Raw genomic sequence first — 144179 nt, forward strand, 5'->3', positions numbered from 1 at the left:
CTCCTTATCCCACAACACTGCAGCCCCTAACCTATTTTGTTTTCCCCACCACGTGTATCATCATCATCTAGCATCATCTTGCCCACCTTGCCTTTTGCCCACCTCCTTCTCTAGAATGTAAGCTTGCAGGTATTTGTGAGGGTGAGACTACAGGGGGGTGGGACGGCCTCCCTTTCCACTGTGCCTGGCACATGGGAACCATTTACCAAGTAGTTGTTAAATGAATGACTGTGGGCATGAAAAGTGAGTAAAAATACAATGCAAAATTTTATATCGTGGAGATTTGGCAGACACCTTTAAAAAACAAAAATAAAGGCAGACCGAAATTGGCCAGAGTTTCCTTCTGGGCTTTTAGAACACTGGTGGACTCAGCTGTCAGCCCACATTCTGCTGGTGATAGCCAAAGTCAGTGTAGGACAAGACCCAGTGTGGTTCATGTCCCTCTCCTAATCCTGCAAGGTGCTGAGTCTCAAGAAAAGGGCCCAGTCGGGGTCCAGGGAATTTTAATTTCCACTTTGAATCTTGAGTAGTCCTATTTCTCTCTGGCCTAGCAGAATTTTCTTTTAGATCTTTGTTCTTCCTCTCTAATGATTTTTTTGGGGGGTAAGCATTGTTCAGGAAATAAAACATTTAGTTATCATTTATTAAAAGGCAGCTCCATCTGCAGGTCCTCAGTTTATCACCTCTGCAAGGTAGGAGGAACTGGCTTCCCCGTTTTACAGGAAGAAGCCTGAGGTGGCTCCAAAAAATGGAATAATTTGTCCAAGGTCCCGCCTGCTTGGATTTGAATCCATTCTTACTATGTTGACCACTCTGCCCCCAATAAAAAATAAGTCCTTCCTCTTTGAGTTCCCATGGCTTTGTGAGCAAGCAGTGAGCACATTTAGCTTTCCTGAATGCAGGAGTCCCTAACCTCTACGGGGTGTGGCTCCCTTTGAGAATCAGGAGAACTGTGAAGGCCCTTCAGAGGAATGCGCAGACAGGATATGCCATGCTGCACAGTGTCGGGGGTAAATGGACTGTTCAGTGTCTGTGGATCCCCAGGTAAGAATCAGCCCTTCCCTGCCAAAGTGAAGCTTCACGCAATGTCGGAGTGTTCCACAACAGTGAGATGAAAACAGAAGCCACTGCCAGTAGTCTTGGAAGGTGCTGACTTACCACTTTTTGCTGTAAACAGAACTCCGCTGGGTGGTGTACAGTTTAACCACGGACTTCACACACTGCCTTACACAGTGACTGTGGCCCTGAGGCCCCAGTGAGGAAACCACCGCTAAGGAAACGGACTCCAGGCCCCAAGTACATGCTGGGGGCTGCTAGGAAAGGAAACACCTGCTTTGGAAAGATAGAAACAGGTGGCCAAATTCCTTCACAACCCTGTAAGAAACGGTGTGTATGTGAGTCTGATCAAGCCGGATTCAGAGTCACATTCAGAGACCCATATATTAGCCTCAGCTGTGTGTCAGGCCAGCCCCGCGGTAGTTGCTCTCATGAGAGTGACCCCGTTCAAGCCTCAAGATGACAAATGCATCTATAAATACATGGTATGGGATCCCTGGGTGGCGCAGCGGTTTGGCGCCTGCCTTTGGCCCAGGGCGCGATCCTGGAGACCCGGGATCGAATCCCACATCGGGCTCCCGGTGCATGGAGCCTGCTTCTCCCTCTGCCTGTGTCTCTGCCTCTCTCTCTCTCTCTGTGACTATCATAAATACATAAAAATTAAAAAAAAAAAATAAATACATGGTGAAGTTTTGAGAAGCTCAGTATTTTAAACTCTTCAGGCAAGCAGGAACTCTCTAGAATTCTCCGTTCCCTGTCTGCTTTGGGAATTGCTAGTTCTTACGTAGGCAAAACCCCTCAAATCCCAAGATACCTAAATATGGGCTTTCCTTTGGTGTCTGTAGTGCAGCTCAGTGTTTCCCAACTTCTGTATTCCTAAGTCATGCACAAGGTTGGCCATTCAAAGCTCTGTGTATCGTGATCTAAAGGAGTTTTTCAAGATACCCTCTGGGGGTCTCTGATGCTGAGCCTGATGCATGTGAAAGTGTCAGTTCTGTGATGAGAGCCCAGGCCAGGGGCGGGCTGAGTTCTAGGCATCTGCCTCCATGTTCTGTTCATCAAGCTCCAATCTCATTTGACACAACAGGTTGCCTTTCAACCTCTGGGGAAATAAAAATGTGCATCTCTTATGTGACAGGTCACAGGAGACCAGGTGAAGGGAGGAGGCATGGTTGTTGTGAATCATTACAAAAGAGCAAAAATAGGCCTGATTGAAGCTCACTCTCGCTCGCTCTTTCTTTCCCTCCTCCATCACATTCTAATCAAGGGCTCTTGTTCTTATCTTATAAATGAGGGGAAGCTCCAAGGAGAATCTAGTATTTAATTTCTTTTTGTTTCTTTTCTTTCTTTCTTTTTTAATATATGGTACCCCTTTGAGAATCCGGTGAAAACCAAGGACTTCCTGTTGCCTCTGACAAATGTGCATGATTGCGTGTCCACATGTGTTTTTACATTCAGTTTCTTTTCTTTTTATTTTTTTAAAGAAATTGGCCAGAGTTTCCTTCTGGGCTTTTAGAACACTGGTGGACTCAGCTGTCAGCCCACATTCTGCCGGTGATAGCCAAAGTCAGTGTAGGACAAGACCCATTGTGGCTCATGTCCCTCTCCTTATTTATTGATTCATGAGAGGTAGAGACATAGGCAGAGAGAGAAGCAGGCTCCATGAAGGGAGCCCGATGCAGGACTCGATCCCAGGACACGCCCTGAGCCAAAGGTAGACACTCAACCACCGAGCCACCCAAGCATCTCTTACATTCAGTTTCTAAGAGCTGGTGGACCTGTCTGGACTCTGGAGTCATACTTACCTGATTTGAAATCGAATTCCACCACTTAATACTGGCTTGTGACTCGGGGGACATTATCCTGTCTGTGCCACACTTTCTCCATCTATAAAATAGTGCTACTTCCTAACGGTCATACTTAATAAGATTCATTGAAGGGTTTGCAATGAGGATAAAGCACTAGAAAGTTCTTGATACATAGTAAGAGCTCAGTCAATGTTAGCTATTTTATACTTTGTCATCTAAGTACTCTATAATTTTATTTACAAATGTAATCACACTATTTCTAGACATTCAATTTTAATCATTTTATAGTACCTCATATCCTGTTCTTAATGATGACATGTAAATAGGGTCCGCGTTAAAAGAAACATAATTTTTACCATGTGTGGAATACAGCCACTGAAATGCATAGTAACTCTCTAGCCAGTGTATCAATTGCATTAAGCATTAGAAACCGTCAGGTTCCTGACAGCTCCAATAAGCTTGTGTAGGTTTTAACTCTGAGAGAAGAAATTGGTATGAAGCCTTTACCAGAACTCATTACCACATCATTTTTGCTTCCTGGGTTATCTTGATGAAAGAATGTTCCAGCTCGAGAAATTCTGCTCTAGACCAAGGTTGGCTGACTTACTTAGTTCAGGACTTATTCTTAATTGTTGTTCATATTTGAAATGTTTTTAGGCTTAGGCATTATTCCATAGACTATCGGAAGAGATTATAGATGTATGAACAGATCTGGAGCTTGTGGAGCAAATACTTATAAGGCCTTTGTGATTTTCTGTACCATTTGCGATTCTTGACTGTATGAGGGCAGATAGTTTATTGAATTATTTCAGAGTTATATAAGAAGCTAACCTATAACTTCTCCAGTAAAATTATAAAATATTGAAATGTTTTCTCAGGCTGCAGAAGATGTCAACGTTACTTTTGAAGATCAACAAAAGATAAACAAATTTGCACGGAATACAAGTAGAATCACAGAGCTGAAGGAGGAAATAGAAATAAAAAAGGTATTAAATAAATATTTAAGAAAAATGAAAGATCTTTATACTATAGGTGTTTTTTGTTTGTATTTTTTTGTTTGAGAGAGAGCGCGTGCAAGCAGGGTTTTGGGGGGCATAGGGAGAAGGAGAGAGAGAATCCTAAGCAGGTTCCACGCCCAGCATGGAGCCCAATGTGGCTTTTGATCCCACAACCCCAAGATCACGACCTTAGCTGAAATCAAGAGTCTGATACTTAACCCACTGAACCACCCAAGTGCTTCTGCTATAGCTTTTTAAAACTGAATTCAGTAATACATGATTCTATTTCTCTGGGCCCGTTGTTGCATATGACATAACCCACTCTAGTTAGTTGAAGAAAAAAAGACCTTGCTTAAGGGATGTGTGAGAACTTCCAGAGTGTTGAGGGGGTGAGCCTGGGCTGGCGCTCCAGGAGCAGACCCCAGAACCGCGTCTCCCGAGAACATGGCTGGTGCTGGAGCTGCTATTGTTTCCAGTGATCCCAGAGCCAGCCACGTCCTCCAGCACGGGAAGCTGCGCTGCAGACCTGGGAGTGCTGGGTGGCACCCCCGGCCCTCGCCCCAGCCTCTGCCCACTCCCAACTCGGGCCTGTGCTCAGCAGCTCCTATGTGCTCCTCCGAGCTGAGCTCCAGTTCAAGGCCAGTTGACTGGTGGAATGTGGGTTCATAGCTACCTTCATCCTCTCATCGAGCAAGGCTGAGAAATGGAGGTTTGCACTGTTTTCATTCTACCACAGGAGGCAGAACTCACTAGGTGGAAATTGGCGGAGTAGGACACATTTTGCGTGGCCACAGATGCCCGCCGTCCCCCACAGATGCTTTTAGCATTCTGGAAACAGCTAGAGGCAGTGAGTTAGCTTTTAAGCGCTTCCCTAGGAAATGCCACGGAGAAATGTAAGAAAGTCTTATGTGAGTGTGGTGATACCTTTGTGAAAGGGTCTCTCACAGAGTTGGTGTCCCCAGATTAAAGTTGGACCTTCACCTCCGTCAGGGAATTTTAATTATGAGTGTGCTTTTCATTGCCATTTACTTTTGTGTTTCTAGAAACAACTCCAGAATTTAGAAGATGCTTGTGAGGACATCATGCTTGCAGATGATGATTGCTTAATGATACCTTATCAAATTGGTGATGTTTTCATTAGCCATTCTCAAGAAGAGACACAGGAAATGTTAGAAGAAGCAAAGGTATGCTGGAGTCTTTCCCTGGGTGAGGGAGGCTGACTTCCTTTAGGGTGTGTGTTGTTATGAAGAACACGTTAATTCTAGGTGTAGGGAAATAACGGGGCCTAGGTGATACTGCATGGGTTTTTACAACATCCCGGGCATGCCATGAAATGAAAGCCTTGGAGGTATGATCTTACGTAATCCCAACAAGGGCTCTGGGAGATGCAGAGCCTTCGTCCCAACTTAGAATTGAAGGTCGGGGCTGAGAAAGGTCATGGGACTTACTCAAAGTGACATGGAGGGCCTAGGTAGCCTTTTGACCCCAGAACCCATGCTCTAAACTCACTGTGTGGAAACTATAGAATATTACAGGGTAGAAGACAAAAATCACCTATAATCCTACTACCCAGAGATAAGCACCCATAGTGGACATTTTCATTGGTTCTTATGTTTTCACCTACTCTTTTCTCTGCGTAAGTTTACTTCACATTTTGGTCAGTTAACATTCTACCAGAAGTACTTTCTCATTCTATTTAGTGTTCATTTGTCCAGCATATCTTCACTGAGGGCCTGCTCAGGGCCAAGCACACGTGCTTTGAAAACATTTCTGATGACTGTCTCACATCATGCGGGTGGACACTGATTCAGTTCACTGCCCTCCTGGTGTTAACATGAATTGGTTCCCAGTGTTTTCCTACAGTAATGTTGTAGTGAACATTCTTACACTCAAGTCTTTTTCACGTTTAGGATTCTTTTAGGAAATAATCAGGCAGGTGTCATTACTGGTCAGAGTATGGATTTATGGACAAAATTTGAGGCATTTGAGACATGGTATGAAATTAGTTTCCAATTCACACGCCCTCCAGCTGTCTGTGAGAGGAGCAGTCACGTGCACTTAAGACTGGTAGCTATCAAACATTTTCTCATTCTTTTGAAGTTTGCTTAATTAATATGAATATTATTTAAAATATTAGTCTCTGTTCTTCAAATGTCCTCGAAAGCAAAAATTCCTCTGAATTAAACTCATGTTTAATAAGCCTTGGGAAGAACTAACATTTCTATTCCTGAATCTTTCTGTGCAGAAACATTGGTGTTTTCCCTTATGTATAAAACCTTTTTCTTTCACGGTAAAATTTTATAGTTTTGTTCTTTTTTTTTTCCACCATCCTCAGATACTCTTGTGGAATATAGGTTATAGTTTTTGTCACTGCTGTGAACACACTTCCCTCCCTGTACCCCACACAGACAGTGAACCTTTATTCTGTTGTTCATTCATTTATCCATTCATTCCAGAAGTGTTTGTTGAGTGCTTACTCTGTATCAGGTTCTGCCATGAACCCCGATACGGGGAAGACAATGAAATATGCCTGGTTCCTGCCTGCATGGAGCATATAGTGTAAATGTAAAGAGAAAGTTCAGCAAGTAAAACTAGTAATGAGTGGAAGGTGGTGTGGGCAGAGAGGTGACTGTCGGAGCACAGAGCAGAGGAGTGTGTCTGCTTAGGTGTCAGGGTCAGGAGGGCTCCCTGGGAAAGAGACAACGCAACACGAAGTGGGTCTTCACCAGAAGAGGGGACAGGATGTTCCAGACCAATGTGGAATGGTCGTTTGTTAAAGTGATCATAAAAAGATCATGGTGCAAAAAGGCCACTAAGAGAAGTTTTGATTAGTTGGAGATTTGGGAGCCTCTGAAATTGTGCCTTTGTCTTTGAAGAACTCTGTCCTGAAAAAAAAAAAAAAAAAAACTCTGTCCGATGAGTTGATAAATTGACTTTATTTTAGCGGAGATTGGGAGACTTTCTTTGCAGGGTCAGATAGCAGATACCCTGGGCTTTGTGAGCCATCCAGGCTCTCTCACAATTGCCATGGAAGCAGGATGTGTAAATGCATGCCCAGGGCCACAGTCCAGTAAAACTGCACAAACAGGTATCCGGCTGGATCAGGCCCGTGGGCTGTAGTTTTTGCTCACCTGGCCCTAAGGCGAAGTGGAGCCTTTCAGGGGCTTTTAAGAAATGAGTGATACATGATAGGACTTGGCTTTTAAAATAATTTTCTTGCATGTCATAATTTCACTATGAACTAGGTTTTCAGGGTAGAGAAGTTTTATCTCCTTTCTAATAGCTGTATGTCATCTTTGTTTCTCATAGCTGTGGTTCTCAAACTTTTAGCAGGCATCAGAGTCCCCCAGAGGGCTTGTTGAAAATTCTAATCACTGAAATCCCAAGAACTTCCAAATCAGAAGGCCTGGAGTGCAGCCCCAGAAGTTTCCAAGCATTCTGGGGGCCGTATTTTGAGATTCAGTGGCCAGGCTTCGAAATGAATAACATTGTCAATACTAGGCATTCTTCCCCAGTTCCTAATATTAATGGGTATGCCATTTGTGCAACTTCATATTTTCTTGGTTATGTTCAGGAGAAATCCTTTTTTTGATTCTGGCCAGTAAGGAACTTCTGACATTCCATGCATTTCATGTGAGCAGCACTGCTCTGTGTCAGAAATGAGGCACCTGTTACTACTGTCTCTCAAAGTGGCTCCAGGGGCCCAGCAGTTGGTGAAAATTTCTTCCAGATTCTGACTATAAGTTGTTATTCTTAATTATTGGTGTTAGTGTGAATTTTTATCATTTCTTCTCGTTTCATAGTTATTCTTGAGAAAGTTGGAAGAGGCTGTGTTGGAAGCCAGGCCTGTGATAAAACTTGTTTACCAGAAGTATTTGTATAGAGGTTCTTTATTAGGGTATGATAATTTGGGAATTAATTTTCTTTTTTATCCCTTTTGTTTTTTAAATCAGCAAAAACTGAGAAGATTGATTTGATTCATTCTATAATAAGCAAATATAAATTATGAATTAAAAGTATCCACATTCAGACTTTTTGTTTAGATTTAATTATCAGTGTTATTTAGCTGCCTGTCCCAAGTTTAGAAAGTTTGACCTAAAATTCTTCCCAAATATTTCATCCACAGATGCTCAGTAACCATCCATTGAATAGAATTAATTTAAATGATTTTTTTTCCCCAGAAAAATTTGCAAGAAGAAATTGACGCCTTAGAAGCCAGAGTGGAATCAATTCAGCGAGTGTTAGCGGATCTGAAAGTTCAGTTATATGCAAAATTCGGGAGCAACATAAACCTCGAAGCTGATGACAGTTAAACATTTTATAATACTTTTTTTTAATTTGTTTAATAAACTTGAATATTGTTTAAAATGATAATTTCCCTTCTTCAAATGATATGGAAAGCAAAACTTTCTTTTTTTAAAATTTTCATTTATTTAATGGAAACTTGCCTATTTTCACATGTCTTGCTTATTTATTTTATATTTTTAAAAGAAGACAGTATTCATCTATGTATTTTGCATAACGATTCTATCAAGTGTAGGGGCTTTATGTCATGTTATTAAAATCGGTTAAGCAACCTTTTATGTTTCTATATTATCATTCAGAATATGTGTTGCAGTTTTTATTTATAAGGAAGTCTCACGGTTGTGTCATGTTGTTTATATACATCTCTTCCAGTTGCTGTTCAGAGGTGGTGAAAGCACTACAGAAAGATCCCATCCTACATCTGTCCACTTTACTCACTCTACCATCAAAACTTTGTCAAATGCTAAAAAAAAAAAAAAAAAAAAAAAAGTATATATTTTATTTAAATATACATATATCATGTTATATCTGGACATAAATGTTTCACAAGTCTTTTACGTATGTATCAATGTCCTAGATCTTAGTAAAAGAACCAGGTAGTGCTGAGATATGTTGGGGCATGCTGAGCTTCATACATAGAGCAGAATGACAGAAGAATATTTTAGAAACCAAGAAATGTATCAAGAGGAAGAAATATTTAGGATTTTTTAATCATAAGTTTCAGACCTTATTACAGAGCTTTAATTGGGGTTTATACTGATAATGATGATGTTAAACAGCTATGTATTTAAAGATTAAGCTTTTCTCTTCAAGAATACACTTACCCTGCCACCACCACCCCCATACACATTTTGGGATTCGGAAGGACCTAATTTTATTAACTTTCCAGCAGGTGGCACTGATACACCAAAATACCAATGAAAGGATCATAAAAAGAGGCTATTTCTAGGATTAGGTATACATAATTTTAGAGGCAGTCACTTTTTAACCTTCAAGGCTAGACATTGCATATGTCATGTTTTTGGTTAAATACTTAGAAGCAAATCAGGCTTAAAGATAAAATATGTAAGTCTAAGATTCTAAAAGACATAAAAGCAAACTTTAAATTGCTGTGAAATGTTCCCAAATAGTCCTACTCAGATTCTAGAAAATAATCCTTACAAGGACACTTTTCTTGCATGCATTTGGTTGGTACTCAGAGGGGTGAGACTAGAGGCATCTATCATGAGGGTATGGTAGAGGATAGGTAACCCCCTCAAATTAGAGGAGTTTGAGAAAATTTTCACCAAGATTCCAAAGGTGGAAGGTAACCACTAGGAGGGCCATGTACCTTCGGAGCCAGAGGAGGGAGCAGCCACTCCCTTCACTCTGGAACTCAGGGAGGGGCTGCCTTCATTTGAAGCAGGACAGACCTAACCTGTGACATCCCTACAGAGACAGCCCAGAGACTAGACAGCCGGCCTCATTCTCCCTCCAAAACCCAGCCGGTGCCTACCATTGGCCAAACCCAGTTGGAATCCAGGGGTAGTTGGCTGGAGGCGGTCTATCTCCGGTGGAGAGGGGTGGTACATGGATGCATCTGGAAGGCCAGTGGAAGATCTAGCACAGGATGGTGGCTATGGCCGAGCCATTTAGAAATTTTAACAACAAAGGCTTATCTCACATGCCAGAAACTGAATTATGTAACTGACCAGGACTTAAAATTTTGTGAATGCATGAGCAAGTAAGCCTAATACAAGAAAACATCCAATGTGGGTGAGGTGAGGGGCAGGGGAGATCATTATATTTTGTTGCTAACTTATTACTTTGTTTTCTTTATTTACCTGTAAGGTTCTAGAACAAAAAATATTTAATTGACATTTTAAACTCATTTCTGAAGTGTCCATATGCCTGATTTTTGCCAGTAGGGAGGGCTAGGTGAAGATGTAAACAGCATGTCCTGCATCAGAGGAGGTGGCTAACCTCAACTGTAGCCACTAGTTGCCACGTAGAAGTTTGGTCTGGACTTGTCACCACTAACTTTTTTGACAGGGAGACCGATTATTATTTTAAGCATTTTATTTAGAGGGCAAGTGGGCAAGTAGAGAGTGGGGAGCAGAGGGAGAGGGAGAACCTAGCAATCTCTGCAGAGTGTGGAGCCGGATGCGCCGCTCGCTCTCATGACCTGAGCTGAAATCAAGAGTCAGATGCTTATCTGACTGAGTCACCCAAGCACCCCAAGAACCGTGATTTTCATATGCAATCACTCGATCATTAATTCTAGGCCGCAACTTTTTTTTTTTTTTTTTTTTTTTAAAGCGGGTTAAACAGAAGATACTTGTAAAACAGATTTGACCATCAGGCAGACAGTTTGCAAACTCACGTGCACCGTAGGCTGCATCTTATCTAGGCTTTGATAGGAAGTAGGAAATAGGTTATTTGTACTGAAAGCCACAGGAGCTGGTGCTACTGAACTTTAATTTTTAAATACCTCTTGAACCTGTCCATTTCTTCCCATCTCCACAACCACCACCAGGCTTGACCAAGTCTTAAGAGCTCTAGTCAAAAGCAGGCAAACGGGGTGGTCGGGGAAGGCTGTGCCAATGGGGATAATTTGACAGCTGGAGGCCAAGGAGGAGCCTCTAAAGGGCTTTGAGTGCAAAGGTGAGCTACATGATTAGAGAGGTATTTTATTTTAATATTTTTTTAAATTTTTTTTAAAATTTATTTATGATAGTCACACAGGGAGAGAGAGAGAGAGGCAGAGAGAGAAGCAGGCTCCATGCACTGGGAGCCTGACGTGGGATTCGATCCTGGGTCTCCAGGATCACGCCCTGGGCCAAAGGCAGGAGCCAAACAGCTGCGCCACCCAGGGATCCCCTAGAGAGGTATTTTAGAATAATTTGGCGGTTGGTAGGTAGTTTCACCACAAAGATGGAGGTAGGGACACCTGATACTCTCACACTTCCCCTGGTGCACAGGATCAGTTGGCGGAGGACTAGAAAGGAAGATGCGGGAGCTGGAGAGCAGGTGGGGTGTACAGGTGCGGACAGTGCTGTGGAGAGACCAGGGAAAGGGAGGAGGGCAGAGTCAAAGAATTTGGTTCTGAGCACAGGCCAAATACAGCCTATGACAGGTTTTCATGGGCTCTCATAGTTTAAAAAAGTTTGAAAAATTTTCTTGCCACAGTAAAAGTAGGAGATCTCACATAAAAATTCAACTTGGCAACATTGGGGCTGTGTTTCCAAAGGACAGTCTGCAGCTGCTCACCCAGGGGACAGGCAGGCCCTCTCTGATGCAGCCTGAGCTCACGCCCCTCATTTATGCCACCTGCGCAGCACCTGTCCCTTCCGAGCCCCAGCAGCCTGCTGGAGCAGTTACCCAGGTAGGGCGGCCAGAAGTGTCTCCTTGGCCCAGGAAGGACAAGGAAGGAAGAGGAGGATGACAGAGGAGGAGGAGTCTGGCCTTGGACGTTGGCAGTTGCTAGGACGGCATCTACATGGAGACGGGCAACTGGCTCTGGGAAAGGTGGGTAGAAACTTTCCTCTATTTTTGGGACAGGAGGGGCAGGAGACTGGTGGTGCGGTTGCCCCCAGGAGAGCTGTCCCTATTTGGTGGCAAAATGTCAAGGCTGGGATGACAGAGCAGCTGAGGTCCAGGCCTAGGGAGCCAGAGTGGGCTCTGGAATCTCCAGGCAGTGAGACCTGCCCTGGGTCTCCCAGAGGATGTTTGCAGCCAGGACCCTGGAGTACAGTGCCCACCCTGCCCTCTATGGGCTCAGAAGGGAACAGGGCTGTGGGGCAAGGAATTGACATTGGCATCCCCACTTCCCAGCCCCCGTGTGAGCCTGGGACTGTCTCCACTCCAAGCAGAACTGGGGAGATTTATTTAAGGATCACTCTCACCCTAGGGAGAAGTGCTTAACATTAAAGGCACATATACATCACGGGGTCCAGGGGGGCAGTATTGTTAAGATGCCGGTTTGGGTTGGGGCCTGAGAGTCTGCATTTCCAACATGCTTGCAGATGATGCTAATCCTGCACTGGTCACAGGCTGTGCATAGGACAGCTAAGGTAGCCTGTCACGACAGGGGACTTAGGAGAGAACACAGGTGTGAGGGAATAGGACTGGCCAAGGAAACAGTGGTTGCAATTGTGATGAGAGACCCGGGGGGAGGACAGGATCCTGGAAAGGTTAGAATGCAGCATCTTCCACTGGACTCAACCCCCAAAAAAGGATTTTCCCCATCAGTTGTGATGCTGTGGGATAAAGTGGATGTTGCCTTCAATAACTATTTCATAGAAACTGGGGGCGGAGCCCAGTGTCTTAACAAGCCCTCCAGGTGATTCTGGCTCAGCTAAAGAACTAGCCTGCCTCAAATAATTCAGTCTGTCTGGGGGTCGGGGAAGGAGACTGAGCACCAACTGAGAATTCTTGATGCACAATCCTAATGATGAGAAGAGTAACAAGATATGGGAGCAACCAAGGAGAGTGACCCATCCAGCTTAGGGGTGGTGGGTGGCTACTGGGGTCGTGTTGTTGCTGGTGGTGAACAGGTTATAAAAGATTAAACAGTGGGCGATGTGAGATTCGGAGCAGAAGTGAAAGTAGTTTTACAAGAAAGTTAACGGGAGGGAAGGAGACAGACTACCATTAATGCCATTGCAGTGTAGATGGAAGGATCTTTTGGGGGCTTGTTTTATTTTTGAGATCGGGGGATGTATGAGTACACATAGAGTGGATGGGGAGGAATCTGGGAGAGAAAGTGATGAGAAAAAGGCAGGAGACGACATGGTGGAGCACAGCACGGGAAAGAGCCATGTGAAGGAGAGATATCACCGTACTCTGACAAACAGCATGCTGGAGAAACTCAACATTGGATGTATTACTTATAAAACTCTCCCTTGAGAATAAATGATAGAAAACATGCAGATTCAGATCAGTGACTAACTGTGGAGGGGGAAGAAGATGAGATTAGGGAGGCAGAGGCAGGGAGCTGGTCTGGGGGCACACGGCGTCACATTTCAGTACATAGATCATGTATGTGCATGAGCTCCGTCAACGACGGGACGCGTCTACAAAGTCCTGTTAGTTATGGCACAAATCTAAACTGGAGAAGCGTGCCTGTTGTGGAGTTGTTGCTAGTATTTAACTGCGTCGCTTTCAACGTTGTTTCGTGTCATTTGACATAAAGTGGAGCATTGGGACTCTCCATTTTTGAAGGTAGGAAAACAGCAACTCAAAATAAGAGTCTTTATTTTGAGTATAAAATAATGTATAATATCACACATATGTGCATGTACTGAACAGAATTTAGAAGGCTGGTATAAAATATTTGGAGAATGGTAACTAGGGCTTATTTGTGCTGGGTGCTTCCCAGTATGTTGTTGTCTGGGATGAGCCTCTGTTGTGACGTCAATGGATCACTCCAGTGACTGTGACACCAAAGACCAGTGTGGAATGCTTATGCTAGCTGCCATGGTTCTGAATGCTTCTTATGGATTAATCCTTTCCTATCCTGTATTAACCCCTTAAAGTACAGTCTCTCATCACCCCTCATTGTACAGATGTGGAGATTAAACTCGCCCCTGCTCTCACAGCTTCCTTTGCAAACAGGCTATTAATGAACGTGCACGCTGTACTTTGAGAGGTATTTCGTTTCGTGATTTCACTTGCGTCTTTTTAGTTACCAAACAGAATTTCAGAAAGTTTCTTAAAAATGCTTATAAATGTATGGTGTATATGGATGAAATAAAAATATTAACAGAATAGGAGAAGGCAAAGAATGGAGAGGAGTTGATTGAAAAAGGGGAAAGGAAATACATTGACCACAGAGTCAACGTGCTCCAGGAGTGTGCGCTGAGCTTCTGGGTAGCGGAGGCAAAGACAGAAAAAAATAAGTAATACCATATTACAATGAGTGGTATACGCCAGTATCTCAGGAGAAAAGCAATGTTTTCAGAAGATTAAACTGAAAAAATTCCTCCCAGTGGGTACCACTAGCCCAGTGGGCACCACTAGTCCAGTGAGCACTGCTTCAGAGCACATGGGAGCACAGAACTCACATGGCCAGTCCCTGTAGCAACACAACAATTAACCTCCGTCCAATGGAAGCAAATCAGAGAGGCTGGTTATTACCATAACATCCAGGAACAGCCTGAGCACTGGTCATACGTATATTAATCTGGTCTTCACAACTCTGGAAGGAACAATGCTGCCATTATTGCCATCTCTGTTTTACAGATGAGGAAATGGCAGCAGGGCTTCACAGCTGTGCACACAATCACCCCACTGCAATACTAATGTGCAAGTGTGGAATCTTCTGGCAATTCCCCTTGATCTAATGGGAGTCCATAGTAACTTCAAATCCCTTAGAGTTAGAGAGCAGAGCAGTGATGGCCTTGGTCTAGGAGCCGCCTTAAAAGACCCCTCCTACTGGGAACACATTTCAATTTGATCCTGTGAGATGAGAGGAGGCATCTGGTTATACCCACAGAACATCTGGAATCTTGAATTTGGCTTTCTATACCACTGTGCACAGCAATACGAGGGACATGGGAAAGGTCATTTCTGTTTGAAAGGGACAATGAATACTAGTCATAATCTCTCATTTGTTTTGTAATAATATCGCTGACATTCACAATCATACTGCAGTTGGGAGTAACGTTGGAATCATTGCTAGAGTTTGTCTGACTGGTGTCAATAAAACCTGCAATAACAGGGATGTGGATGAGAAAATGTACTGAGAAACTGAACTGAATTCTCCTCAGGATGTGATTGCAATGGAAATTAATCATCCTGAAGAGGACTTGGATTTCATTAATAATCTACCAATTATTGGTTTAAGTCATGCAGCTTAAATTTGTCCTGTCCGGATTACAAGAGCTGGCTAGTGGCAAAAGGACTGTAATTCAATTAAACCAGCACCAAAAAAAAAAAAAAAAATATTGGTGAAACTGGTGTAGAAGATGTCCCCCAACATGGTCCACATCTCTCCATCTCCATCTTTTCCACCTTGGCCTGACATGATTGTTCATCAGGACTAGGGCTCCTGTCTCTTAATGAGTCCTCCGGCCTCCTCTCTTGCTTACACACACTTCCTTTAATCCAGACAAATGTTTTCAGACTACAAATCTGATTAGATCACTCTCTTACCAGCACTCTTCCTCCCTTTCAAAAAGTTAATGTCCCTCTCTTGGTGAGATTAGTGGAAAATTCATCACATGGCCTTTTGGGTTGAACCCTGCCAACCTCTCTATTTCCCCTTTCCTCTCTGCACTAACCAGACTTCCTTTGTCCCAGTTCCCCACATTTGCTAGGTTCCCTTCATAGGACCTGTGTGCCCTTCCTAAATCAGCTCTCCACCTCCTCCCCACACCCCCATCACTGTCCTTCGGGTGTGTACAGCCATTCCATATATATTTATTGCCATATCTTCCTCCTTAGGCTGAAGGTAGGGACCATACCCATGTACTGCTGCCTCTTGTATTCCCAGCCCCACCACGAAGTCCAGCACACATAGTACTCAATACTTACTAGGATCCACAGGTGGGTATCCAACAGACATGAAGTTCGTATCTATCAAAAGTCATATTCAGGAATACTCATAGAAACATCATTCTTAATAGCCAAAACCTAAAAACAACCCGATTTCCATCAATAAGAAATGAATGTAATAGAACAGCATACAGCACTAAAAAAGAAGAAATCACTAGGTGCACACCCACAAAATCGATGAATCTCAGATACATAATGTTAAGGCAAAGAGCCCAGACACAAACGAAGATATTCTGTATGACTCCACATGCAAGAAGTTCAGAAATAGTGGAACATGAGGGAGGTCACCTTCTTGGGAAGGATAGTCATAACCACCATGTATAGAGCAATTATTCAAGCACAGACCCTCTCCAAAGTGCTTGACACACCCTAACACACCCTCCTACAACCCTGTGACTGATTCTGTTGTGATCCACCTTTGTCAGGTGAAGAAAGTAAGTCGCTGGGAGGGGAAAATCTTTGTCTGAGGTCACACTGCTGGTAAGAGAAGAGCTGAATCCACTCCGGCTCCTTATGACCTCATTGTATCTGGACAGTTAGCTTCACAAGAACCACTGCCCCTCGGGCTGCCGTGACAAAGAGTGCAGGAGATGATAACCCATGCAATGCATTCCCCAGCAGGTTTGGGACACGGTAAGAACTCAGTAACTATTGTCTATTAGGATTAGACCTATGAGAAAATGGAGGCTCAACGACGTTGCTCAAGGCCATACAACAAAGTAGCATTGCATTTGTGCAGTTTGACCATGAATTCTATTGTGTGGATTGGTTCTAAGTGACTTTCATAGTTAGCCTGAATGCAGCACCGTGTTATGATTTTCCTGGGTGCAGAGTGCTTTTGCCTTCCTGAGCCTCTTCCTCCATAGGGCAAATATTACAAAGTATATTTTATGGTTCCCTTGGCATAGAGACAAATGTAACCTAAGCCGGATGATAGTCATTGTTTTTTCTACTTTTAAGAGAAATGAAAACATCTTCATGGGCTCCTGAGGTACCATGGGCTATAGGCGCTATGCCCACTGGGCTCTGCTGAAAGCAGGTGGGATTGTCAGATGCCAGCAATGAAGGTGGTGGATTTCTTTGAGTGAGTTGCGGGAGAACATGTGCTTGAAAAACGCAACTAAAGACACAATTCTTCTTTGATGAATTTTGAAGACAAAATTCTTTTTTGATGGGAAGAGATTCTACTTCTCATATCCTTTTTCAAATTGCCATAGTTACCATAAAAGATTCAGCCATCAGCATGAAATGACATTTGAAGTTCAAATGATAGTGAAGACTTTTTGATTTAATGAAAAAGCAGAAAACAATCCAGAAAAAGAGACTGCAATTCGCGGAAATGGTGTTTTGTGTCATTTTACCTGATTTGGAACGGGGTGGGAAGAAGGAATTGATGAAATGCTATAAAATGCTAGAATTTAAATAGGCCTTGATGTAAATAATGAATCATGCTTTTGGGCTTTCAAAATACACAATTTTAGTCTCAAGTTAAACAGTTGTCTGCTGGAGCCATTCTATACATGTGGAGCCTGATGGCACCAAACATCACATAGAATACGTGTTTCCCTGAAAGTTTTAAATTACCTATTTGCCTTGAGTCTGAACCATTCTCGAAGGCCTTCGACAAAACACTGAAAGAAAAAAAAAATCCCTCAAGCAACTTAGATGGTGTTTGTTCATGGGATTTGAATAGCTTTTAGCTAGTAACTGATGTCTGTGACCCTTTATGGAGGTCTTTAAAAGCAAACAAACACATAGGGACGGGGAACAGAAGTAATGCACTGAGCAAGTTCTAAATTTTACATAGGCCACAACAGGATGCTTACACATCTCCATTCTGTGCGCTTAACGGTAGCTGTGTGCCACGCAGGACAATGGGTAAGTGTAAAATATGGGTTAACTTCAGCATTATAGCTGCCATTAACACAAAACCATGACAGCACAAAGACAATAACGTACCTTCCCACTCTGTCAAGAGTGGCGGGTGTGATTGCTCCAAGGACCAAGGAATGGGAGAACAGATGAATGTGGAACCACCAGGAAAGCCATTGTCAATGCATAGAAAATGGGTTAAGGCACAACACAGTTTTCTGATGCCTTTGGCCTTCATCACGATGAATGAGATCATCTTACCCCGAAGTAAGATACGTTCAGGCGGGAAATGCTATGCCTGGATCAAACGCAGATGTCCCCCTCCTGTGACCGTGGAGCTCACATAAGTGAACAAAGCAGGCTGAGTGAGTAGCAGCTACCCTGTTTGGAAGGGTTAAATATCTCTAGTTCACCACAGTTTATACCTGCCCTCAGTGTTTCTTCAATGATAAAGTCACATTCATGGAACAGGGATTTCTAGTTGTCTCTGGTTAAGCATTTTTTGTTTGTTTTTTAGAACACTTGGGAGTGGGGAGATGGTGGAGACAGGCAAGGGTGTGCCCCTTCCAAAGGAAGAACAACTCCTTGGCTTCACCGAGCTGTTGCTGTGTTGGAATGTGGTCAAGACTTGCTGAATCTTCTGGTTATTCAAAGAAAGCCAGAAAGCCGAATTTCTTTCAGGGTGAAATCTCCCAAGTTTTAAATGTTGTCAAATCATTAAAAGATTTAAAAGACATTGAAAAGAACAGAACACCAAGGGATAAACAACAAATGTCTGCACACTCCAGTTCATACGCCAGCAACTCCCAGTCAAGTCCATGTAGGAATGAGAACATCATAGATAATTTGTCAAGGCTGACAAACGCCTTTTAATTAATAGCAACAACAACAACAACAACAAAAAAAAAAAAAAAAAAAAAAAAAAAAAAAAGAAAAAGAAAAGAAAGAAAGAAAGAAAAAAAGAAAGAAAGAAAAAATCTCATCTTTTCTTTAGAGTTTTTTAATCAAAGGACACAATCCACCAATGTGTTCTCTATCTTCAACCCAAAGGAAAAATGAATAAATATATGGCAGGGATATTTTTTACAACATCAATAAATGGCCTAAATGTGGTTTTAGTTTATATGTTAGTTGCTATGATGGGTTAAGAGAGATTTCAATACATCACTCAAAAGGAAAGCAGTATGAAGTTTCTTCGATAGACGAAAACACAGTCGTGGGCAGAGTTGTTTTTTTTAATAACGGTCAAGAAAACATCTAAACAAACTTAAATACCACCAGAGAGAGTTTGCCAATAAGTCAATAAAACAAAAGGGTTATTAACCTCAAGATGGACTTGCTGTTGGGATCACAGGAAAACCATCTGCCATGCACCATTTTTTATTGACACTTCAGGGTAAACTAATAAAACTCTCCATTTCAATTAAATTTTGGAAACTCATGTTCCCTCTTCCTCAAATGCTTCAAACAGGCGAATAACTGCAACAGCTCCTTTTTTCTCAAGTCTCCTCTTGGCGTGGGAAGTGGAGCTAATGGCACATTCCAGTGTTTTCCTCATTACAGTCTTTGACACAGAAGTTTACAAGATGTGATGTTAAAAAAGGGGAGAGGTTAAAGCCCTTTTCGCAGGTGAACTTCTGAAACCATTTTAAAATCAAATATGGATTTTTTTTTCTCTTAAATAGCCTCCATGGCCTATTCCTTCCAGCATGGAACCCAACATAGGGCTTGAACTCATGGCCCTGAGATCAAGACCTGAGCTGAGATCAAGAGTTGGATGCTTAACTGACTGAGCCACCCAGGTACCCCTCAAATGTGACTTTAAAGTGCACTTTTGATCCTTTTCAAGACCTCTTAGAATTATAGTTTGGAGTTTAAAGGGATCTTAGGGAATTATAATACAAGTTTTATGGATAAAAGAATTCCATCAGGCATGGAATGTCTGACTTGGTCAGGGTCAAAGATCAAAACAAAATCAACTTCAGTTCCATGTCTGTGGCAGGCAGCCTTCTAAATGGACTCCCAGCAATGTCTGCCTCCTGGTATTCATTTGCTGGTATAACCCTCCTCTTTTGAACATGGGTTGGATCCAGTGACATGCTTCTAATGAATAGAATATGACAGAAGGGATGGGATATCATTTCTGTGTAGGTTACAAAAGACCATGGGTGCCATCTTGCTTGCTTGCTTTCTCATTGGTCCCCTCTCTCCCTTTCTCTCTTTTCCTTTCAGGCTCTTCTTCCTTGCTTGTTCTGATAAAGTCAGCTAGAGAGGGCCTTCTGACAAAAAATTGAGAAAAGCCAGCTACCAACAACCTGGAACTGAGTCTCTAACTGAGGTGCTCAGTCCATCGTCCTAGAGGGACTGAATCCAGCTAACCTGAGGGGGCCTAGAAGTGGATCCTTTAGAAGAAGCTGCATCACCAGCCAACACTTTGGTTGTAGTCTCATCAGAGGTCCTGAGCCAGAGACACACAGCCCAGTGATGAATGTCTAATCCACAGAAACTGGAGATGATCTCTGCATGCTATTTTCAGCTGCTAAGTTTTGGGGGAAGTTTGTTACACACCGGTGGATAACTAATACAATGTCCCAGGACTGTTGACTCTTAGGCCACTATTCTTCACTTGATCTTAGCCAAAAGGCTGAGAAGTGATTCTTAGGCCACTATTCTTTGTCCAGTTGGCTGCTTTTATATTCTTTGTATATATTTTTTCAATTACTTTGTCCACATCCTTTTAAAAAAATTATTTATTTATTTTGAGCAAACATAGTAGGGAGGGGCAGAGAGAGAAAGAGAGAGTGAGAGAGAGAGAGAATCTCAAGCATACTCTCCACTTAATGTGGAGCCAAAATCTAGAGACACTTAACTGACTGAGCCACCCAGGCACCCCTGCTTGCCCACATCCTATTAATAATCACTAGCAGGACACTGTACTAGGCTAATAATGCCCAACATACAAAAATGAGAATGTCAGAATTCTTATTCTCATAGAACTTTGCTTCAGTAAAGGAATCAAATTTTTAAGTTGCCATTTTGTGTAGAATATGAAAAGACATCTGTCAAGACCAATAAAGACCAAATTCTTTGTTGGGAAAAAGAATATAATAATGCTCACATTATTGGACTATGGTAAGAGACAAGAAAAGTTAATAGAAGTAGTGCTTTGTGTGTGCCAAGCACCGTGCTAAGCACTTTGTAGGTATTAATTCCTTTAATCCTCACAACTTTATGATGAAAAGAGTAGCATCTATTTTACAGAAAAGGACCCTGAGGCAGAGATTTTAAACAAGGTCACATTGGTGGAAATTAGCAGGAAAAAAATTTAAATATAGGATATTTGGGTTCTAGAGTCTGTATTTTAATGAATGTCCAATTTCTAGAAAAATGAATAATGGGATAATCTATGTGAAGTCCTTAGCACAGTACCTGATGCATATTAAGTGCTCAGTATGTGGCTGATATGATAATGATGATGATGAGAGTGGTGGTGGTGGCAATGATTATTATGAAAGACAATGATTATTATAAAAATGATTATTGTAAAAATTATTATAATGATCATTATACTTTCATTGTTGCATGGCTGGTAGCAGCGGATCCTTTATATAACAAAGATTCTGTGATGTTTTAATGAAAGCTGACCCAAAGCACTCAAACCCTTGAGGATATCCATCAAGTCTGAAAAAGGTGAAGGTTTTTAAACTGCTTGGACCTGAAGGTATTAAGAAATTTTCTTTCAAAAATGATCTCAAACAAACAAAGACAAAAACACCAAACAACTACCCAGCCCAAAATTTTGCCCCTAACTGATTTAAGCTAAAAAGGGAATTTATGGGTGCGTAATAACTGAGCATTCAGAGGCAGAACTGGCTTCTGGCAGGGTGGATTCAGGGCTCATAGTGTCATTTGGATTTATTCCTGATGTCATCTTCTGTTGGTTTTATTTTATGAATATAGGCAATAGCACCTAGTGCCTCTCATCCACTCTCTTCTGTCACCCCCTACCAACAGCTTTAGTGGCTCTACCTTTGCGTATCTCTAGGTTCAAGCCACCTGTGACACTGAAAGCCTCCTTGGTAGCACTCAGAGGAAACAGAGATAGATTCCTTTGAGTTGTGCAGGCTTAGGGCACATGCTCATCACTGACCAATAGCAGGGCTGTATGGTGGTTTGCTTGGCTGGTCTGGGTCCTGTGCTCATGCTCAGGTGTAGGTGAAGCCAAGCCCAGACGCAGGAATTGAGAGCACAGAGGGGGATACAAAGTGGGAATTAGTGTCAGGAAGGCAGATGGTGAACGCTCATTAGGAAGCGATAAAGCCTCGAAATATCTATATATTTGATGACCAATGCATTCTAGATACTGAATATACGAGTCTTGAATCATTTCGATCCTTGCTTTTGGTCTGTGTATTTTCTTTTGATCATAACTCTTAGCAGTCAGCTTTCTGATATGACTTTGTATTTATATAAGTTATTTTATTTATGTATTCATGCAGGTATTTATTTATTCTTGCAATAAGTTATTGTAGCAAGTCCTTTTTTTTGTAGACCTGCAAGGTAAAGAATTGACTATGTTTTCTGGGAATGTGCCTCATGCAGATACATAGACTTTATTATTATTATCCCTTAGTTTTCTTGTTTAACCTTTTAAAGTGTCTCACAGCTCTCTCTCCTATATTTATATCTTATTTGAAGCAAGAGAAAAATGAGGTGAATTCTTGGCATAAGGAAGAAGTGGATACCTAAACAAATTACATCAGCTTAGAAGCTAGTTCAGTGAATAACCACACTGCAGCTTTCCACGACACAATTCATAGTTGAATCTTTTATAAGGTTGACATATCTTAGACATCGTGTAAGGGATTCAGTTATATCTTGTACTAGTAATCTAGGGCTGTGTAACAAATCACCCCAAAACTTAGCCACTGGAAACAACAAACATTTATTATCATACAGTTTCTGTAAGTCAAGAGTCTGGGAGCAGCTAACTGCTCAGCTAACTGCCTCAGGCTCAGTGTCTCCCAAGACCATAAACCAAATCATCAGCCAAGGATACAGCCATCATAGGGCTCAGCTGTGGCCATTGTCAGGCCTCAGAAGATATGTACCCACACTTACTCACGTGGACCCCTCCATGGGTCTGGCCTCCCAGCTTGGCACCCAGTTTCTCCCGGAGCAAACAAGGCAAGAAAGAGGGAGAGAGAGCTTCCAATTTAGACGCCTTAGGTTTTTTTTGTAATCTAGTCTCAGAAATGATATTCCATCACTTTTATCATATTCTGTTCATTAGAAGCAGGTCAGTAAGTCCAGTTCATGCTCCAGGAGAGGTGATTACCCATGGAAAGAAATATTAGGAAACCAGAGACAGGCTCATTGGAGGTCCCTCTGAGAATGCTACTCATTCACCTCTCTAAGAGGGTTGTGTAATAGGACAACTTGATCTCTAGGGCAACCAAAGACACTAGCCTGATAGGTAAATGTTTCTACAAAATTCCTATGTTGAGTGTATGAACCTTCATTTTTCCAAGGTGGATTGACATTCTTTTCCTGTCTAGACAACAAGACTGACCCAGTTTGAGTTAAAAAAATATGTATATGTACTAGTTTATTTATTGATTTCATCTGAAAAGACTCTTTAATATCTGATGACTTCTAGTTATACTTTGGGAATAGGAAAAAAAACCCCACAGAGCTGTGGATTCACCTACTGAAGAAATGGCTTTCAATTTCACAAGATCCACTTTATGGCTGTGTACAAATAAATCATCTTGAAGAAAAATTGAAGCAACTTGGAAATGTCTGAATGAATTAACAAAAGCTATACAACATAAGAAAACACTGTTGTGTTAAGTTTTGTAGAAAGTAGGGTTATAGAGAAGAAAAATACCATATAAATGGACAAGTATGTGGCAACTGACATTTTTCACTTTGGCATGTTAACATGGTTTTGATTCTATTCTAAGTTTACTTTTTCTAGGAAAGGAAGGAGTAACAGCAGATAGAAAGTTACTCATTCTTCTTTATGCTTAGGAGTAAAAGGAAATATGTTCTTCTTTCTAAAGATGTGTGTGTGTGTGTATGTGTGTGCACACGTGTGTGTGCGAGTTTTCTTTTTGACTGGGGTTGCTTGTAAGACACATGGAAATAATGGAATTAAATTTCTTCTTTTTCTTATGCTACAAACCTTTATAAAGGTTGCTATAAATGTCATAGCTACTTTGTTTCCTGAAAAGTAATTTTCCTGTCAGTCTGATCTGTTCCTTTGAGATACCATATTATTAGTCTATGATGATTTCTTTAAAGTGCATCAAAGTATAGGCTTCAGTGTATTTTTATCATTTCACTACCTTACAGTGAAATTTTCACTGGCTTCAAGGCTTGTTTCTAAGTCACTAATTATTCATAAAGGATGGTAAGATTGCTTTAGTTTTTTCCTTCTAATGAAATGCATTGAAGTTTAAGGAGAACTCTTAATAGAGCTTAAAATGCCAAAAAGGGCTTAGGAAATGAAAAGTCATTTCCAGTTAAAATGTGAACTAAAAACAAAAAGATAGGCTGAGGCATGTAGGGAAATAGAAGAGGAAGAAAAGGAGGCATCATTGAGTGTTTATGGTTCCCATGTCATCAGTGTTTTCAAAGTACATTCACAAACAATCCCAGAAATGGACAGAAAGGCCAGGAAGGTGACAATGACCACCATGCTTCTACAAAGCATTTAAATCTTTACTTTCGTTAGAATGTCTCTGACGTTAGGAAGAATGTTCCCTAAGAAGAGAAGATCATGAGGCAGAATGAATCTGAGGTTTTTCGTTGTTCACCAAGAAATCATTGGCTCAAACTCACAAAACGCAAATGTATTTTATTACATTTTCTAGTTATTCAAGATTTACCTATAATAGAGTCTTTTAAACAACGCATTTAAACAGAATGTGAACACCTTGTATTACATAGCATAATGTGATTGGTTTGTAGTCCATACGAGAAACCAATTTTCCTTTTTTTGTGAGTCATATTGATTTAAGACAAAAAGCAGTAATTGATTGCATCTTTGGAGGGCAAAGGTGAGTGGATGAGAGAGGAAATTGAAAAAGAGAGAAAGAGGGAAAAATATATGAAAAGTGATTTACACATAAACATCTATTTCTGATATGTAATTTATTATTTCCAAGTTTTATTTTCCCCCAAATGGTTTTCTCCAAGGAACAGAATCCATTCACATTCAGATACACACGAAGAATCTGGATGTGTGCTGTTTGGCTGAGCCCATCTGCGAAATAAACAAGAAATATGGAATTATTGACAAGCTAGGATGAGCCAGGAATTATAGGAATACACGTACCATCCTCTTTCTGGATGTTTACACGGAGTTTTGTTTAGCTCTCAAAGCCTTGAAAGGTTTTTAAGATGCTTCAGAGTATCACTTGTCTAATTGGATATTTAGGAATGCAATGACTTCTTGAAGAATACCTTAATTCAGAGAAAACTGTTATTTGTAATTATAATAAGTAGATTTCTCTGTCTCTTTGTGGAAGTGATAATGAGCTTGTGGGCTTCGTTTCTCATTGTCTTCATCTTTATCTCCCTTTTAAACCTCCTTCATTAGCTGCTATTTATTTTACTAAAGGCGATCACTGCTTTATTAATCGCTGCTTGATTAACCAGAGTGGGATTGGAAATGAGCGTACATGGACTGTGAAAACAAATGCAGCTGGTGGCCCAAGCTTGGACCTTTTGAATTTTTCCTTGACTTCCTCAAGAACTTCTGGGTGCTCTGAAAATGTTCCATGTGCCCTTGAAAAGGGTGTGCGTTCTTCTGCTGTTGGAGGGAGTGTCAGTAATGTCAATGAGGGCAAGTTGGTTGATGATTAACTCAAGTCATGTATATCCATATCGATCTTCCATCGACTTATTCTATCCATTTTGGGGAGAGGGATATTGAAATCTCTGGCCACAATTACAGGTTTGTGTATTTCTCTAGCTTCAGCTCTATCAGTTTGGCCACATGTATTTTGAAGCTCTGTTATTAGACACACACATTTAGAATGTTTGAGTTGAAGGACAGCTTCTCACATAGAGCCAGATTCCAGGTAGTGTTCGGGAAGACAATCACGGGGTGCCAGGGTGGCTCAGTGGTTTGGGCATCTGCCTTTGGCTTGGGTCATGATCTCAGGGTCCTGGGATCCAGCCCTGCATCATGCTCCCTACTTAGCAGGGAGTCAGCTTGTCTCTTTCCCTCTGTCTCTCATCCCCACTCATGCTCTCTCTCTCTGATCTCTCTTGCTCTGCTCGCTCTTAAATAAATAAATAAAGTATTGAAAAAAAGGAGGACAATCACATGAATCAGGTATCAAGAGTGATATGAGGAAAGAAATGAGGGTTTGAATTCTAGTGTCATTGGTTGACATGGAAAGTGCAAAGCAGTGTGAAATGGGTTGAGGTAAGAGCAGTAGAAGACGGGGGACCGCAAATATGACCCAGAATGCCACGTGTAATGTGAAAATAGCATCTGATTCGGCAGCTGAAAGAGGGTAAGCGAGGCTGGACATCTTTGTGGGGCAATATATCTTAGTCTTTTGCTTCTCTGAGTTCCTCAAGCAAATATATATTAATCTGGTATGCTGACGCTAGGTATAGAGGGGTTGATCCCAAACATATGCAGTCCTGTCCTCAGGGGGAGGGGGATTGCAGGTCAGTAGAGGTGGGGGTGAGGAAGAGATGTCCATGGAACATTCCCACACATCATATAGAACTACTTTGGAAAAAGCCAGGGTTTAGCAAGAGGATATAGCTGAAGGCCCTTTTCTAATCTGTTGAGGTGAAAAAGAATCCTTAAGAATGAGCTCCTTGAGCTGAGATCTATAGAAGGAGATTTCTCTATCGACTCAGGCTACCTTAATAAAATACTACAGAATGGGTGGCTTAACAAAAGAAATTTATTTTCTCCCAATTCTGGAGGCTGGCAGTCCAAGGTCAGGGTGCCAGTATGGTTGGTTTCTGATGAGAGCTCTCTTCCTGGCTTGCGGATGGCCACCTTCTTGCTATATCTTCACATGGTAGGGATAGAAAAAGAGCAAGCCTTCTGGTGTCTCTTCTGATAAGGACACTAATCTTATCATGAGGGCCCCATCTTCATGACTTCACCTAACCCCAGTCACCTCCCAGAAGTCCCACCTCCTCATACCAACCCACTGGAGACCAAGGGTTTCAACATATGAACTTTGGGAAGACACAGACATATGGTCCACAATGGGAAGTGTTCATGGAAATGAAGTGGAGGATGGAAGAGGCAGTTTTCCAGGAAGGAAGTCTGTGCTTCTCTTTCTCCCTATCGTCCCTCTTCTCTGATTGTGCCTGAGACCATCTGCTTTCTGGTCTGCAGCTCACACCCAGCAACCACAACACACAAAGATAACAGCCTCTCTCACTGTTCCACCTTCTCTTTCCACCCGTGCTCCTGCCTCCATCCCTGACCTCAGCTGAGGAAACACATGACCTTCGGACATGTCAAGCATATGCTTGGGTTGAGTGACAGCCCTCCACATGGAAGTTCCGCGTGTTTTTATTTTTCTTTATTTTCTTGATTCTTCATCTCCATAATGCTCAGTGAAACCAGATCATAAGCAGACAGATGGTCTGAGTGGGCGAGTGTTTTAGCTTAATGCCACACAGTTGCCATCAATTCCCACACTTGCTCCTTCCTCTCAGCTTCAATTAATGACGTCACAGTGATCTCGACCCCCCCCCCCCCCCCCGCCCGCCCCAGCTGGTAAGCACAAGGGAATCTTTCTGGTACATTTTTGAAAGATTAAGGTCTAGGAAGAGAAGTTCAGAGTCAAACAATCTTTTCCAGAGGAACCTCACCAGGTTAGGATCTCTTGATGACTGACTGTAAAATAACACTACTACTGCTAATAACCACAGCTGAAAATTCACTTTACACTTATCAGTATCAGGCATTGGGACTAGTACTTCCCAGAGATTTCGTTCTCATGGTCACTCTATTAGGTAGATACTCATAGGCTTGAGTTATAAGAGTAACTTATAAAAAAAAAAAAAAAGAGTAATTTATAACCAGCTAATATTTTTATTTATGTATTCCCTCCCCCTTCCCTCAAGTATTTATGAAGTATCTATTGTACTTAAGACATATCATGCACAACTTGTTGCCACCTTTCAGCCTTTGATGGGAGAAATGAGCAACAACTAACATTTATGAGTTCTTTTATTGAGTCCTTACCATGTCTCAGACACCATATTTTTTCTTTTTTCTTTTTTTTAAGATTTTATTTATTTATTCATGAAAGACACAGGAAGAGAGAGGCAGAGACACAGGCAGAGGGAGAAGCAGGCTCCATGCAGGGAGCTCGATGCGGGATTCGATCCCAAACTCCAGGATCACACCCTGAGCCGAAGGCGGACTCTTAACCGCTGAGCCACCCAGGCGTCCCATCGGACACCATATTTTCAATCTCTAGTAATTCAATGCTTTTGACAATCCTCTGATGTAAGTTCTGTTTCTGCCCCATATTCCACAGAGAAGCTGGAGCATACGTAGCTTAAGTGAGCTGTCTCCCAGTTCACATATTTTCTAAGTGGTAGAGCTCAAATTTAGACCATGGGGGCCTGTCTTCAGTTCTCTAGATCCTGGATAGCTAAGCACCAGCCCATGCAGGCCTATCTTATTTAAAATGTGTGTGTGTGCGCACACACACACATACACACACAATCTGTAACACGGACCAGCTCAGAATGAATCCTGTTTACTCTGTGACGAGATGGCCAGCTTCTTTAGGTAGGAAGTCTCACTCATCATTTTTCCCTAGGACCCTAGTGCAGTGACTCAGGGCATGGTGGTATTGATTTTGCTCCCCAAGAAATATTTGCAATGTCTAAAGACATTTTTGGTTGTCATAGCTGGGTGGGTGGGTAGAGGTCAGGGATGCTGTTAATGCACAAGATAACCCCTCACAACAGAGAGTTACACATCCCCAAGTGTCAAAAGCGGTGAGGCTGAGGAACGCAGCCCTAATATAATGGTTAACAAGGCGAGAGTGCTCACTGTATTTTGTGGAATGAGTTTCAAATCATATATCAAGAACCTCCACCAAATAAAAATTCCCAAAAGATAACCTTCCACTTACCATTAAAAACCCAGTCCAAGCACCATCCATCCCTTCCTGGAAGCCCTCTGACATCCTCAGGCAGTTTGGTTTTTTTATCCTAGTTAAATATTGGCTTATTTTACCAACTTCTTCTTTCACCACTTGGTTCTTCAGCCCTAATCGGGGAGTGCTGGTGGTAGCCTAAGAATGACACAATTAGGCCACAATATGTTTCTTAAAAAGCTCTAGGATATATTTCAAAGTAAAAAAAAAAAAAAAAAAATCCTGTGGATTTTCCGTGGCTCTGTAGGTAATGGGATAGAATTTAAACGGTAAATTTCCAACCATAAAGAGTTATTTGTCTGTTCCTAAAATGCAAACCTTCTGTCCAGTTGCTAAATCTCTCAGGGGGGTGGTTTCTGTTTTCTTTACGTCTCAGTAGGGTATTCTTATAATTTTTTAAAGTCAGGTTTATTTACATACAGCAAAACTCATCCTTTTAAAGTCCAAGGTTCTATTTAGTTCAACAAATGCATACAGTGGTGTTACCAGAGCAAAACCACACACACACACACACAATTATTATTATTATTATTATTATTATTATTATTATTATTTTAATAAAAAAAGCACATATTATTTTTATAAGCACTTCTGATCCTTGAGGTCTAATTCACGGACAGGCAAATGTACCCTTTGCAGTTCTAAGAGTTTATGCACGTGTATACAGTCACGTGACCACCACTGCAATCACGATAAAGAACATCTCTGTCATCTCTGATGATCCGCTGATGCCGGCCTGGAGTCAGGCAGCCCTCCATCCTCCCCAGCCACCAGCCCTGGCGCCTCCTGATGGGATTCCTGTCCCAGCACTTCCACTGTTTCCAGAACATCAGGTAAATGGAATCCCACAGTGGTCGGTGGTATCTTATACCTGGCTTCTTTCATTTAACGTAAATGCTTTTGAAATGCATCCATTAGAGAATCTGTCAGTGGTGTGTTAATTTTACTGCTTTTCATTCCAGGGTAGGGCAGGCCCACAGCGGCTTTATCTGCTTCCCAGCTGATGGATATTTGAGTGGATGGATATCTGAGTTGCTTAATGCTTTTGGAAATTATGCGAAAAGTTGCTACAAACATTTGCAAACAGGGTTTCCTGTGGCCATAAACTTTCATTTTTCCTGAGTAACTACTAGAAGCAGGATGGGTGGGTCCCACGGTAAGCGCGTGTTTCTAACACGCTTCCAAACCATTCTCCAAAGCGGGGCACTGTTTTGCCTTCCCACCCGCACTGCACGCCAGTCGCACCTGCTTCACATCCTTGACACGTCATTTTCGGCGCTTTCTTTAAAGGCACTTTATTTTAATTTTCAGATTTTTTATTTTTAAACTTTTTTTTTTAAAGATTTTATTTATTTACTCATGAGAGACAGAGAGGCAGGGATACAGGCAGAGGGAGAAGCAGGTGCCATGCAGGGAATCAGGGTCTCCATCCCAGGTCTCCAGGATCACGCCCTGGGCTGAAGGCTGCGCTAAACTGCTGAGCCACTCAGGCTGCCCAATTTTTAAACATTTTTTTATTTAAATTCAATTTGCCAGCATATGATATAATACCCAGTGCTCATCTCCTCACCTGCCCACCTTCATGCCCGTCACCCAGTCACCCCATCCCCCCACTCCTCTCCCCTTCTGCAAACCTTTGATTCCCCGGGGTCAGGAGTCTCTCATGGCTTGTCTTCCTCTTTAATTTTTCCCCACTTCTTCTCCTCCTTCCCTTAGGGCCCCTTGCACTGTTCCTTATCTTCCACATAGGAGTGAGACCATATGATGATGGTCTTCCTCCCACTGACTTAGTTCGCTCAGCGTACTACCCTCGGCTTCCATCCACCTTGATGTAGATGGTGGGTGTGCATCCTTTCCGATGGCTAAGGTGTGGCAGTGTGGCAACGTGCCTTTAGTTCGCATTTCCCCGATGGCTAATGATAAGGAGCACTTGGATTGTGCCCATTTGCCACCCACAGCCCTTCCTGCTAGAGGAGGCCGCGGAGGGGCGGAGACCCGGCAGACCGCCCGCTGCCCCGGCCCTGGAGGCTCCTGGCCCCATTCCTGGGCGTGGCCTCCGGCTCCTCCCAGCTCCCGCCGTGGGGCGTGGCCTCAGGCTCCTCCCAGCTCCGCCCTGGGCGTGGCCTAGGCTCCTCCCAGCTCCGCCCTGGGCGTGGCCTCTGGCCCCTCCCAGCTCCCACTGTGGGCGTGGCATCTGGCTTCTCCCAGCTCCGCCCCGGGCATGGCCTCAGGCTCCTCCCAGCTCCGCTCTGGGCGTGGCCTAGGCTCCTCCCAGCTCCTGCCCCTGCGTGGCCTCCGGCTCCTCCCAGCTCCAGCCGTGGGCGTGGCCTCCGGCTCCTCCCAGCTCCCGCCGTGGGCGTGGCCTCAGGCTCCTCCCAGCTCCCGCCGTGGGCGTGGCCTCCGGCTCCTCCCAGCTCCGCCCTGGGCGTGGCCTCGGGCTCCTCCCAGCTCCCGCCGTGGGCGTGGCCTCTGGCTCCTCCCAGCTCCGCCCTGGGCGTGGCCTCTGGCCCCTCCCAGCTCCCACTGTGGGCGTGGCATCTGGCTTCTCCCAGCTCCGCCCCGGGCATGGCCTCAGGCTCCTCCCAGCTCCGCTCTGGGCGTGGCCTAGGCTCCTCCCAGCTCCTGCCCCTGCGTGGCCTCCGGCTCCTCCCAGCTCCAGCCGTGGGCGTGGCCTCCGGCTCCTCCCAGCTCCGCCCTGGGCGTGGCCTCCGGCTCCTCCCAGCTCCCGCCGTGGGCGTGGCCTCAGGCTCCTCCCAGCTCCCGCCGTGGGCGTGGCCTCCGGCTCCTCCCAGCTCCCGCCGTGGGCGTGGCCTCAGGCTCCTCCCAGCTCCCGCCGTGGGCGTGGCCTCCGGCTCCTCCCAGCTCCGCCCTGGGCGTGGCCTCGGGCTCCTCCCAGCTCCCGCCGTGGGCGTGGCCTCTGGCTCCTCCCAGCTCCGCCCTGGGCGTGGCCTCTGGCCCCTCCCAGCTCCCACTGTGGGCGTGGCATCTGGCTTCTCCCAGCTCCGCCCTGGGCATGGCCTCAGGCTCCTCCCAGCTCCGCCCTGGGCATGGCCTCAGGCTCCTCCCAGCTCCTGCCCCTGCGTGGCCTCAGGCTCCTCCCAGCTCCGCCCTGGGCATGGCCTCAGGCTCCTCCCAGCTCCGCCCTGGGCATGGCCTCAGGCTCCTCCCAGCTCCTGCCCCTGCGTGGCCTCAGGCTCCTCCCAGCTCCGCCCTGGGCATGGCCTCAGGCTCCTCCCAGCTCCTGCCCCTGCGTGGCCTCCGGCTCCTCCCAGCTCCGCCCTGGGCGTGGCCTCCAGCTCCTCCCAGCTCCCGCCGTGGGCGTGGCCTCAGGCTCCTCCCAGCTCCCGCCGTGGGCGTGGCCTCTGGCTCCTCCCAGCTCCGCCCTGGGCGTGGCCTCGGGCTCCTCCCAGCTCCGCCGTGGGCGTGGCCTCGGGCCCCCCAGCTCCCGCCCCCAGAGCCCTTCTCAAGGTCGGGAGCCTCGGGGAGCGAGGTCGGAGAGGAGGCTGCCGTTGAACCCCGCCCGGACGGTGTGCGGACCGGACCCCACGAGGCCTCTCTGTAAACTAAGATTCTGGCAGGCGGCGCGGAGACGTCGCTGGGGCCGAGACGCGGCTGCAAGGGCGTCGCTGTGCAGAGCCGCCACCTGCCCCCGCGGGCGGCCTCTGCCTTCCCGCCCTCCCCGCCTCCGTGCGGCCTGCACTTTGTCCTAGCGGTGGCTCCCGTACACCATTTTCTCTCTTTTATTTTTGAATATTTTATTTACTTATTTATGAGAGACACAGAGAGAACAGAGACAGGCAGAGGGAGAAGCTCCCTGCAGGGAGCCCGATGCGGGACTCGATCCTGGAACCCCAGGATCACGCCCTGAGCCGAAGGCAGAAGCTCCTTCTCTTAATGGTCTTTCCAACATGCATGTTTTTACTTTGGACAAAGTCCAGAGTTTTCAGTGTTTTAGGATTTGTGTTTTTTGTGTCTTCTGTAGGAAATTATCGCATACAGCAAGGGCATCATGAGTTTCCTGCTAAGTTCTCTAGAAGTTTTATGACTTTAGAGTGTACATTTAGACCCACGATGCACTTTGAGTTTTGTGCACAGAGGGAAAGTGTTAAGTCAAGGCCCCCAGCTTTTGGTACCTCGTAACCAACTATTCCAACAACAATTAGTGAAAAGACAACTTTTTCTTCATTGAATTACCTCTGCATCACTGTCAAAATTTAACAGATTTTTAAAAAAAATTTGTTTTCTTGAGCATATATATATATATATATATATATATATATATACCGAACACGATTCAAACATTTTACAGATAATAACTCTTTTACTACACATTACAACCCGAATGGCTCTTATGAATTCTATTTTGTTAACAAGGAAACTGAGGCACAGAGAAGTTAAGTAGATAGCCCAAGGTCACACAGCCAATAATTGATGGAGCTTAGCTTATATTTTCTTCTCTCATTGTGGAGCACCCTTCAGGATAATTGTTGGTTGGGTTGTCTGAACTCCTTACTAGGTGGTAAACTCTTTGAGGATATAGAATGTGTCTCTTAGCTTTGTGGCTTGAGCCCTTGGCTGATGGTAGCCACAGAAAACATGTTCCATCGAGGTGTAGAATGAATGAATGAATGAATGAATGAGCCAATGTACAAAGTATGCACCAAATAGGTACTTTCTGAACATGATGCTTTTTGGAACCACTACCACTGGCATCATCCCCCAAGTGAAAGACTCCCGATGACTGATCAACAACTAGATCACATTGAAGGCATAGGCTGTTTCCATTAAAAACCAAGAAAACATGGTGCCTTTGAATCTTCATTTTGGCACATAGTGGTCCAGATTTCAATAGATCAACTTTTATAGGCTGCCATGAGTCTGTTTATAGAATGTCCCAACCCCTGAGGCCACACCGGAGGTCTCAACCAGCCAGGTGACAATTGTCACTATCTCGACTGGGAATTAAGGGACAGAGGCTGAAGTCAGTTCCCAATGGTCAGGAATGTCATGGCACAGGGGGTGGCAGAAATGTTGGATCACGTTGATTTTCTTTTGGGCAAGAACCAAGGCTCAAAAGCTGGCAAGGAAGATTAAGCCCTGGGCGACAAGGATGTGTAGAAGGAAACAGCTGACTAGCTCAGGTGACTTTTCTTTTCTTTTTTTTCTCTTCTTTCCTTTTCTTTTTAAGATTAAAGCCTTAAGAGTACATACTCATGTATTAAGAGTACATACTCATGGTTAAACTGTCAACAGAAAAGGAGGGTAGAAATTAAAAAGTAAAAGTCATCTAAACTTCCCCACTGCTCCAAGGAGAATTGATAAGTTTGGGTTTTTTGTTTGTTAGTTAGTTAGTTTGTTTGTTTGTTTGATTCAATTCTAGAGACTTTTCTGGGCACATACATCTATCATTTATGTCCAAAGATCAGACAATGTTTATGCTTGTTCTCCTCACCCTGAGTCATTTTCAAGACCTCCCAAAGTGTCTCATGTTCCAGAGAGCTCATTCCCCTATTTTATTTTGAATAACAAGTCTTTGTTCACCTCAGCTGCAGGTTAGAATCCTTGGGGGAGTTTTTTTCTGTTTGTAAATGATGGATGCTCAGGCCACACTTCCAGGGAATCTGGTGAATTGGGCCTGAGGTGTGGCCTGGACATTGAGGGTGTTCCCCACGTGATTCTGCTGTACAGCCAAAGTACAACTGGCTTTCAAGCCCAGGTAGTGATTCTGGTACAACTGGGCTTGTACCAGAATCACTTCATTTCCTTTATCTCTGGCTGTCCAAGCCCCGTCCTTAGAGAGTCCTCTTGAATCTTTTTGGGATAGGGCTTGGGAGGTGGCAATTTTTTCAGTGTTTCCAGGTGCAGCTAGGCTTGAGATTCACTGCTGTCTGAAACTTTTGCTGTCGTGCTAGTGGGACAGGCATGTATTGGGTACTTGATGTAATTGCCAGAAAAGGAGACATTGAACCACGTTTAGTTATAGTTCTTGGTATGAGCTCTCCATTGTTAATTAGTGGCTGATGTAAATGAACCATTTAAAGTTTACTTTAAAAGGCAGAGCAGTGACTCTGTGGTGGTTATGAATCTCCACCTGCAGGATAACGGAAAGAAGTAATTCCACTAAATGTTATATGGTTGGTTACTTGTGTGACTCAAGATCCCACCTTGAGTGAGAGCATCACTCAGATAAAAATGAAGATCATCTACTCTGGATCACTGTGTGAGATCAGTGCTTCTCAGACTTGAATGTGCACAGAAAGCATCTGGGGATTTTATAAAAATGAAGTTTCTGATCCCATAGGTCTGGGGTGAGGCCAGAGAATCAGTATTTCTAATAAGCTCCCAGGGGATTCCAGAATTGGTCCTGAAATGCTGCTTTGTGTAGCAAGGAGTCAGATCACTCAAAATGTGGCTCTGATATGAGGAGAGTTTATTTTATGCAACAACAGAGTGGAGATATTTCACATAGGCTTTATTATTTTACATGTGTGATTTAAAATGGACTAGTGGCTAACATAATAGATGAGTAGACATTGGACCGTTTGTATCCTTAAGTTGATATATTCCAGTTGGACAAAGTGTTTATTTATTTACCTTTATTTTTTAGGTTTTATTTATTTATTTGAAAGAGAGAAGGGGCACAGGGAGAGGGAGAAGCAGACTCCCCACTGAGCAGGGAGCCCAACGCTAGGCTCAATTCCAGGATCCCAAGATCATGACCTGAGCCAAAGGCAGATGCCTAACCGACTGAGCCACCCAGGCACCGCCATTTATTTACTCTTGAACTCCTTCACAAGGAATGGAGTTTTGCTTTATTTGAGGGATGGACCTGTTATGTTCTGGCACATAGTATATCCCCTTTAGGGACTGATGTCTGTGAACATACATGATTCTCTGTAAGCCATGAACAGACAGCAAAATGAAGTAGGTTGGAGGTCAGTGGTTGAGAAAAGCCTGGGCTGATGAGCCGCTGCCTCCACCTAAGGAATGGGGATAATATTAATGCCTACCTCATAAGATTCTTAGGAAGAGAAAATGTGGACACGTGTGTATCCAGCATATAGCACAGAACCCGCTTTATAAAAGGCACTGGAATTTTGCTTTCATTATTATATTGTCAGTCATTTAGGAGGGGAATGGCATTTGGAGGCACGCTTAGACACTCTTAGAACAAAATGGACTAATGATGTTTTTCTTCATTAACAGATATTCATTTATCGATTATACACAAATTCATACATGTGAATATTTCATGTGTATGTTTTCATGTTAGTTCCATCGTTTTCTTTCCCTCTGTGGCTTGAGTCCTCCATCCTCACATATCAGCACTGTCCCAGTCCTAGGAAGCAGAGGCTAATAATCAAATGTGTATGTTTAAAAAAAAAAAACAACAACAGTTTATGGCAGTATAATTCACTTACAATCAACTTGCACATATATAAAGCATAAAGTTTGACAGATTTTGGCATATATACGCCTACGAATCCATCACTACCATTAAGATAATGAACTTATCTTAATGCTCCCCCAGATTTCCTCTTGCTCCTTTGTGAGCAGTCCTTTCTGACCGTCCGCACACCCCGGCTGGCTCCCAGCCACCACTGATCTATGTTCTGTCACTATGGAGTCGTTTGTATTCTCAAGGATTTCAGATGAGTCGACTCATACAGTGTATTAGCTTTTTTGGTCTGTCTTCTTTCACTTAGTGTAATTATTTTGAAATCCATCTGTATTGTGACTGTTATTTGAGGATTTTCGTCTTTTTGAATATAGGTAGTTTCCTCTAGCAACATCTCACAAATATTTTTTGTCGTGTTGTTTTTTGTTTCACTTCCATTTAATTCAAAATACTTTTTAGTTTTCCTTTTGATTTTTTTTTCAGCCCTTGGGTTATATTGGGGGTATATTTCAAAGTATTAAATTTCAAAATATTTGTGGATTTTCCAGAAATCTGTTTCTCAGTTGATTTTTAATTTGATTCCGTTATGGCCAAAAAAAAATATTTTATATGAATTAAAGCTTTCAAATTTGTGGATATTTACTTTGTACTTGGGAATACAATTTATTTTAGTAAATGCTCAACGTGTACTCTGTTGTTGGATCAACATCATATTGGTTGATGGTGTCATTCAGATCTTTGATATCCATACTGGTTTTCTGTCTACTTGTTCCATCAATTATTAAGGGAGGGGTATTGATGTCTGAATATAATTCTGGATTTTTATTTCTTCTTGCAGTTCTATCAATTTTTGCTTCAGATATTTAGCAACTCTATTATTAGGTGCATATATATTTTGGATTGTTATGTCCTATTGATGAAATGACCCTTTCTCATTTTGAGAACGGCTTTCTTCATACCTGGAGATATTCTTTACTATGAAATTCTCTTTTTCTTATAATAACTCAATCATCGAACTTTCCTTTGGCTAGTGTTAACATAGTACATTTTTTCCACTCTTGTATTTAACCAGTGTGCATCATCATATTTGGAGCTTATTCCTCATAGACAGCAGATACTTGGGTATCACTTTTATTTAAATCTATCATCTTGAGATTTGTTTTCTATTCCTCTCATCTTTTCTTTGTTCTTTTTTTTCTCTCATTATCCACCTTCTTTTGGATGAACTGAGTATTTATATAACTCCTTTTTGTCTCCTGTGTCATTTTATTAGCCACCACAGTTGTTTTGTTATTTTAGTGGTTACTTTAGGGGTTACAGCAGGTACCTTTACCTTTATCACAGTTTGGTTTCAAGTAGTGTAAAACCACTCAGGTGAGAACTTTCCACTGTCTACTTCTAGCTCCCCTCCTGCCAACAGTCTGATATTGTCATATATTTAAGTTACGTATATGTTATAAACCCTATATATACCATAATTATTATATTGTTTTCATTTTTGTTTAAACAATGATTTTTAAAAGATAGTTAAGTAATAAAAAAAATCTCAGATGTTTATCCATGTAGTTACCATTGCTAGTAACTTTATTTCCTTTGTGTAGATTGAAATTTCAACCTGGCAACATTTTCCTTCTGCCTGAAAGGATGTCCTTTAATTTGTCTCGTAGTATGGGTATGCTGGTGGTGAATGGGTTCTGCTTTTGTGTGTCTCAAAATGTCTTTATTTCATATTCATTTTTGAAAGATATCTTCAGTGTGTTTAGCATTTATTGAGACCATGTTCAAGTGCTTTACATATATTAATCCATTTAATCCTGGCCAGTATTTTTTTTTTTTTTTACGTAGGCTCCATGCCCAACACAGAACTCAAACTCATGACCCTGAGATCAAGACCTGAGCTAAGATCAAGAGTCAGAAGCTTAACTAACTGAGCCACCCAGGTGCCCCCCTCAGTCAGTACTTTTTGAAAGAAATAATATGATCCCTGTTTTACAGAAAAGAAACTAAGTCAAAAGGAGATGAAAGTAGTTGTCCAAGGTCACCCAGCTAATAAATGGGACATCTGGTTTTGAAGCCAGTCTAGCTGCAGAACTTGAAGCCAGTAGCACTCACACTTTGCAGTGTGAACCACAACTTGCTAGATTTTACTTGATGATATATCTTAGATCTATTTTCACATTAGCACTTGGAGGTGATCTCATTCTATATTTCAGCTATTGGGTTCGATGTGCCAGGATTTATTTGTCTGGTATTTAGGCTGTTCACAGTGGTCTGCTAATTACAAACAATTTTGCAGTGGACATCTTTGAATATAATGCATGTTAGGTTATTTTGGGGAACTTGCACAGGTGTACCTGAAGAATAAATTCTTAGTAGTAGAATTTATTCATTCAAGAGTATGTGCTTGTACGTGTTTGACAGGGGTCCACCTCCACCTTTACCTGTAAAAATGGAATCGATCTATAAATTTAAACTTATCACTAACAATGTGATAGTGGGAGTGTGATTTCTAAAGGATGTCTTAAAGGATGCTCTGAACATGATTCACATGTTATTTCCAAATGACAAGTCATTGTTTTTCTTCATCTCCCCACTTTCTTCTCTTTCATATTTCACTAGGAAATTTTAAAAAACCAACAATTCTACTCCAGTTGGAAAATGCCAAATAAATTACTTAGATTTTCCTTTTTTGAGTCATGGCCTTAATTATCTGGATGTAGTAATTATATCAACTGGGAACCTGATTCAGGCCGTTCACTTCTCCAGAAATATTCAATCATAAAGGGGGAAAGTAAGAACATTTCCAATATCTTTCTAGAGTAGAGAGGTATTAAGAGTCCCAGAAAAGTGACAATTTTCCATTTCGATAGCATCTGAAATACAACTCCAAAGAAACTGAGCTCAGAGCTCAGGCCTCAAGGTTGGATGTTCGGAATGGCAATGTGGAAGTCTTGGCTCAAAACCATGAGTCCCAGTTTTGTTCTCTTCTAACCTTTTCCTCTGGACATCTTCTGTGCTCAGTAGATGAGGAAAAAACAGCATGGCTCTCTCCCAGTAGTACTTAGTGGATAGAAATACTTCTCTTCATTTTTTTTTTCTTCCTAAGGCATCATTAGTCATATTGTTTAAATTTTATTGCAAAAACTCATTTCCTCTTCCTTAAAAGAGTTGAGCATTGGACAATTCCTGTAAATCTTATAGCTACCTAACTTTCAAAATTCCTGAATAGAAATAATAAACCTGGCCCATAATGACAACCACTGCAGAATTGAACACATCGGCTCAGAGGGGCAGGCGGCAGGGAGATCTGGTAATTATAGTCAGCACACAGCCCTTTGCCAACAGAATGTCTTTCTTAAAAGCTCAACAGAAATAATTCTGGGGAAAATGAAAAGGCATAATCTGTGAAATGCTGAATGCAAACTATACCACATGACCTAATTAAGCAGACTGCTATGAAGGCTATTTTCAAAATATTCAATAAAATGAACCTCATAATGGCAGTTTGGGGAAACGGAGCCTGTTTGTTTTGGAGGTGCAAACTCCAGATAGTACAATATTAAAAGGAGATAAATTTAAAAAGCAAAAGAGTTTACTAGGAAGAGCAGATAAATGAAGTGGAAGCATATTTAGTGTTAAAGATAATTTTTTTCTGCAGCTACAATATCTGGTACCGCAGACACACATGAAATTGAATTTTTTTTTCACGATGAAGATGCTATGTTTGGATCCACATTACCCATCTAATATCCTTTATGTGAGTCTTAATAATATTGAAGGCTTGCTATTTAACAGCTTGAGAATTTCAAAGTGGGTGTATGACCTCGTCACTGGGTTGGAGAATGTGGGGGTGCTTTTGAGCCATGTTAATGAACAAAGTAGATGATTGCTCTGTTGCTTACAGTCAGTTCACCTTCTGTCTGTCTGTCTGTCTCTCCATCCATCCATCTATCTACTCACCTGTCCATGTTCTCATTCAAATGTTTATTGAATGTCTGCTATGTCTCTGGTGCTGTTTTAGGTGCTGGAGATAAAGCAGGGAATAACATGAACAAGGTCTTGTTCACATGGTGCTTACATATTAGTGGAGGTTGGAATGGAGAGGGATAATGAACAAACAGATAAGTATATGATATATTGGGTAAGAATAAATTGTAAGAAGGAAGATAAAAACCTGCTAAGGTAATAAAGCCTGATGGAGTGAGTGTGTGTGTGTGTGTGTGTGTGTATGCTATCACAACAGAAACCAGAATGAAGTTAGGAAGAAAAGCTTGAGGTTACCTGGAGCCAGCGGGGCGGGGTTGGGGGAAGGAGATCCTTGGCAGTGGTGCAAAGGCATTGAGGTAGGAAATGGGTGTGAGAGGTCCAGGAATATCAAGGAGGATAATTTGACTGATGCTGAGTTTTCAAAAAGGAAAGCCATCAGAGTCAAGAGCAGAGAGAGATCTTGTGGCAAGGCCGTATACTCAGGGCCTTGTAGGCAACGGATTTGAATCTTTGAGGGATGGGAAGCCTGTAGAGGGTTTTGGGTTTTTAGTTACTTGATCTGATTTATGTTTTAAAATACTCCTTCTGGTACATTTTGAAGTGATGATAGTTACATGGCTGTACATGTTTGTCAAAACCATGGCAATGTACACTTGAAAAGGGTAAAGTTCACCGTATGTAAATTATAGCTAAGGAACCCTGACTTTAAAAATGTTCCCTATAAGTGCTGTGTGGGTTTTAGGGGGGCCAGAGTGAAAATAGAAGGACTAATTAGGAGAAGGACTAATAGTCCACCTAATAGAAGGACGAATCAGATGAAATCCAGTGATGGTTTGAACTAGGTTGGTAGCAGAGATTTGGGTGAGAAATAGTTGGTCTTGGGGAAAAGTTTTAAAGTGGAGCTGTTAGGATTTTATGATGATATATAAATCCTTTCCTCCTTCTCCACTCTTCTAAATCTCAGCTAATGCTACCACTATAACCAGTTACTCCAACAGATACAGTTGGCATCATTGACACCATCGTAGTGTCTCCTTTAGCTCCATTGTATAATCCATCACTAAATTCTGTTGATTCTTCTTCCAAATCATGGCTTGAATTCTTTCATTCTTACCCATCATAACTACCTAGGCCAAATCCCATTGTGTCTTGCCAGAACAACTACAGTAGCCTACTACCTTTTCTCTGAGTTTATATTCCTACTCTCATTGAAATCCATTCTCTGTATGGAAGTTGAAGTGATTATTTTGAAACCTTTACTTAACAAATATTTATTGACTACCCACCATTTGCCTGGCTGATTTAGAACCTGGAGATCTATCAGGGATCAAAAACAGGTCAAAGTCTTTATATGAACCTGTTTAAATGTGTCTATGAATGAACATGCCCAGTTAGGCTCTTATTTTAACCCTTAAAAAAACAAGTGGCTTAAAAATATTCCTGCCAGGAAATCATGGATTGAGGGGAATATCAATGCAAGCCCAGAAGTATTTCAAAAAAAGGCATGCATAATCGGTGGATGGGACTGAAAATTAAGTTTCATGATTTACTAAGTATAGTTAATAATACCCTTCTTATCTTTGGAACTGTTTTGCACATGACAGGCATTAAAGTAAATAGTAAAACAAATCAAATTTAGAATGAGACCTTGGGATTGCTCTATCACAAAGTGTGAAACCAAGAGTTTCAAAAAGATGAAAGCAGATTCATTCACACTTGGTTTTTTACGAAAAAAATTTATTCTTCATCTCACTTTTTCATAATTTGTGTCTGTATTTTATCAAGTGTGTAATATGTTAGTAGTGTGAAACATGTATATAGTTTATAAATAAAAGTAGCCTTTTCTTGGATGTGCATCAAACATTTTCTTACTGATGGATGTACAATAAAAAATGCTTATAGACAACTCACTTAAAGCCTTGGTGTTGGGTCAATGTAGGGCCACTTTCTCAGGTGTTTATTTTATAAAATGAAACAGATGTCCTGTCCCTTGAATTTTTACATTTATGAGTCATCCACTGCCTCTACCAGAATGCTGGGATGACACATGCTTGCATGTGGGGGTTGGGCGTTCAGAAGAACCAGCCAAGGTACTTGTCAGCTTCTACAGGTTCTAAATTATTTCAAATGCCAACAGTTGAAATTCCCTTAGTGAAATGCAGCGACTTTCATCCCAGACCTATGCTATAATTAGTGGATTTCTTAATTACAGAGAGCATGAAGCATTTCATGCTGGGGAGGGGTGGCAGTGAAAATGCTGCTGCTATTGAGGACACTGGGTGAGCAGATTATCTCAAGTCGTTGAGAACTGTGCTTCGCTCTGAGTGCAGGCAGCACAGATAACTTTCTGACCATGGCATACTTTCTGTACCACTGGAAGGCACCCCCACAAATTCTTAGAAAAAATACAGAGGACTTTATATATTCTTGCTCATGGTGATTTCATCTGGTATTAAAAATCAGGTGATGGGACACCTGGGTGGCTCAGCAGTTGAACGTCTGCCTTTGGCTCAGGGCATGATCCAGGGGACCTGGGATGGAGTCTCACATCAGGCTCCCGGCAGGGAGCCTGCTACTCCCTCGGCCTGTGTCTCTGCCTCTTTGTCTCTGTGTCTCTCATTAATAAATAAATAAAATCTTTAAAAAAGTCAGGTGTAATGGCAAAGTAAGGTTTTAGTTTGTTTGGTGGGAGAACTGAATCATACCCCAGCACCCCCATATCTGTTAGAGCTCAAATGATACCATCTGTCAAGTGTTTCCTAGGAGCCAAAGCTATGCTGAACACTTTCCATGTGCTAGTACCTTATAGCTTATGAGGGAGGCTCTACTCTGGTCAGCTCTTACTAGGTGAGGAAGCTGAAATTCAGAGGGATTTTGTTGGTTGTTAGTGACATCATGGCAAAGCTGAGCAGTAGCTCTAGGGCTAGCATGCTTAATGGGGACACTGTATTGTCACTATATTGCTTTGTGCTGGTTGTGTATATTCAAGATGAGGGACAGAGCTATTTTTCAAGACAAGAGTAGGCATTTTTGAGAGATTGTGGCAAGGAAGAGAGGAAGGAGATGTGAGGTAGCTGGCCTTGGGGTTGAGGGAAAGGTGGTAGTGGGGAGAACTGAGAAGTCCTATTAAATTTTCAGTTAAGCCCTGGGTGAATTTACTCCTCTTCCTCATCTTCCTATGACATCTTCATTAAACTATACATTTCTTGTTAAGCCATTGTGAGTTGGATCCCTTTGCAGAGATGTGCTTAAATCTTAAGCCATGCTCCTAACTGGATTTGGGACAGAATTGTAAAGTACCCAGACACTGCTCTGTGATATCCTATTCATGCTGTTTTAGGACAAGGGTCTATAAAGCCTTGGGATTGGCTTGTTTGGGGGTACAGGGTAGCTATAGCTAAGATTACCAAAGACTATAGCTAAGACTTTTTTTGGACCAAAAAGGGAAATCCTTGAGATGATTTGTTTCTTGTAGAATCAAGGCTAAAGGTAAAACTTGTTTCTGTAACTTGGTTGAGGTCCTTTCCCTTCATGAATTTCCATTGACCGTCTATGGAATTTATGGCTTTTGGAGGAAGGGCAGTCATGCAGTGGGAAGAAACTCATTAGTGCTATCGGTCTCATGGTTTAGGACCCCATGACATTGAGATACATAAATCTGGAAAATGACCACCAATGAGCATCCAGTGCACTGATAAATACATACAATCCCGTGAGTCAAGATTTGTAACCCATGGACTCTCCTTCCCTGAGTGAGAGACTTGGCCATACATCTTCCCTTATATTCTCGAGAGCTGTGGGAACAAGGTTATAAGTTCATTAATTCATTTACATGACCCCCCCCCCTTCTCTCCAGCTTCCTTACTCGTCTTGTAATCTCAGCTACTAATGTCAGGAACTAATTCTCAGAGCAGGATGGAGAGAATTGGTGTCTAACGGATGAGCATCTCGGTCTTGGCCAGAGTGTTTCTAAATAGGATGTAGTGTCCATCCATTTGCGGTGTCAAGAGTTTCATCTCTCAAGAAGAACCTTTATGCCATAGTGCATAGCTCTGCTGACAGCTGGAGAGTGCTGAATTAGGATGTGTGCTCTGCAGATATCAGAGAAAGAAACAGAAAAGAAACACAATTATATTTCATCCTATAACTTTTGCCGGCCTTGAGGAAATTTAACTGCTGGCTCCCAAGATTGGATATTTGATATAGTAACCTTTTCAGACTAGCCAACAGTATCTTTTTTTAAAATTTTTTTTCTTGCAAAAGTCTCTCATTTATGTCAAGAACTGTGAAAAGTTTGAGATTTTATTCGGCTTACAAGCTAACAACTGAGCCTGCCACAGCTGCTTAGCTGCTGGCAGAAAGCACAAGACTGCTGGGCCAGAGACAAAGGACTGCTATTACTCACAGCGCCGCAACAGGCAGCTCGAGCCTTATGCTCACATCGCATCCCTTTCCCCAGCCCAGATTCCATGTGATGGGAAACAGGCCAGGTGGATGCTGCACACACAGCTGAGGAAACCCCAGCTTAGGAAACCCCAACCTTTTTTGAAAAACTGGTTTTATCTATTTGAGAAAGAGAGGGAGTGCACTAACAGAGGGAGAAGCAGAAGGACAAGCAGACTCCTCACTGAGCAAGGAACTGGGTGTGGGGCTCAATCCCAGGATCCTGAGATCATGACCTGAGCCGAAGGCAGACACTTAACTGACTGAGCCACCCAGGAACCCGGATCCCAATCTTTTATAAGGGGGTTGCTAGCAAATGTGTCCAAACTTTGCCTAGAAAGTGAAATTATCTTACTTTACTGGTCAGGAAACAGATCTGCCCTTAGTCCTAGGGAGATACTATGCCTATTTTCTAAGTCCTTTGCTATATAAACATCCTTGAAAAGATGGTCTGGAACTAAAGCTTCCACAGGATTTGCAGAAATGTAAGAAACCAACAGTTGCAGGAAAGAAGTCGGCAAGGCTCATTTACTAAGATTGCAACTCATGCCTCTATTTCCAATGTGAAGCACTGACAGTTATTTTTGAATAAAAACAAATGTAAAAACATCTTCATTGGCTCAAATGTTAAGACAAACAATAAACACTAGTGTAAAATTTTGCCTAGAGAGTACAGTCTGGGATAATATCCTGTCATTATATTTAACATCCCTTCAATTAAAGTGCCAATTAAAATATGATTTATTTCAAGTAAGTGTTTTATTTATCTTTAATTACAGTATGCTCTGTCAGTCACTGAATTTATATTGGAAATGAAATCATTAAGGGATTATTTGTCTTATACATTGTTAAAAAAGGAAGGCCCCAACTCACAAATTTTCTCTAATTTTAAAGGAGCTGGGGGAAAAGAAAATAATGGGATATTTTATCTTCTAGAAAGTGGAGGTTCATCTAAGAATGGCTATTTGAATGGCTCTCATTTTTGTGAACTGCTGCTTCATTTTTACAAAAGAAAAAGAAACATTTCATGAAGAGATTAATAAAAGGCCCCACTTCACTATCTTTCCACTTAAAATTTATCTCCATGCCTTTTTCTGTGTTGGATATTGTAATTATATGATTCTTTCAGACTGATCAGCGTAGCGTGCAAGAAGTACCAGTTCTCAAATGTCTCTTGAACTTTATTCATTTAACTATGATTCTCTCTTTCTGTTTTAAATTTCTTTTAACGACTATAAATGAACTTCAGTAATCATTCTTATATGGGGAAGAGTCTATCACATGGGTTGACATAATCATCATTCCCAAAATGTAAATTTCCAAAATGTATGTAACTTAATAAACCTCAAGCTTATTTTACCAGTATTTTATACCTTTTTGAAGGATTAATGGTTGACTCTAGGTGATCCTTTGAGGCACTGACCGGAGAGGTTTTTGTTTTTTTTTTCCTGTCCTGAAAATCATCCACAGATATTCTTCAGCAGTTTTACTCTCCTTTTTATGATTTTTTTGGCTATGATTTTTGAGAAAAGAGAGAGAAAAAAAATCTCTGGCAAGGTATGTTGTGATTTTCTTTTCAATACATACTTGAGTTGTTTGGTGGCAATGCAACAGCTCAAAATGACACCTGGCAATAATATTCATTAGGGCTAAATCACATAATATGTAGCTCTAGAATAATATGTAGCCCAAAAGGAGCAACACACAAACAAGACATTACACAGAATCCCTAATACTGGGCTCCTGGCCTCTCCAAAATGTATCATTCAAGTCATTAGGAACTGGGAGAGTGCCCTCCCATGCCCCAGTTTTGCTTCCCATATCTTTTTTATTCATTGAGCAATGTAATTGAGAATTCTGAATTATGATGAACCAAAGCACCAACCATATCGACTCAAGATAGAATAATTATTAAAATGATTATCACCATCATTAGGCTTCCATTGTATAGAAAAGTAATAGGCATATATTTCTACTATTTTTCTACAGTTCTAATTACTTTCTTGAGATGGTTCTCTCTCTCTTTCACTCTTTTTAATTGAAGAAAAGGTTGACAATTGCAGATTCTTTTGCTTCAGGGCTTTTAAAGAGCAATTACTTAGATTTTTTTTTTAAAGGTGTCACTTCTTGTGCTTTCTTGCACTCTGCAATTATGAGGCAGAGAATTCTAAAATGCCACTAGCAAGGGAAATAAGGGACTGGATATACTGTCCCTCCATGGCAGTAGTCAAATTATCTTGCCTATTCTACAGTGATGATGTTGTTCATGTCTGCTCATCCTGTGTCCCTGTCTAGATGGACACCCATCCAGGAGGAAGAAGACCTGAAACAATACCCTCTCCTCACCCCACCTCACTTCCCTAACTTGGAGCCCCGTAGTTAATAGTGGCTGATAGAACCAGTGCCATGGCTACATCTTGGCACATAAACTGGATATGAAAACAACAACATCAAAAAAGACAGTCCCGCTCCTGTAAGTCATTTTCCTGATTGATCTAATTTACCTTGAAGGTTAATGTATTCTAAACTAATTCAGAGATTAATAACCACTTAAAGATATATGAAAGACATTTAGCTCTCTGTGAGCACTGTGTCATAACCTCATTTTATTGCCTCTTCAATGACTTTGGGAGTTATTTGATGAGATTTAAAGGGAAATTTGATTGTAGGATATGGAGAGTGACAGGTGCAATGCATAAAGGGCTTTGGAACTTATTCTTGTTAATAATAAAAACAAGCATGTAATCTGATTTTCAGTAATGTGATCTTCAGAAGCAAATATTTATTTTCAAGGTGGAGATCATTTTTATCTATTGAATGAGATAATTGAATATACTCTTTTGCTAAAAGGGAAAGATTGCTCTTAGGATAAAAAGTGACACACGTGTTTTTCTTTCACTTTAGTTCATTTCTTTAATCACAACAAGCAGCCAGTTGCTGAGAGATCCCTGCACGTGGGCGTCTTACACAGAGATGGGCTTTTTCTCCTTGTTCTCAATCATTTGCAGTGCAGTTACAACTACAATGCTTACGGATGCGGGAGCGTCCTCAACAAACCTCTCTCTCTGCCTCTTCTGGTATTCCCACCTTTTATTTCCCTTCCTTTTGTGTGTGTGTGTGTGTGTGTGTGTGTGTGGGTTGTTCTCCCATCCTATGCGTTGAACTCTCCTTCCAGTTCCCGAGTTCAGCGTCAACACTGATGTGTAGCAAATGAGATTGCACCAGTGAGGCAGGAAGTGTGGAGGAAGTACGTTACAATTATAGTTACTAGTGTGGTGCAGAATGCAAAAACAGGATTTCCTTCACCTCCAGTTGATCTGCAGCTATTTGAGGAAGACAGAGAACAGAGCTGAATTTGGGCTTTTGGGGCCAATCTCTGTCATCATCATCATCATCATCACCCCCAGTTAACTACATGTGAGAAATTTGCTAAGCATTTTCTTTTGTTACATATATCCTTTCCACGAGGAAAGTGACTTTATTGTCTTCCATTTCACAGGAAGGGAAACTGACTTTTCCAATCTTCCTACACCATTGCCTAAGATCCAAAGTGAAAACAAGAGATGCCACTTACCCATCATATTCTTTCCCCGATCCAAACAAGTCAATTCTTCAAGGGAATCATTAATAGTACGGTTGCTCCTGATGGGATACTGCTCAGACAGTAAACTTTTGTGCCTCCATACCCGAAGAGGGTAATGAAGGGTTTGGGAAAAAATCATGGGCTGAACCTGGGCGTGGTCTTGCACTTCTGGTGTGTGATGCGGTAAAGATGGGGAGTGGCTTATAAGTCCCTTAAGTAGTAAGGAAGCCCAACTGGCACTTTGCTACCAGTATATACCCCTGAGATGTGCCAACCTGACAAAGAAGCTGTGGGAATTGGTAGATACAATGCACAGAATAACATATATGAAAAATATATGTGAATTGTGAAACACAATAATAAAATGAACAACCTTGCCCTTACCACTCAACCGAAGAAGTATGGAAGCACCCATAGCATTAGACTCTTTGGATACTCCTCTTTGGTCTCTTTACTTTTGTCCAATTTACTTACCATATGAATGTTTTGCTGATTATTCCCTTGTTTTTAAAAAATATATAATTTTACCCTTCGAGGTTGCTGAGGGCAAGGGACTCCAGTTGACATTTCTGTCTGGATGTCAAGGCTCTCTTACTGGACTATAAGCTGCATTCCACCTGGAACATCAGATGTTCTCTGCCTTGTTAACCCTCCCCACCATGTAGCTTGTAGCTCAGTGCAGAATTGGCCATAAAAATATTTGGTGAATATCCAGATCCAGGATGTTGATGGTTATGATGGAGGCAGTGACCGTGATTGCATTTATTGCACATATTCTGTAGGCCAGGCTCTGTCTCTCGTCCATTTATAATGCTCACCAATAGCTAGTAAAGTTGTTTATATTAATACTGTTTGACATACGGAGAAGCCCAATCGAAGAGAAGCATATTTACTACAGCTACGTACAGCTAGGAAGTGGCTGGACAAGAACTGGAGCCAACTCTTACAGGTGACAACACCTGCTCCCTTTCCGTCATGCTAACTTAACATGATCTCTCACAGAATTGGGTCGAGAGCTTATATATAGTGAATATCTAGAGACTTCCAAGTGGCCTGTTCATTGACCCAAGCGTGGCCGGTATGTCCTGGTACTACCCTCCTGGTGAATTCAAGGCTTTCTAGTGATATCTTTGCATTGAGGTAAATTGTATCTTTGATTGGTAACTACTAAAAAAAAAAAAGTGATTTAAAAGCAAAGTTATATCAGAAGCTTGATACTGGTTATTTATCTGCAGGCTTTGTTGCGTAAACATCGAAGGTACAATGGGAGTAAATGCGGAGAAATGATTTATCTCTACATGTTATTGATTCTCTCACGTGTCAGGAATGAGCAGAACTATGAATGATTTATGGGGAGGTCTCAATAAAGATAGAAATAAGGTGTCTCCAGAGTTGGCCCCCTTTTATGTATCCCTTTGCCACTTTGAACCCAGATACATTGCATAATTAAATCAATTACCTGATATGGTAGAAGGCCCCAGCCAACTGTTTAGAAAGGCAGGCTTACTCATCAACAAGAATAATTCATCATCGATAAGATCCTTTAAATTGTGCTTGTCACCCGAAAAGCAGTTTTTAAAAATGCTATGGGGTTTCATATCTCTTCTTTCACAATGAATTATGAGCTCAATTTCTTTCAAGCTTGAGCTTTTTTAATTGGGAAATTCTTGTTGCAGGACTTTTTTAACATCTGCAGGCTATTCTAATATCTTGCTTTATCTTCTTGAATCTCTGCTGATTGTTATTTATATATGTGATATTTAAATTTATATATGTATATACACATGCATTAATTGTGGGAGTTTTATTTTGCTGCTTGTTGTTTTTATTACAATTATTGTTTGGTAAAAAACAACAAAACAAAACAAAAGCAATTATTGTTTGCTTAAATGATCCCATTGGGCTGAATTGCTAAAGGAAAAAGCAGTCTCATCCTATGGAAACTAGATAGGTTTTGTTTTTTTTTTAAGGAGGTATTTTAGAATGGTTTTAGAGTTCCAGCACCAACATTTATTAGTCATGGGACATTGGGCAAAAGTTCACATCTACAAATCTCAGTTTGCACAACCATAAAATGAAATCATTGTTCTATTCCAAAGGTGTCTGTGATTAAATTCACTAGAATTAACACATGGCTTGGCATAGTGTTTGGCCAACATGAGCCCTCAATAAATGATAGCTGTTACAGTTCTTGGTGTGGACTGTGATCACAGACTACATCCCGAGTATCAGTCAACCTTTTTGAAAACATATGCTCTAGTTCTCTAGGAAAGTTCACTCTTTCCATTGTGAATCAGTGCCTGAAAAGGGTAATAGGGAAGAGACCCCAAAATAATTCTATGGCATGAAATCTCTGGCTAAGAGCCGACAAATAACTAAGACCTACCACCAAAAATGTGAGAGAACTTGAGAACAGATTTTCTAGTCCCATTTCAGCTTTGAGGTGATTGCAGTCCCCCTGCAGCTTGCCAACCACTGTGTGGGAGATCTTGAGCCAGAACCACCCAGCAGAGATGCTTATGGGTTCTTGACTCCTGGACACTGACAAATAATATGTGCTTGCTGCTTTAAGTTGCTGAGTTTTGGGGTAATTTGTTATGTAGCAATAAATACCTCATGACCTATGACAGACTGCCTTTTTCTTGACCTTCCCAGCTGCCTTACACTCTTTGCTATTTTATGCTCTCTCCCCACCTCCCTTATTTCTTATTCTATAGCATTTGGCACCTTCTAACATTTATTTATTCATTATGTTTATTGTCTAGCTCTCTCTGAAGATTAATTGGCCATGTAATTGTGGGATTGTTTCTGGGCTATCCCATTCTATTGGTCTATGTGTCTATTCTTGTGCCAGTACCATACTATTTTGATTACTGTAGCTCTGCAATATAACTAGAAGTGTGGAGTTCTGATACCTTCAGAATGTTTTCTTTTTCTAGATTATTTTGGCTATTCTGGGTCTTTTCTGGTTCCACACAATTATAATTATTTGTTTTAGTTTTGTGAAAAATACAGTTGATATTTTGATAGGGATCGCATTAAATCTGTAGATTGCTCTGGGTAGTATAGACATTTTAAAAATATTTGTTCTTCCAATCCATGAGCATGGAATGTCTTTCCATTTTTTTGTGTTGTTTTCAATTTCTTTCATCAGTGTTTTGTAGTTTTCAGAGTACAGGTCTTTCCCCTCTTTGGTTAAGTTTATTCCTAGGTATTTTATTATTTTTGGTGCAATTGGAAATGGGATTGTTTTCTTAAATTCTCTTTCTGCTGCTTCATTATTAGTGTTTAGAAATGCTATAGATTTCTGTTTATTGATTTTGTATCCTGCAACCTACTGAATTCACTTGCCAGTTCTAGTAGTTTTTTGGTGGAGTCCTTTCTGTATATAGACTCATGTCATCTGCAAGTAGTAAAGGTTTTACTTCTTTCTTACTGATTTGATTGTTTTATATCTTTTTGTTGTCTGATTGCTGTTGCTAGGACTTCCAGGACTGTGTAGGATAAAAGTGGCAAGAATGAACATCCTCTCAGTGTTTCCTCACTGAGTAGCATGTTTGCTGTGGGTTTCTCGTTTATGGCCTATATTATATTAAGGGATGTTCCCTTTAAACCTACTTTGTTGAGGGTTTTATTAGCTCTATTGTGCCACCTGCTTTTTCTGCAGCAATTGAAATGATCATATGGTTTTTATCCGTTCTCCTATTGATGTGATGTATCATGTTGATTGATTTGCAAATATTAGACTACTCTTACATCTTGGGAAAAAATGCCACTTGATCTTAGTGTTGGATTTGTTTTGCCGTGGTGTTCTTGAGGATTTTTGCATCTATGTTCATCAGATATTGGCCTGTAGTTCTCATTTTCTCTCTCTCTCTCTCTCCGTCTCTCTCTCTCTTTCTCTTTCTTTTGTGGTGTCTTTATCTGATCTGGGTATCAGGGTAATGCTGGCCCTCCCTTCTATTTTTTTTGAATAGCCTGAGAAGAATAATTATTAACTCTTCTTTAAATGTTTGGTAAAAATTTGCCTGCAAAACCATCTGGTCCTGAACTTTTGTTTGTTGGGAAGTTTTTGATTACTGATTCAATTCCATTGCTTATAGCCAGTCTGTTCAAATTTTCTGTTTCTTCCTGCTTCAGATTTGGGAGGTTATAAGTTTCTAGGAATTTATCCATTTATTCTAGGTTGTCTAATTTGATGGTGTATAATTTTTCATAGTATTATCTTATAATCATATTTCTGTGGTATTGCTTGTTGTTTCTCCTCTTTCATTTGTGATTTTGTGATTGTGATTTTGAATCCTTTCTTTCTCCCTCCCATTTTTATTGATTGATTGAATGAATGAGTGATTGATGAGTCTGGCTCATCAATTTTGTTGATATTTTCAAAGAACAAGCTCCTGGTTTCATTGATCTGTTCTACTGGGATTTTGTTTTAGTTTCCATATCATTTGGTTTTGCTCTAGTCTTTATTATTTACTTCCTTCTCCTGATTTAGGATTTCATTTGTTCTTTTTCTACCTCCTTTAGATGTGAGGTGCAGTTGTTTATTTAAGATTTTTCTTACTTCTTGGGGTAGGCCTGTATTGCTATAAACTTCCCTCTTAGAACTGCTTTTGCTCCATCCCAAAGGTTTCGGATCATTGTATTTTCATTTTCATTTATCTCCATGTAATCTTTGATTTCTACTTTGATTTCTTGGTTGACCCATTCATTGTTTAGTAGAATGTTATTTAACCTCCACATATTTGGGTCTTTCCAGATTTTTTCTTCTGGTTGACTTCTCGTTTCATATTGTAGTCAGAAAAGATGCCTGGTATGACTGATCTTTTTTAATTTGTTGAAACTTATTTTGTGGTCTAATATGTGATCTGTTCTGGAGACTGTTACATGCACACTTGAAAATAATGTGTATTCTGCTGTTTTAGGGTGGAATGTTCTGAATATATCTGTGAGATCCATCTGGTCCAATGTGTCATTCAAAGTCACTGTTTCCTTATTGATTTTCTGTTTGAATGATCTGCCCATTGATAAAAGTGGGGTGTTAATATCCCCTACTACTACTGTATTGGTATTGGTTAATTCCTTTTTGTTTGTTATTAACTATTTTATATATTTGGGTGCTCCTATGTTTGGTGCATAAATATTTACATTTCTTATATCTTCTTGTTGGATCATCTTTTATTATGATACAGTGTCCTTCTTTGTCTCTTATTACAGTCTTTGTTTTAAAATGGATTTTGTATTATATAAATATTGCTACCCTGACTTTCTTTTTACATCCATTTGTGTGATAAATGATTCTCCATCCCCTCATTTTCACTGGTGTCTTTAGGTCTGAAATGAGTCTCTTGTAGTCACTATATAGATGGGTCTTATTTTTTTATGTCACCCTGTGTCTTTTGATTGGAGCATTTAGACCATTTATGTTTAGAGTAATTATTAATAAGTATGTATTTTTTGCCATTTTGTTACTTGTTTGGGTTTTTTTTTTAAAGTTTTTCTCTGATCATTTCTTCTTTTGCTCTCTTCTCTCAGTTGGTTGACTTTCTTTAGTGATATACTTGGATTTCCTTTCTTTTTATTTTTTGCATACCTATTTTTTGATTTGTGGTTACCATTAGGTTTGTATGTAACACCTGCATATAGCAGACTATATTAAGTTGATAGTCTCTCTTACGCTTGAACCCATTCTTTATTCTTCCCTTCCCCCCACCCATGTTTTTGGTATATGGTATCATATTTTACACTCTTTTATTTTGTGAGTCCCTATACTGATTTTTACAGATGTATTTATTTTTACTGATTTTTGCTTCCTACTTTTCTTGCTCTTACTTATGGTCTTTCTTTTCCACTGAATGAGTCTCCTCTAACATTTCTTGTAAAACTGGTTTAGTGGTCATGAATTCCTGTAGCTTGTCTTGGAAACTCTTTATCTCTCCTTTTAGTCTGAATGATAGCCCTACTGGATAGAGTGTTATTGGCTGTATATTTTCAGCATTTTGAATGCATCGTGCCACTCTATTCTGCAAAGTTTATGCTGAAAAATCTGCTGATAGCCTTATGGAGTGTCCCTTCTATGTAACTGTCTTCTTTTCTCTTGTTGCTTTTAAAATTCTCTTTATCACTAATATTGCCATTTGAATTACTGTATGTCTCCTTTTTTTTTTAATTGCTGTGTGTCTTGATGGGGACCTCCTTGGGTCAATTTTGTTGGGGAATCTCTGTGCCTCCTGGACTTGAATGTCTGTTTCCTTCCCCAAATTAGGAAAGTATCCAGCTATTATTTTTTCACATAAATTTTCTGCCACTTTCTCTCTTTTCTTCTTCTGGGATCCTTGTAATGTGAATGTTATTACACTTGATGGAGTTGCCATGTTCCCTAAGTGTATTCTTATTTTGCATAATATTTTTTTTCTCTCACCTGTTCAGCTTGATTCTTTTCCATTACTCTGCCCTCCAAATTACGAATTCATTCCTCTGCTTCATTTAGCCTGCTGTTTATTCCATCAAGTGTATTTTTAATTTCATGTATTGTGTTCTTCATCTCTGATTGATCCTTTTTAATATTTTTGATCTCTTTGTTAAGGGTCTCACTAATGTCCTCCACTCTTTTTCAAGTCCAGTGAATATCTTTATGATCATTATTTTAAATTCTCTATCAAGCCTATTATAACAGTTTTGCTTAGGTCTCTTGCTATGGTTTTAACCTATTCTTTCATTTGGGACCTATTACTCTGTCTCCTCATTTTATCTAACTCTCTGTCTGTTTCTCTATGTTAGGGAGATCAGCTACATCTCCTGCTATTGAAAGTAGTGGCCTCGTGAAGAAGAGGTCCTATATTGTTCTGTAGTGTAGTGCCCCCTGTTCACCAGGACCTGGTATATCAGAGGTGTCTCCTATATGTGTTACACGCACCCAGCTATTGTGTTGTGGCCATTTTGTCATTCAGTCCAGTCACTGCACAGGTTCTCTGCCTGTTGTGACCAGTGTTTGGTGTCCAGCTAGGGTGGGGTTTACAGTTCTAACAAGGTGGACCTTGGGCTTCTGCAGGGCCTACCACCACCACTGCAATGACTGAGGCAAGGCCTGCTAGAGGGGGTGGGGCTTGGTGTCAGCAAGTTAGGTAGTGAATGCCTGTGCTATGCTGGTTCCTGCAGGTGGCCCTGTGTTTATGCTGGGGAGCAGGGGAGGGAAATAGTGCCTGCCAGCTCTTTTGTTTCTAGAGGAGTCTTCCGAGGATCCCTGCCCCTATGTGAAGCCTCTGAGATGCATAAATAACTCCCCCTCCCATAGGCCCAGAGTGTTTTTCAAACTGCTGCTTCTGTGCTGTTCTGCAGGCTGTTCTTTGCACTGTCTCTTTAAGGGTGAGACTCATCTTCCTCTGGTCCTCCTGGCTCTCTCAGGGCCCAGCCCTCTAATTTTTAAAATTCCAGGCTTTAAGACTCACTGTTTATAAGATCTGATGAAATTTAGCTCCTCTAGTTTTTAAAACCAAATGCTATGGGGATTTATCTTCTCCATGTGGGCTCCCTGGTGTAATAGTCTGTTTTTTAGCCTTCTCTATGACCCTGGCTCCCTCCTGATCTCAGAAGGCAACAGTCTGTTTAGCTCTCACACTGTATCCCCACCCCTGCTACCTTCACATATGTGGCCTCTCCTCTACCTTTAGTTTATGGAGTTTGTTCTGCCAATCTTTGGGTCACTTTCTGGGTTATTTACACTGACATGAGTATTATATAGTTGTATCCGTGGGATGAGGTGAGCTTAGGGTCCTCTTACTCTGCCATCTTGTCCTCCCTCCCCAAAGGTAGAGGTTTTATTTATTTATTTTTAAGGTAGAGGTTTTAATTTGTATTGTTAACTGTTACATATTCAGTGCCTCATAAATAAGGACTTAATAAATGTCTGTTGAAATAATAAGCAGATAAACATAAGTTAAGAAAAATAGGGACTTCATAAATGTGTTAAAATGATAAATAAACATAAATGAAGAAAAACCCAATTGTCTGGCTTAATTATGATTTAAAGGAAACATCCATGTTTAGTTTTTTGTTTGTTTGTTTTGTTATCATCCCAGCTCAGGTCTACTCTAGACTTGGGACATTGTAGGAGATTAAGTTCAGAGCACTGAGAGATAAGATACCTGCAGTTTAAGGGATTTTTTTCTTAAACATCATTAAAAATCAGATTCTTTTTCTGGGTGGTTATAAACTTTAGTAAATTTGCCTGCTGGGGAAAGGCAGATGAAACAAATGGCCTTTTGCTTAAATGGCTTTTACCTGAATTTAATTTCATTCAGGCACAGCTTCAGTATAAAGTTGCTTTAGGATTCTCTTGATAAAAAGCAATGCAGAAGAAATGGTAGCAATCACAACAGGAAGGAGGAACAAATAGCTTTGGCCTTCTCTCTCGCTCTTTTTTCTTATTGGTTCCAAGTTTTTATCTTCTCTGCATTTCTAAAGAGATGCTGAATTTTTGTTTGTCCCTCTTGGACACATTGAGCATGCTCCCATTGTTCTGTCTGCCTTGCCATACGTTGTTTGCCATTCCTATGATTAAATATGCAATTAAGACTTAAACATAATAAAGCAGAAGAAATCGTGCAGTTAGGGTGAAGCTTCCAGGCCGGTGACAGATTTAAATGTCAGTACCTCCAATCAGAATCAGAGTGAGATCTTCCTCCCTCCGTGCTAGTCTGGAAAACCCTTCGCTACACATTACTAGCCAGAATCAGATGAAATCAGAACTCAGTGTACTGATACAGTTTCTTTCAGACTTATAATGGATTTAGTCAGGGTAATTTTTGGAATGATCTGTAGGCTGCCAATGAATGAATGACGCAGTGCAAATGATATGACTTGAGCTTGTTTATCAATGTGTCAGAACATCAACACATTGCATTGTAAATCTGACATTCATAGGCGAAATCTCTGCCATCCACTAGGCTGCCTCGAGTTGCCATAATATTTTTGTGAAAAACACATTCATTTGTCTGAATGGAAAGGATTTCAGGGTTGCTGCATTCATTTTTTTTTTTTTTACCACAGTCTGAGTACTTAATCATATGGACATTGTTCAGCAAGAAAATGATCTCTTCCTGTCTACCCCATTAGCAACATCCTTTCAGTCTTAAGAAATATAAATATTGCAGCATATTAATGAAAATGACATCCAGCGCTGATATATTAGCACTCAAGAAGTGTGATTAAGTATGCTGTTAATTAACTCTTTTTGCCAGAATAATTGTAAACGCATTCTCATATTTTAGAGCTATTTAAACTGCCGAGAAAAGGTTAGCAGACTAGCCAGAGATAGTAGGAAGTCAGACATCATTAGTTTAATTAAATTCCATTAACATAACAAAAACAGAGTTGGACTCTTCAGTGTTAGAAAGGGTCCTACATGGGGAGAATCATAGTGACAGCAGTTGGCAGCTAGGAAAACTCTTGTTGTTGAAACAACTCCATCACTCCTGTAGTGTACTTGCTGTCACCACTGTTGTGTGTACATGCAGTAGATACCTACTAAGATGCTGGGTTTACGTGTCATTCTAGGTGCTGGAGATAGTGCAGTGAGTGAAATATACGTGGCACTTCCATCCTGGGGTGGGGCAATTATGAGACAGATAAACAAGATCATGATGGGCAATAGTATATGCCTTGAAGGGAAAAAGCAGGTGTGTGATAAAGAGGGTTTGGGAGGCATGTGAATAAACTTTTAGATTGGGTAAGTGGGTAGCCACTCTCTGAGGAGGTGACATTTATGCTCTGACTCAAATGATGAACTGAATGGAGAGCTTTGTGAGAGAAAGGAATGGTTGGGAAAGGGCCCTGTACGAGGGACAGGATGGGGGTTTAAGGAAGAGAAAGATCAGGCCAAAGACTGGAGCCTATTGACAGAGGAGGGTATTGAGAGAGGAGTTGGGCCAGAGAGGAAGAGTCTGGATGTATAGTGACTATGATAAAGACTTTGGATTTTGTTCCTAGGGCAATGGGGAGCCATTAGGGGTGAGTGATGGGATTTAGCTTATTTTGTTTAAATTGACTTTACTGCTACTGTTTGGGGAAGGGACACAGAGAATCAAGAGACCAAATGGGAGGACCACTTAGGAAGCTAATGCATTATTGCAACAATCCACGATGCAAGCCCCAATATGGAAATGCCTGCCTGAAAGCTGAGCATGATTATCATACTGGATGCACCTTATTATAGTGTGAAGTCTTGCAGTTTGACCTCTACCTCCCTTTCAGCTTGATTTCTGGCTGCTTCTTATCATTGCAGTCATTGAAGGCCACTCAACACTCCCTGTCTATCCCACGCATTTCTAACCCTCACCTTTGCTCAGATCCTGCTTAATGTGTGCCGCCTATCCATTCTCCAGGTTGTTCACACCCTTCAGATTGGAGTTTGGCCCTGTTACCTCCAAGAAGCCCCGAGGGACCAGGCCAGCCTCCAATCTCAGATCTGAATCTGGATCAATCAAACTGCAAACCAACCTTCAACAAAAACTCTGGGATGCTTGTTCAAATTGTACATTTCTGCAGCTAACTCTTTTGTGCCAAATCAGATGTCTGGGTGGGGATTAGGAATTCATAAGTTAAATATCCTAGATGATTCAGATATCTACATAGGTTCTAGAACAATCTTCGGCTTCTTGTCTGTTGTTTTGCAGCTTGGGCTGTTTCTCTGATTAATGTGTTTGCTTGGGAGAAGTTTATGTTCTTTGGGTTTTAAACGATCTGGGTATGTATCTCTGCTCTGCAGTTAGCAGCAGTATGTTGCCAGGCAAGTCCGTGTCTCAGGGTAGGGACAATACCCTCTCCGTTCTTGGACTGTTGAGATTAAATGAAATGGTGTATGTGGAATAACTGGCACTGTACCCAGCACTGAGTATTTGTCATAGTAACAACAGCAACACTGAATAATTAGTATGTATTACACAAGTGCCAGCAATATTCTTGGCAACATTTTGATGGCTTTGTATGAAGGAACTCACTTCATTCTTTGTGGTCAGCTGTATCGCGGTCTATCTCCATTTTGCAGATGAGGAAACCGAGGCACAAAGGAGTCAAGTAACTAGCCCAATTGCACATAGCCGATAAATGATTATAAAGAACTATAAACTGTAAGTAACCATAACTAACAGCTTTTGTGCTTAGCTCATTATGCCACTCGTCTTTTACTAGGGCAGCAGAGAAATTCAGGTAAGGCTCCATACATGGAAGCCTTCGTTTATGTGCTACAGCTTTTCATTAAGGTGGGAGAGCTGTTATGATCTGTACCGAATATATGGGAACTCTAGTTATAACTCCTAAGAGTCCTTCTCTGCCTCTTCTCCTCCTTAACATGCCCTTGGGTTCCCCCTTCCAAAGCTTTATTTTCCCAGGAAGCTCGTATGGTCATCTTACACATGAAAAGAGATCTACAATATTTGTTGAAAAAGAGGATATGGATGAGCCTAGAATCTAGTATAGTCCCTGGGATGGGGAAGGAGGCCCTCAGTGAACATATCCTGAGTGAGTGAATGAAATCAGCCTTTTCTCTTCTGTTTACTCTTGACCTTCCTTAAGACTGCTTCTTCTCTGGTGTTGGCACCATCATCCATGAAATCAATGAGCAGGACATTGCATTGAACTTGAACTTGCCATCTTTCCCTCCAACCCCTACCCCTGTCTCTTTCTCTCTCTCTCTCAACGCACACACACACACACACACACACACACACAAACTTATCACCCATCCTCCAATTTTTCATTTGCTAAATCCAAACATTCAAATGTGGTATGTATTTTGGAAGGTAGCAGGCTGTATGGCAGTTGATTTTTATGAAGGCACCAAGATGGCTTTATTTTTTTTCCACGATGGCTTTAATTCTCTCTCACACACTGAATATATCCACCAAGAAGACTTAATTTGTGTTGCTATGAAGTTCTGAAGTCCTGCCTAAAATATATCGCCTCTAGCAGATGGTGGCTGCTATTTCTCTATAAAGAGAAATGGAATCTCTGACGTACAGATGTATTTAATGGGAAATAATGGTTCTGAGATTTGCAGCAGCTTTGGTGTCTCTTTTAGTTGTAAATGACAGAAAGTATCACAGATAAGCTTGAGTGAGAAGAAGAGTCTATTGTAAGGACTCTGAACTATCTCCCCCAATCTCAGGCTAGGGATATGGCTACAGGATAGGGGTAACTGAACACAGAGACATACACCCTGGGCATCATTGTCTTGTTCTTTTGTCCTGCTTCTCTTTGTACATCTGGTGCATCTACTTTAGTCTTCTCTTGGTCTCCCTTTTGCTAGCTAGCCCTGGCCTTTTCTGTATTGGCCTCTGGGAGCTTCTCTGGCTTTAGAGTTTGTGGTCGAGAACATGCACCTGTCTTCTTTTTCTCAGTTCTAGCTCTCACTTTCCCAAGGAGGTCTCTGGTTGGTGGATTCTGGATCAAGAGCCCACCCCCTGAACCCATGAACCAGGGGATGGGCTACTGGGGTGCTGCTGTTCCTATTACAATCCCACAGCTGGTTTTAAGAAAAAATAGCTTTTAGAAAGAGGCAAGGGGCAGCTTGCAGAAGGAGGCCAGAGCTAAAACATGATGCAGGCAAATTAGACAGTTAAGTGTTTCCTAAAATCTACAAGGAAGATCTAATTTGTGTTGCCATAAGGGTCTGAAGTCATACCAGAACGATGGCCTCTGGCAGATGAAGGCTGTTGTTTTCTCTGTCAAGAGAAATGAAATACTTCTGTGCTACAGATGCATTTAATGGGAAATGTTAAGACTGAGGTCTTAGAAAGCTGGAATGTCAAAAAGCATCCTTTCACTTTCAGAGAGTCTTTATTTCTTGCAATAAAGAGTCATCTTGAGTCTCAGTTTCCAGGACATAACAGCAACAACAAAAAGTAAACAGAGTGCCAATTATTTATTTAACATACATCTTAGCTATCTTATTATTTGATCTTTTCAGCAGCCACTAGAGTAAGTTTCATTCTGGTTCCTATTACACAGATGGGGAAACTGAGACTCAGAGAGCTTACACTGCCCAGAACAGGGAGCTGAGAAGCCAGGATTTGAAACTAAAATGCTAGTGTTCTGTGGAAAGGGGATAGCTCTTGGGGTCACTCTTGTGGGCACTGGGAAAGATCTAGGGTGGCTGGAGCCCTTGGGGTGCTCAACACCAGCCATAGTAGCCTCATGCAGGACTTGAAATCCCCTTTAGTTTGCCCCAATGTGCCACCCCAAAATTATCACTTTCTAGTGTACCATGACATGCAGATATTTGGAAAGCACAACTTTATCTCTGGTAAGATTGCATCCTTTTTACTTTATTTTTTAAAAAATATTTATTTGTTTATTTTAGGGAGAAGGAGGGAGGGAGGGACAGATTGATAGAGAGAGAGAGTGAGAGAGAAGGAATGTGAGTAGGGGGAGAAGCAGAGGGAGAGAGAGAGGAAGACTCTGAATCAGACTCCCTGCTGAGTGTGGAGCCTGACCTGGGGCTCAATCCCACAACCCATGAGATCATGACCTCAGCCGAAATCAAGAGCTGAGACACCCAGTTGCCCCTATGTTACTTATTTATTTATTTTAAAGATTTATTTATTTATTTAAGAGAGAGAGAGAGAGAGAGAGAGAGAGAGCAAGCATGGGGGTAGGGGCAGAAGGAGATGGAGAGAATCTCAAGCGGACTCTCCACTGAATGCAGAGCTCAATAAAAGACTTGATCCTATGACCTGAGATCATGACCTGACCCGAAACCATGAGTTGGATGCCCAACCAACTGAGCCACCCAGACACCCTCTGGTTTATTTTTTTAATGTCAAAGTAATATCATTAAAATTTTTTTTCAGGTGCTAGGATTTAAATATTTAAATATTTTGGTTTGTGCCAGCCCAGTTGAGGGTAAGCAGACCACAGTTACTCACTCTTGCCACATCATTGTCACAAACTAAAATCACCATTTCTAAAGGCCACTGAGTGAAGTGTCGGCAACCACACTCACTTTTCGACATTCCTGCCTTCTACTCATTCATACCCAGTGCAAACTAGCCTTTACCTTCACTTCATTTCTGAAACTGCTTCTACAAAAATGAGACTCATGTATTAGAAAGTCCCTTGGCATCAGACTCATGTGGAGTTAAGCAAAAGTTCCTGTGCTTTCTAATTAAGAAAGAGATGGGTCATTACAGAGAGGTGGTGAGGACAGCAAATAGGAAAATTAAAGGGGTTATAATAAATTAGGCTTTTAGAGAGAATGACTAGGTCAGGGAGATATTTCTCAAATAAACATTACAGGGACCATGAGAAAATACACCACCATGAAAGGCACTCAACAATTCCTCACAGTGGCAGAACTCACAACTGAGGAAATAGAAATAATGACTTAACTCGAAAGGGTTTATTGATTTAAGTGTGTTTAAAACAATCAAATAAACAAAGGAGGGAATTAACCTTCTTAAAATGAGAAGAGGAATGGCAGGCAATTTCCTTTTCTCAGTGCTGATGAAACCTCTAGCATTGGGGAATGGATGAAGTCTTGGAAATTTGTCCCCTTTGTGGTTGGTGGGTTGAGATGGCACATATCACAAGGCTCAGCATGGAAAGGGTTTCTGAAAAATACTTTCTTCCTTGATACAAGAAAAAATAAACATGAAACATGAGTTCAATTACTGTCCACTCATACACTCCACTTTGAACTTAGTCATATGAGAATTTGAAGCTTTGAGTTATGGCAGCCATGTTGTATAGATAAACAAGAAACCCAAGGCTGAAAATCCAAAACTCACAGGATAACAGAGGGGAAGAAAGAAGAGCTCATGTGTGCTTGAGGACATGTTTGGTCAACCTTCTACCACAAACAAACCCTCAAACCACCTGGCTACAAATTTTTTGTTACTGAAATAAAAGATGGAAGGAAAGGAGGAATGAAAAGTTGGTTGGATATCTCCTCTTATTTAAGAAACTGTTGGTAGGGTCTTTGCATTTATTGAAAGCATCATAACTGAAACAAGTGGATTACTAAATAAGGGGTGCCTGGGTGGCTCAGTCAGTTAGGTGTCAGACTCTCAATTTCAGCTCAGGTCATGATCTCGGGGTCCTGAGATCAAACCCTATGTTGGGCTCCACGCTCAGCAGGGAATCTGCTTGAGATTCTCTCTCACCCTCTATCTCTGCCCCTCCTCTGCTTGCTCTCTCTCTAAAATAAATAAGTAAATCTTTAAAAGAATAAGAAGAGGCAGATATTTTAGAGATGAAAAATAATGAAAAAAATACAGCTATTGAAATAAAAATCCATGTGTGTAATAGGAAATTCATTGCTAAGATTCATAATACAGAATATGATAGTCTCTTGTAAATACTTTCCAAAGAAGATCATCAACAATAGTGTGGCACATACCCTTTCTTTTTTCCCCCTTATAATTATTAACTTTTAAATTTCTTACAATAAGTATAATATATTCCTCATAATCATCGACATCTTCCTTTTTCACTTGGTAGTATGTCTTTGTCCAAACTGTGGATCTTGACCAATCTCTTTAATGGCTGGGTCATATTTTCTAGTTAATGTATCCTTTAGGGATGGTAATTAGCATTAACTGTTCATTTCACAGAAAATAGAATGAAAACTTCAGTTAATTGTGGATTTGATCAGATTGCATTTGTTTTGTTTTGAATTCCTATCTACTGTAGACACACTGGTAGTTGTAGGAGATTGCCAGATGAAATTTCGTTTTAAAAATTACCTTGGCCAAGGGCGCCTGGCTGGCTCAGTCAGTAGAGCAAGTGACTTGATCTCAGGGTTGTGAGTTTAAGCCCCATCCATGTTGGGTGTAGAGTTTACTTTTTTAAAAAATCCCTTTGGCCAAATATCTTACATTGTATTAACTTAAATATTCCACTTTCACTGTTGAGTTTTGCTTCCTCCTGGAGGGCAAGAGTTTGTATATTATTAAGCTTAGAAAGTAAATTAAGATGATTTTAAGTGGTCTGTTTTACTTTTCAGATTGTTGAATTAATATTATCAAGTATTGTACAATGAAATTATTTCAATTTTAATATGGGTTAAACTTTTTTAGAAAGTAAAAAAAATGGCAAATGTCCAAAATCTGTTTCTCAAAGAATAATCCTATAAAATATCACTAAAACAATGCAAAAAAATGTGTGTGACCTAAAATAATTGTCGTATCTTTGTGTTTATTGTAACAACAGCCATGAAAACACATAAGAAAATAGAATATGACTATTTTAGCTCTTGATCACATCTTTTAATTATGTGTTAGTATTTTTCTGGATGCAATAGCATGCAAATAACTAACTGTAAGCCAGATTTTTTAGCTTTCTTTTTTAACAAGCATTCTGGTGTTGTAGTTACTGAGTATTTTGTCACTTTGATAAGTAAATGCTTTCACAAAGAAAGCGATATGGAATACTGAATAACCTATACATCACTGTGTTTGCACCCTGTGATTTTTAATGGGCTAATGAACTGTAAGGTTTTAATGACTAGAACATAGACGCAGAGATAGAAAAAGATACTCACTTTCCTCCCCAGAGTGATATACCTTAATTACACCCTACTCCTCAGGTTATTAGCTGTGTAACTACCTGTAGAAGAAGTTATAACCACCATGAAACCAATGAATTTGCTTTTATAGATCGAATATCATTTTATCACTCTCCAGACAAAGAACTGATGGGAAATGCTGTGAATTGATAATTTCCAGGTGTTTATTTAAACATTAAAACACCAGTCACATTAATTTAGTAAGTATTACATTCTTGCTTTGTGCCCAGCACTGTTCTAGGTCCCTGGGTTATGGCCGTAAACAGAACAGACAAAAGTCCCTATCCTAAAAGAAATTGCATTCTAGTTACACAGGAATTAAAGGAAAATTCCACGTGAACTGCCCTCGCTGAAATGTAGGGGAGAAAATTGATGTTTTACACCAACCTGGACTTGACTCAGTGGCTTACATTTTTATTGAAATGAGAATTATTTTACAAATAAACAAGAAACGTCAGTTGCAAAATCAGAATTCACAACTATTAGCTGAGTGATTAGTTGGAAACTTAGAAACATTTCTATAGTAATAGAATAATGTTTGAAACTTTAGGTAGGATAACTTATAGTAGGGTTATGTTCAAATTGACTTAAAATCTACTTTTATCAGTTACCTTTTGTTGTATAACACACCACCCCAAAACTTAACAGTGGTTTTTTTTCCCCTCTGTATTCCGTGGGCTAGTAATTTTTGCTGGGCTCAGCTGGAATGGTTTTCTTCCATTCTACATGGTGTTGGCTTGGCTCACTGAGGCATGTGCCTTTAGCTGGCAGGTAAGCCAGGTGCTGTTTGCTCCCTGACGGCCTCTGAATGACACACAGTCACATCCTGGCAGTTGACTAGGGCTCCTCCAATCCCATCTGTGTTTCCTCACCTACAGGCTTTCTTGGACTTCTTCACACAGCAATAGTATTCCAAGAAAATGAGAGCAGAAACTGAGTCTTCTTTGAGCTCAGGCTCAAAAGTCAGGCAATTCTGTATCAGTTCTATTCTGCTAGTTAAAGCAAGTCAGAAACAGGCCACATTCAAGAAGGTGGGGAAAGAGACCCATGGTCTTTTTTTTTTTTTTTTTTTTTTTGAGACCCATGGTCTTGATGAGAGTTGCTGCAAAGAATGTGTGGCTCTTTTTCATATATCACATTGGATCCTATTTTGTTATTTAACAACAAGTAGGTAGGTACTAAATATAAGCAAGCACCTAAATTTGATCCTAATTTGGTATGGTTACCTTTGTCAAAGGTAAAGCTAAATTAGAGCTCACCTACCTGGACATCACCATCATGGATAGGGGATAAATTCTCCATTCCCTTCAAGCCAGTGAGCACAACTTACCAGTACTAATAAAATACCTTCTCTTTCTTCCAAGATGAGTTCTGCTAGTCTGTTCCTGTCGGAAAGACACACGAGGAGCAGCAGCTCACCAGGTGGCTAGGTTAATTTTTAATTGTCATATTTATTCCAGTGAAAAGTAGATTTGCCTGACGAGCTGAGAAAAGTAAAGGCAATGTGAACATGGTAGGTTGAAGTGTTAGAGTGCTTGATTTATTCTCTTGGAAGATGTCCAATTGTTGTGTTGATGAGGGTTTGGAAAGTGGTACTCTTATACCCTTGTGGTAGGAACATAAAATGACAGTGTCTTTTTGGATATATTCTGTGACATCCAACCATATATCATATCTTAATAACCCGTATCTATTCCCCCCCCTTTTTTTAGAGAGAGAGAAGGGAGAGAGCGGGAAGGGGTAGAGAGAGAGGAAGAGAGAGAATCTTAAGCAGGTTCCACATCCAATACAGAGCCCAATGTAGGACTCGATCTCACAACCCTGAGATCATGACCTGAACTGAAATCAAGATTCAGTACTTAACCAATGAGCCACCCAGGAGCCCCCTTACCTGTTTCCTCTTATTGGGTATACTGAGGGATATTTTCCTAAAATGTGTTCCAAAGGACACTAATTCCAGTGGAAGAAAGTTAATGAATGGCCCCAACAAAAGGTTCACAGACCAAACTAGTCTGGGCAATACTTGGTATCCTAGTCCCTTTTTGAGATTTGTGCAGCTTATTAACAAAGGCTCTGGGGAGCTAAGCAGTAGACCAATCTGTATAACAATGTGTCACAAGACATATTAAACTTTCCCAACTTGAGTACAAGTTACTCTTCTTTACCCTTGCCAATATGCACACCCATACACATAGCACTTCCTATAGCCAGTCTCCTAACTAACCTGGGAAACTACTACAGGAGGAATTTCTGCATCAAAATACTGACTAGAGGACTGCCCGGGTGGCTTAGCGGTTTAGCACCACCTTACGGCCTGATCCTGGAGACCCAGGATCGAGTCCCACGTCAGGCTCCGTGCATGGAGCCTGCTTCTCCCTCTGCCTGTGTCTCTGCTTCTCTCTCTCTCTCTCTCTCTCAAATAAATAAATAAATAATCTTTAAAAAAAATAATGGCTAGAGTAGGAGCACCTGGGTGGCTCAATCAGCTGAGCATCCTACTCTTGATTTCAGCTCAGGTCATGATCTCAGGGTCGAGGCTGCTTGTCCCTCTGTCCCTCCCTTCCACTCAGGCTCTCTCTCAAATACATAAACAAAATCTTTAAAAATATAATTACTAGTGGGGTTTCTGGGTGGCTCAGTTGGCTAGGTGTCTGCCTTTAGCTCAGGTTATAATCTCAGGGTCCTGAGATCCAGCCCCACGTCAGACTCTCTCTTGGCGAGGAATCTGCTCTCTCTCCCTCTGCAGCTCCCCCACTTGTGCTCTCTGCTCCCTCTGATGCTCTCAATCTCTCTCTCTAAAATGAACAAATAAAGTATTTTAAAAAATAATAACTAGACTAGAAGATTTCTGTTGGTCTATGATTATTTCCTTAGCCTAAGCTAGAGTTTTGAAATATTTTCTCCTTAATTTCTAACCCTTAAGGTATTGATTTTTGTCATACATTTTTTCAAAGATTTTATTTATTTATTCATGAGAGACACGGAGAAAGAAAGGCAGAGACACAGCAGAGGGAGAAGCAGGCCCCTCGCAGGGAGCCTGATGAGGGACTCAATTCCAGATCCTGGAATCATACCCTGAGTCAAAGGTAGACGCTCAACCTCTGAGCCACCCAGGCATCCCTGTCATACATTTTAGTGACTCAGTTGTTACAGTTTGTAAATTCCAGGACAGTATAAACTGGCATTTGTGTCAGGAAATATTTCTTACTTTCAATGTAAATATTGAAGTTAATTCAATACAATTGGGCCATGCAAATATCATCTGAAATCTTGTATGGAGACAGTACTTGGCCCATCCCCATCGAATTCTGCTGCATCTGTTTGTGCTTAAGTAGTTCGTATGGGTTGTACATGAAAAGCGTTCAAGCTGGGTAATTTGTCACCTAGTTAGGCATTTTAAAATACTAATTATAACATCTAACAACTGTGTCCAATGATAGGCTACTTAATAGGAAACACTACCAAGCCATGTCTGAGAAGGTTGAGAGCCACCTGAATTTTTTTGTTCCATTCTTGAGAGATCAGTGGTCTAAAAATACTTGACTGTTAATGAGCCATGTTTGCTTGTGGGTGCAGAAAGTAATACGTTCATGGAAAGAAAACTATTCTTTTGGGGCCTTACAGGGAAGGGAGGTGCTGCTTCTAATAGCTCAGATTGCTCAGATCTTTAAATGGGCCAAGGAAGCAAAGGCATTCTAAGGGATATTGCTGTACTGTGGCCCTTTAACTTGGAAGATCTCTTGCCAAAGCCATACTGCAGGTGGGTGTCCATTGGGGCAACACCAAACTCTGACCTTCACTAGCATATTGCACACGTTCCTTGTATTCTAACAAGATTTAAAAAGTAAATGGAACTGAAAGGTGTAAGCTAACTTGGGAGTTTCATCATGAGCAAAGCATGCCACCAAGAACAGTTAATTAGAAATTTGCCACTAATTAATATGTGAGCCAAAAATATTTGTGAAGTTGCCAGTTATGCACAGTTTTTCCATCACCACAATTACTGTTTCCTTATATTTCCTTATACTGTTTCCCGGAGCAGAGAGCTTATAGCTTGGGGTATTTGGTCAGTCACTTTCTGAATTAACAAAGCATCATCAGTGGGTATCTATGGAGACCTCAGGTTGCACAGTCCTGCTTCACCATGTGCTGGAAACAGTCTTCCAGATTAAGAACATTCCCATCAGAATTCTGAGCTCTGTATTCTAAATATGTGCCACTTTGTTTTTCATTCTCTTCTTCAGAGAGACAGTTTATGGCAATCCGATCATTAGTTTAAGGAAAATTGTAAAAGACTGAAATTTAGTGGGTGTCCCAATAAGCTCATCCATCCAGGTTCCCTGATTTTGTCTGCTCTTGTGTTGTCAACTTCCCTTCTCTGCAGGAAAGCTCATGGCAATGCAAATACTTTCTGTCCATAGAAGAGCGACTTGTATTTGGTAGAATGTAAATGATTATTGCTCTGTGGATATTGGCTGGTTTTGCTAGCTTTGCAACCATCTATAAATTCATTTCTGCTTTCCTTATCTGACTATAAATGTGTGGTACTTTGTTTTTGAACCATTGTAGAACCTAATGGTTCTCTCCTTAATAAGTTAAATAAAATCTTTGATACACGTTCATTTATTCATTGTGTGTCACAATTACATCCCCTTTAGAGGTTGTCCTTGAACACTAGCATCAACTCTTGAGTCTAATTGCCTGGATTTAAAGCTAGTTGCCAGGGTCTCCCATTTACTTAAGTGGGCTTAGTTATTAAGCTGGAATCTACCTAAATATGAGCCTCCATTTCTTCATTTGTAGAACAAGGATAATTAAAGTATCTAACTAGTAGGGTTATTGTGTGGATTAAATGATATACGGTATATAAAGAGTTAGAACATAGTAAGCTCTGAAAAAAATAGGTGCTATTATCCTCTTAATTATCAACATTTATGGAACTACAACCCTGTGTTTAACATCAGGCAGGGAACAAAATATACGTGATCTCTGGACTCATGGAACTTATAGTCTGGTGACTACTCTGGGAAATTTTCCACTTGCAAATCAATTTGAAATACCACAGTAAGCAAAGAAACAAATGCAATCCACGCCCCTCTTAGTGTTTGTTTCTTATAAAGAAGTGCTTAGCATGAGAATTATATTTAGGTTTCTATCTTCCCTGTAAATTTATTTCCAAGCTAATACTCAATCATGACCTATTTGAATTAACTTCTCATAGATCCTAATCTCATCCTGCCCAGTGTTTTTGATAATACAGTGGCTCTTCCTAAAAACCAAGATTAACTATGTTTCCTTGGGTGAATATAATTAGCTATTAGAGACACAGTTCAGAGGACACTCGAAGCCTTAGTACTCAAAGTGTGGTTCAGTTTCAAGAGCATCAGCGTCACCAGGGAGCTTGTTGGAAAAGCAGAAGCGCAGTTACTGGCCCAGACTTACTAAATCAGAATCTGCATTTTCACACGATCCCCAGGTGATTTGATTGTACAGAAATGTTTGAGAAGTACTGCTCTAGAAATCTTTCCTGATGACCCTTCCCTACCTCACCTCCAGCCATCTCTAGCTGTGTTAGTTGCTTGTTGTATACATTAGCTCCGCACAGCACTCGGTATTGTTGATATATACATGTCTCTTCCCCTTTGCAATCTTCTTGCGAGGGAGTGGGTGGAGGTGGAGGGCACCCTTCATTAATTTACCCTTAGTAATTTACCCTTAGTAATTTACCCTTAGTAATTTACCCTTAGCCACAGTGCTAATACTAAGGGTAAGAGTCATGCTTACAAAGTGGGGTATGTAGTAAGCGCCCCCAAATGCCAGCAATGTGCCTGCTCAGTGCTGCCTTGGCAGCTTCAGTTCCACTCCCCTATTTTTGAGAAGCACAAACAATTCTGTTGACTCTTTCTCATCTTTGCATTCTATTCTCCTTTCTCTTCCTTCTCTCTTCGTGTTCTCCAAAATAGGACTATTTCTCGCTAGGGGTCTTGGTAAGAGGCAGGCATGGTCAGCTTTGGGAGATGTGGTCAAAATTCAGAGAATAAATAGTTATAGAGCTTCTCCCTCCCTCCCTCCCTCCCTCTTAAACTACCTTTTTAACCTCAATGCCAAGAAAAAAAATGGAATCAACATAGATACATACAAAGAAATTTTTTTTTCGTTCTGTAGGCACCTAGTAAGAATGGAAACTATAAATTGTTATTGTCAGGGGCAATGTGTATTCCCAGATTTTGTTCTGTGAATTGAAACTGATCTTGCTGTTATAAATGCATCACTATAAAAAAAAAAAAAGAAAAAGAAAAAAAAATAAATGCATCACTATGATTGCCCTGATTTAGCGTGGCACTTATAGTTCCAACTCTGAGCCAAATACCTCCTAGCCAGGATCCAATGAGCTTGCCAAATTGTTTCACCTTTTATTGTCAGAACTCATTGGCCCTCCTTATGTTGTTGTGCTTTCCTGTAATATTTTAGGTATATTAACCATAAATCCTAGTATCGTTTATCTATGAAAAATTGAAGTCAGGAAGTCATAGAATGGTCATTTATCATGGGCTTTGGCTCAGTGACTTGAAACTGAAAGTATAAGAACAACAAAAGCACTGATTGTGTAGAGGTGGCCAAATGCCTGGAGGTTAAGTGAAACTGAATTAAAGAAAAAAGAAGTCCTATCTAATCTGTGCAGGACTTCAGCAGAGATTCTAAGCTTTCCAAAAGAAGCCTCTTCTCTCTCAAGACTTCTAGTTTGGAAAGGACATTGTGGATGCTTTATTTTGGTCTGTTAATCTGATCAATTATATTCATTTAATAATCATAAGACAATGTTTAATGATCACAAAACTGTTGCGTTCTCAGATAGAGTTACATTAATTTATGAGATTCCACAAATGTGTTCTAACACTAGTAGTTGGTGTTTGGGAATGGGGTTGTTAAACTAGTGGGTGAGACATAAACCTGAAATTGCTGGCAAACTTATTATTTCTAGACAGAAAGAGCCTTCTTGTGACTGAAGCCAATGTAAGCAAAGCAGAGCTTTGTGATAGATGATACTTGATGATGAAATTTAAGCCCCTGGATATAACCATGCCTGAAGCAGACTGTTTCTTGTACATGAGCCCAAACATTCCAGTCATACTGCTTTGGCCACTTTAAGCTAGATATCTGTTACTTGCCATCAAGAGTCCTTCTTAATATGTTTTTTAACATATAACTTGCTCCTGTCATTTTACACACATGAGCTAATTCAGCCCAAAAAATCAAATAGTAAAAGAAATGTTGCATATGTGCTGCTAGCCCGTGTACTTCCATCATTAAAAAATCCACCTGAAATTTTAATTTAAATAATATTTAATATTTAAAATAATATTAATTAGTATTTAAAATAACATCATATGCTTTGCAAGATTATGTAATGCAAACAGAAACGGGACCATTACTTAATAAGACTGGTGATTTGTCAGTTTATTTAATATTTTAATTATCCCTCCCTGCCTTTTTTCCTTAGGCACTTCCATATTGCAGAAAAGACGTAAGGTAAAAGGGCAAAGAGCAATACAAGGTAGCAAAACCAAAAAGTCTATGGTAAAGACTAAGCCAGAAAAAAAAAAAAAAAAGGCAAAAAGCCCTAGAACGTATTGTTTTACATACACTTACTCAATTATTATTATTGATCAATATACTTGTACAAATATGGAGCCAAGGTACAAATCTGGCTCTGAGCTTCCAACAGGCAATGAAAAAAAAAAATGAAACAAATTACCTTAATATAGAAATTATCCAATGCTCAGGAATTGTTGCATCTCTTTTGATAGTAAGAGAATACAGGAGATTTTGTATAAGTACCGTGTTCTCATAAAAAAAGAGAACGTTATCATAAATCCAATTCAGTATTACAACTTGAGGTGTGAGCAGAGTGCAAGAAAGGTAAAAATCAAAGGTTCTGAGATCACACAGCACCAGCCTATGTCGACCTGATTCAGGAGAAGGTCTTGAAAAAACCCAGAAGACAATAATTCAAGCATATCTTTGCTGCATATCATGATTATCACATTTTTAATACATAGATTTATAATTATATTATAATATAAATAATTATATTATTTAGATTATATAATTATAATCTAAAATTTATAATTTATATAATTATATAAATATAAATAATATTTATAATCGGCTATGATCCACATTTCTTTATAACCCATTTCTTTTTTTTTAACCCATTTCTTTATACCTATACTATATAGATACCTATGTTCAGAAATTCTAGCGAAAACACTGTGGCTGCAAAACACACTAAAAAGTTGTCATGGGAATTTTAACGTCCTTGCAGGCTTAATGAACATCTGGTACATGTCAAGGTGTTTCTGAAGTCATCTCTAAAAAGGTAAAACTGGAAAATCATCCTATCTCAGCAGGGTCATTTACATGTTACAGATGCTGGTCAGGAAAGCTCACTGAGCAGAGGACACAAGGTCGAGTGAGAGTGGAGCTGGGAGGGGGATTTTGGTTATCAAAATGTACCAAGCATCTTTTATTCATCACTTTTTTTTTTTCTCTGAAAACTGAGAAAGGAAGCTTGAGTGTGTGTCAACAGCCTTCTGCATGACCATCTTCCATAGACACTGCTTTCTGGGAGTTTGCACGCATTTGTTCTCGTTATGTTTTTCATGTACTCTGCTGAGTCCCTCAAGAGGGGAAAATGGGGAGACCGCGTGGTGTGGATAGTGAAGAATGACTCAGCAGTGGTGTGCAGACACAAAGCATCTCCCGCAAAAGGGAATGTTGTGGGGTTGTTGCATCTTTGCTCTGCAGTTCATACCTTTAACAAAGACCGGTTTACAGAATGCTCTCGGGGTTGCTGGTGTGCTCGGTTCTAGGATTAGCTGTGCGGTTGTGGGATTGGTTTAATTAACTCCAACAATGGAAGCTGGGATTGGGTGACAGGTTGGATGTTTGTTTGATGGCATCTGATTCTCCTTGGGGGAGTGTTTGTGCTATTACAGGATGGTGTCTTGAGAAGACAAAATCTTCACTGTCATTCAAATATAAGATGAAGATGTGTCAAAGATTTTATTTTGTTTGTTTTTAGATTCTATTTCTTTAGTTGAGAGAGAGCGAGTGAGCATGCAGTGCTGGGGGGAAAGGGCAGAGGGAGAAGGAGAGAGGGAATCTCAAGCAGGCTCCGTTCTCGATGCGGAGCTGATGCAGGGCTCCATCTCATGACCCCTGAGATCATGAGCTGAGTTGAAATCAAGAGTCAGGCACTTAACAGACTGAGTGACCCAGACGCCCCTTTTATTTTTTTATTTTATTTTTTTTACGCGCCTTTTATTTAACTGATTAATTAATGGTTCAAAGGAGAATCCAAAGGCCAAATACATGGTCCATCAGAAATGCTGAAATGGATTTGCTTCCTAGATGCAAAACTGGCTGGTATCCGCAAAGCAAATTATTGATTGTACATCACCAGGCACAACTGACATTTCTATGGACAAGAATCATTTACGTTATTTTCAATTTTTGGCTCAAAGACAATTAAAGGTGGAGACAATCCATATGCATGACTTAGGTAGGGCACCCACTAATCTGTTTTTGTTCTTGCTTAGAAATCTTTCACTTTTCTTAATTATGCCTCAGCATAAGACACATCCTTTATGGGGAATGTTGGCTTGCTATCATATTCAGCATAAAAATCCTACCACCTTAGTGTGGCCACTAAACCTTGTGATGTGTGCCCTTCCTTTCTCCCCAATTTTATCTCCAGTATATGCGTGCTCTGTACTCTGTCACACACCCCTTCCTTTTTTTTTTCTTTGTCTTGATTATGTCAGAAACCTCCCAAAGTAGAGCATTTGTTTCCCCCAGCTTTATGGAGATACAATCGACATGTAATATTGTGTACATTAAAGGTGTATGATGTGATGGTTTGACACATGTATATATTGCTATCTATTCACCACAACAGTTGGTTAACACTTATATCACCTCACACAACTATCTTTGTGTGTGTATGTGTATGCACATGTATGTGTGTGTGTGTAGAAAACAGATGACATTTCTCAAGGCTAAATAATATAATATTTCATAATTTAGCCATTCTATTATAATATTCTGTTCTCCTCCTCCTCTTCTTCCTCCCCCCTCCTCCTTCTTCTCTTCTTCTTCTCTCTTCTCCTTCTTCCTCTTCTTCCTCTCCTTCCTCTTCCTCCTCCTCCACTCCTCCTCCTCCTCCACTCCTTCTCCTTCTCCTCCTTCTTCCCTGAAATAATACTATTCCATTGAGTTATATCACATCTTTCTTATCCATTTATCTGTCAATGGACACCTAAGTTACTTCCATATGTTGTCCCTTGAGAGTAATGCTGCTGTAAATGTGGGAGTGCAGATATCTCTTTGAGATCCTGATGGTATTTTTTGGGGGGATATATACACACATATACACTATTTTCCCATAGTGGCTGTACATATTTGTATTCCCTCCAATAGTACACAAAGTCCCCTTTTCTCTATACCCTCCCCAGCTCTTGTTATCTCTTGTCTTTTTGATAGTAGCCATTTTAGCAGGTGTGAAGTGATAGTTCTTTGTGGTTTTGATTGCATTTTCCTGATGGTTATTGGTGTTGAGCATCTTTTCATGTACTTATTGCCGATTTGTATTTATTCTTTTTTTATTTTTTTTATTTTTTTAATTTTTTTATTGGTGTTCAATTTACCAACATACAGAATAACCCCCAGTGCCCGTCACCCAACCACTATTCAGGTCCTCTGCTTGGTTTTTAAATTGGAGTGTGTGTGTGTATATGTGTGTTTTGCTATTCAGCTGTATGAGTTCCTTATATATATTTTGGATATTAACATCTTATCCCATAGATGGCTTAAAAATATTTTTTCCCATTCCAAGGTTGCCTTTCCATTTTCTTAATTGTTTCTTTTGCTGTGCAGAAGCTTTTTAGTTTGATGTAGTCCCGCATATTTATTTTTGCTTTTGTTGCTTGTGGTTTTAGTGTCATATCCAAAAAATTGTGGCTAAGACCAACATCAAATAGCTTTTTTCCTGTGTCTGTCTCCTGTAAAGTTCTAGGATTTTACAGTTTTAAGTCTTATATTCTACATCTTTAATCCATTCTGTGCTAATTTTTGTGAATGGCATAAGATGAGGGTCCAATTTCACTCTTCTGCATGTAAATCTATAGTTTCCTATATCCTTGCCCCATTGAGTATTCTTGGCCTTCTTGTCAAATATCAGTTGACTGTATATTCATGGGTTTATTTCTGAGCTCTTGATGCTGGTCCATTGGCCTATGTGTCTCTCATGAATAAATAAATAAAATCTTTAAAAAAAAGAAAAGACACATAGGCACAGAAAGAGGCAGTGACATGGGCAGAGGGAGAAGCAGGTTCCCTGTGAGGAACCTGATGCAGGACTTGATCCCAGGATCACAGGATTATGACTGAAGCCAAAGATGCTCAACCACTGAGCCACCTAGGTGTCCCTCAAAAGATCAACTTTTTTTTTTTAAAGATAAATTTTTATAGGCTGCCATGAGTCTGTTTATAGAATGTCCCAACCTCTGAGGTTTTTTTCAGAACTACAGCTTTTATAAGTATAAGGATAGGTTGTTTTGGACAATAATCCTTATTAAAAGGGTTTTAAGAGGGCTACATTTTGTTGAAAAAGTGGAAGAGGATATGGGACAAAGTTTTGCAATTTAACACCTGAGAATAATATTTTTAGGCCGATCCTAAACAAAGGATTTGAAAAGAAAGTACAGCAGAGGGAATTTGAGAGCAACAATATGTTGGATTAAAGCAGCTCTTGGCTCTAACAGCTGAAATCAAATACAATGTTTTTTAAATGGTTTTTCAGGTAAAGGTGAACTTTGAGAATTGAAATATGTGAGTTATATTCTCTTTCCTGTTTGTAGACACTTTTAAAAAAGATTTTATTTATTTATTCATGAAAGACGGAGAGAGAGACAGAGAGGCAGAGGGAGAAGCAGGCTCCATGCAGGGAGCCTGACGCGGGACTCGATCCTGGGTCTCCAGGATCAGGCCCTGGGCTGAAGGCAGCACTAAACTGCCAAGCCACCAGGGCTGCCCCTGTTTGTAGACACTTAACTCCAAAATGTTATTTGGATCTGATGGGATGCAAAAACTCATTTTACCTTATATAAAGTCAATCTTATAGGTACACGTTGTATTAGATTACTCTATTAGAATAATGACATGATTAAATTGCTCCTGTTGATTCTTTCTCTTAGCACCTGTTTAGATGGACATAAGTAAAGAATTTTGTCACCACGATATTACCTAACACCGGTCAGAATGACAAGTATCAAAAAGACAAGAAACAACAAGTGTTGGCAGGGATGTGGAGAAAAGGGAACCCTCATGTACTGTTGGTAGGGATGTAAAGTGGTACAGCAACTATGGAAAACAGTATGGAAGCTACCCCAAATTTAAAAATAGCTACCATATGGTCAAGCGATTCCATTTGCTTCACTTGAAGAAAAAGAACACACTAATCCAAATAGACATACATACCACTATGTTCAGTGGCAACACAACAGCCAAGGTATAGAAACAACCTAAATGTCTGTAATAGATAATATACAAAAAAGATGAAATAGTTATTCAGCCATAAAGAAGAATGAAGTCTTGCTATTTGGGACAATGCAGATGGACCTCTAGGGTATTATATTAAGTGAAATAACACATATGGAAAAAGACAAATACTTTATGATTTTACTTATAAGTAGAATCTAAAAAAACAATTGAACAAAGAAAATAAAACAGACTCATTGATGCAGATAGCAAACTGGTGGTTACCAGAGGGACGAGGGCGATCCATGAAATAGGTGAAGGGGATTAGGAGGTAGAATATTCTGTTATAAAATAAATAAGACATAGGAATGTAATATACTGCATAGGGAATATAGTTTAGTGACAGATGGTAACTAGACTTATTATGCTGATGATTTCATAATTCATATAAATATTGAATCATTATATTATATACCTGAAACTAATACAATATTGTATGTCAATTAATAAGATTAAAAATAAAAAATGTTGTCAATAAGAATGCATTCACTCAGTTAATTTCTAGTTCTGTAGGACATTTTTTTTCTCCAAGAGAAAGTGCATATATCCACTCAATATGGATCTACTATGACAAATTAGCATTTATCTTTTGTTCACGGCTCACAGAAGAAAAATGTAATCAGGTATTAACCACACTTGTTCTTCCAATAGAGTATAATTTTAATGTCTTGCAATTTGAAGACTTTAAAAAAGAAATCACACCAAAGCAAATCATTCCTTTCAAAATCTAGTAATAGAACTTGCCACGAAGGTCAAAATTATCTAGGAAAGAGAGAGCTAATTCATGTGTGTAAACGAAAAGTGGGCTGTGGGTTAATACTTAGGCTTAGTGAAATATTGACTTCTGGTTTCTGGGTTTTCATAGATTATTAAATCAGCCTGGAGAATGATTTATTGTGCTCAAACTGTGCTTGGGAAGCAACACAGCAACCAAACCAAGCTTAACTTTTCAATATCAATTGAGTCTCTAGTTTTTGGTTTGACTATCTTGAAATGCTTGAAAAACAATATTTTCTTAAGGATTATAGGAATTATAGCTACTTTATAGTTAGTAACAAGAATTTAGTCCCTGTCAAAGAGGGAGTCATGACAAGTGCCTCTCTTCTAAGCTGCTTATAGTGTATTATTTATCTATTGATCCTAACAAATTACAGTGCCTGAAAACAACAACAAACATTTCATATCTCACATGATTTCTTGAGTCAGGAATGCAGGTGCAGCTCAGCCAGATGGTTTTGGTAGGAGTCTCTCTTGAGGTTGCGCTCAAGATGTCAGCTGGGCTGAGTCATCTGATGGCTTTTGTGGGGCTGGAGGATCCATGTCCAAGACGACACACTCAAGTGTTGCTGGTTATTGACGGACGACCTCAGTTCCTTAACACTAAGATCTCTCCATAGGCTGCTTGGTCATTCTTTGAGCTATTACAGCTAGCTTTCCTTAGAGCCAGTGATCCAAGAAAAGAAAATGGCACCCATAATGTTTCTTATGACCTAGCTTTGGAAATCACACTCTGTCTTTTCTGCAATATCCTGGTCACCCTATTCATTGTGACAGGGCGTGACATGCTAGAAGGCAGGGATGACTGAGGGAAGACATCTTGGAGACTGGCTACTACAAGTTTCTTGTAAAATAGGTTATATAAAGCATATCTCAATTCTGAGGATCTTTAAATTGGCAATCAATCAATTCTAGAAGAAATGTGGTATCTAAGTATTTAAAAGTAAACTGGTTACCATCAGACAAGCTTTTAACTGACCTTGAAATGCACCAATGCTAGACGTAATAAAAGCAATTACTAGTTCTAAATAATCAATGTGCTGGCTTCAGAAAAACAAGTACCTAATTCTGGCCAAGAGAATAAAACAGAAAATAATCACTCTAGTTTTTCTGGAATGCACTGGCAAATGGGTACTTTTCTGCATTCTCAATTGGTGAGCATCCAAGAAGCCATTTAATTTTCTAAGGATGGCAGATTACGGCAACCATCTAATTCTCGACATTGTTGTTTGTTACTGGACTGTCTAAAACTTTCCCTCCCTTTAACATTTGGGAATATATCTTCTGAAGCATTAAACATGAGCTTTGTTGAATTATCCACGGGCAATTTGTGCAGTCTGTACATGGAACCACTAGGTGTGGATATGATCAAAAGATGCAGTTATTCATGGGCCATTAATCTTTCCATTTGCTACTGTAATAAATTGTCTATTTTACTTATAGTAGATTAATTAAACCCAGAGTCATAAGACTTTGTTTCAAATTAAACGGTCTTGGACAAATCATTTAAACCCCTCCAAATCTGTTTTCTCATAAGTGATGCCCATTCACTTGTAGGCATTCCACAAATATGTACTCGTGCCCATGGGTTTCCTGAAAATTCTAGAAGCTGACGATGCAGAGATATCCAAGTGGGACAAAGTGTCCTCTCTCATGGCTTTTACATTTTAGTTGGGGGGGGGGGCACAGAAAATAAAGACAGACATGATACATAGCAGATGATAGCGATGTAGGAAGTAAGATAAGCAGGGTCACAGGAGGTGCAATTTCAGATCAGAAATTAGACAAGGCTGTCCTGTTGAGAGCATAGATCTGAGGAAAGGAAGGCACAGAGCCATGCAGAAAACCAGAGGAAGGGTGTTGAAGGAAAACTCATGGTGGGTGCAAAATTCTGAGGCAAGGCTGTCCCTGCTGCATTTGAGGAATAGAAGGACCTCAGTGTAACTTGAATTGAGTGAGTGATGTGAATGGAAACAGAAAAGGGGCCTGGGGATGAGATCCTGGGAGCTTTTTGTGTTTCATCATGAAGTTTCTGAATTTTATTATGAGTTATATGAGAGGACTGGAGGACTCCGAGGAGAGAAGTGGCACGATCTGATTTAGGGTTTAAAGGAATCACTGAGGATGCTGGGTGAAAAGAGGGTCCTAGGGAATCAAGCAGGGCTGAGTTCAGCCCAGCAGTAGGTGGAACAATACTCCCACATTAGCCTGGGAGAAAGGCGATGGAGATAATGTGTGAATGTGTGGGGGATGCAAGTGGAGAAAAATGTTCTCAGTCTACCTTTTCAGGGTAGTGCTTGCTTGTCTCCCAGATTTGTCAAGACTCTTAAATGAGATCAGGTACATGAGAACATACCTTGGGCTCTGTGCTGTCAGAAGAGTCGTCTCATACACCTATTTATCAACCCCCTCATAACACTCATCTGGCCTCCACAAACATAGTTTTACAAACTACTAACATATATTCAGCTTAATATTGAGCCAGATGTGCAAACCTGGTTGACAAGCAAACACTTCATAATTTTCCACCCTTTCCTGTTTACCCAAGGGACTTTATAGTTACCTTAGAGGCAGAACGGCATAAATACCCAGACATCTGCAACATTTCTTCTTGCTCTTTGAGCATAAGAATTACTTACTATATAAGGAAAAATGCTGTATCTTATGCGTGATTTAAGGGATAATTTAGGGTTATTTTTTCTGTGCTCTGGATCAGTACTATCCAATAGAAATGTAATACAGGCCATCTATGTAATTTTAAATCTATGTCTTAAAACGTGGACCCCGCTGATCTCACGTCCTAGCATTACCATTATCTGTTCTGAGTATAGTTTCAAAAAGTAATGAATACAAAAATATTAATGAAGTTATCTACATTATTTTTTTGTCCATAGTAAGCCCTTAGAGTCCAGTTTATGTGGACTTTGCATTTGTAACACATCCCAAGTTAGATTAGCCACTTCTCCACTGCTCAATAGTCACATGTGGCTCGTGGCTGCCATTTTGGATTTTGCAACTGAAGAATTTTGACTCTAACCTCACTTTCAGAGGAAGGATGGCCTGATGGATTCACATTACGTTCATTGGGGAGATTTTTGATAGTACTAAAGCTCTGGCCTCACTCCTGATCCATTCATTACAGTCCTTGGTGTTGGTAGAGGCCAGACAATAGTACTTTAATTTCTCCCAGTGGTTCTAATTGGGCAGACTGTGTTGAGAAGTCTGGCAAAAGAATGAGGTCATTTAAAGAAAAAGTCACCAAAATGGGTAAAGGGGTTCCACAAGGCATTTGTATGCATGGCTACTTTTAAGGGAATCTTTTTCAAGGACCTCCACTTCGATTCTTCTCTTTCTTACAACTGAGAAAGTGCCTTCATTCAAGTGTCATCCTTGTTCTTCTTTCTGGCCTCTTTTACAAATCACCCTTTTACCAAAGAAAGGCCTAGCTCATCCAGAACCTTAGTCTTATGTATTGCGCTGCAGAATAAAATTCCACCCTTCTTTTTTTTTTGTTTTTGTTTTAAGATTTTATTTATTTATTCATGAGAGACACAGAGAGAGAGAGAGGCAGAGACACAGGCAGAGGGAGAAGCAGGCTCCATGCAGGGAGCCCAACGTTGGACTCCATCCCGGGTCTCCAGGAACACACCCTGGGCTGAAGGCAGTATTAAACCGCTGAGCCACCTGGGCTGCCCCACACTTCTTAAACAAACAAGCAAACAAACAAAAGGAACAAAGAAAATCTGGGCACTTGGGTGGCTCAGTCCATTAAGTGTCTGGTCTGCCTTTGGCTCTGGTCCCAGGATCCAGCCCTCTGTAGGGCTCCCTCTCCCTCTGCCTCTCCCCCAGCTTGTGTGCTTTCTCTCTTGTTCACTCTCTCTCTTAAATAAATAAATAAAATATTTTAAGAAAAGAAAAGAAATGGAAAATTCGTATAAGGGAAAGCAGCCTTTAACCAAGTCAGGGCCAATTGTCGTCACCATGTATTCAGCCATCGATCCCATTAAAGAGATGAATGTGGAATAAATTTCCTACTAACATTTGCCAAACATGTATGTTGATTTGCTTAGTCATGTGCTAATAATAATTGTGATAACAAATCAACTGGGTGAAGCAGTTTAATGTCAAGGGGCTTATGGTCCCAAGAAATTTAAGCAAAGCATTAATACTTTAGTTTGCCTTACATATTTTTGTTGCAGAGAAATCGGTTGATCAATAGACTATTTTGAAGCATCAGAATATCTTCTTTTAGAGTAAGATTCTGTGGTGGATGTGAAGTAACAACAATTTCAAGGGAAAACACAAGAGGACATTTACAATTTCTGACTCCAGAGGCATGTTCTTGTTCTTATATATTTGAAGTGGATGATGGTGGATGTCAAATTGGAATGATATTTATATTCCTTCAAATAAATATAAAAGAGTGAAGTAGCTTTTTTAGAGTCAGAATGTTCAATATTGCAGAAATTACTTCCTTTTCAACTTGCGCTGAAAAAGTGTAGGTGTCAACTTAATATGTCAAGGTATATAGAGATTTTCAAATATTTCTTAGAATGTTAGGGAACAAAAAGCAATCGAACACCATGATTTAGTATACTTGCCAAGCGGAGTTTGAATTGGTTCTTCCTATACAGAAGTTCTTTCATTTCCTGCTTAAATGCTCTTTGCCAAATTGTTTATCTTCCTTAAACCTCAGTTTCTTTATCTGTAGAAAGGGAATAATAGTAGCTGCCTTCAGGAGGCTGGTGTAGGAATGAAATGTGCTGAAAACTGAGATGTAGTAAGTACAAAACATTGATGTCCTTCATCATCATACTAACAATTATTAGGATGAGTGGAAGAAATTGTGCTATTTGTAATTGTAAAACCCATGAGAACTCATGCAAGCTTCCCAACAGCAGGTACCAGATCTTGTCAACGCTGCCCATCCTTTGCTTTTGGTATGCTGGTATGTAGTAAGCATCCACTAAAACCGATTGGAGTGATTAGGGATTAGCAATAACTCGTCATAAATATTGATTCAGCTGGAAAGCAACTCACCATTGACAATGTATGATATCTTCACACTCATAATCCCCGACATGGTTGCAAATCTGGGTAATTCTTATAAGAAAAAATAAACACAAACAAATGAAAATGCAATTGTTAGATCACATTGCTTATAGATACAACAGATATTGCACCTGCACTTGTCATTTCTAAGAAGGGAGGGTCCTAGAACCTCTAGGTGTCTGCTTCTGGCTGAGAGGTGTGGATCTCTTCCTATTGACTGAATTTTGTCTTGACTCTGTGGACTTGTCACTTCTTTGCATGTATTATAATTTTTTAAAATTGTATTGAGGGTATTGGACCTAGAAGAACAGTAGAGGCTGAAATGCCCTCTCCTTTCTTAGCCAGCTAATGTAAGGTGTTCATCAGTGGGATTAAATCAAGTGTTGAGTAGATTTAGGGAATGTTTGTGACTTTTATCATCTATCAGCACCTTAGGATTAAAGTACTTAGAGGCAAAATACTTTGCTTCAAAAAAAAAATGTGGTAAAGTAGACACAACATTTACCATCATAACTATTTTAATTGTTGAACTGATTGGTGTTAAGGACATTCACATTGTTGTGCAAATCTCTAGAACTTTTTTCATCTTGCAAAACTGAAACTTCCTGCCCACGAAGTACTAACTCCTTACTCCTCCTCCCTCAGCCCCTGGCACCCACCACTCTCTACCTCTATGTTTCTGACTACTCTAGGTAAGAGTAGAATCTAGAGCATTTATCTTTTAGTGACTAGATTATTCATTCAGGACAATGCCTTCAAGAGTTCTCCATATTGTAGCATGTGTTAGACTGAATACTATTCCACTGAATGTAAAGACCATTTTGTTTATCCATTCATCTGTCGGTGGCCACTTGGGTTACTTCCACCTTTAGGTTATTCTGAATAATGCTTCTATGAATGTGGGCATTCATATATCTCTTCAAGTCCTGCTTTCAGTTCTTTGGGATATAGATCCAGAAGGGAATTGCTGGATCATATGGTAATTCTATTTTTTAATTGAGATATAATTGACATAGAACATATTCTATTGGTGTCAGTTGTACAACATGATGATTTGGTATTTGAATATGTTGCAAAATGATCACCACCGTAAGTCTAGCAAACAACCATGGTCACATAGAGTTATAATATTCTTTTCTTGTGATAAGAACTTTTAAGATCTACTCTCAGCAACTTTCAAATATATGATACAGTATTAACTATAGTCACCATGCTGTACATTACATCCTTGGGATGGCTTATGTTACAGCTGGAAATTTATACTTTTCAACCTACTTCACTCATTGTGGGCCCCTTCCCCGCCTCCCCGCCCCCCCCCTCCCCCGCATCACAGCCTCTGGGAACCACTGATCTGTTCTCTGTATCTGTGAACTTGGTTTTTGTTTTTTGGTTTGTTTGTTTTTTAGATTCCAGATAAAAGTGAGATTATACAGTACTTGTTTTTCTCTGACTGATTTCATTTAGCATAGTGCCCTCAGAGTCCATCCGCGTTGTCACAGATGGCAACATTTCCTCCTTTTCTAAGGCTGAATCGTATCCCACTGTATGTATCTGCCACTTTTGCTTTATCTATTCATCCATTAATGGGCTTTCATATAATGACTGTTGTAAATAATGCTACCGTGAATATGGGGGTGCATGTATTTTTTGAGTTAGTGTTTTATTTTCTTCAGGTAATACCGAGAAATGGAATTGCTGGATCTTAGGGTGGTTCTATTTTTAATTTCTTGAGGAACCTCCACAGTGTTTGCCATAGTGGCTGCACCAATTCATATTCCCATTAACAGTCCCAAAGGGTTCCTTTTCTCCACACCCTGCCAATACTTGTTGTTTCTTGTCTTTTTGAGAATAGACATTCTATGGCAATTCTGTTTTTAATTTTTTGAGGAAAATTAGACTTTTCCACAGTGGCTGCACCATATCACATTCCCACCACTAGTGTACAAGGTTCCAGTTTCTCCACATCCTAACCAACATTTGCTATTTCTTCTTTTTTTAAAAGATTTTATTTATTTATTTATTTATTTATTTATTTATTTATTCATTCATTTATTTATTTGAGAGAAAGAGAATGAGCAAGCACACAGAGGGAGAGGGAGAAGCAGACTCCCCGCTGAGCAGGGAGCCCAACATGGGGCTCGATCCCAGGACCCTGGGATCATGACCTGAGCCAAAGGCAGTTGCTTAACCAGCTAAGCCACACAGGTGCCCCAACATTTGCTATTTCTCTTTTCTGTTTGCTGTTATTTGTTTGTCTAGTGACCATCCAAATGGGTGTGAGGTGGCTCCTTTGCTTTTGAGCCTAGCACTCAGCTTATTGGGTAGCCAGAGTGGTGATATCTTTGATCTATCAGAAGTTTGGTCAGACTCAGTTTACCTCAGGGTTCAAATAGTTTGAATCTGAATTTAGGCCCCTCCTTTAAGTAGAGCACAGATCAGACACTACCAGAATTCTAGACCTCAGCTCTGGTGGACCTCAAAAATCCAAGACATTCTGATGACAAGATCCAGATTCAGCAACACTGGCAGGTGGCCAGAAAGGGAGACCATGAAACTGTGACAGTAGGACTGGAGTCACCAGTCAGCTGGATGCTGAGGTTGGGGGAGCATGAGACCATGAGGACAAGAGACTACAAACCCATGACCCTAGAAATACTCACATTTCAGGATGGCAACAGGCTCCAGTGCAAGAACATGAGATTTCTTTTTGAGTCCAACCCTACCCTTCACCTGTGTTTACTCATCAAAATTTCCAAGAATATGACTTGGGTGAGAGAATCATCTCTGCATTTGTGGCTCCTCCTGACTCAAATTTAAGTGTCAGCCCACAGGTTCATCACAAGTTTAGCTGTTTTCTATTTGTTCAAGCAAAACTAGTGTACCTTCAGTATGATCGCTCTCCTACCTGCCCTGCCCTCAACCTCAACAACTGGCCTGTGGTACGAAAACATCTGCTGACCCTTGCTCACCTAGGAGGAGCTTATTCCCCTGGATTTTTACTTCTAGATTTCCTTGTATCCACATCCATTGGATGACTTTAAGCACAAGTTTGACTTTTTTTCTTTATGTATCCAATGTTTCTCTTTGATTGGTATCAAAGTCTTCCCTATATTGCTCTGTTTTTGAGTTGGTCTTGTTTGTTTGAAAGTAACAGATATCCTTTCAAATTAGTTTGGGATGGAGGGGGTAGTGAATTTGTCATACTATACCTGGCTGTCTCAGACTTCAAGGGAAAGGTAAAGCTATGTTTCCTGAGGAACAAGAATAAGGAACGAGAAAACTGCCAAGAAACAGGGAGGATGGTGGTTCTTATTTTTCTGTGTCTCCTTATGATGGAATGAAATCATTTCCCAGCTTTTGCTCTCAAATTGAGCAACTCTTCCATGCCCCTTTCCAGATCCTCAGGAAGGAGAATCTGATTAGCACAGCTTTGGTAATATGGCCACCCCTGGACCAATCTGTTATGCTGGAGGCCAGGTTTTTAATCTCACTTGAAGGTAAAATGGCTCTTTCCAAACCTGAAGGATGTGACATGTACTACCCAGATACTCTAAAAGGTGATTTAAAAATCAAGCCCTCAGGGTGCCTGGGTGGCTCAGTCAGTTGAGCTACTAACTCTTAATTTTGGCTCAGGTCATGATCTCAGGGTCTGAGATCAAGCCTGGCTGGTGTGGGGCTCCGCACTTAGTGTGGAGCCTGCTTGAGATTCTCTCTCCCTCTCCTTCTGCCCCCTTCACTCATCCTCTCTCTCTTTCTCTCCCTCTCTCTCTCTCTCAAATAAATAAATAAATCTTTAAAAAAACTAAAAATAAAAATCAAGCCCTCCAACCCACTTATCTCCAACCACATGCCCCCTAGACAAGACCTGAGTATAAAATCTTATTTGGACATTATTGCAGGAAATAATGGTTATATGCCTATGAACTGCCTGATATCAATTGGCATACATATTAAATGTCAATCTTATTTTAAAAAACTAATTTGGAACCGTCTAACCAGTTATCTCTTCCAATAACAAAAAATACCTCTTACTAATTTTATTGAATAATCAGAAAGGAATGAGAATTATTGCCTAATGATTAGATAATCAGACACAAGTAGCAGTAGTCTCCTCCTGTGTGTGCTTGTTGAGGTTTATAATGTTTTTCACTGATTAATTTTTAATTAAGAAAACTGTGGAGAATCTATATTAAATTATTATTATAGGTATCTTATTAGGGCCCCTGGGGCAGAGAACAAAGTATGTAAGGGTGGTGGGGTGAACGGGGAATGAGTGAGTGAGTTATATTCCTTCCAGATCTCAACTTATGTTTGGGAGGATCCATTTAATAATTTATTAATAAAGAAGTTTGCTTAGATGTGGCTTTCATCCTCAGCTCATGCAATGGTCCTACATCTAGGGGTGAGATAGAAGGCCCTGTCTTTTCAGGGATAATCAACATAAATTAATTATCTGTTTACCTTCTCTCAAAACACTTGGCAACATTGAGTCCATGGGATCAGTAACTAGCTTAATAGTACCTAATAAACTTCCATACAGGAAGGAAGAGATTTATGTCCACTTATGCCAGCAGCAAAATAATGTGTCTTTTCAGTCAAATCCTTCTGGAATTGGGAAGTTTCCTTCTGGAATTTGGAATACCCCATAAATCAATTCAAGGCCCCAAGTACTGAGGTCACTACAGAATTATTGGTAAAACATTGCATTTGAATTCAACAAAACACAAGCCACATGCATGTCCATAAAATGGGGCCCCTATAGTTCAGCAGTTACAAGCCTGGAGTGCTATCCATTCAATGACAGTTTTCAAGATGAAGAGCTGTATAACTCAACGAGGTACTAAATATATCGAAGATTTAGAACTGATCTATAGTCCACTGAGGCCCTTTGATTACTCACTTATGTCAGCATCGTTGGTGAATTATGTGTCTGTGTGTTCCCCATGAATATAAATCCCAATCTCTCTGGTGTAGTTATATGTAGTTAGATCATTTATGTGATGACATTCCCCATGTGCTAAAGGGAGAAGGGAGACACTTTATAGTGTTTAAAAAACATGGACGGTGTTTTGGAACCAAGAAAATTACCAAGGGCCCAGAAAAACACAATGTGCTTTCCAACTACTGTTAACATACAATATGTCCACTTAAACCCTAACAATAATTTTATTTCAGGTCATTTTTGCCTTCTATGCTTCTCGCCTTCTACATCATTTTATGCTAGATTTAGGGGTGGGGAGTAGTAGTATTAATCAAGGTAGTTTGCTAACAGTCTATTTGGAATGTCTAGCTTATCAGTGTAGACTATTTGGGCTCAAAATTAATTGATTTGTTTTTCTTTTCTATCTTTAAAAATTGTATTAGGTAGGATCTGTATCAGTCATGGTCTTCCAGAGAAACAGAACTAATGGGAGGAGATACAGATAGATGATGGATGGATAGATGGATGGATGGATGGATACTTATTTCAAGAAATTGACTTACATGATTCTGAGGGCTGGAAAGTCTGAAATTTGTACAGTAGGCCAGCAGACTGGAAATTCTGGGGCTGATGTCTTGAATCTTGAGGCAGAGTTTCCTCTTTTGTAGGGAAATCTCAGTTTTGCTCTTATGACCTTTCAATTGATTGGATGGAGTTCACCCAGATTATTAAAGATAATGGTCTTGACTTGAAGTCAACTAATTGGCAACGATATAAGCACATCTACAAAATATCTTTATAGAAACACTCAGATTAATGTTTCATTGGCTAACTGGGAACTAAAGCACGGCCACAATGACACATAGAACTAAGCACTACAGGATCTTTGATTTTTAAGTTACAAGACAACTAGTAAAACTAGTTTCATAATAATGGCTGACATGCACTGAGGGTTAGTTATATGGCACTTATAAGTGTTATCTCATTCCAGAACCTCACGGCTAGTAATGGCAGAGGGGGGACTTGAAATCAACTGGTCTGACTCCAGAGCTTAGATTTTGAACTGCTATGCTGTAGTGACTGCAAATATTTCAAAAAAGAATTTGTTGAATCATATATTTGGATAATCAGAGGGTAGCTCTAGCTTTAGGCATGGCTGGATCCAGGGCTCAGAGATGTGATTAGAATGCCATCTCTTTCTTCATCTGCTTTGGCTTTATTCTCAGGAAGATCCTCTTCAAGTAAGTAACCCTCTGGGTTTATCTTGTCTGAGCTCAGTAATTCCAGTGGGAGGAGAGAGAAGAGAACTTCCCTTTCTCAATAGTTCAAAAAGAGGTCCCAAGATTCACTCTGAGATGCTTACTTGGGTTGTGTACTAATCCCTTACTAGATCCTCAAGGTGAGAAGAATGAAATGTGCTGAGGGCCCAGGCCTGGGTCCCTGGTCTACCTCTGAGCTGAGCAGTGGTACCCTGATACCACCTGACTCACTTGGAATGAGTGTGGAAAAAGCTTGTTTCTCAAGAAAAACCAGGGTGTCAAATCAGAAAAGAAAATAGTGCTAGGCCAGCAAGAAAAACAGCTGTTCCTCCATCTGCACTGCAAGCTAGATTTTTGCCACTACAGGTGAAAAATGTCTTACTTTTATATTTTCCTATTTCCTAGCAGGGCTCAAAAGATCCTTCTCAGTCTGAACCCAATTGCATCTGCAGCCTTGTTGCCCACCCATCTATTAGTTTGCTCCCATTGGTGTGATTTCCTTCCCCTTGTTCCTCATGATCCTGTGCCTTCTGGCAGCCCAGGCCTATGGATGTGCCCCTGCCAGGAGTGTTTTTGCCAGACACACCGTCTTCGTGTTTGCAGACCCTGACCTTTCATCTCAAATCCTTTGTGAAGCCTCCACCATGCTTGTTTTCATTACTGGTTCATTCCTTCATTAATTCATTGCTGAGCACCTGTTGTATTCCATGCAGTGTGAAGAGTCGAGGACAGAGTAGGAACACAGAACAGGCTTCTTCCCTTGAGGGGCTCATCTTTCATGCCACTAGATCACGAGTTTCTTAAAGGTAGAGTCTGTGTCTGGTTCATCGTATCTCTAAAATGTATGGTGTGGCCCAAAAAAAGAGGTAAGAGCAGAGGGTCCGATTTAGGCAGAGCTGGATTCCACTTCAGTTCTGCTGTGGGCACTTTGGTGAGTTGCTAGACTTCTCTGTTCTTCAGTGTCCTCATCTCTACCATGGAGATCATAACTCCTATCTTCTTAGCTGGCTTTGAATATCCAACAAGTTAGTGTATGTGAAGGGAGCATCATTGTATCTCTTGTATCATAAGCACTAATAAAATAATCAACAGCTATCATTATAGTAAATTCTCAACCTGTTGCTTCAGTGAACCCGATTAAATTAACCATGTAATTGCCCTGGTGCCGCTTCTCTTGAGGTATGAAGGAAACAGGTTCCATGGTAGTGCCCTCTTTCAAAGGGAAAGCCCTGAATTTTAACACAAAGATTTTCTTTAAAAAAAAAAAACAAAAAACAAAAAAAAACTTGAATTGGGATGCCTGGGTGGCTCAGCGGTTGAGCGTCAGCCTTTGGCTCAGGGCCTGATCCTGGATTCTCAGGATCAAGTCCCACGTCGGGCTCCCTGCGTGGAGCCTGCTTCTCCTCCCTCTGCCTGTGTCTCTGCCTCTCTATGTGTCTCATGAAGGAATAAATAAAATCTTTAAATAAAAATAAAAATAAAAATAAAAATAAAAAAGCTTGAATTGTTATAATAACACTATACTTTAAAGACATTAACTCTTATCCTCATAAAGCACTTTCTTTAATGGGAGATGCTTGCAGCTTTGGTGAATTTCGTAGGAAATCTCACTATATTTTGCGATTCAGATTCCTAGCATCAGTTTTCCTTTGCTAATGGAGTCAGAATCTGTGACTCCTTTGGATAATAGGTAAAGAAGAAAAGTTGAATGTTTTCTCCCTCCAGGAATGTAATGATTAATGGAATGTTTAACTGCCTTCTCACATTATCAACCCATTTGCCCAAGGACTCAGTACCATTTTAATATGATTTCCTACTAAATGATGCATGCCACCCAACATCTGGAGACTTGGATTCAAATCCGAGCTGGAATTACAGAAAAAAAAAAAAAAAAAAAGTGGATTTAATAGTTTCTGTCTAGGTCCTATCAGCAAATTCATCATAGGGTTGACACTGCCGCCAAGGGAAAGCAGAGGTACTCCCAGGAGAGGCAGAGGGGAGGAGAGTTAAAAGCAGAAAGTTGCTTGTGCGCGAGGAGATGAATGCAGAGATGTTTCTTGCCGCCCTTTGTCCTCGCTAAAGAAGTGAAACATCCTCATTTTCCATCAACAAGAACTGATGAGTAAACCACAGCGGATTCGTGTAGTGGATTATGCTTCAGCAGGTCTGAGTGAGTTCTGCATGTGCAACAAGGATAAATCACAACAACGTAACATTTAGAAAAAAAAGCTTACTATTTATTTATGTATTTAGTTTTTCCATTTATCTATATTTTTAAAGTACAGGAAACCATATTATATGTTCCTAAGGATATGGATATATATATATGGATATCATATATATATATGAGAGAGAGAGATAAAGTGTATGAAGGTGTGTGTGTGTATGTATGTATATATATCAAAGTCTAAAAATATGCATAGTAATTATCTCAGGGGAAAGAAGGAGGAAAAAAATAAAAAATAAGACAAGACAAATCTATCACTTAATTTCTGTATTTTTTCATTTATTTTCTTTAAAAGAGAAAGATAAAAAACTGTAAAGAAAATATAAAAATATATTAACTACTATTAAATCTTGGTTCTGTGTATACGGTTACAAAACTATTTTCTGAATCATCACCATTTTTATAATGAAGACTTTTTGAAAAACCCAGCAGTTTGCAAGGGAATTTTGTGAATGTTGGAAGACTAACACACATTATCATTACAGAACTTCTGGAAAGTAGACAGTTTACCCCCAAACTTTCTAATAATTGTAGTCATAACATGAAAGAATGTTCTGTAAGCTATTGAATTTTACATCAGCCATAAAAATAATTTCTGGCCCAGCAGGAATTAGAAATTAGGAGTAATCATAAAGAAAAGCAGCTGGCAGCTCTCAAATATCTCATCGCTCCTGTGCTTCACTACAAGGCCAATGTGGGGGTGGAAGTCTGTACACCTCCAAGTGCTGGTGGATCCCTCTCTTCCCTCACCTCCGTTTCACCATCCTGCCTGGTAAATGAATTTCCAAATCTGGTCGTTCCTCAAAATTAGTTTAGCAGGCTGCCGTAAGAAAGAACCACAGACTAGGGGAACTTACACAACAGAACTTGGTTTTCTCACAGGTATGAAGGCTGGGTGTCTGAAATGAAGGTGTGAGAAGGTTTGGCTTTTCCTGGCATGTAGATGGCTATCTTCCCCCTGGGTCCCCAGTGGTCTCTCTTCTCTGTGTGGGTCTGTGTCCTACTCTTTTCTTGTGAGGACACCAGTCATATTGGATTACAGTCCACCCTAATGATCTTATTTTTACTTAATTACCTCTTCAAAGATTGTGTCTTCAAATATATTCTATGGTACTAAAGGTTAGGACTTCACTATATGGCTTTGGCGGCAGGTAGGGGGACACAATTCAGCCTACAACATCTAGGTTTCTAGATTTTTTTTTCCTTCTGTTTTTATCCTACTATTCCATCTTACACTCGTTGTTCTCTGCTTCTTATTTTTCTCTCTCTCTTTTCCATCCAGTTCATGTTTTGCTGTTCAGTTTATTTCCCCAAAAACACTGCTCTGATTTCCCAGTGGCCCAGGGCTTGGGGTCAGTACTATCTGCATTTTAGATGTGTGACCTGGGAGATTTAATTATGCCTTTCTAGGACTTTCCGCCTGTAATTGGAATAACACATTCTATGTAATAGGTTAGTGCTTCATGGATGGTTTACACGATTTTTCAGGTAGAGTGTCTAAGTTAAATGTTTTTTAAAACTGCTATTTATGACCAGAGACCCTTGTTTTCCCTTTATGGTGTTAATTTAGAATTTCCCTTACAAATTAAACAAGAGTCATTTAAAACGATTCTGACTGACAAATCACTGAACTCTACCTCTGAAACAAATAAGACACTATATGTTAATTAATTGGATGTAAATAAAATTAAATGAAATTAAATAAAATGACTCTGACTTTCTGTGAGGGTAAAGTATGTAGGCCAACTTGACTGGAGCACAGGGTGCCCAGATATTGGGTTGGACATTATCCTGAGTGTGCCCACGAGTGTGTTTCAGGGTAACAGTAACATTCGAATCAATAGGCTGAGTAGAGCAGATGGCCCTGCACAACATGGATGGGCCTTGCCAATCTGTTAAAAGTCTAAATAGAACAAAAAAAGGAGAATAAGAGAATTATCTCTCTTTGCCTGTCTTTAAGCTGAGACATCAATCTTTTGTAGCCTTTGGACTCAGGTTCAGACTGGAATCTATGGCATCAGTGTTCCTGGTTCTCAGACCTCGAACTTGGACTAGAACTGGACCATTGGGTCTCCAGCTTGCTGATTATAGATCTTGGGGCTTCTCAGCCTCCCTAATTGTGTAAGCCAATTCCAATATATTCCAATATATATTTTATATATTTTTTCCTTATGATGGACAGATAGATCTCCTACTGGTTCTCTTTCTCTGGAGAATGCAAACAGAGGCAAAGACCAGAAGAAATCAACCCTGCAACACCTTGACTTTGTACTTCTAGTCTACAGAATGGGAAAGGGTGAATTTTTGTAGTCCTAAAGTTACTCAGTTTGTAGTAATTTATCATGGAAGTACTAGGAAATCATCTATACATAGAGATTTTATTTTTATTTTATTTTATGTATATTTTTTTATTGGAGTTCGATTTGCCAACATATAGTATAAAACCCAGTGCTCATCCCATCAAGGGTCCCCCTCAGTGCCTGTCACCCAGTAACCCCATACCCCTGCCCACCTCCCCTTCCACTTCCCTTGTTCCTTTCCCAGAGTTAGGAGCCTCTCATGTTTTGTCACCCTCTCTGATTTTTCCCAATCATTTTCTCTCCTTTCCTCTATAATTCCTTTCACTGCTTTTTTATATCCCCCGTGTGAGTAAAACCATATGATGTTTGTCCTTCTCCGATTGACTTACTTCACTCAGCATAATACCCTCCAGTTCCATCCACGTTGAAGCAAATGGTGGATATTTGTCCTTTCTGATGGCTGAGTAATATTCCATTGTATACATAGACCACATCTTCTTTATCCATTCCTCTTTCGATGGACACCGAGGCTCCTTTCACAGTTTGGCTATTGTGGACATTGCTGCTAGAAACATCGGGGTGCAGGTGTCTCCGCTTTTCACTGCATCTGTATCTTTGGGGTAAATCCCCAACAGTGCAATTGCTGAGTAATAGGGTAGCTCTATTTTTAACTCTTTGAGGAACCTCCACAGTGTTTTCCAGAGTGGCTGTACCAGTTCACATTCCCACCAACAGTGCAAGAGGGCTTCCGTTTCTCCACATCCTCTCCAACATTTGTTGTTCCCTATCTTGTTAATTTTCACCAATCTCACTGGTGTAAAGTGGTATCTCATTCTGGTTTTGATTTTTATTTCCCTGATGGCAAGTGATGCAGAGCATTTTCTCATGTGTCTGTTGGCCATGTGGAGGCCTTCTTTGGAGAAATGTCTGTTCGTGTCTTCTGCCCACTTCGTGATTGGATTGTTTGTTTCTTGAGTGTTGAGTTTGATAAGTTCTTTATAGATCTTGGATACTAGCCCTTTATCTGATACGTCATTTGCAAATATCTTCTCCCATTCTGTAGGTTGTCTTTTAGTTTTGTTGACTGTTTCTTTTGCTGTGCAGAAGCTTTTTATCTTGATTAAGTCCCAATTGTTTATTTTTGCTTTTGTTTCCCTTGCCTTCATAGATGTATCTTGCAAGAAGTTGCTATGGCCAAGTTCAAAAAGGTTGTTGCCTATGTTCTCCTCTAGGATTCTGATGAATTCTTGTCTCATATTTAGTTTTTATCCATTTTGAGTTTATCTTTCTGTCTGGTGTAAGATAATGGTCTAGTTTCATTCTTCTGCATGTAGTTGTCCAATTTTCCCAGCACTATTTATTGAAGAGACTGTCCTTTTCCCAGTGGATAGTCTTTCCTGCTTTGTCGAATATTAGTTGACCATAGAGTTGAGGGCCCATTTCTGGGTTCTCTATTCTGTTCCATTGATCTATGTGTCTGTTTTTGTGCCAGTACCACACTGTCTTGATGATCACAGTTTTGTAGTACAACTTGAAATCTGGCATTGTGATGCCCCCGGCTCTGGTTTTCTTTTTCAATATTCCCCTGGCTATTTGGGGTCTTTTCTGATTCCACACAAATTTTAAGATGATTTGTTCCAACTCTCCAAAGGAAGTCCATAGTATTTTGATAGGGATTGCATTGAACGTGTGAATTGCCCCGGGTAGCATAGACATTTTCACAATATTAATTCTTCCAATCCATGAGCATGGAGTATTTTTCCATCTCTTTGTGTCTTCCTCAATTTCTTTCAGAAGTGTTCTGTAGTTTTTAAGGTATAGATCCTTTACCTCTTTGGTTAGGTTTATTCCTAGATATCTTATGCTTTCGGGTGCAATTGTAAATGGGATTGACTCCCTATTTTCTCTTTCTTCAGTTTCATTGTTAATGTATAGAAATGCCACTGATTTCTGGGCATTGATTTTTGTATCCTGCCACACTGCTGAATTGCTGTATGAATTCTAGCAATCTGGGAGTGGAGTCTTTTGGGTTTTCTCTGTACAGTATCATGTCATCTGCGAAGAGGAAGAGTTTAACTTCTTCTTTGAAAATTTGAATGCCTTTTATTTCGTTATCTGATGGCTGAGGCCAAGACTTCTAGTACTATGTTGAATAGCAATGGTGAGAGTGGACATCCCTGTTGTGTTCCTGATCTTAGGGAAAGGCTCTCAGTTTTTCCCCACTGAGAATGATATTTGCTGTGGGCTTTTCATAGATGGCTTTTAAGATGCTGAGGAATGTTCACTCTATCCCTATACTCTGAAGAGTTTTGATCAGGAATGGATGCTGTATTTTGTCAAATGCTTTCTCTGCATCTATTGAAAGGATCATATGGTTCCTGTTTTTTCTCTTGTTGATGTGATCTATCACGTTGAGTGTTTTACGAGTGTTGAACCAACCTTGCATCCCGGGGACAAATCCCACTTGGTCATGGTGAATCATCTTCTTAATGTACTGTTGGATCCTGACTAGTATTTTGCTGAGAATTTTTGCATTAGTGTTCATCAGGGATATTGGTCTATAATTCTCCTTTTTGGTGGGTGGGGTCTTTGGTTTTGGAAGTAAGGTGATGCTTGCCTCATAGAACGAGTTTGGAAGTACTCCATCCCTTTCTATCCTTCAGAACAGCTTTACTAGAATAGATATTATTTTTTCTTTAAACATTTGATAGAATTCTGCTGGGAAGCCATCTGGCCCTGGAGTTTTGTGTCTTGGGAAGTTTTTGACGACTGCTTCAGTTTCCTCCCAGGTTATTGGCCTGTTCAGGTTTTCTATTACTTCCTGTTCCAGTTTTGGTAATTTGTGGTTTTCCAGAAATGCATCCCTTTCTTCTCAATTGCCTATTTTATTGGCATATAGCTGCTCATAATATGTTTTTAAAATCATTTGTATTTCCTTGATACTGATAGGTGCAAGGTTAGCTTGTGTATTTGAGTTTTTTTTCCAATTTTTTGAGGGATGCTTGTATTGCAATGTATTTCCCTCTTAGGACTGGTTCTGCTGTATCCCAAAGATTTTGAACAGTTGTATCTTCATGTTCATTAGTTTCCATGTATCTTTTTAATTCTTCTCTAATTTTCTGGTTGACCCATTCATCTTTTAGTAGGATGCTCTTTAACCTCCACGTGTTTGAGTTTCTTCTAAATTTCTTCCTGTGATTGAGTTCCACTTTCAAAGCATTGTGGTCTCAAAATATGCAGGGGACAATCCCAATCTCTAGGTATCGGTTGAGACCTGATTTGTGACCCAGTATGTGGTCTATTCTGGAGAAAGTTCCATGTGCACTTGAGAAGAATGTGTATTCAGTTGCATTCAGAGGGAAAGTTCTATATATATCTGTGAAACCCTTCTGGTCCAATGTATAATTTAAAGCCCTTGTTTCTTTGGTGATGTGCTTAGAAGATCTGTCATTTGCAGAAAGTGCCATCTGAAGTCTCCTACTATTAGTGTATTATTATCTAAGTATGTCTTTACTTTGGTTATTAATTGATATACTTAATAGCTCCCACATTAGGGGCATAAATATTCATGATTGTTAGGTCTTCTTGTTGGATAGATCCTTTAAGTATGATATAATGTCCCTCTTCATTTCTTACTACAGTCTTTGGGATAAACTTTAATTTATCTTATATGAGGATTGCTACCCCAGCTTTCTTTTGAGGACCATTTGAATGGTAAATGGTTCTCCAACCTTTCATTTTCCAGCTGGAGGTGTCCTTAGGTCTAAAATGAGTCTCTTGTAGACGGCAAATAAATGGGTCTTGCTTTTTTATCCAGTCTGAAACCCTGTGTCTTTTGATGACGTCATTTAGCCCATTCATGTTCAGAGTAACTACTGAAATATATGAATTTAGTGTCATTGTAGTACCTATTCAGTCCTTGTTTTTGTGGATTATTTCTTTGGGCTTCCTCTTTCTTTTACAGGGACCCCTTTAATATTTCTTGCAGAGCTGGTTTGGTGGTCACATATTCTTTCAGTTTCTGCCTATCTTGGAAGCTCTTTATCTCTCCTTCTATTCTGAATGAGAGCCTTGTCGGATAGAGTATTCTTGGCTGCATGTTCTTCTCATTTAGGATCCTGAATATATCCTGCCAGCCCTTTCTGGCCTGCCAGGTCTCTGTGGAGAGGTCTGCTGTTAATCTAATATTTCTCCCCATATAAGTTAAGAATCTCTTATCTCTTGCTGCCTTAAGGATTTTCTCTTTATCTTTGGAATTTGCAAGTTTCACTATTAAATGTCGAGGTGTTGAACGGTTTTTATTGATTTGGGGGGGTGACCTTTCTATCTCTTGGATCTGAATGCCTGTTTCCCTCCCCAAATTAGGGAAATTCTCAGCTATGATTTGTCCAAATATGCTTTCTGATCCTCTGTCCCTCTCAGCGTTTTCTGGAATCCCAATCATACGTAGGTTCTTCCTTTTGAGGCTATCATTTATTTCCCTTAACCTTTCCTCATTATCTTTTAATTGTTTTTTTTCTTTTTTCCTCAGCTTCCTTCTTTGCCATCAGCCTTTCTCCTATATCACTCACTCTTCCACCTCATTAACTGTCGTCATTAAGACCTCCAGTTTGGATTGCATCTCATTTAATTGATTTTTAATTTTGACCTGATTAGATCTAAATTCTGCAGTCATGAAGTCTCTTGAATCCTTTATGCTTTTTTCCAGAGCCACCAGTAACCAGTAGCTTTATAACTGTGCTTCTGAATTGGCTTTCTGACATCGAATAGTAATCCATATTCTGTAACTCTGTGGCAGAGAGTACTGTTTCTGATTCTTTCCTTTGTGGTGAGTTCTTCCTTCTAGTCATCTTGCTCAGTGCAGAGTGGCTGTATGAACAGGTTGAGTCAAGAATATCAACCATGACCTAAGTAAATTTCACCCTAAATGATTCTTTTTCTTTTATTTCTTCCAATCTAAACACCTGATGCCCTCCTGAGTCTAGAAAGTGAAACTGTCTATACATAGAGATTTTTAAAACAAGATATTATATTGTGTAGGGTGGACTGTTTTGTAGCTTATTTCTTTTAGTTAAGGCATTTAAATCCTCTTTCAATGTCACCTAATCTTCTTCTGTAATACAATTTTAAGTTTCATAATACTTCCTTTGATGGGTGTGCATTATTTTATTGTTTGGTCTCTGATTATGGTTTTGGACTTTTAGGTTTTCCTCCAGCTTTTGATTATTAAATATACTGTCATGGTATATGTTCTCATAGCCAGATATTTGAGCCCAATATTCATGAAGTTTTCTTTAGGATAAAGCCTTAGATATTAGATATTAAATTCCAATAAGAACCTTTGGGGACTGGTCTAATTATTTCCTGCTACATCCATAATAGTGCTGGGTACATACTAGGAGCATTGTGCATTTGCTTAGACTTGCTGAATAAAGCAAAATTGAAAGGGCGTGTCCATTTTTACATCTTTGGGAATATGTTGCCAAAATGTATATCAGACAATTTTTAAGTGTCAGGTACAAGAGAGCTCATGCAATCTAATTCCAGAGATTGGATTTGTTTTATCCTAACGTCCTCTCACATTTAGTAATTACTTTATGAATCCAGAAGTCATTTGACATGCAAGCTTCCTGATGTAGTTATTTGAGACTAGCCATGATGTCACAGGTTTTTTTTTTTTTTTTTTTTTTTTTTTGTATCTTCTCCTCTGGCACAGATCATATCTCATACCATTCAATTAGCTCACAGATTAGAAAAGATTCAAAAACTTGGCACTTGTTTTGATTTGAGTCATATTTATATTTTAAAGGAATTATTGTGGATCATGATTCAATGAATATTTCTGTATGTTATCAGAAATATTAGTAAGAAAGGCAAGAGGCAAGAAGCTGTGTAGTAATAAGGATGAATTCATCATCAACTATTGAAAACCATTTTCAGTAATTTTCATTTCCTCCCTCCCCAATAGCAGATGGCTTAATTCCTTCAACCAGCTGTTGAGGAAAGAAATATATTTGAATGATAAGGAGCATAAAATTAAGTTCACCCTTGTAACACATACAGCAAGAAAATCTTAGCAGTGCTTACATTTTGTTTTTGCTACATTATCAGATAAAAGAAAATAAAATCTAATCAGTAAAGCCCACATGTGGAAAAAAATTTTCATGTAATTTCTTAGTGGTTGTTCTAGGAATTGCTATATATATATATATATATATATATATATATATAATCTTAGCAATCTACTTAAAATCAATTTTTACCACTTCACATGGAATGTAGAAATTTTGACACCTGTATAGATAGGTTCCTGGACCTCTTCATTTTAGGTTTTGGGTGCCTGATGTGTAGGATTTACAGACATTAAAAACCGCATCAGACAATGTCATAATTTTCTTCTCTTCATTCAGACATACTTTAAAGAGCATTAGAGGAAAAAAGTAGTTATATTTATCTAAATATTTATCATTTCTTCCTCTTTCTGTAAAAATGTACTTTTAATAGATATTAAGAAGTTGGAAGGAATTAAATAGGTAACCTTCAAATGATACCGAGCAAGCATTAAGAGCTGTTATCACTGGATTTTTAGTTGCAAGCAACAGAGATTATCACTTATTTGTTTCAACAGAAAGGCATTTAGTAGGAGACACTGGATAGCTCACAGAGTCCCTGGGAGGGTCAGAGAAACAGGGCTGGAGACTATGCAGTCAGAAACAGTGCTCCCCAAACCAGTTTTTTGGAGACATACTTGTCATAGCTGCTTGAGCAGGGGTTTAAAGCCACTATTTGCTGCCCCCTGGAGGATGGGTGTTACTACTGCTCTTTAGCTCACTTGTCTTCCTTGTGTAACTCTTTCCTAATACTACTATCTTAATTCAAAATCTGGACTAGATGTGCTTGAATGGCAGAGCTTAGAGCAGGTGTTCTAGTACGTCTTAGCTGCAACAGAATCTGAGAAAGTGAGTATTTGGCATTTTCAGTTTCTATAATGGAAAGAAAGTTCTGGCTCATAAGGTAGGGAACATTTCCTGAACCAAGGAACCGAAGCTAAAAAAAATATGACAAATTTCATTAGATTCAAGCTTTGAGTCACATATCCTACTACTTAACAATGTTTGTGGTCTTCGTTGGATGAGTGTCTTTTCTACAAGTTTTATTAAACATCACTATTCTATCAGAGGGTAATTTTTACAGTGGATCTGCTATGAGTAATTGAGATAAGAATTGCCAGACGTTTATTACAGAACCTTGCACAGAATAAGTAATTATATATTATTATTACATATCATCCAGTAGTGTCATAATTGTTATTGAATGAGAAGCCATATCAGCAGGAAATGAATTTGGTTTTGAACGCTTTGAGCTTGAAGTATCAGAAAATATAGCAAAATCTCCAAGAAGATGGTGGCTGTACAGGTCAGTGTCCTCAGAAAGTTCAAGACTAGAGATAGTAAATGAATTTTTCGCTTCGTGGAAGTAGATAAACAAAGGAGAAGCTTCTGTGAAATTCAGCCATTTCCCTTTTGTCTAAAAGGACCAAATGAGCACTCAGAGAACCCCTTTATTTCCTGATTAAGATTTAGATTCAATATAAAAGGGGGATGAAGATAATACATATTTTATGCCCTGGCCTCTCTGATAGTGATTAATATTTTTTCATGCTCTGGGGATAAAGCAGAAGCCTTTGTTTTATAGGCATTTGCATGGAAGAAATAAAGCACCCAAAGCTGTAATAGATGGGCTATGTATGTTTATGGTTAGTCTCTACTAAGTGTTCTTTGAGAGTACTACAATTTTTTGATATGTGTGTATATATATATATGTATATATAGCAATATATTGATATAAATATTAATATAAACAACTATACATTATTCATACTATAAATATACATACCTTTGATTTATGGAAAGTTATATGTGGACTTTCATTTGGAGAAGACTGTAAAATTTTCTTTTCAAACCTATTTATGTATAAAACAGGATAATTTAAAAAGAAATCTTGGGGCACCTGGGTGGCTCAGTCAGTTGAGCATCTGGCTGGTTTTGGCCCAGGTCATGATCTCAGGGTTGTGAGATTGAGCCCCGCACTCAGCATGGAGTCTGCCTGGGATTCTCTCTCCCTCTCCTTCTGCCCCTTCTGTTCATACTCTCTCTCTCTCTCTCTCAACTAAACAAATAAAATATTTTTAAAAATATCAAGTAAGCAACATTACAGATAGAGGTTAGGTATGTCACAATGCTACAGATACAGTTTAGAAATATGGCAAGAGTTAAAAAGGAGATATACTATAATTTAGTAATGTATGAATACGGCAAAAAGCTGCAAAGATAGTGTTCATATACTGACAGTAAAGAAAACTGAATTATATGGTAATGTCCAAGCTCCTTTATTTTTATTAGCCTTTGGCTGTACCCTAACTTCATTGTGGCAAAGCCACTCTCCACCTTTATCCTCAGTAATGGAACCCTATCTTTTCCTTCCACCAGTTGACCACACCCATTAGGGGAAGCTAAGCCTAGCTTGACTCTTCCAAACCAAGTGTGATGTGATGGTCTCACTCCTTTTGCTGGATGACTAAGTTTAAGCAGCAGGGTGTAACCCATTCCACCCAATGGACACAAGGTTAGTCTACTTGTATGGTTCTTATCCATTTAGAGAAGTTCTCCTATTTTCCCCTGGATATAGAGATGAAAGGTAGGAATGCCTGAAACTGTGGCAGCTATCTTGAGACCCAGAAGTATAAGGCCAGATGACTAGTATCTTGAGGGTGGCCATGCAGAAAGACAGTAAGAAACAGAGTCTTTGAAGACAGTTTTGGAACTTCAAGTTAACCATTCATGGAACTGCTCCACTTTCAGACTTTTTGTTCAATGAAATAATAAATTCCTTATGTATGCCCCATGTTTGATTAGGTTTTCCTTGTACTTTTAGCTGCATGCCTCCCCAGTGATTCATTCATCTCCTGTCTCTTCTTGCCTCATGGTTTACACTCCAGAAGCTCATCTGCATGTCATTCCTCTTGCTCTTTGGTATGTTTCTGGCTTCTGAGCCTTTCTCCATGTGGCTTCCTTTGACTGGAATGCTATCCTCCTTGCTCCCATTGCATATGGCAAGGGTCTTTAAAAACTCAACTCAAGGAGTACCTAGGTGGCTCAATGGGTTAAATGTCTGCCTTCAGCTCAGGTCATGATTCAGGGGTCCTGGGATGGAGCCCCACATAGGGCTCCCTGCTCAGCTGGGGGTCTGCTTCTCTCTCTCCCTCTTCCCCTTCCCCCACTCATATTCTCTCTCTCTCTCTCATAAATAAATAAATAAATAAATAAATAAATAAATAAATATTTTTAAAGAAACTCAACTCAGAAGTTACTGGAAGAGTCTTTGATAATCCAGGTTATGTTACTCAGTTCTCACCATGGTCTTGCCATACTGGCTCTGATTTTCTGTTCATGTGCCTATTTTCTCACTAGGCTCTGCTCCTCGAGGATAGGAAGGATGGTCTATTTAAGTTGGTGTCCCAAGACACCCATTACATCTGTGAGCAGAGCAGATTATTGGAAATATTTAGCCAAAATATTTCTTCTATGGGGCAGCAGTGTGTAGTCACCAAGAGCTTGACATTTAGAGCGTGTGTTCTAATCCTTTTTCTATTATTTACACGATATTGAGCAAGACGCCACAGGCCTGAGATCCCTCATCTGGAAAATGGATGCAAAAATACTATTTACCTCTTGTCTATTCAAATTATGTAATGATGTACATAAATTGCCTGGTTCATGATAAATTCTGTCATCATTCATAGTTCATTAGCTTTCTCCCATGTGTTTAGGGATGTGTGTCTGGAGAGATGATAAACAATTGCATACTTAAAAAAATCTTCGATTTACCTCTGTATCTAGCTTTTGACAAAAGAATTAGGTTCCCACAGCACCCTGACACTGTATTGTAGAACTTCAATTGTAGCTTAGTACATGCCTGCTGTACTCGAGAAATATACCTCATCTGGTGTGTAGGCCACAAATGCGTATTTGTGCGTTTAAAATAAAGAACAAATGTTTGTGATGGTGGATGCATAATTTAACCTTTTCATCATTTGATGTGAAGTCTAAATTAATCTAAGAGCACAATATCAACATGAGGTAAAATGTTTGACCTTTAATGATGCTTCAGTATCTTGACATTCTTTATTCATCTCAAAACCTTTTGCTAATTTTAAGTGGCTCCCTCTAATATACGTTCAAGAGGACTTATTGAAGCATACTTTGAAAGGGCAAGAAGAAAGAAAGAAAGAAAAGAAAAAATTGATCCAAATCTTCATCAGTAAGTAAAATGTTTGAATAAATTATAAGATATCTTCATGTGGAATATCATGCAAGTATTTACAAGAGTGATGTGGAGAGGGAGACAAACCATAAGAGACTCAATCATGGGAAACAAACTGAGGGTTGCTGGAGGGGAGGGGCTAAGGGATGGAATAAGCACTGGGTGTTATATAAGATTCACCTCTACCTCTGAAACCAATAATATATTACATGTTAATTAATTGAACTTAAATTTTTTTAGAAGAATTAAAGAATGCTGTAGAGCTCTGTAGATTCACCTGAAGTTGTGTCCATGACAAATACAAGCTACAGAGTAGTATGTATAGGATATACAAATATATTTTCTCCTATCTGTATGAGCTACGAATGTATGGAAGAAGAGACAAACCGTGGAGTAACATCGTTTAACTCAAAGACAAAGGAGACAAAGATGCTCAGTGTTTTCTCCTATGTCTATATTACTTGACTTGTTGCGATGAGCACATATTTTTTAACATTTTTGAGACATAATTGACCATAAAACCCAAGTATTAATGACATTAATGACTATGACATTAATGACTATGCTATGATCACCATAATCCAGTTCAAAGACATCTTACCATCCCAGTAAAAAGCCTGTGCCTGATTACAATGCATTCCTACTCCTAACCTCAGCCCCAAAGCAACCACTAATCTATTTTCTGTCTTTTGCAAATTTGACTTTTCTGGACATTTCTTATAAGTAGACCCTCCCACTTATGTGGTCTTCTATTCTGACTTCTATCACTTAGTGGAATGTTTTTTCATATTCATCCATGCTGTAGCATGTGTTGGTGCTTTATATTCTTTCTTTGGCCAAAGAGTATTCCATTGTATGGTTAGAATACATTTTGTTTATCCATCCACCAGTTAATGAATGTTTGGATACGCCTGCCAGATTCAATACAGAATGCCCAATTTAATTTATCCCAAATAATTTGAGATATACTCATGCTAAAAAAATTAAACATTATTTATCTGAAATTCAAGTGTAACAATGCATTTTATGTTTTTATTTACTAAATTTAGCCACTTTACATTTGGAGTTTCCACTTGTAGGCTATTAAAATAATTATTATAATGCTGCTGTGAACATTTCTTTGCAAGTGTTTGTGTGGATGCGCATGCATTCTGTAATTTTGAAAAACCTTTAAAATTTAAATAAAACCTCCTTTTCTGAATGGATGCCAATAGCACCCGAAATGTTAGTCTGTATGATAGCTTAAGATACTCTTAATGAATCTGTTGCAGAGAAAAAGCACATAAATATTGGCCTCTGCTTTAATTATATGCCAACATTTCCTACTATGGCAACTCTATGCTGCCTTGTGTTGTTTTATTACTTGCTGGATTGCCTATGGTTATTTAAGAGGATCATAAAACTTGGATACCAGACCTACTTGACATCTAAATAATCTAAGTCCAGCTCATTAAAAGCTGAGATCAATAGCTTGGTACATGCTTTAACACAGATTTCCTGTTTTTGGTTTAGGAACATTTTGGATTTCAGGAGACAATGAGATTTGCTATCTTGCTGTCTGTATTATTGAATAAAGCTGAATAGAGCCAGCATATTCCCACCTTATACCTTTGTCCTTCCTGTTTCCTGGGTCTGGGAGACTATTGTCCTAATGCTGGCATGACTCACTTTCCTATTTCATGCAGGTCTCTGTTCCAGGATCCCTCATCAGAGAAGCCTTCCGCAACCACGCTGATTAAAGCCCTTCCCCACTCAGGCCTACCCAGAACTTGGCCTATGCCCATCTTTGTTGGTAACTCAGATTGAGAGATTTAGCAAATAAAAATACAGTTAACTCTGCATGTTAGACAAAGCACACATAATTTTTTGGTAAATGCATGTTCCATGCAATTTACTTGTTGTTTATCTGATACTAAAATTTAACTGAGTGTGTTCAATTTTATCTGGCAACTCTATTCATAACAGCACAACAGGACATTATATAATACATTTATCTGCTTATTTATTTTATTGTTGGCCTCATCCTAAGAGCACATGACCATATTAGTTTCATAGGGCTGTCCTAACTAATTACCGCAAACTTGGTGGTTTGATACAACAGAAGTTTATCCTCTCACAGTTGTGAGGGCCAGAAGTCTGAGATAAAGATGTCTGCAGAGCTGTGCTCCATCCCAAGACTCGAGGGGAGAATCTTTTCTTGTCTCTTACAGCTTTGAGTGGCTCCTGGCATTCCCTGGTTTGTGGTCACATCACTCCAATACCTGCCTATATTGTCACATGGCCTCCTTCCCTGTATCTCTCTGTAATTTTTTTTTCTTTTCCTTCTTCAATGGCTACCTGTCATTGAACTTAGGACTCACCCAAATCCAGGATGTCTTATTTTGAGATCTTTAACTTAATGATATCTGCAAATATTCTTTTTCCAAATACGGTCATGTCTGCAAGTTTGGGATTGACACATCATTGAAGGGGCCATTATTCCACCCACTATGGCAACTCACTGGAGTTTGACAAATATCTGTTGAATGGATGAGTGGGAAGATCAGTGGAGCTGGGCATTTAGGGGTTCAGTTCTATTTCCCAAACATCCATGCAGAACCTATTGTGTACTGAGGTTAAGAAGGAGCTGGGTACACATTTTTGCTTTATAGTTTCTGGGGGACATTCTGGTGGAGGTCTTCCAATGCTGAGAAATCAAGTTTTGAGCTGTACCACAGGCACCACAGCATATGGATGATGGTCGAGGTATATCAGCCTGCATGTGAGGAAGCTGCAGAAAGTTCTAGGAGCAGAGCCTGCAAAAGGCCCTCCAGCAGCAGCAGCCACACGGGAGTAAAGAGGAAGAGAGCCCATGGGCAGAGATAAATCCACGTGCTCACATGCCTTCTTTCAATGCCAAGAGCCCATAGCTTAAATATTCCCAGGCAGGGATCAATCCAACAGCCAAGAGCTCTAACACGGCAGCCAAGAGAGTCTGCTTGTCAGGAAGCTTTACCTCCTGGTTTGGAAAAATTATTTTGACACCTGCTCAGGCCTGAGGAGTCCATAATCAAATTTTCCTGCTTCCTCTTATGAACTGGAAACCAAATGGAATTTGCAGGAGCCTAATTGCCACAGAAAGGCTGTGCCTGAAATCACTCTTCAGTTATGGCCAATATGGCCATAGGGCTAAGGAGAAAACACAGTGCAGAGTGTTATTAGGTGGACGCTTGCTGAATTTCTGATGAACACTCCCAAACTAACAAGAGAATCATCCCTTCCAAATTAATCACCATGAAAGTATATATTCATGTTTCCAGGGCTGTCTTCCTGGGAATGCAACGTGGATGGTCACTTAGGCCTGTGGAATACTCCTCAATGCTTAGTTTAGTGCTCTGTTGCCACCTGCTTCAAAGTTTTAATCACCTTTTAACATGGGACTTTCTTTTCTTTTTTTTGGGGGGGGGACTTTATTTTCATTTTGCATGGGGGCTCACAAATTATACAGCCATGCTTGTTTTAACAACATAAGGGTTGTTCAAAATTATTTTGCCATTTCTCTTATGGAATTGCTTCTAGGAGAGAGAATGAACTTTGTAGGACCAGTAGGATTGTTTATATAGGATGCAGAGGCAGAGCCAGTGGGATTTGACTTCAAACCCCAGCATTGCTTCTTACTAGCTGCCTCTCCTTCTGGTCTGAATTTTCTCATCTATGAAATGTGGCTAATATATCTACCTCGTGCAGTTGCTGTGAAGATTAAAAATATCCACATAAATGTGTAAAGCCCCTGGTTCTCTGCCTGACATGATAGGTTTCCACTACATGGGTGTTGCTCTCAGATTCATAACCTGTCCAGAGAGGCCAACTAAACAAAACCTTTAGTGACATGGGCATCTGACCTTTATTCAGCAAGTGTTCATTGCTTGCCTGCTGTGCCCCAGTTGAATAATCAGATTAAATCCCTGACCTTATAGGGCTTTCCTTGCAGTATAGGGGAAGACAATAAACCAAGTATGCCAATAAGTACGTAACATAATTTCAAGTGGTAATGAGTGAGAGGGAGGAAAATAAAATAGCTTGCAGGGATAGAGTAGGCCTGAAGAAGAAAGAGGGGAGCTCCCCTAAATACAGGGCTTGGCAGAGATCTCCTTAAGCATGTGATTTGGAGCAGAGACCTCATGATGTGATAGAAAGACCCAGTGGATCATATGGAGGGAAGATTCTTGTAAGCACAGTGAACCAAAGTAGAGGTATCAATGTGGAAATAATGGTGGAAAAATTTGGGCATCTCTCACTCATAACTGTGGCCAGAATATCTGCAGCAAAATATGCTCATGGGTATAATGAGTTGATTTAATACATGTTGCTTGTGTGACAGTGAACGAGGCTGAGGGAAGAGCTACAGTCCTGTTCAAAGGAGAGGCAATATAATTGAGGAGATCAATGTATATGAATAATTCAAGTGAACAAATAAAGGAATGGTCTGGGGAAGGTGGAATAAAGTGTTTATTAATGTCAACAGTTCAAATATAAATGTTGTTTATACGGGGTGGAAGAGCCACTTTCAAGTTCTCTGGATGAGGTTGATGAGATCACTTCCTCCAGGGTTTGGGGTAAACAAATTGGATAAAGAAAACCCCTCTAAAAATGCTGTCCTCTGACACCATCTTCCATAATTTAGGAGTAGGTGGAAGGAGATCAAAGATTAATGTATTCCAAAAATGTAAATCCAAATGTGTAGAACCCAGAAGTCAACGGAAGTCACTGTGTTGCTTAAGATACAGATAAGATGGGCTTCTACCCGCCACGTCGTCATTCCGTGTGATAGAAGGAGTTTGTGCCTGCACCTGACTCTTTTTTCTACTAAAGTTCCCAGGAGGCCCTGTTTTTTTCAGTACCTGTACCAGTCAGCATTCTCCAGAGAAATAGAACCAATAGGATGGATTTCTACACCAGTCGATTTTTAAGTAAGATATTTCCCAAATCCTATTCTCTCTTTCTTTCTATGTGTAGTCATCTTCCTATAATTTGTCACTCATTATTTGTTACGGAACAGCTAGCATTGTTTGTGTGAAGTCCAGAAAGGCAAGAGGAAAGCTAGTCCTTAAGCCAGTGTTGGTGTTACAGGTTTTCATCAAGTAATATAATGAAATTTTACAATATGAGTGCATGACTAGATCTTTATATTCATACATTGCTTCATCTTGCATTTGTTTTCATAATTGGTGATCTTATGGCTTTCCATTTTTTATTTACTAGAAATTTTTGGATCACCCAGGTATTAAATTTTGTATTTTCTTCTTTGGGGTGAACAAGGCCAATAAACAAACAAAATGAAAATGCCATTGCTTATTGAACTACAGATATAAATCTCAACTCCTATGAGATTCTGGAATTAGAGATCTAGTTCAGAGATTATTTGCTCCAATAAACTTTTTCTGGAGCTGTTTTATGTAAATTTCTCTTCAGCACAGATCTGAAACATCTACTGCTCCAGGAAATAAACAGGATGGTTTTTTAAAAAATTAAAAATATGTGATTCCAATAGCTGATAAGATTAACAAATGAGTTTAGAGTGATCATGTTAGAAAAACAACCAGAATACTTTGCAAGAACCTTGCCATTTGTAGAATCTAGCATCATTTTCAAATGAATAAAACTATTATCCCTTAGCCATACAGTTTCTTTTATTTTAAAGTAGTGATTGCCAAGCACTGTATCTGTTTACGTTTATAGCTATGTTTACTGCTGAAGAGGTCTAGATGTCTTGTCTAATCACTCCTCCTTTTGCTTATAATTTAACTTAAAGGAAGCTAAATTATAACAACTCAGATCCCCATCTCACTTCAGACATTTATCAGGATAGTAAGATATATGTGTAGTAAAAATTTCTTTGACAATTCTTGTTGTTGACTTCATTATTGCATTGTGTAGTGCACATGTCTGAATAATGTTTGTTTTAATTTGTGATAACAGGATTTAATTTTTGGATATAGTGAGATAGTTGATAGCTCTACACACCTGAAGTTAATGGGGAGAGAGATCATGTTTGTAAATGAGAAACCTCAGTATTATGAAGATGCAAATTACCCCGAGTGAATCTATAAATTGACATGTTAGTTGGAATCACATGGAACAGGGTTTTTCCCATTGAATATGTTATAAAACTCATTTGGAAGAATAAAAGAGGTCCAGAACAATTTGACAAAGAATGAGAAGGGAAGAATTTCCCTTACTTGGAATCAATCTTGTTGCAAGGTATGGTAATTAAATGGTTAAAACAAATAGCTTAATGGTCAAATTTTCCAAAATTGTTCTTGCAACTGATTTATGCTGTAGATGTTGGAAGGAATAGGCGGAGCTATATGAGGGTTTGAGGACATGAGTAGAGCAGAAAATAATTAGAGGCAGTGGACAGTTGAGGCATCCCTTAGCTCTCTCCTTGTCCAAGGCATTAGCTCCCAGATGTGTATGATGAAGTTAAACTTATCAATGCTGGAAGTGCTGCTGGTGCCAACTGGATGGGCCGTGTGTTGGGATGGGCAGGGAGAAGACGTCCATCTTCCTCTGTTAGTTAAGATTCTTGATTGTGAACAAATAGGATGTCCTTGGACAAATCCTTAGACTAGTACTCCCTTTATCACAACCAGAAGAATATGAATCTTCTGTGGGATCACAGATTTAGTTTTGCACCTACGAGGGAGCCCCCTCCCTAGCAGTTCTCCAGGAGCTCATGCACCCAGCTGGACTCTCCTTCTCCGAGATCAGCAGGTCTAACCTGTCTAGCCTTTGAATCTGGCCAAGAATTCTGATGATGTGCTGAGCAACATGCAATCCTGCTTGTTCCTGCACAGTTTTATTGGCTCTGCAAGTTTTAAAACTCATAAAAGATGTTTTATCAGTAAAAGGAGCTGGCCTACAGGGAACAGATGATTATGTAATAAGGCATCATCTCCTGTGGTCTAATAACCATAACCGGTTTTAAATATTACACATCATAATATCAATAAAGCTTTGGTCATTTATTATCTACTTTTCAAATCTTCTTCTTTCAGTAAAAGATATTAGGAAAGGTCAGAGCTGCTGTCAGACCCCAGTGATAAAGAGCAAGATGGTGCTTTGGAAAATGGTAGTTCTCACAGCGTTCAGGACTATAAACTTTTTAAATTGAATTGTAAAAGTTTATCACTAATAAAGAAACTCTTTTAGGTGATTTTAATGTTATTTGGTCGTTTGGAATATTCCACAGATGGAAACAGATGGTAAGGTCATGAAGTGGGTGAGCATTCGGCATCATAAAATGCAAATGCATTTTCTCTATATTAGAGATGCAGCAGTGTAGTCCTGATAACGTTATAGGTCATTATCTAGTTTCTACGAAGATCAGGTACTTTAACATAGCAAATAAATAGGGAAGGGACTAAGGCTTCTGCTGGCAGGAAAGAGGCTGAGAACAGCCAGCAAAGCTCCTTTTGGTAAAATAAATATATATTTCCTATTTTCTCCTTTAAATGACCTTGGCCAATTCCTTTCTTGTGATGAGCAAGAAACAGTCCACCCTGGATGACAATGGAAATTCATTATTAGCAAAGGGTAATTTTAATAAGAGGTTTGGTTTCTAGGAAGGCAAATATACTAGATCACAAATTCCTTGAGGGTGGACTCTTAGTCTTTGATTTCAGGGTCGTTCATTCATTCAGCAAATGATTAGCGAATATCTACTCCATGTAAGGCATTTCTCTAGACACTTAGAACAAATTCAATGAACAAAATAGGGGGGAAAAGTCCCTTTAGGGAATTCACATTTAAACAGGATAGGTCAAGCAAAAAAGCAATAGATAAAATAGGTAAGTAAATTAGTATGTTATTGTACGAAGTATGTTCAAAAGTGAAAAGTGCAATAGGGAAAAAGAGTAAAGCAGATTCAATGTGATCAAGATGGCTGGGGTGAGGCATGGGGTCCTCTAGGTAATAATTACTGTTATTTTATTTATTTATTTATTTTTATTTTATTTATTTTATTTTTTATTTATTTATTTTATTTATTTATGATAGTCACAGAGAGAGAGAGAGAGAGGCAGAGACACAGGCAGAGGGAGAAGCAGGCTCCATGCACCGGGAGCCCGACGTGGGATTCGATCCTGGGTCTCCAGGATCGCGCCCTGGGCCAAAGGCAGGCGCCAAACCGCTGCGCCACCCAGGGATCCCTATTTATTTTTTTTTTAAAAGATTTTATTTGTTCATTGATGAGAGACACACAGAGAGAGGCAGAGACATAGGCTGAGGGAGAAGCAGGCTCCCCATGGGGAGCCTGATGTGGGATTCGATCCCAGGACCCCAGGATCATGCCCTGAGCCAAAGGCAGATGTTCAACCACTGAGCCACCCAGGCATCCCAATTCCAGTTATTTTAATATGCATGTTGCAGACCTTTATTTTACAGTGCCTACACATGCATATATATATTTTTAAAGATTTTATTTATTCATGAGAGACACACACACAGAGAGAGGGGCAGAGACACAGGCAGAGGGAGAAGCAGGCTCCACACAGGGAGCCGGACGTGGGACTTGATCCCAGGACTCCAGGACCACTCCCCGGGCCAAAGGCAGGCACTAAACCGCTGAGCCCTCCAGGGATCCCATGCATATATTTTGAATAATGATAGCTTCTGGTGAATACATAGCATTGTTGCTTCCTTTTAGTCAATCAACCCTATGTCATAAAAAATTTCCTTATCAAGGACTACTTTTCCAAAATGTAAATAATATGGTAATTAGGGAGGTCCTCTTGGAGAAGAGGCTACTTGAGGGCTACTCGAGTGACTCGAAGGGAATGAGCCATAGACATAGGGAAGGGCGTGTACCTGGCATGTCTGAGAAACAGCAGGGAGGCCAGGATGGCTGTAGAGGTGTGAGCAAGCAGGGGAGGAGGGAAAGAAAGCAGAGAGGAAAGGAGTAGGTGGTGCTGAATCATTTAGGGCACCGAATGCCATTGTCAGCGCTTTGGATTTTACTTTGAGTGAAATGGGTACCTTGTAGGGTTTTAAGTACAGAAGTGACATGGCATAATTTATGACTTAAACTCTCTTAAAAAGACATCTGCACCCCCATGTCATTGCAGCATTATTTACAATAGCTCAGACATAGCAAAAACCTAAGTGTTCACCAGTGGATGAATGGATAAAGAAAATGTGATATATATCTCGCATATTAGTTACCTACAGAAAAGAAGGAAATCCTGCCAACTGAGAACATATAGATGGATCTTGAAGACATTATACTAAGTGAAATAAGTCAGATTGAGAAAAACAAATACTGTATGATCTCATTTATATATGGAATCTAACAAACCAAACTCATAGAAGCAGAACAGATTGGTATTGCTAGAGCTCAGGAGCAGGGGGTAGGGAAATGGGTGAAGGTGTTCAAAAGTTCTAAGTTAAAAAGATAAATAGTTTCTGGAGATTTAATGTACAGCATGGTGACTATAGTTAACACAACCGTATTGTAAGTTTGAACGTTGTTAAGACAGTAGATCTTAAAAGTCCTCATCACAAGAAAAAAACTGTAGCTGTGTGAGGTGTTGGATGTGCAACTAGACTTATTGTGACCATTTCATGGTATATACATGTATCAAGTCATTATGTTGTACACCTAAAACAAACACAATGTTATGTGACAATTATATATCAGAAAACCCTCTGGACACTGACTGAAAATATACTGTTAGCAGGCAGGAGACGAAGCAGGAAGACCAGCAAGGAAACTATGTTGGCAGTCCTGGAGAAATGAGGATACTTGGACCAAGTGGGGCTTTGGAGATGGTGGTAGGTGATCAGACTGGCTGTGTTTGACCCTAGAGCCAACAAGACTTCCTGCAGAGTCTATGAGCACTGTCACAGAAAGGAGGAGCCAGGGAGAGCTCCAGGTTTTTTGGCCTGACCAACTGAGGGATAAAGCTATGGTTTCCCTACAGGGGGAGGGCTGCAAGAGGAAATGGCACCGTTTCCATTTTGGACAAGTTGAGTTTGAGGTGTCTGTTAGTCATCCAAGCTGAGATGCCAAGTAGGTAGTTGGATATTTGGCAGAATCTTGAATTTGAGAGAGAGGGGTCTGGCCTGGGGATATGAATTTGGAAGTTATCAACACATCTGATATTTAAATCTAAATATCATCTGATATCTGATATTTAAGCTATGAGCCTGGATGAGATGCCTATAGGCGTGAGTGTAGATAGAGAAACAAGAGGTCTCAGAAGTGACTTTGTGACTAGCTCAGTGAAAGTGGAATGGATAAACAAGATGAATGAGTCATAACAGCATTTAGTGCCCACAAAATGGTAACTCAAATAAATAGCACTAGATACGGAGTTCATGAAAGCAACAATCTGGAGTTATTTACAAATGAAATGTGGCTTCTTTTAGGTCCAGGATGGAAGTGATGAAGAGGGTCACAGTGAGAGGAGAGAGTAATCACAACTGTACTATGTTTATTCACTCGCTCATGTGTTCATGCCTCCCAACAGATATATTTTAATTGCCGAATATGTGCCAGGCATTAATTGCTCATGTTGGGCACTTATAGTTTTTTGCCACCCAGCATCAATTTCTTCTTTCTGACCACTTTAATTTCCTTTCAGGTATTTCTGCTCCCAGCTGTGGGCCACCCTGCAGGGACAGTGAATCCACAAGCCAGTACCGCATAGGGTACTGCCAGGAGACCAGGCGTGTGACCGAAGCTTGGCCAACTAGACTCGCTACACCAGTGTTTTGGCCTTTCAGCAAGGAAAGAGGAAACGACTAGTGGCCCAACAGAATATAATTCAAGTCACCATCGCAAGCTACACATACAACTTTGAATTTTCTAATAGCTACCAAACAAGGTAAGAAGAAACAGGTTTAGCTAATTTTAATTATATATCTTATTTGACCTTACATATCCAAAATACCACCAACATGTTATTGTCATACAAATTATTCACAAAGTATTTTACATTATTTTCCTTGTGCTAAGTCTTTGGAATCGGATGTGTGTTGTACACTTACAGTGCATCTTTTTTTGGATCAGCCATATTTTGGCACCCAATTGCCGCAGGTGGGGTGTTACTGTGTTGGAGAAGGTGGGATGCAAGTTCTTCATTTTAGCAGCAGCACGCTGAGCTTCTGCAGGCTCTTAACAGCAGGGCTGGCTTCCTGACCCTTCAGAGCTTCCCCAGTCTTTGGGGGAGCACTCTCCACTGTGTCCCCCCTCCTGACAAGAACAAATCAGAAAGTTTCCAGCAGCCTGGAATGCAGTTTCTTTTGCTTAGGCTGCTACTGTAATTTCTTGTTACTTGCACTCAAAGAAACCTCAGGGCTCTACCCCTTTTACACTGGAAAACAAAGAAGGATGTGTGCTGGATCAAGACCTTTCACAAGGGTTGAGTCAAGAAGATTAAACCTTCAAAAAGGATGACATGAGTCTGCATGTGTTTAGACAGGACAAACCTCCAAAATAGAGCTTTCAGTAAAAAGACAAAGATGCATAGAATATGTATAGTATGATCCTGTTCGTATAATTTCTTCAGCAACCACACATGCGTATATATTTGTGGACATATACACACATAATTATTACATGGAAAGGAACAAACTTGTAGAGCAGAGGGGACCTTTAGAAACCATGGATGGGCAATGGGCAACAGGTAGATTATGGGCTGAGTTTCCCCCCATTCATGTGTCAAAATCCTAACCCCTAGTACCTCAGAATAAGACCACGTTTGGAAAGGGATCTTTGCAGAGGTAATTAAGTTAAAATGAGGTCACTCGAGTGGACTGTAATCCAGTATAACTGGTGTCCTCGTAAAAATTGGAGATTTGGATGTGCCGCATATGATAAGAAAGGTGATGTGAAGCCACAGGGAGAAGATGGCCATCTCCAAGCCAAAGAGCGAGGGCTGAAGCAGATTCTTTTCTCTTGGCCCTTAGAAGAGCCCAACCCTGCCAGCACCTGAATCTCAGACTTCTGGTTTCCCCATAACTGTGAGAAAATAAACTTCTGTTATGGAAGCCACCTCATCTGGGATCCTTTGCTGTGGAAGCCCTAGAAAACTCATGCTGGGAAGTAGTTAGAAAGAGGGGGTGGACTTTTACTTATTTAAAAGGTTTCTGTTCTAATATTTTTACGAAGTGTACTTCTATGTAAACACCAAGATGTGGAAATATTACAAAAAGAAGAGTCAGGGCCCTCCCTTACCTTCCTACTTCCTTCTTTGTACACATTCCCTTCTTGGAGTTTCCCCACACATGAAGCAAGCAAGCTCCTTGGACTTGCCATCTCCAAAGGGAGGAAGGTGGAACTTATGACTTAACTCCTCCTTGCTCAGTTAATGTACTTGCCCACTTTGTGTAACTGTGGGTACTCTATGATGCTCATTGGAATGATTATGGAGCCATCTTTGTTTTATTTCACTCTGGTCTTTCATCAAGTTCACTATTAGACTTTTATGAAGTTCCTCATCTAGAACTACACCAGTTACAGGTCTTTGCTTGTAGGCAACAGAATGTATGGCTTATAGTCTTAAGCAGAAAAATAATTCATTGAAAGGAAAGAAGGGACCTAACAGATTCCGAAGGAAAGTTCTAGGAATGGGTTTGGGAAAAACAAACAAACAAACAAACACAAAACAAGAAGGCAACAAAGTTCATGGGGAGAGGGGAGTCATAGCCAGAACTGATGGGCTCTTACTTTAGGATGCCACCAATGAAGTTAATCAGCTGATGCTTGTTCTTTTTTGTTTGTTTCTGAATCATTTGCTTTAGGATTCCATACTCAAAGGAAAAAGTGTCTAATAAGCTTATGTCGGCTCATAGGCCCATCCCTTAATCAAGAAAGGCAAGAGACTCTCTCCAGCAAGGTAAGTGCTCTCTGCAAGGCAGGCCCAGTTCTCTCATGGCCAGAGGAAGGGGATCCTAAGTAGCAAAAATAACACAACATTTCTCTTGGATTTTTGGATGATAATTGGTTTGTTTATTCCACAATGTAAAGTTATCTGACCAGGGGCCGTGTTCTGCAGGAAGATCTTTCCTATAGCATCATCTCCCAAAGCACAGAGTTGGATTTACAGTTTTCTTACATGACATCCAAGAGGATGAGTGATTGATAGGTGTCTAGAGTTATAATGTGAAGTAAATTCCATTACATTCTGCCTAGATAGCTTTCTTTATACTTGTCATAGGGGTCCTTTTCTACGTTTTGCTTCTTACTAAAAAGTTGGTCTCCCATTTCAAGGCAGTAATCACTGTGTTGGCCAGACCTTCTTTCATTTTTCAGGTAGTTGAAAAGTCTATCCAATACCCTCACCAGTGGGGGGAAAAATGTAGACTATTGAAATCACTTCCTTTCATCCATGTATTTACAGACCCCGGGAAAATTTGAGTTCATCTCTTTATGATGCAAATCTTAGCAACACATTTCTTAAAGTTTAGAATCAAATTATTCAAAGGCACATCTAATTATGGCCCAAACGCTTGATTTCATTAACTTCAGTAGCATATTACATGGATTTGGGCTGTAGTTATGAGATCATGATTTTATTTTTACCTTATTAATTAAAATATGGATGTTTAGGTCTATTTTAGTCATATTCCCCACAAGTGACTTTGGTTGAGATTTTGTAATGCAGTGGAAACAACATGAGCTCCTGGGGTTGGGCAGACCTGTGTATCCTCGGTGTGAAACCAGTTCTCATTCCAGATGTGAAATACATACCAAATGCAAACTGCAGTGTGCAAACCTTCTGGCAGAGATCACGTGGGCAGCATTCAACAAATGTGAGTGCTTTTCATTTATGCTCCTTTTAAAAAATATTTTAATTTCTTTTTTAATTGAAGTATAATTAATATACAGTGCTATATTAGTTTCAGGTGTACAGCATAGTGATTTGACAATTTTATGCTTTACTCCATGCTCACCATGATAAGTGTAGTCACCATCTGTCCCCATACAGTGTTATTACAATATTATAGACTGTTTCCCTCTGCTGCATTTTCATCTCCATGACTTAATTAATTGAGTGGCAATGGTAGGCAGAAGAGAAAGGGGCAAGGCAGTTGCAGGCTGAGACCTGAAGTTCAAATCTGAAATCTGCTTTATTCCAGCCACGTGAATGCAGGTAAGTTGCTTAAATTCTCAGAGCCTTAGTTTCTTCATCTATAAAATAGGGCTGAAATATCTATTCCTTACTGTGATCTTGAGGATCAGATGAGACACTTGAGGTGTCTATTTCCTGTACATAGTGAGTTCTCAATAAATTGTAACCATTAGGACTTGGCAACTAACATTTTATGTGGTTGACTCATTTGTGCTCCCTAAAACAAATACTCTATAATGCATTTAAAGCAGCTTAATGATTACTGGCTTGTTTAATCTGCAGGTCTGTTTGGTTTGTATGAATATAAGAGTTGGACCAGAAAGCAGAGCAAATCATATAACCTACAATTTCCTAAAATGCATCTAGAACACTAGCCCACCATACAAATGTAACAAAATGGGTCATCAGGAACATGTTTTCTAGTCAAATTGAATTGGGGAAAACTTTTTTTTTTTAATTACTTATTTATTCATGAGAGATACAGAGAGAGAGGCAGAGACATAGGCAGAGGGAGAAGCAGGCTCCATGCAGGGAGCCCGACGTAGGACTTGATCCCCAGACCCAGGATCATACCCTGAGCCAAAGGTAGACGCTCAACCACCGAGCCACCCGGGTGTCCCTGTATTGGGGAAACTTTAACAAAAGTCAAACTGCTATGTGTTTTTTTTGCAGGACTTTTCAGAGCCTTTAACATACATACACAGAGCATAACCAAGTCATGCATTGTGACTTTCCAGAGGCAAATAGTGCAGCAGAATTTTCTAATTTACTTGAAAACAAAACACATTAATATGAGGTTAGGATTATTCAGAAAACACTGTGGAGAAGTGATGGCATAGCTGTGTTACCGGCCACTTGCCAAGTGGCACAGGAAGTGATCACGGCAGACAATCCAACTTGCCCAAAGCGGCCATTGGGGATGTAATCTACTTGCTCTTGAAAGCAGAATTTTTCCCCCAAAATTGAGTTGCAGCCTACGAGGGAGAAACAAATTGCCACCCCACTGTTCACACTTCTGCTCTGTCTGTAAATGTTAGCAACTACCATACAAAGAAATTTGAATTCCTGCAGCAATAAATATGCAAATACACATTTTCTCCAAATATGGCTGGGGCATCATTTTCCCCCTTTTACCACCACAGAGTCCCTAAACAGGTTTGAATCTTTTGACAAAGCTTTTTAAAGCCATCTAGCTGACTTTTTCTTTTGTGTGCTTGCAATCTGTTAACTATATTCCCAGGGAACTCAGATGGAGCACTCTCTCTCCCTTCTCACTCTCCCTCCCTTATTCCCTCCTTCCCTGGCTCTCCCCCCTTCCCTATTTCTGAGCAGTCTTGCCTCTGGATGGACAAATGGAAACTCATTCAGTCACTGCCATGTGAAGCACCAAAATCTAGAAAAATCCTGTTCTATGTCATTGGCTAAGTAATTACTTGAAATGCATTACCCACAGTTTAACTCTTTGACATCAAAGGAGTTTTACCTGCAAATGGACGAGGTCCTATTCTTTATGTCCAAAATATTCTGGTTTTCTCCAGACTCCTGTGCCTGAGTGAATCTCAGGATGGATGGATGGATGGATGGATGGATGGATGGATAGATCAAGTTTCACACATCCATCAACATTTAGAAGTGCAGTGATGTTTCCATCTATAAATGAAGCTGGAAATTGAACATGAAGGAAAAACAAATCTCATAGAGTATAAAGAATGGCTCGAAGCTTACACTTTAGGTCAAGGAGGACCATTTTCTAAGGCTTACATCTTGCTGCTTGGGCAAGATTTTCTTTAGCCTCTTGGGCAATCATTAAATTAAATGATAATATGCACATTTGTAGGGTCCTAATGGTGATGGGCATTAAGGTAAAATATAGTCATGTCTTCATATTTAGGGGGGAAATAATTGGTGCCTTACAAAAATGAGGCATAACTGGGGGATGATGCCAACAGGATCTATGACGTAAAAGCAGATTCTGCACCATAATGTGAGCGTCTGTCTATGTGGCCCACCCATGTGGTTCCAGTGCCTAGGAGGATGGTGGGCACATAGTAGGTGCTCAGTCATTGCTCCTTTGAGGAACAAATAGATACCTTCAAAGAGGTGGCTTCAACCATGGACACGTGTCCCCTCTACCTATGGAGTTGTATTCAGTTATGTCATGACTAAGTAGCACAGTGTCATAGTTAACACTGGCTACAGAGTCAGGGAGCCTTGAGGGTCAGGGTCAAGCCTGTCCCATCTGTGTGGCTTTGTGTAAGTTACTGAGTCTAAACCCCACCCTCCTCATCTCTACGGCGGAGACAGCGATCACTAAGACAGATTGGGAGCAAAGACTGGTTAAGACAGTGTGTATCAAACACCTTTGCACAGCACCTGGCATGTCGTAAGCATTCACTAAATAGTAATATTATGGCTATAAACTTTGTGTCAAATTGGGTCAAATAGAATAAATCCTTGGGTAGAGTAGTATATAACAAGATGCTCTGCAGTGTAAATGGTATGTACTAACTTATCAATGTGGGCCCTGGGTCGAAAATGCAAACATGGCACTAGGTCACACTGTTGATAAATCTCTGTCCCTCATCCTCAGCCCCACCCAGCATGGCTGGAAACATCAGGGCAATAGTGGAGAGCACATCCCAGAGGGCCCTAGAGATGATCATTTCAAAATGTTGCCCTGGATCAGCGGTTTTCAACCAGGGACAGTTATGCCACCCACCCAACCCAAAGAACGTTTAGCAATATCTGGAGTCATTTTCAGTTGTTACAAGTGTGGGGATGGTTGGCAACAGACTACATTTCGGGCTTCTGTGGGTAGGGGCCAGGGGGGCCACTGAGCATCCTCCGGTACAAAGGACAGCCCACAGCAGAGAATGATCAATAGCATCCCAACTTTTGAGTTTGGGTTTAAAAAATATGTGACTTTTTGAAGATTCTGTTGGAGTCAATGTTTCTTGAGGATAAACGATTTATAAAATTATTTTCAGAGTTTGGAAAGGGGTTCAGTCAAGTGGCTCGGTTTGGCTCTGAGGACTGGGGAGCGAGATCCTTTCAGGGAGTCCAAATCTGTTATACTTCCTGGGGTGCGTTGGCTGCACAGCAGGGCCAGTGCAGACGGGTGCAGCCTTATGAAAATATGCCTTGAGCCAATATTCAGCTTTGGAATGTTTTTAATGAGTCGTTTTAAAATACTTGAATGCACTGACTAGTGACAAAGATCCTAATTAACCCAGATTCCACTAAAAATAAGAAGAGCCCATTGCATTTAGGCAGAATTATTTCATCAGTTGGTAAAACAACCCTGCGAGGTAGGCAGAGAAAATAAATTCTGGGGAATAATGATACGAACAACAACATCTCTTGTTTATTAAGCTTGGGCTCTGTGTTACATGCTGCAGTAGAGCAAGATGAGAAGGAACTTTGGGTCTGGAGTTATACTTCAGCCCTATTGCCTACCAGCTGTGAGATTCTGGGAAATTTATTTTTCCCTCCTGCCACTTATGTCTTAATCTGTAAAATGGGAACTGTAATAATATATGCCTCATGGGATTGCTGTGAAAATTCAAAAGAATAAAGTCTCCAAAACATTCAGCGCAGTGCCTGATGCATACACTTCCAGGAGATGTGAGGTCATTCAATTTGGAATAATCCCCACAAAAACTGTGTGGAAGGGAGATATTTAAAGACGAGAACATTTAGAAATGAGAAAACTGTGTCAGAAAGAGATTCAGTGAGTTGCCTAAATTCCCACAAATCGTGAGTAGCCAAATTGGGTCGAATTCCAGAGCCCACTTGGGAAGCCTCGTCCTGGAAGCGTGTCTGGCATATATAAGGACCCAGTACCTATCTGTTGAAGAAGGCTTCCCCTACACTGTATCTTCAATGATCTACATTTTAGGTTGATTTTGCCATTTATTACACTTCCACTCTTGCTGACATAACAGGAATGGGTTCTCAGGTCTCCAGTGGGTGCATCAGGTTATTCAAATACCGTAAATGGCACATTTCACACTTGGAAAATTGCCCTCGGAGAAACAGCAAAAGGTGTGTCAGTGTTTCCACCAAGAACTAGTTCTCAGCAGACAGGAGTCACGAGAAGCATGTGTGCTCTGGTCACATTGCCTGGACCTTCTTATTGGAGCTTCCTTCAAGTGTTCCCTGGAAGAGCCTCCAGGGAGAGATGAGTCCGTAGGCTGCCTAGCACAATTAAGAAGAGCACACAGCATGTGTGTGTGTGTGTGGGGTGGGGGGTGCTCACATGTGATTGTGTATGTGAGTGTGTGTGTGAGTGTGTATGTGCCCGTATGTGTATGTGTGCCCATCTGTGAGTGTGTATGTGTGTGTACTTGCGTGCCCATGTGTGTATGTGAGTGTGTGTATGTACCGCTGTGTGTGCCCATGTGTGCATATGAGTGTGTATGTGCCTGTGCCTTTGTGTGTGTGTGAATGTGCCTGTGTGTGAGTATGTGTATGTGTGCACCTGCGGGTGTGTATGAGCCTATGTGTGTATGTGTGTGTGTACCTGTGTATATGCCCGTGTGTGTGTGTGTGTGTATGTGAGTGCCTGTGTGTGTTGTGTGCCTGTGTGTGAATATGTGTATGTGTGCACCTGTGGATGTGGATGTGAATGTGTATATGCCCATGTTTGTATGTGCCTGTGCCTCTGTGTGCACCTGTGCGTGTACATGTGACTGTGTATATGCCCAGCATATGTATGTGGTGTGTGTGTGCGTGTGTGCTTGTGGGTGTGTACTCTGGTCACAGACCTGAAGCAGCCCTCATCACACAGTCACCTTGACCAATGCCATGGCAATGACGAGGCTGACATTGGAGTCGTGGGAATAGCTTGGAGTTGGGCTCCTCCTAATTCTATTTAATCGCGCAGCCCTGGATTTGACACCAGTTGCTTGGAAATGGAAGGTGCGAAGGGTGGACCGTGTCTTCCCAGCTTGGCAAGATTGAGATAGAAACAGCAGCTGATGGGCATGGCCCCACCACAGCCCTGAGAACCTTCTGCGGGAACCTCCCTGATGGCTCCAGGGTTCAAAATCAGAGCGCCACTCACCTCTCGGCTGTGGCAGCCTTGCCCTCAGGACTAGGCCCACCCTTCCTTCCTTCGCTGCTTATACTTTTTCACCATTTGATTTTTTTCTGGTTTATTTTTTGGCCCGGTCATCTGATATTGGGCGAATTGAGGAAATGAATATCAGAAATGACTCCTGCTGTTAAACTCATCAGTGTCCTCCCCAGGATGAGAATTCGATTACATAATTTGATGCAATTGTCTACCCTGAGCACAGCTGGGGCGCCTCACCAACAACCATTCTTTACATGTCCTCATGCCACAAACTTTTCTCAGGCTCACCCTGGTTTTAAAATATTTTAGATATCTCTGATATTCTTTGGAGTCTTTATATCCTGTAAATATACAACGGTCTACCCTTTGAACTAGCAATTCCTTTTCTAAGAAATTATTCCACAAATTTTTATTTTTGCCCAAGCAGTATAGTAGAATAGACTATAATGATATCTATTTCATCATTACTTATAACTTATTTGTTCATTTCATGCATTTTAAAAGTATTCACTGTTCAAAGCCATAGGAATCAGTTGTAAACAAATACTTAAATCTATTTATCTTTCCCTTATAGGGCTTATGCTGTCCTTGGGAATGATAGACCATAAACAGAATAAGTAAACAAATAATATTAAGTTGTGAGAAGGGAATGGGAAATTTGCAGGGGATATATGTGTGATGGAAATATGGTTGTGGGAAAGGCTTTACTGAGAAGCGACATCTGAGTCAAAAGCAGAAGGAAGTGAGGCAGGGGTTCATGTGGACATCTAGGGAAGGATGATCTCAGCAGAGGGAACAGCAAGTGCAAAGGCCCTGAGGTAGGGTGTACCTAGCATGTTCAAGGAACGGCAGGGAGGCCAGTGAGACTGGAACACAGAAAACCAGGGGAAATGAGGAAGGTGTACAGAGGCTGGTTGGCAATGATCTTGGCTTTTACTTGGAGTGAGGTGAGATAGAGAGGAGGGTTCTGAGCAGAGGAGTGACATGATGTGCCTTGCATTTTAATCAGATCACTCAGGCTGCTGAGTGGAGATTGGACTGCAGGGAGGCGAGGGCCAGAGCTGGAAGACCAGAGAGGAGGCTGTTGTGAACCTCCGGCAGGGACGGAACAAAGATAGGAGAGTTGGAGGTGGCAAAAAATAGTCAGAACTGGATATAACTGTAGGTGGAGACGCCAAGGTTTATAAAGTACCTACTGTCTATCTGGAGGGTAACCGTTTAAAGACAATTACAGCATACTCGTTCAATAAAATAACAAAAGTGAGCTTTAAGAATATTTCTATGTTACAGAGTTGCATGAAAGCATCAAGATGCATAGCAACAGGATAGTAAAATTCCTGAGTTATAAAAATGCATATACACACACAAATACGCTATTTTCATATTTTAAAGAAATTTAAATATATCAAATTAGAACAGTTGCTTCCTCTGAGAAGGGAAATTGGAGTTGGGGCGTGAAAGGGAAATTTCAGGTTTTAACTCGGTTAGTTTTTGCAGTTTTTTTGTTTCCCGGGAAACATTCCATTCATTGCTTTTCATTATTATTATTTTTTTTTTTTTGTAAAAGGAGAAGGATAAAATATTCAGAAAAGAAAAATATTCACCTTCTTGAGCTTCTAAAGACCTTTTAATGAAAACCTTAACTAGGGATCCCTGGGTGGCTCAGAGGTTTAGTGCCTGCCTTTGGCCCCAGGGTGTGATCCCGGAATCCCGGGATCAAGTCTCACATCAGGCTCCCTGCATGGGGCCTGCTTCTCCCTCTGCCAGTGTCTCTGCCTCTCTTTCTCTCTGTGTGTCTCTCGTGAATAAATAAATAAAATCTTAAAAAAAAAAAAGACCTTAACTAACCCCATGCCCCACAAGGCAGGCGTCTGTGCTTAGAAGGGCCATTGTCAAGGTTTACTTCAGAATTTGGTTTCCTGTTGCCCAATGTAGGATGTTTGGGGAAAGGCAATCTTTTATCTCTATATTTGATCCAAAACCTTCACCGTCTCTGTGGTCACCGAGAACAAAATTGGGTGCTGTTGATTTGCAGTTAGAGCCTTGTCCTTCAGGGGAGCAAATTCCAATAACTCTTCCCCTGACAGCAGTCAGAATGGAGGTAGAAGATGAAATACTTTCAGGATCTCAGAAATTGCCCTTCTAGTGTATGTTGGGGGCCACGCGAAATGAAATTGCACTTTCTCAGATGTATTTACACGTTCTGTCCTCCAAGGATTCACAGAGGTCCCAGTGACAGCACATGAATGGATTAATGCAGGGTACTTAAGAAGAGATGGTTGTGGGGTGCCTGAGTGGCTCAGGGGGTTAGAGTTCGTCTTCAGCTCAGGTCATGCTCTTGGGGTCCTGGGATCCAGCCCCGCATCAGGCTCCTTGCACTTGGTGGGGAGCCTGCTTCTCTCTCTGCCCCTCTCCCTGCTCATGCTCTCTCTCTTTTTCTGTGTGTCTCTCTCATAAATAAATAAATAAATAAATAAATAAATAAATAAATAAATAAATAAAATAGTTTTAAAAAGAGAAGAGATAGTTGTGTCAAAGACCTAATCCCCCTAATCTGATCAGATATCCTATAAAGTCCTACCCATACCAAGAAGGTAGGCATTTGAGAAAGAAGCAAGTTTTATAATTTCAGGGAAATCTATAATGTCCAATGGCACACCTGGGCTTTATATCTGACTTCTTCTAAATATTAAATTAATAAGAATAGCTGCAATCCTACTAGGCAGAGCTCTCCGATAGTCAAAGATGATCCGTATAATGGAAGTTGTCATATTTATCAAGAGTAGCAACAGTTACCATATAATTATTTGCCAACTGTGAGTCCACTGTGACTGACTCTTTTTAAAAAATATGTGAAATCAGACATTTGAGAGACTGTCACAAAATGCCACCAGTCTAAATTTTCTTTTGCTTAAGGGCACTAGTAACAAGGCATGGTGCCACATATAGATTTCTTTGAGTTTGGAAGTCTGCCACCAGCAAGGATAGGGCCACCCGTGGATTTGCTGCTGCTGCCTCAGATTGAAAAAAAAATTGAATTATAAAGAACATTGTTTGCAAGTTGCACCTTCCATTGAAATGGTGACTGCTTGAAACTTGTCAGAGTGTTGAGTCCTTCAACTTTTTTTTTTAAGGCACTTGCCATTTTTACAGATTGAAACATCAAAGAACATGAGTTAGCTGCAAGAAGATATTAACTACACTGGTGTTCCCCAAAGGGGTTGATGCCAGGAAAGAGTTTAGATCTGTGGTTCTCAACCTAATACAGTTTTATCCATTCAAGGAGTATGGGGCGATGTCCGGAGATATTTTGCTTATCCCAACTTGAACGAGGTGGACCACTGGAATCTAGGTCAGGGATGGTGATAAATATCCTACAATGCATAGAATGGCCCAGCTACAACACAGAAGGGTCCCTCCCCACAGGTCCTTGTGATCTGGAATTTATCGTATATACTTGAGATGCCAATAGGAATACCTATTCACATAGCTAACTTAGGGCCAAATAATATGCACTGTGTATTAATCAGCTTGGCCTTCCATAACAAAATATCATAGACCGAGTAGCTGAAGTAACGGAAATTTATTTTCTCACAGTTTTGGAGGTGGGAAGCTTGACATCTGAATGCTAGCATGGCTGGATTCTGGTATGAGCTCTCCTGCTGGCTTGTCAATGGCTGCCTTCTTGCTCACTTAGGTGTGTGTACTCAGAGAGAAAGAGAGACGGAGACAGCAACCTGTCTGGTATCTCTTCTTATAAGGGCGCTAATTCCATCATGAGGACCCCACCCTCATGACCTCATCTAACTCTAATTACCCCTCAAAGGCCCTATTTCCATTCTTCACCTTGGGGATTAGGACTTTGCTATGGTCTGAATTGTTTGTCTTCCCCCAAATTCCTCTGTTGAAATCCTAACCCCCAAAGGTGATGATATTAGCAAGAGGTACCTTTGGGGATTGCTTAGGTCGTAAGGATTGAGCCCTCATGAGTGGGATTAGTATCCTTATAAAAGAGACTCCACAGAGCTCCCTAACCTTTCCCACCATGTGAGGACACAGTGAGAAGGCGCCAGCTATGAACCAGGAAGAGGGCCCTCAGCAGAGAATGTGACCCTGCTGATGGCTTGATCTTGGGCTTTCATCCTCCAGAATCAGCTATACATTTCTGTTATTTATAATACCCAGTGTTTGATATTCTCTTACAGAAGCCTAAACAGATGAGATGGGCTTCAGTATATGGGGCAGTGGGCATGTTCAATCTATAGCATATAGAAAATCTACACAAATGTTTATTATCTTTTTTTTTTATCATTGTTGGTCTCAGCTGTTATTATTTGGTAACACACAGAGGCATAATGGGAATACTTCATAGTAAATAGAGAAGGATGGTGGGGTCTACTGTAAAAGATGCCTACAATCGGGACTTAGTCAATTTGTATATCTTTATATCGGCCAATAGAAAAAAAACCCCTGTGTTTCAAGCTTGTTTTTTTTTTTTTAAGATTTATTTATCTAAAAAAAAAAAAAGATTTATTTATCTATTTTAGAGAGAGAGAGAGAGAGAGAGCATGAGTGGGAGGGGCAGAGAGAGGGAATCTCAAGTAGACTCCATGCTGAGCACAGAGCCTGATGTGGGGCTCGATCCACGACCCTGAGATCATGACCTGAGCCGAAACCGAGAGTCAGACACTTAATGGACTGAGCCACCCAGGTGCCCTGTTTCAAGCTCTTAACTGTAAAATACCCATTCTTCAGGGAGTTCTTCTCTGCTATTGAGTTAACAGAGTTCAGAACCTGCTCTGAAACAACAGTTTAAGAATTTTGTGGATAGACAAATGTTTTCATGATTTATTTATGAAGACTTGAAACTGATGTTTTGTCTTGTCTTTTCTAAATGCTAACTATGGTCTGGGGTGGGTCTTCCAGGTCACAGATAGCTTATTCTTCTTCTTTTTTTTTTTTTTTTTTTTAGTATTTATGGACTGTTTGTAAAAATAGTCATTCAACAAATAGATATTGGGTATCTCCTCCAGTAAAGTTTCTACATTCCATTTTGGGTGGGGAATGCAAGAAGGAATTATCATTCCTGCTCACAAGGCACCCTCACATATACATATTTTTCACGATAAAATATTTTGAGTGCCATAGCAAGAACCAAGAATGATCTAGAAGGGTGTAGGAGAGAATGACTCAGCAAAAGTGGAAGGGACCAGTGCCTGAGGGGACCACGTCGAGGGACCATAAATGGGTTCTAATCAAGAGCATCCCCTGTCTCCTGAATGAGGAGCCTGCACAACATGATCATCTGGGTTTTAGAATTGTTGTAGATTAGTAACTGTTCTGTACTCTTCTTTCAAGCACTTTTTTTTTTTTTAGTAGAAAACGTGTACTCTAGTTATCTTGTCCCAACCCATAACAAGTGTGACTATTTTCTAAAGAAAGAAGGGCACTTATACTCTGAGCAGAGGAACAGTGTGGTCTGAGTTGCTGTTTGTAAAGGTCCCTCTGGGGAAAGTACAAGTGAGTAAGCAAGAGTGAGAGCACTGAGAAGTCAGGAGACTATCGCCACAATCCAGGTGGGAAACGATGATGGTTTGGTTGAAGGAGCAGCAGTGGAGATGGAGAGAAGTGGAGGATTTCCAAGATACATTTACAGATCAACAAGATGGATGATAAAAAGGAATCAAGAATGATATGACTGGTGGGTGAAGAGAAATTTCATTTAACAAGATGATGAAGCCCAAGGAGGAAACAACCATTGAGTTTACGTGCGATGCGGGATGGGGTAGAGGCTTGAATCAGAAACTCTGCATTAAATGCACTAAGTGGAGACAGTGATTGGATGCCAAATAGTAATTAGGTACATAGGTGTGTCTGGAGGTCAGAGGAGCGCTGTGGGCAGGAGACTGGTATTTGGCACATTGTATCATATACACAACATTTAGGAACATGGCTTGGACGAGACCTTTCTAGCTTGAAAGCTAGTGGGTTGATGATAAATTTCCAGGGCACTGTCATGTTCAGAGATCAGCTTGAGGAAGAAATTGAGAAAGAAGCCCTAGAGAAGTAGCAAGAAAAGAGAAATAAAGAATATCTTAGGAAGGATAGGTGGACACACTATGTCCACTGCTGTGGAAGGACAAGAAAAGATCCAGAAGCTTTCACAACATGGAAGTCTTCAGTGAACTCAGTCAAACAATTTCTATAGCATCTTATGGCAGGAGCCCTGGTCAGCATTGTTTGAAGATGAGATGAGACATGAGAAAAATTTGCTTAGAAAGTAATACTTGTCTTTTGTCATCCATCAGCACTCTAGACTTTCTTATATTGGTAATATTTTATACTAGCAGATTTAAGACACTAATAATCAAATTTAAATTTGTCCAACTGATTTCATACATGCACAATACATGCTAGTAAATATCTTACACATGTTCCTTTATCTTTTATTTTTTTAAAGATTTTATTTATTTATTTATTTATGAGAGATACACAGGGAGAGGCAGAGACATAGGCAGAGGGAGAAGCAGGCTCCCTGTGGGGAGCTGAATGTGGGACTCGATCCCAGGACCCCGGGATCACACCCTGAGCTGAAGGCAAACACTCAACCACTGAGCCACCCAGGAACTCCATTTATCTTTTTTCTTTTCAACAAAATATATATGACATGTGTCACATAGACTTCAGGGTAGGTGCCTAGGATTACAGAGGTAGAAAAGACGTATAATTTCCCTACCCTTATGGTGCATTGTTCTAGACAAGACAAAAGAAAAAAGTAAGCAGCAAATAGCTATGTAAGTTGGATGAGCTCCTTGGAGGCAATAAACATGGTACCTGAATTGTGAACATTGGGTAGGTCCATTTTAGATGGGTTGGTTAGACAAAGTCCCTCTGAGGAGGTGACATTTAGAATGAGACTTGAGTGATGCAATGATCCACCATTCTGGCTGCTGGAGTAGAGCACTGCAAAAGGCAAAGCCCAGTGGTGCCAAGAGCCTGCAAACACCCTGAGTGGAAAAGAGCTACTATATTCTGGGAAACAGAGTGTACAAGGGAGCAGTCATATGCTTGGGCTGGAGAAGCATACAGGGGCCAGATTATGCAGGAATTTGTGAACTTACTTGGAAGATCTTTCCAAAGTTACCTTAATGACTATGTCTTTGAAAAAGTGTTCTGGAATCATACAGAAGTATCGTCTAGCAGAGCATTTCTCGACAGCATCTTAGTAATTTGTATTAAGAAAAATCTTTTTTTCTAAATAAATTTATTTCTTATTGGTGTTCAATTTGCCAACATATAGAATAACACCCAATGCTCATCCCCTCAAGTGCCCCCCTCAGTGCCCGTCACCCAGTCACCCCCACCCCCCGCCCACCTCCCCTTCCACCACCCCTAGTTCGTTTCCCAGAGTTAGGAGTCTCTCATGTTCTGTCTCCCTTTCTGATATTTCCCACTCATTTTTTCTCCTTTCTATTAAGAAAAATCTTGAAATACATGCACATTTTGGACTAATAGTTTCATTTCTAAGAATTTATGTTAAGAAAGTAACTTGCCACATGCACACATTTTTGTCTAGAAGAATATTTGCTTGGATCTCTGAAATTCTTTGAATTTTTCCCTTAAAACCAGTAGATTTGATGACATGTTAAATTATACCTCATGAGAGCTGATTTTTTTTTAAAGAATAGTATAGCAAAATATTAAAAATAATGTAATGTTCATCAATAAGAGATTGGCTGATACATTCTGATCCATCCACACACTCCAATTATACAACCATAACAATTGCTGACAGTTGTTTTACTGACATGCAAAATATCTGATATTTAGTATTAGGTAAAGAAAGAAGTCAAACGAGTGAATATAATTTTATTTTTATTTAAATTAGAAAGATACACAATCCGTTGGACATATATAAAAGGACAGTGTTAATAGTCTTTTTTTCCTGAGTGTTGGGATGATGGGTGATTTTTACTCATTTTATTATGTTTTCCTTTGTTATCCCAAATTTTTTACTATGAACGTGAATTACTTTGTGACTGGAAAAAACACTAACATTATTACCATGTTGAAGCACAACAAATGTTAGCAGCAACAGAAGAAGATCTTTTCATGATTAAGTGCTAGAGCTTCAGGACCTCTCTGGAGACCACTGAATCCAGCCCCCACCTCATTTCAGAAGAAATGAACATTAGAATTAACATCAGCTGTGATGACCAACTGTTTTGGAAAACAGGCCAGATGGTGTTCGTCGTCCCTCTCTGGTGTACTTTGAGAGGGTATTATTGGACTTCTTAGAGCAGCAGTTACAGAGCATCTTTGCAGCTAGGTCATTCCAATTACCTTCTAGCAAAGATGCAAGATATTTTAAAAATGTCTCCCTACCCCGCAATTTGTCTTTGCCACACGGAATGCATTTGTCCAAAGGAGTTCTTGCTTATATCCTTGAGTTTTTCTGAAATAGGATGCATTGAATTGTGCAGCCACATCCTTCCTCATTGGAGTGGCTGATCATGCGGGGAACAGAGCATGATTAACCTGCAATTTGCCCAGGTGAATCTTGTGATTACATATGTCCACAGGCAGTTTAGCTACATGGTCGATGGCACAACTAGGATAGATTAGTGACGAAAATTGCATTGCGAGGCAAATAGCACTTCCAAAGTTTCCTAAGAAAGCAGTGTACTGAAGGCATACTACATGTTCAGACTTTTAATTGGCCAAACTTGAGTACTCATGTTTATTTTTATGGCCACATGGAAAAGTCTATAGGAAAGACCTCATTGCTTTTTATTGTAAACTTAGAGACAACACCCACGCTAATGTAGATTTATGGTCTTTCCTCAATGGTTCATCTTCCCTGGGAGCCTGGATTATTCTTCCTGTGGATTGTTCCCCCCGCAAGTGTTGGTGAACACTGAACTCCCAGAGGTGCTAAGTGGCTAACGTTCAACATGGTTTCCGATTGGCAACAGTTCAGCAAGTGTGTTTTGAACACCTCCCTATTACAGTGGCCTACAGTCATTCGAGTTTAGGACATGTTTCCTAATAAATCCTGGAATTTGTTGTGGCACAGATGAAAGGATTGAGAGTTAAATTCCAGTTCATCTTTAAAGGAAGCTTTGGGACATTTTGCTAATGTGCATGTATCGCAATACAATGGGCTGTCATGTTAGTCGGGGGTCCTGTTCTGCAATCTGTGCTAAGGTGGAGATCATGTCTCTCCAAGCCCACTTTCTCTCTTCTTTAGGATCCCACAAATCTACCTGTATAGCAGGCAGGGGGTTTCTCTGGGGGATCCCTAATGTCCCTGAAGACTTCTTGTTTGTTTCACTTTAATTTCTCGCTTCCTCCAGCCTAAAGAAGTATTTTCTACGGGGTCCTGGGTGGCTCAGTCAGTGAGTGTCCGAATTTTGGTTTTGGTGTGGGTCGTGATCTCAGGGTCGTGGGATCAAGCCCCCTATCAGTCTCCATGCCTCTCTTACTCTCCTTCTGCCCTTCCCCACCTCTCTCTTTCCCTCTCTCCCCGCCAAAAAAGTATTTTCTGCTCTGCTGGGTAGGGAGGCAATCCTTTTATTCATCATTTATTTCCCCAGGTTTATAGCTCCTGCTCTGAGTCTTTACTGCCTTCCCAAGGATGTCACTTTTGAAATTCCCAAACAAGGAAGAGACCATTTTCTCTGTTGTCTGCTGCCACATGCCTTCTCTGAGCAGTGACAGCAAACCAGCCTGGTTCAGTGATCGCCACAGCAAGGTGCCTACATCCTAATGGGACCTAGGAGAATTATACAGGGTTTTTTTTATACTTAGGTTTATGCACAGAGGAAGGAAATTGATCTTTACCAATAATTATTATAGAAACCAACTTTGGCATCTTTACCCAATTCTTATGCTTGGCAGTCATTCATCAAGCACTCTGTGCATGGCAAGGGGAGGAAGAGGGAGGGAGGGAGGGGTGGAAGTCCTCAATGCAGAGTGTCCATAGCTGTGCCCAGGCTCCTTGGGTCACTGCTGAGGGAATGCAAAGTTCATGTACACTGTGAAGTGATTTATAGATAGTGCTGTCTGATTTTCAGTAAACTTAGCCTCACAAAATTGCAAAAGACTGAATAAGATTCCTACAAAGAATATATAGATTGAAAATAGAATAATTATAGCGCAAGCACATAGCAAGCAAACGCTAGCGCTATACCACTCCTACCCCTAAGATCTGCAATTCCCCGGCCATATTTCAAGGTGAAGTGAAATCTGATGGAATGTGTCCCACTCCCACCCCCATGCAGTTCTCTGGGTGTGAGGGCCATTTAAACTGTCCATTCATGATAATGGTGTTGTTTTAACAGTGAGAAGCAAAGTACTTTTAAGAGAAATTTGTAGCAAAGGCCTTTTAAAAATGGATCTGTGGGTGGGTGGTTGGGAGTTTAAAAATAAGTAAAAGTAAAAACATGGAGACAGAATTTCTATCATGTAAAAAATATTTCAGAGGGAGGCTTTTACTGGGTATATGAACTCATTTGCTTAAAAATAAAAAGCGATCTTTCATTTATAAAACTAGCCAATCGACATCAGGAAAGCAGGATTTTTTTTTTTAATTTACAAAATTGGCAGTTCCACCTGAAAATGAACATAAAAATTTAGGATGACCACTAGCCTTCTTCTGTTTGGATACATGTATCTTTTTAGATCTCTTTGTAAGCCTTGACTGCCATGAAGAGCCAACATTGAGCTTAGAGCCATACCTTTGAATTGTTGCTCAATATACATTTTAAAACATAATAAAGCATAATCGATCATACTTTTCTCCATAAAATATTTGTAATGATTTTTATGGAACAAAAAAGATGTTTTACTGTGAGTATATGAAATTAAATTTACAAGTATTAAGATATTCAGTTCTTGAAACAGTTCTCTTTATAAAGTTCTGTTTTTAATTTAGGGGCTACAAATACATAATATAGTATAGTATATATCATGTAATATAAAATAAATGATTATACATGTATTGAAACGGGTTCACAATGTTTTAACTGAGAGGAGTACATGGATCTTTATTTTTTTAGTGGGGGTTGGGCTTGGCAACCTGTGACACAGTAATTACATTTGAAGAAGTCAAGGTATAATACGAATGTTCTTATAGAGTAGAGAAGATAGAATCTAATATTTCTCAGCTATTTCCTAGCTTCTCACACATAGCATCTGCTCTTAAAGGATTTGCAAGCTCAGGGATTCCCCAATGGATTGCCCATTCCCTAGCCTGGACCAACGGAGGGGTGCCCACATGTCTGGCCCTGTCCTTCTCCTGTGTGCTCACGGCCACCATTGCTTTTGCTCAGACAGGTCACACTACCTGGACTGTCACCCTCCCTTGATCTGATCTTGCGTACAATGACTTCCTTGACCATTTCTGGTGAAAATGAGATTTCTGCCTCCTGAAATCCCAGAGCAGTGATTCATGGAATGGGCCAAATCTGTATGTCTCATGATGATCTGGGAACTCTTTAAAAATGCAGTTTCCTGGGCTTCTCCCCACCAAAGAGCCTGATTCAAGGGATTCAGGAAAGGATGATCTTGGGCATTGCTTTGGAATCTGTATTTCTGGAAGGTCTCCAGTTGATTCCAATGGTTGGTTATGCTCAGAAGTCAATATCCAAGAGATTTTATTTATCGGATATTTAGCACATGCACCTTTGTAGTATCCATTATCTTTTTAGAAATTACTTCATCTTTCTAATTAGCTTGTAAATAATTCAGAGGCAGGGATTATTATTGTTATTTTTTTTTTACCATAGTGGGTAAGAGCCAGACATCGTTTATTCATTATATAGTAAGGATTGATGGATGGATCTTAGTACACTAAACTCTTTTTAGATTGACTCCATGAAACCTTGTAAAATACTGATGAAATTAATGGGATGCTATAGAAAAGGTGGTGATAGGAATAACTGAACCATTTGAATGCCAATAGGTAGGTCTTAATTTTCATTTTTAAAATTTTATTTAAAAAAAAAAAGGGTTTTCTGCAATGCCCCGGTGTGTTTCTTTCAATCCAAGCAAATGATCTTTTAAAATTTAGAGCTATTTCTACACATTTCTCTCCAGTTATCTCTAACCAAATAACATTCAAAGGATTTTATTTTTAATGAGGGGAGCTGTGAATCAGAAAACAAATATGCAGAAACCTATTAACAGGCCAGTAATTTAGAATGAAAAGGAAGAAATTTTCTACTACTAAAAGAGAGCTCTAATTTACATGCAAATGTGTGGATGAAAAAAAAAACGCATGCTGGAATTTGTTTTTAATAGATAGCAGATCTAGATAAGAGACAAGAGGTAAAAATGGATAGCCTCTCAATCCCACTGCTGGTTAGAACTGCAAAGAAATGGGGCAGTGTCCTTAAGGATGAACTATTTTAATAATAATCTTGCCACTTGAGAAAAATTATTAATTCATCTAATTAACATTAGTATGTAAATTATTCATTACTGCAACTATCAGAATAAAATTAGAATTTCTAGGTTCATAAATTGTCCATGCTTCTGTCTTCAATACTGTGAGAGATGCTGCATTTTGGAAGAATAGCAACTACTTTAATGAAATATAATTACAGATGGTAGAAAAATAAGGGCATCGAGTGTTGTTATAGATTTGCTCTTAGCAAATCACTATGTTTAGTTATTTTGGCATTAGCAGAGGACTGGGCCGGCCCATTGGCTATTTTTTTGTGATTTTAAAAAGTTTCCCTAGTGTAGTGGTAATTAGCTGGTGGTTTTGATACTTGTTAATACGAGATGTTTTTTCTTTCATAAATGGGACTCTGCTAGCCTTCTTTCGCCTGTGAAGCTCAAGATCCAGCCTTCATTACGGCAACCAGATGAATGGGATCAAAAGATTTCTCATCTTTGTTCTTCCTCGGTTTGGCATCGCCAAACTTTATCCATTGACAACGTTTTTTTTTTTTTTTTTAAAGATTTTATTTATTCATGATAGAGAGAGAGGCAGAGACACAGGCAGAGGGAGAAGCAGGCTCCATGCAAGGAGCCCAACGTGGAACTCGAACCCGGGACTCCAGGATCATGCCCTGGGCTGAAGACAGTGCTAAACTGCTGAGCCACCCAGGGATCCCTCCATTGACAACTTTTGCTGTCAGTTTAGGAAGAAGCACTTTGGCAGGTGGCATTTATTTATTTATTTATTTAGATTTTATTTATTCATGAGAGAGGCAGAGACATAGGCAGGGGGAGAAGCAGGCTCCACACAGGGAGCCCAATGCAGGACTTGATCCCAGGACCCGGGATCACGCCCTGAGCCAAAGGCAGATGCTCAACCACTGAGCCACCCTGGTGCCCCTGGCAGGTGGTATTTATGAAAGCCTGGAGCAGCTAAGGCATGGCGACCTAACCTGAGGAATAATTTTCACCGAAAATCTCTTACTCCAAAGCAGGTTCACCTGTCATGGCATGGGAAGTTTTCACCCCAAAGCATTTTCCAACCTGATTATCTCAAACCAATAAATCAATTTGTTTTCCTTCTTGGAAAAGCAAACTACTCGTTTCAATAAGACAAGCTTGAGGAATATATATATATATATTTATAATATATATAAATATATATTATATGTGTATATATTGCTACGACATATATATCATGTATATATATATGCTATGAATATATATATGCTACAATACATCTCGTGTGTATTAATACATGCATTTTGTATGCATTATGAAGTAAGTACTTTGTCTAGTCTCTTCAGCTCATGCTGTTCTCTTACTCAATACTCTTCTGACATTGTATCCCTCTGAGAATCAAACTCTAAGTCCTCACCGTGATCTATGAGACAGGTAAGAGGGGTTTCTTCCTTTTGTGTATCAAACCCAGTGACCCACTCTAGCTTTTCTGTGCCTGACTCCAGCCACGGTGGTCTTTTCTCTTGTCCTTAAATTCAACAAGCTTGTTCTTGTTTTAGAATGTGCCATCTTTGATTTCCTTGCCTGGAGTAATGCTCTCCCTCCTGATCTTTTTTCTATGGCTGCCTCCTTTTGTAAATCCAGCTGTTAGTTGAAATATCACCGCTTAGAGAGGTTGTCTTAGAGATCTTTGCTTGTCTCTCTAAAGGAGCTACCGTGGAGTTCTATCTTTATGGTCCTCAAACCTGATCATGTGTCACTATCACCTGGAGGGCTCGGTAGAGACTACCTGATGCCGAGTTTCTGTTCAGTTGGGTCTGGGGCGAGGCGCAAGAATTAGCATTTCTAGGAAGTTCTTAGCTACTTCTGATCTGGAGATTCTTCAAGAACTATTGCTCAACCATGTTATCTGATTTTTAAAAAAGATTTTATTTATTTGTTTGCTTGTTTGTTTATTTATCTGAAAGAGAGAGAGAGAAGAGAGCATGATCATGGGGAGGAGCAGAGGGACAAGTAGACTCCCCACTGAGCAGGGAACCCAATGCAGGGCTTGATCCCAGGACCCTGGGATCATGACCTGAGCTGAAGGCAGACCCTTAACCACTGAACCACACCATCATCCCAACCATATTATCTGATTCTAATTCTCTTCATAACACTTATCACTAACTGGTATTTTTTTTCTTGTTCATGTAAATATTTGTCTATTGCTTGTCATGCCTACTCGAATGTAGGCTCTGAGTTCGTTACCATCTCTCCAGTAACTAACATATAATGGACACTCAATAAATGTTTGTTGACTCATTCATTCAACAAACTATTTTGTATACTCATTTTATGTCAAATTCTGGGTGAGGAGCCAGGGATATCAAGATTAATAGGCATGGTCCTCTCTCAGAAGGCTCATAAACTGTTGAGGAATACCACCCCTAGCATACATAGTCTTTAATGTAATGCGATAATTGCCATAACAAAACAATTGTTACCTGACAACACAGAGGATGGTGGTTAAGTGGTTTTCTAGCATTTGGTTGGAAGTGAATGCATTTATGGAAACTAGATTAGGGGTTTCATAACCTTTTAAAATTGTGTGTGCCTCTGGATATAAACAGGGCCTTCATAACTGGGAAATGCTAAAGAGTTACTTGATTGGCAGTCTCTCGACAGAGCTCATTAAGAGTTTGCTGTTTTAAAATGACTTTGGATGGAAAAATAGGGGAAACTTTTCTCTTGTTTGCATTTATGAAGCCCAGCAGAAATAGGCTTTTGAATGCTTGTCAGCAATAGATCTAAGCTAATTATTAAAAAATAAATAAATAAGCAAAAAACAGCTGATTGAAGCCAGAAAAACAACAACAACAAAAAAAGGATTTGGATTATTACCATGTGACCAAGGAAAACAGAGATTTTTAGATACAAGAAAGAATATCTAGTTGGTTACATTTCATCAATTTCAAGGGAGAAATATAAATACTGAGACAAATCCATATTGCCTTTTTCCTTAAAGATCAATTACGGTTGAAGCTTGGTTCCTTGTCTCCACTGAGTAGGACAGGTCTCCTCGTTATGTGAGCGATCACCTACCTTCTCTCAGCCTATAAGGAAGCAATTTTATTTGCTGTTCGGGAAAGAAAGACAGATCATTCTGTAAACAAGCCAAAAGAAGTCTGATTCTCCAGTTCTCAAATTAAGACTCTGTTTATCATTAGTTCTCATAAGAATAAACAAGTTGTAATGTTTTGAGTGCATCAGAGGTAAATAAAACCAAACCATATTACAAAATAAATTGGTGGAAAAATGCCTTCGTATTTCATAGCAATTAGCTGCATGATTGGTTATTGTTTTGTCTTGAGTTTTATGCTGGAAAATCAAATTTGAAAATTAGGTTGGGAATAATGCAAGGCATTTGCTACATTTATTACCAATTACTTTTTGAAGGCTGTACTTATGCATAAAACTATTTGAATTTTAATGTTGTGAAGAAAATTCCTGACGTGGAAAGTTTCATTTAAAAATTTAACCTGAGGAAGAAATTCATTAGTTATCTATTACCTGATGACTTTGGGCTGTTGTAATGAGAAAGTGGCATTAAAAAATTATTTGTCGAGCAATTGCTTTCCAAGGCCTTTGGTGTTTACAAAGCATAAAAGATGCATATGTTTTATGAAAGATGGTTCGTTGGAGATCAATTTAGGCACTCATATATTCATAGCCTCTGTGTTTTGAAAATTCTAATTGCTAACACCAAATTAAAGTCATCGACATTTTAAAAAATGTTCCTACATTTTATTATTGCAGTGTTCTGCATATGGGGTTATAAATATTTATATACCTATGTGGAATTACGTCTCTTAGCAGCTCCATAAGGTAGATATATAGAAAAAAAAAGAATGTTTTCAGAAAACAGAACAAAAACAAAAAAATCCCCACCACCACCACCAAAAAAACAAAAACAAAGACCCCACAAAACAACCAAGATCAAATCAAACAAACAAACAAAAAAAACCCACTACCAAGGACCAGTCCTTTGCACTGTTTTTCCTTTGTAGCATTTTCCTTTCCCAGCTCCATGAAACCTCCAGAGAGGAAAAGTGGACAAAGCAAATTTTAAGAAGGCAGTAAGATCAAAGTCTTTGGCTTTGCTCAGTGACAAGTTGTGTATAGCGTTAGGCAGATCTGACTTGAAAACCAACTTTCAGAAACATCAAAACAGATGTCACGCTTTGTATAATTCCTAGGCTAATATTTCCACTCCTGTAATGATTTTTGCTTATGAAAGTTGCATGTCAATTATATGACTCGACTCACTCCTTTAGTTAAGTACCTCAGAAAACTGCCAGATTTCCACTTCGGTATGAACCAAATTGATCTATTTGGTGCAAATCTAGGTGGTGTGTTTCTGGGGATGAGGATGTGGGATTCATTCAGTGGAACACTGTTGTTTCAGGTCATCCAGGGAAAAGCTCATTGAGAAGTTTTATCTCTTGCTGAGACTTTTAACAATAGCAGCAGCAACCATACTAATGGCTTCTGCCATTTATATGAGGTTTACTGTGTGCCGGGGACTACCCTATGTCCTCTCATTTAATCTCTGCCCCTTCCTGATGTAGGACTACATTGATACCCCTATTTTAAGAATAAGGACATTTGGGCTCAGAGAAGTTGTAAAACTTGCTCCAGTTTCCATAGCTAATAAGTGGTGGTACCAGCATTTCAACACAGATTTTAATTTCAGAGCTCGAGCTATACACGTTCCACAGCCTATGACCTTAAATCATTTTATACCATCCACTGGTATGAATTAAACATTCACATATTAGGTCCACTTATTTTCTTCCCTTTGCAAAGCTGAGATTAAACCACCGTAGCATAACTGGACTTCAACTCAATCATACATTCAATCATACATTCAACTCAATCATACATTCATACTTTGGCACTGAGTAGGAGCAACAGTACTGGGAGGCATGGTAACTGTTACACACGTACCACCACATTTGCAGTTCTTGCCCCCTTTCTGAGACAGGAAGACTACAAATTCCCCAGTACATGAAGGTAGGTATAGTGATGCGCTTGCTTTGGCCAATGAAATATGAGCAGGAGCAGTAAGAGCCAGTGCTCTGGACTCCATGTCCTCTTTCCCAGCTGCAGTCACTGGGGGGACACATTTTGATAACCTTTCCAGTGACTGAAGCAGCCTCTATCCCTGAGCCAAGTCATGGTCCCGCACAGAGAAATAAATATTGATTGTATTAATCACTGTGATTTTTGGAGCTCTTTGTTCCATCGGTATAACTTAATCTAATCTGACTAATGCAGAAATCATCCACAACGTACTATATTAGTTAAGAAAGGGTGTTACTGTTTAAATGAAAATATGAAATTAAAAAGGTTACTTAGGGACATTTTCAACATCCCAGTATGTTCTAAAGGCTTCTAGTGTCTTCAGTCTGCAGTTGTAAACCATTAATCTCTGTAGAGTATTGCTCCTTCTCTTGTAAATGACATTTTCTGATACCACCTGGATATAGTTGCCTCTTTATTTAAAATTCTCTGAGCTGTGATCTCGGTCCCAGGAAATTGCTTGCTGGTCCTAAATTGATTGGGTCAAAGAAAATCCAATTTCCTGGCTGGCTGCATCAGCCTACTTCACCTAGAAAATCCTTTTGTGTCTAGAACTTAAGAACATGAAGAAACAGCCACCAGGCACAGAGTGCTTATACTATTCCATGCTTGAGTTAAGTGTTTGTAGCCAGCACTCTAGTTTGGTGGATCCAGTACCCATTTCAACCCACTCCTCTATAGAGGCTGGGAAAGCTAAGTATCCACATTCACAGCCTTCTCTACAGCCATCTGTGACCCTGTGATGCATTCTGGCTCATGAGGTCTAATCTGAAGTTTGGTGGGGAGGGTTCTCCGATAGCTGTTACTTTACTAATAAAAGTGATAGTTTAGGCTGGCTGTTCTCCACTTCATCTTGCTGTGAATACAAGTGTAATAGCTAGAATCACAGCAGCTGTGTTTGGAGTCTGAGGGAAAAATCAAGAGACCTTCCCATGTGGAGCCATTAGAATAACACCAGCAACTGTCTACTTCCAGACTGTTATTACCTATGACTGACAAACTTCAAATTAGGCTTTTCTGTTACTCATAGCTGAATACAACCCCAACTGAAATGTACGTGAATTTCCTCAAAGCCTCACCTAGTACAGAAATGGCAGTAGTAAGATTATACACATTCTAGAGGTCAGAAAAAGAAAATCCAGAAAGGTAGGTTAATTTTCCTGTATACTGTCTTCCTAGCAAGGATCACATCCTATAGTTTATAGTTTAAGCTCCATGAAGAGAAGGCCTTGTTCATCATTGTCCTGTCATGGTTCACAAAAATTCATCACCATTATATTTGGTGATATATCTGGAATATGCTCAAAAATCTGTTAGATGAATTCATAAGAGTTAGGAAGGAAACTCCCACACTTTTAACCCCATCATGCCAACAAGAATGCCAGGCTCCCTATCAGAAGCCCACTCTTAATTCCCTTTTAGTCAGAAGGAGAGTTGTTATACATATATAGATCATGAGATTATCCCCTTCAGAAAAAAATACCTCTTAGGAAAAATCTACTCTACAAAGCCTCTCTTAAAATCATAAAAGCCCTCACCCAACACTAAGATATTCTAATTAGTAAATTCCTCATGGCATCATGCAAACACCCAAAGGAAAGAGAAGAGCCAGAGATGTTTGGAAAATGTTCCTAGGGGAAGAGGTTGGAGAGAAAGGAGGAATCTCAGTCTGCTAATTAAAAGAATGAACTTGAGCTAAAGAGCCATGTGGGACTGTTGTCGTAGTAACACGATCCAAGTCCGAAAGCATTTCTCTGAGTTGCTATTAAAAACAAAAAACAAACAAACAAAAAAACCCTCTTGGTCTGAAAAGTGTGGCTTGTGATACAAAATGCCAAGTTTCGATCCTAAACGTGGAAGATTTTGAAGCATTGATCCCACATCACTCACACTAATCCCCAGACACAGGGAAGATTGCTTATAATGTTCTGCTAGTAAAGCCAGGAGAGAAAAACACAAGGTGATCTCCAAGCATCATTTGTTAATGTTATTAAATGTCATTGAAAAAGAAAATAATTGGGAAGATTGATTCCAACAGTCCTATCTTCTCTCATTTTTTTTGAGTAGTTAAGAAAACTTGAGATTTAATTAAATATGTCATATTAAATCACTTCATTAGAATGCATTAAATATTATGTTTTATTATGTGTGTATATATGCATGTGTGTATATATGTGTGTACATATATGTGTATATATGTGTTTGTGTATATGTGTGTATTTGTGTGTATTTGTGTGTATATTTATATGTATCAGTTAGCTACCGCTGTGTAACAACTCCCCTCTCTCAAATACACTGACTCAGCGAGCATTCAACATTGATTATGAGTGTATGGGTTGGCTTGGTGGTTCTGCTGATCCATGCAGGATTTGGCTGACCACGGTGACCAAGGGAGTGGCTACAGACCAAGTGAGTAGCTCCATTGAGGCTCTTTCAGATGGACAGGGTTTTGTTGACTGCACATTGGTCTAAAAGGGCCTTTGCCAGAACAGTTGGGTTCTCTTCCATGTGATCTCTTACCTGTCAGGAGTCTGGTCCAGGCTTGTTCACCTGTTAGAGGCAGGGCTCCTAGAAAGAACAGAGGTGTCTGGGGCCTCTTGTGTTAGCTTTTAGCCTTATTCATTGTACAGCTCCTAGCCATTCTTTGCTCAGCCTTATAGAGTTGTGCTCTGTGCATGCCCAGCTTCTCATTCAGCAGAGACTAATGAAACTGCTGTGCAGACATCTGGAGTTCTTTTTCTCCATAGCTGCCTCTTTTTGGGAACTCTATCCAGTATCTTCCAGCAGCCTCAGCTCCTTTCTATCTTCTCAACTCTGAATGATCACCATGCTCTTCTCTGCATTTTCCTTCTTGGACTTCAGTCTAGAGTGTGTCTGTAAGCCACAGAGCTGTGACACCGATGGGGCTTGCTATTTTGTAGTTAGAAATCAATCCTTCACTGACTGCTGGCGGCATCTGAAACAGTGGTTTCATATATTTTCCCCAGTTTTCTAGTTCATGGGTAACTCCAGTGCTGGGTACTCTATTATGACCAAAGTTAAATGCCATTTTGAGCCAGAATTCTCAGCAGACGATGAGTGTCTGCTCCTGGGATATTTTTAACCAGACTCCTTCTTAGCATCTTTCCCAAACAACTAGCCAGATTGTGGCAGAAAAGCATGCTTATTTTAATATTTGATTAAGCATATTAGATATCCAAAACATTATTACAAAAAGAAACATGAACGAGATCCAACCTCTACAAAAAATCACTTTGTTCTACTACCTTTTGAATCGG

General features: G+C 40.1%; 1 protein-coding gene and 3 long non-coding RNA genes across 5 annotated transcripts in view; 3 read left to right on the forward strand and 1 right to left on the reverse strand.

The window, feature by feature from the left end:
- The window catches only part of PFDN4 (prefoldin subunit 4), an 11947-nt gene extending 3504 nt beyond the window's left edge, over positions 1–8443 (forward strand). Inside the window, exons 1-4 of one of the 2 annotated variants that reach the window (XM_077873628.1) lie at positions 1000–1044; positions 3743–3850; positions 4906–5046; positions 8044–8443. In XM_077873628.1, coding sequence (XP_077729754.1) covers positions 1015–1044; positions 3743–3850; positions 4906–5046; positions 8044–8175 — 411 coding nt within the window. In that variant the 5' untranslated portion in view covers positions 1000–1014 and the 3' untranslated portion in view covers positions 8176–8443. Of the gene's footprint in view, positions 1–999; positions 1045–3742; positions 3851–4905; positions 5047–8043 lie in introns of those variants that run through there. The other variant, XM_077873629.1, reaches the window with a different exon arrangement.
- A 16299-nt stretch (positions 8444–24742) lies between these two features.
- On the reverse strand, positions 24743–30759 carry LOC144298862 (uncharacterized). The gene is made up of 3 exons (XR_013365734.1): positions 30378–30759; positions 28720–28881; positions 24743–24845 (listed from the first exon to the last, which is right to left on the reverse strand). It is a non-coding gene; the product is annotated as an uncharacterized LOC144298862 (long non-coding RNA).
- LOC144298861 (uncharacterized) lies at positions 27864–106012 on the forward strand. The gene is made up of 4 exons (XR_013365733.1): positions 27864–28082; positions 29383–29576; positions 104073–104175; positions 105864–106012. It is a non-coding gene; the product is annotated as an uncharacterized LOC144298861 (long non-coding RNA).
- A 2679-nt stretch (positions 106013–108691) lies between these two features.
- On the forward strand, positions 108692–117972 carry LOC144298863 (uncharacterized). The gene is made up of 4 exons (XR_013365735.1): positions 108692–109127; positions 114801–115043; positions 116962–117056; positions 117896–117972. It is a non-coding gene; the product is annotated as an uncharacterized LOC144298863 (long non-coding RNA).
- The last annotated feature ends 26207 nt before the right edge of the window (positions 117973–144179 follow it).

This window comes from Canis aureus, chromosome 26, assembly GCF_053574225.1.
Source record: "Canis aureus isolate CA01 chromosome 26, VMU_Caureus_v.1.0, whole genome shotgun sequence".
NCBI lineage: Eukaryota > Metazoa > Chordata > Mammalia > Carnivora > Canidae > Canis > Canis aureus.